This window comes from Scophthalmus maximus, chromosome 15 (assembly GCF_022379125.1).
Source record: "Scophthalmus maximus strain ysfricsl-2021 chromosome 15, ASM2237912v1, whole genome shotgun sequence".
Lineage (NCBI taxonomy): Eukaryota > Metazoa > Chordata > Actinopteri > Pleuronectiformes > Scophthalmidae > Scophthalmus > Scophthalmus maximus.
Genome location: NC_061529.1, coordinates 14,672,212 through 14,797,459, shown reverse-complemented (window position 1 = coordinate 14,797,459; position 125,248 = coordinate 14,672,212). Strand labels below are relative to the sequence as shown.

General features: G+C 46.3%; 3 protein-coding genes and 1 long non-coding RNA gene across 17 annotated transcripts; 3 read left to right on the top strand and 1 right to left on the bottom strand.

Moving 5' to 3' along the window:
- The first annotated feature begins 4,910 nt into the window (after positions 1-4,910).
- On the top strand, positions 4,911-13,619 carry ipcef1 (interaction protein for cytohesin exchange factors 1). Of its 5 annotated transcripts, none has more exons than XM_035610220.2 (11): positions 4,911-5,151; positions 6,758-6,811; positions 7,218-7,257; positions 7,699-7,868; positions 9,787-9,860; positions 10,466-10,537; positions 10,647-10,711; positions 10,836-10,960; positions 11,145-11,502; positions 11,905-12,095; positions 12,230-13,619. In XM_035610220.2, exons 1-11 carry the CDS (start codon positions 5,077-5,079, stop codon positions 12,428-12,430), a joined length of 1,425 nt encoding a protein of 474 aa, XP_035466113.2. In that variant the 5' UTR covers positions 4,911-5,076; the 3' UTR covers positions 12,431-13,619. The 5 variants fall into 5 exon arrangements, with proteins under 5 accessions (XP_035466113.2, XP_035466116.1, XP_035466115.1 ...); XM_035610223.2 differs by lacking the exon at positions 4,911-5,151 and adding an exon at positions 5,456-5,746; XM_035610222.2 differs by lacking the exon at positions 4,911-5,151 and adding an exon at positions 6,172-6,452.
- Positions 13,620-14,632: 1,013 nt separating this feature from the next.
- scaf8 (SR-related CTD-associated factor 8) lies at positions 14,633-39,491 on the top strand. 3 transcript variants are annotated; one of them, XM_035609509.2, is made up of 20 exons: positions 14,633-14,786; positions 15,743-15,826; positions 29,957-30,001; positions 30,214-30,375; positions 30,699-30,855; positions 30,969-31,096; positions 31,269-31,445; positions 31,537-31,616; positions 31,732-31,852; positions 32,414-32,545; positions 32,740-32,849; positions 33,419-33,612; positions 33,723-33,823; positions 34,093-34,206; positions 34,388-34,544; positions 34,882-35,012; positions 35,229-35,370; positions 35,448-35,495; positions 35,650-35,874; positions 36,055-39,491. In XM_035609509.2, the coding sequence occupies exons 1-20, from the start codon at positions 14,757-14,759 to the stop codon at positions 38,061-38,063; spliced, it is 4,347 nt and encodes a 1,448-aa protein (XP_035465402.1). In that variant the 5' UTR covers positions 14,633-14,756; the 3' UTR covers positions 38,064-39,491. The 3 variants fall into 3 exon arrangements, with proteins under 3 accessions (XP_035465402.1, XP_035465405.1, XP_035465404.1); XM_035609512.2 differs by lacking the exon at positions 14,633-14,786 and adding an exon at positions 19,200-19,290; XM_035609511.2 differs by lacking the exon at positions 14,633-14,786 and adding an exon at positions 19,197-19,290.
- On the top strand, positions 37,948-123,849 carry tiam2a (TIAM Rac1 associated GEF 2a). Of its 8 annotated transcripts, none has more exons than XM_047337688.1 (27): positions 37,948-38,077; positions 77,994-78,088; positions 78,956-80,133; positions 83,309-83,762; positions 84,279-84,451; positions 85,513-85,737; positions 88,982-89,167; positions 89,435-89,578; positions 93,747-93,803; positions 97,767-97,943; positions 98,830-98,934; positions 99,034-99,112; positions 99,266-99,355; positions 99,458-99,676; positions 101,769-101,863; positions 112,332-112,565; positions 113,735-113,803; positions 114,743-114,868; positions 115,365-115,473; positions 117,980-118,159; positions 118,363-118,481; positions 119,238-119,346; positions 119,741-119,799; positions 119,912-120,014; positions 120,259-120,352; positions 121,256-121,410; positions 121,759-123,849. In XM_047337688.1, the coding sequence occupies exons 2-27, from the start codon at positions 78,022-78,024 to the stop codon at positions 122,460-122,462; spliced, it is 5,310 nt and encodes a 1,769-aa protein (XP_047193644.1). In that variant the 5' UTR covers positions 37,948-38,077; positions 77,994-78,021; the 3' UTR covers positions 122,463-123,849. The 8 variants fall into 8 exon arrangements, with proteins under 8 accessions (XP_047193644.1, XP_047193648.1, XP_047193643.1 ...); XM_047337692.1 differs by having other exon boundaries at positions 38,048-38,077; positions 78,952-80,133; XM_047337687.1 differs by lacking the exon at positions 37,948-38,077 and adding an exon at positions 52,018-52,168.
- Positions 114,191-121,901, bottom strand: LOC118285733. The gene is made up of 3 exons (XR_004785231.2): positions 121,737-121,901; positions 115,325-115,488; positions 114,191-114,844 (listed from the first exon to the last, which is right to left on the bottom strand). It is a non-coding gene; the product is annotated as an uncharacterized LOC118285733 (long non-coding RNA).
- Positions 123,850-125,248: the final 1,399 nt, after the last annotated feature.

Sequence of the window (125,248 nt, the reverse complement as noted above, 5' to 3'; positions counted from 1 at the left end):
GCTTTTTTTTTTTTAATTGGAGGCTATGCTTGAAGTACTGGAAATGAAGAAATCACAATTTTATCAAACCACTGCCAATACAATTGACGATGGTCATTTTGCTGAACACGATTTAGAGTTTATTTTTAAATGGGTGGATACATTTCTGTGGTTTTTATGCTCGTGTCCGACCATCCTTCGCCATCCGCCCCCAAGACACCTTCACATTCTCGAGGATCTTTAGAAATGTCACCGCCGTGATGACAAATCCCGCTTCTTCTGCGCCTCTGACTATAAATAACTCCACCCCGCTGTGAAAATATGACGACATCCGAGGATTGCCATCCGGTCCGTGGAGCAGATGTATCTCCCCCTGGTCGTGGATGTAGGGGGCCTGCGGAGGTGTGACTCGCCACATTAGCACCGTGATCGATGACTAAACGCCTTGCACAATACCACCACCCTCCCTGGCGCTTTCTATTCTCAGAGCGGCACACAAGCGCATCGCATCTGGTTTTTCTGCACGCTCTCTCAAAACCTATTACTCACATTGAGAATATATAGAAAGACGCTATGGTAAATCTTGCAGATAAGCAGTTGACTCATTGTTGTTGGGGGGGTGTTTGGAGCATGTGACACTCATGACGGTAATGGAATTTGATTGACGGTGGATTAAATCAAGTGTCATGCTAATTTTGTCTTGGTAATCTGTACAAAAAAAACCCAAACCAGTTTCCTCATGGCAAAGCGTAAAATGTGATGGTGCATCCAATTCACTCCTGTGTCATAGGTCAAAACTATAAAGACGTAGTGGCTAAGTCTGTTAGGCAGAATGTATCCACACAAGTATTAGAAGTATTAAAGTCCTTCAGCACCTCCTTAAGCAAACTAGTCATTTGAAGAGGAGACAAAGACGTGAACATTTATGGATGACAGGAGGAGGAGAAAAATGTTAGCAATCAAGAGGCAGGGAAAACTGGCCAGAGACAATTTCATACCCCTGAAATTGCAGGGTGAGGCCCCGCTGAGGTGAATCGAGTATTTTGAGCATTGGGAACATGCTTCTTGTCTTCCCATGCTGCCGGGGGGGGGGGGGGCTGGTTGCCAAAAGTATTATCAGAACCACTGGCACAGCGACTAGATTCCAACCCTTTAACAGTCGCCCTGGGATCCGTTTTGTTCAGGCCGGATCAGAGGGAGTCGTATTGGAACACAGATAAACATAATGAATGGTTACGAATGAGCTGGGAAGCTGTAAATCTAAAGATTTCACGAGAGACAATCTGGTCTGATCTAAAGTGGTGCGTGACAGCTGTTTCAATGGGTTGTTTCAAACCATTAATCTGTTGACTTGTGTGTTCCTACAGGTATAATCAGCCGCACATACGATCCTGGTCCTTCTCTCAAGCAGTAAGTAACTACCGGTCCCTGCTGACGTAAAAAGAAGAAGAAAAAAAAGTGGCGTGTGCAGTCATTCAGTCTGTGACAGCATCTGTATGTATATACTGCAATGTGAGGAATGCCACTGGCCTCAGCCTCGGCCTCAGCGGGAGGAGGTGGAAGCCTCAGTCATTCCATTTCACAGTGAGATATGACATAAGCATATATCTCTCTCACACAATCAATCTTACGGAAGAGTATTGGGGCCCGACATGAGAGGAGGAAGATTTTTTCTTTTTTCCTTTGGCATTTCAAGAAAAAATTGAAAATTTCAAACAGGTATATTTTTTTTTTCAACTATCTCAAGAATAAAGTTGAAATGTAGAGAATGAAGTCAACTGCTCCGGTCCTTCAAGACCGGTTAGAAAAAGCCACTGTGATCTGCCAATGTTCCATCTTTCCGAGCATTTGTGGTTTCTCCTTCCGAACGGAAAGTCCAGGAGACTTTGTTTATGTAGTAAAAAGAGAATTTCCTTATTATCAAAACCGATTCAGGGGAACAGCGTCACCAGTTCGTCTACACTAGGCATTTTTGTGGAGGCAGTCATATGCACATTTGAAATGCAAAATGGGGAGAAAAAAAAATCTTCCTCCTATCATTTTTTCCCCATATGCATGGCCCCAATATTCTTCCATAGAATCTAACTGTGCACAATCAAACTATTCCTTTTTTTAAAAGCCGCACTCGGTTTGGATTTTTTTCTCAGGATTTCTGTTCCCAGCCAATTAGCCGGATAACCACTACCACCATCAGGCCCAGCTTTACCCTTTGATGCAAATTAGTAAATGCTATCTTTACATAATAACATAAGACAAACTGAACATCAGCATGTTGGCATTGTCGATGCGAGCATGTTGTCATGCAGCTCAAAGCACCGACCTTGCGGAGCTGCTGGCGTGGCTGGAGGCTCTTTTGTTTTGTTCCTGCTCGCGGGAAATCGATCCAGCGCCTATTAGCTGTGGCAGATGTGGAAATGGAACGACCGTGGAGGTAAACTGAGGGTTGCTTTCCTGTCTTAACATAGAGGCCGTACACCACACACACACACACACACACACACACCATGAGTTAATGTCAATCTGTCAATGGCACAAACCCTGGCCCGCACCTTCCACAAGGGGTCCGATGGATTAAGCGCATAGTCAACAGTGGCAAGTGAACGAATCCCATTCGTACAGATTTATGGAGCAGTGGTGACTTGTTGTCGCGCCAAACGAGAAAAACCTTGACCTCGCTGTCAGCATTCATACAGGACAGAAAGGGGGGGATAAATGGGTGAAGGGGCGGCGTTTTACTGCCCTTATTTTATTGCACAGAAGAAAAACCAACTCATTTCCAACCAGATCCTCACTTACCGCCGCTCAAAACTCCGTGACCCGTTGAGGACGTGTAGAAAAGATGTGACCTGAGGCGATGATCAGCAGCAGGGCAAACGGGGCAGTTACCACGGACAGCGGGAGGGGAAGGGGCATGCAAGCTCCGGCACACTGAGCCAGCTAGAATCTGATATCATTTACAGGCCTGCACCCTTCCCCCTTTGCACTGGGTGAGATTCCCCCTGCTAAATAATGGCCACTCTGTTTGCCGCCTCTCTCTCGCACACGCACACGCACACACACACACACACACACACACACACACACATCAGAGAGAGAGAGTTTCTGGGTGGGAGGGGGAGGGCATTAGCTAAGTGCCATGACAATTCTCAGCATGGATCATGATGGGAGATTCAGCGCTACAATGGTGTGACCAATCTGCATTCCTGTGGATCCTTCAGGCCCTTGACACGAGTCGCAGGCGAGATTACCTCACTCCCACCAAAACTCACCTTCAGCTAAATCCCCCTTTAAATCACCCCCAAAAGTGGCACGCTGAGGCCTTGTCACCCGTAACATAGACATGAGAAGAGTGTGGACTTAAAATAATGGAAAATAATTTGACTCAATTTGAAATGTTAATTGAAATGTTCAGGGGAAGGGCTTTTGAGGGAAGTTAATTCATATGGATGAGAAAGATAGGGTGACAAATGGGGCGGGGAGGCAAAGAGGAAGCTGTGGTGTGAGAATGTGGAAGATGTAAAGGGGGGGGGGTGTCTGCAGTACAATGGCAAGTGAGAAGAGAGAAGAGGCCCCTGTCTATTTGGGTAGAAATGAAATGGAGACTATAATAACGCAGGACTGAGGAATGCGTCTGCTGCGGGTTCACTGTCATTCCGGCACAGACGGGTGCGCAGGCCCAAACATCCAGGGTAACATCTCTGTGCATCTACAGAGCTGGAAGCGGTGATGTTATGGCTTCAAACCGAGGTCAGGCCCCCAACCGAGACGGACCAACGGTGTTGAGGGCCAGGCCGCAGCTTCCCCGGGCCACGAGGGGGTTGTGACACGAGACACTTTGTTTGTCTTCTGTTCGAAGAAAACTCCCATTTATTTTGTGAATTTTTCTAAAATAGAAAATATGCCCAGCCGAGTCCTGGGGTGAGGTCGAATTGTCCTTCCTATCTACTATTCCTTACTGCTATGGCTTGACCTCAGTGGGAAACGTCATGGGGTCAGGGAAAGGTGTAAAGGAGAACTGATAGGACTGAAAGCCGACAGGGCGGTGGATGTTATTGACGTGCGTCTGCCGTGGTGAAACTACAAATTTCCTAAGATGAACTTAGCGGCTCCATCAGCATGTTTCAGTATGTTTCACCACCGTGTGACATCAGATGTAAATGATTGATATTTAACAGTAAGCTGACACGATGACGTGCGTCACTTCTGGGTCATATTCATACTCTTCTACTTCTTCTGCTTCGGATTGAATCGTTTACGTCCGTGCACGGCGCGTCACGTTAAATATCACTGCCGCAATGCATTGTGGGGCGTCTATATCTCCTTACTCTCACAAAGGAAGCTCCAGTGTACCCTATGCTAAAGGAGAGAGGGAAGGAACCATTGAAGCTCCTTCTCTATGCATTTAGAGAATCCGAACGGCTCTTATCATGGCTGCCGCTCAAATACTTCTGGGTCACGTCAAGATTTAGGAAACTTCCTAAGACAATCTGACAATTCGACCTCACCCCTGACCTTAACACCTGATGAGCAGAGAGCAGTCGCCCACTGTGAATTGCTCTTCAAGCCTTTAGAAAAGGTGAGCGCTGTCCAGGCGACATTATACTCGTGTAACGCGATGGCACAACAGTATCCGCCTTTGTGTGAGGTATTTAAACGCAAGTACTACTTCTTCTTTTTTTTCTAATCAACTCTTTTATTTTTGCCAAGTAAAAGAAACCCTGCATTTCTTCACCTCCACGTTGGCTCTGTCCCATTTCTTTTGGTGGCGGCCCCTAATATGGCAGTAGCATAGCAGGGACTGTGGCGACACCTAGCGGCAATGTGTCGTCACTACAAGCTCTTTCGGAAAGGTGATGTCCCCTGACTGATATGATGACCGAGATGCAAAAAAAAAAAAAAGAAGAAGAAGAAAAAAAAAAGGAACAAAAGACACTGATTAGAAAAGAAAAATAAGATTTAAAAAGAAACCTCGTGCTCTGTGAGTTTGTAAGAGTGAACTTCTTTGAAAGTCACGAAGGAGGGGAAACACTCGAAGCGGCCCACGTGGGCTCCCCTGAAACCCGCCGAGCTGAAGTTTCTTCTTCGTGTTCCACCGACATGTTCTCCAAGGTCTGGTCAGACTTTGAGCAGAGCTTTCGGGCCCAACTTCTGTCGTTGAGATTGTGGTGGGAGGTACAGTGACGTTATACAACTTGTTTAAAATATATATATATATATATATTTCTTTGTATTTTCACGTTTACAGCATCCTCTCTGAGGGGCTGCTGCAATTCCATTGTGTCTTTTACTAAAAAAGAAGACAGATACTATGCACATAGTGTGTAGTCCAAACAAATTTTTGAACTTTAACTTTTTGCATTTCAGACACTGTAATTGGAACACATGTAAATCTCAGAGACATGCACTTAGACTTGACAGTTCAAGTCTGGGGGGGGGGGGAGATCAAACAGGAAGTAGGTTGCTGAACACAGGCAAGACTCACTGTCACGCTTGTGCTGAGGTTTGATGTGACGATCAACATGTTGCTCCCACAGCCAGCCGTTTGACTTGTGCAAGACAGAGACACACATCACACATCACACACACATCACACATCACACATCACACACACACACATCCCATCACACACACACACTGAGACACAGAGGTGTAGTGTAGATGAGAGCCGCCTGCTGCTGCTGTCAGGGTGTGAGCTTCTCGGACGATCTCTCAGCCAAAAGTTGTTTGGGCCAGAAGTGAAAACTGGGGAAGTTTAAGAAAGAACCAGGTAATGTCTTCTTTTCCTGATGTCACTGTTGAGGTTTGTGTACATCTGAGCTTTGTTGCGGCGAGTGATTGAATTCGAACAACCGCAGCGGCGCTTGAGCTCAGGCCTCCGGGTACCACACTTCCTGTGTGTGTGTGTGTGTGTGTGTGTGTGTGTGTGTGTGTGTGTGTGTGTGTGACCCCGTTGTCACCTGGCAGTAACATCGGCCCTGAGTGATCCGATCACATCTATTTTCCATTTCTGTTCCACATTTAAGTGAACTGTAAGGTTGAGACGGTTCCCCAGTGCAATCTGGAAACCCCCGATTCTTTATTGTTTCTGTTAAAAAGTCTGTTGTGACTTTTTAAAAATTTTTTTTAGCAGTGGCACATTGTTGAAAGCTTTGTATAGTATAGTGTGTGATCTTCTCTGTGTGTGTCTCTCTCTCTCTCCGCTTTGTGACGTTACGAATAAGGAACTAAAGTTCGCAGAGGAAGTTAGTCAACGGGTGCAACTTGGATTTCTCAATATGTGTTGTGCCTCTGCTCATTCAGGATGTTGAATTGCAAAATATAAAATCTGATCATCTGTGCTGCTAAATAAAAGTTTTTGGGGAGGTGTGATAACTGCAGGGGGACCATGTCAACCTAATTCAGACATGTCCTGGTTCTCAGTATCTGTCACCGGCGAAACCGAACTGCTGAGGGCGATTGTTCAGCCCCCCCGAGTCAGTGCTGCTCATCGACACGAACTATTGAAGTTTTCAGCCTTTATTTCTGAATCGGCTTCCAGTTCTTTTTTTTTCTCTGCTTACTTTGAATTCACATTTTTATTTCTCTTTTTTTTTAATTTTGTTTTCCAAGAATGAAAAGGGGAAAAATCGAAATGAGAAACCGCGTCTCTGCCCATGACATCACTTCCTCTTGTCGCGCTGGAGAAACAAACTGCTCATATTTTCTGAACATTGATCTGTGGGCAGTAATATTGTCAACCCACAGAATTTATTTTTTATCTTCTGCTTTCTTTCAACAGGCCGCCTTCCCCATATCTGTGTCGCCGTCTATGGCTGCCGATGATTACAACCCCGTAAGTGTTTCTTCTGCTCTTTGTGTGTGGCTCACTTGTTTGAGCTATGAATGAAATGGAGACTCAAATCTCCTTTTTTCTCTTCTGCTTTTGTTTTATTTATCATAAAAAAAAAAGTTATTAATTTCTATATCGCCTGACGGATAGCTTGCCATTAGTCTAGTTTGGTTTCTAGACTCGATTTTTGTTGTTGTTGCACAAGACAGAAAGTCACAGAAGAGGATGGTGGAGAGAGAGAGAGAGAGTGTGTGTGTGTGTTGAATCTGTAGAGAAGAGTAAAGAGAGCGTGTGTGTGTCACTTGATGTGAGAAAACCGGAAGTTCCAGGCGGCCTCTTCTTTCTCAGCCGTGGGGTCCCTGTGTGAGTGTCCGACCTTCACGTTGCCCCCCCGCTTCTCTGCCCGCAGGTCTCCCTCCGACACAAATCCAAGAAGAAGAGCCGAGGAGGTAAGCTCTCGCCCCGTCAGCGCGCATCCCCTTGTTGTCTCACTGTGTGCCTGCAACTATCATTTTGGCCCCCGTCTGTGGGCGTGTGTGAAGTGGTGGCAGGGCAATTAGTGTGTGCAGGGGGCTTGTAGGCAACGCTCGGTTAGTTTCACTTCAGCTCTCATCTATTTTGGCTCGTTGCTGCAGTGTCTCTTGTTCCTCTGGGGAGCAAACTTGAATTTGTGCCTTGATATTGTTTTTCCCCCCGGCGGATTCGTAATAAGAACAGGTAGGTCAAACGTAGACTTTTGCATGAATATTGTGTGTGATTTCATCCTTCTTGTTCCCTCTAATGCTTTCAGCTTCAGCTCGCTGCGCGCTTCTTCTGTTGACAAAGGGGGAGGAGGTCTCCGTGTGAATTTAAATGAGCCTATGCGCCTTTTTTTCTTCTTTTCTGCATAGGTTATGGTACAATGAGCAGAAGACGGATCTCGGTCAAAGAGCTGGGCCAGCCAGACCACCAGGGCTGGCTGTACAGGAAGAAGGAGAGCAAAGGCTTCCTGGTTATGAAATGGAAGAAGTACTGGTTTGTGCTGAAGAAGACGGCTCTCTACTGGTACAGCAACCAGCTGGTGAGTGTCCCACGGCCGTCAATAATAATAATAATACATTTAATTCATAAAGCGCTCATACAAAACAAGACAAAACAAGAAAAAAACAAACAGAAAAGAAGAAAGTGTAATGGTGGGGGGGCTAGGGAAATGCAGAGGAGAAGAGGTGGGTTTTAAGGCGTGACTGGAAGGTGTCGAGGGAGTTGGAGTCACGGATCACTTGGGGGAGGGAGTTCCACAGCCTGGGAGCAGCCCTGGAGAAAGCTCTATCCCCAAAGCTGCGGAGGTTGGTTTCGGGGTTGGAGAGGAGACCGGCAGAGGTGGATCTGAGGGGCCGTGCGGGTCGGTAGGAGGAGGGGAGATCAGTGAAGTATCGGGGAGCAAGATGGTGGAGGGCGTTGATGGTGAGGACCAGGACCTCGAAGGTGATTCGGTGGGAGACAGGGAGCCAGTGGAGCTGTTTCAGGACTGGGGTGATGTGGTGCCAGGGTTGGGTGTGAGTGATGAGACGGGCGGCCGTGTTCTGGAGCAGTTGGAGTCTGTTGATGGAGCTGGGGCTGGTGCCATAGAGGAGCCACTCATGTGAGATGGCCGTCGCAGGTCAACACTAGTTAACAGAAACTCCAGTCTACGACCACAGCTCATTAAATCCAGAGTTACATGGGATCGCTCAAAATAAGTGTCAAATAAAGTTTCTGTTTCTCTCTTGTCCCTTTTACCCTCTTGTCCGCACTAACCTTCTCTCTATCTCTGAAATTCTAATTGGTCCTTCATTATGTGAAGCCTCTGTCCAGTTCCTGGTCATTATTATCTTGCTGTACGATGAACCGCTGTACAACCAGTCCGACTTCCTTTGTTGCAAGTCTTTCTCTCGCCTTTCAGATAGTCCCTGCAGTACTGTATGGACCTAATAATGCATCAGAGGATGCAGTAAGACAGTTTGTTCCAACGCTGCCTCTGTACAGACGGAGGGTTTGTAAAAGTCCCCGTTGGAATTGTTTTTGTTTTGAAATGTCAAGGTTTCATTTACTTCCATTGTTGCTGTTAGTGAACCAACCACCCACAGGTTTTCTTCTCTTCAGCCTCGGACTGCTCACTGCTTACCTGTGTATTTAGGTTTATTCATTGGACTTAAACTCCTGAATTTTTTAATAAAGACTGGAAAAACGGGAGGCTTCTTTAAAAACATTTGACCGATGGTATAAAGTAAATACCTCAGGCGATATCTTTATAAGTTTACTCTGGATAGACAGATTATAGTGACCAGCATTAAATTAAGTCTGGGTCTGATTAAATTTGTAATCATTGACAGTCATTTTTAAAAACATTAAAAAAAAACATGTAAAGGAGCCCTCTATTGGAGGAAATATTTTTTCCGTTCCATTTTTTTGAAAGAATGAAAATATCTAATTCTGAAAAGGTTGATTTAAAAACCTCCTTTCATCCTCTTCAAAATCAGAATTGGCTCACAGTTTGGAATGGTGGATTTTATTTACGTGTCCTTTTTTGACGTGCTGCATTGATTCATTTGCATTAAAACTAGCGCTTTGAGTTTCGTTAAAAGGCGCTCTATTAATCCAATGTATTGTTATTATTATTATTATTAAAATGCAGCAAAAATGTACCACAGTCATACCCGTTTTTTTGCCACAGCTGTCTCCCTGCACGCCTGTCACCATAGGAACCACCAACCCGTCACTGCTGTGTTTCCTGAATGTGACGGTGACACTAAGTGCCCTGAGACAGGCATACGTAAAAATGACATGTGTGATTTACTGGCATAATGACGTCATTCATATCTACTGCATACCATCAGTTGTTGCGAGAAAGGGGAAGAAGTGGCAGACTGAAACATAGCAGCACGGGGTCATTGTCAGGAAGTGGTTGGAGTTAATCATCACTGTTTTGTAACACCCGCTGTTTAATTTGTGTGTTGCAGGCAGAAAAGGCCGAGGGCTACATCGACCTCGCCAACTTCCTGATTGACAGAGCCATCGAGTGCAAGAAGAAACAGTAAGCTCAGAGTAATACTCTGTTCTCTTCCTGGTTTGTGTCAATGAGATTTTATGTCACCTAATACAAATAAAAAGGAACTACATCTATAGTTGGATCTGACATATAAAAGTCTTCCCACACACAGTTATAGGGAGTGTAAAGTAGGTATCCTACAATTAGTACCTGATTTAAACAATCTCAAAAATACAGCCAGCAATTTGCAGGTTGCGCTACTTCAATTGCTGGAATTGAATTTGTTATAATTTCAATATTACCGTCAGCAGTCTGCACCGGTCTCCATATTGTTCAATGTGACAAAATTAACCTCTTTTCCAGGGCAGCCTGGAGCACAGAAGTGTGGCACATTTAAATAACTTGTAAAAAGTACAATTATAAATAATAATAAAAAATAGTTGAGCCATTCTCCGTCCAAAGACTTGTTAACTATGGGTGCCCTCCTTTGGGGTTTCCTAATGATCAGTGAAGGGGCATAAACATAGAGTTGACCTGCTTTCTTAAATTCCTTTTCCACTCTGTTGAAACCATCGACTCTGCGCTTGAATCTCTGCTCATTTTGTGCAGATGTTCTCTTAACTCTTGTCCACTCACCTTTGCTCCCGCAGTGCGTTCAAAGCCTGCCACCCACAAGTCATGATGTTTTATTTCGCTGCCGAGAACCACGAGGATATGAACTTGTAAGTCTTTTTATTTCAAAGTACAACATTGTATCTATTTCCCTTGTTTTAACCATACGCTTATTGAGTTGCATGTTTTGTTTATTCATTTATTTTCTTCTTCTTCCAGGTGGTTGAACAAGCTTGGGTTAGCCTCCATTCAGTATGAGCCACATGAACAAAACCCTGCAGCCGGTGAGCAACCAGATCTAACTTAGATGTCAACTTAACAAAAATACTTGTACGTGTCGTTGTCACGTTTTTTTTATTGTCTACCTTTCTAACATTCACAAAAACAAATGCATATGTGCATGTTTAGAGTGTTACAGCGAAGCCAGCGACCATGAGGAGGCTGAGAGCACAGAGATCCCCCCTCCACCGTACTCTGAACAGAGCCTGCGGAACAATGTGGATGCATCTGCAGCGCCTGGTAGCACACATCAGGTCAGTCAAGTCTCTGGCTACAAACTGTCAACAGTGCACCACCAGTCTCAATTATACAGGAGCCTGCCATTCACTGAAACTTGGAACCACTGGTTCCATTTGTCATAGTATGTTAATCGTGGTCGAATTTGTGCATGTACATGATTTATATATGTAGATTGACCGTGACGTATTTGTCTTTCAGGGAACCCTTCCGCCCCCTTACTCCTCTGCGGTCCCCAGCGAAGCCAACGGTTCGCTCTCGTCACCCGTCAGTACGATGACATCGCAGAGCTCCGCCTCCTCGCTCGCCAAGCACCGGCAGTCCTGGCTGGACCTGGTCTCGCAGGCGTCCCCTCCGGCCGGGGAAACGGCAGTGGTGTGCTCGGCTCAAGTACACACACGTCAGCTTCCACAAGTGGAGACGCAGGAAGAGGAGGAGGAGGACTCCCAGGCGTTGGAGAGCTCGGCCCCCCGGGACGCTTCAGAAGCAGGGTCTAATGAGGAAAGCCCTTCTGCGGAGGGGGAGGCACAGGGGGAGGTTTCAGGTGCTCAAAATGAAGGTGAGACTTTGAGACTCTTATACTTCTTATACTTAACTGACCCAATGGTCCTGGAATTAAGTTGTTGTTTTTTTATAAATGTTTAGATAGATATTTAATATAAATGCACATCTTTTCTGCATTGTAACGTAAAACTTTTCATATCGACAAACATACACAGTGATACAGATATGTATCTGCTAGTTTTTATCCACCACGCAATAATTTGGCTGGGCTCCAATTCTAAGCAAAGATTGTGTTTAAGATTTCTACTGTATCATTTTTAGTTGTAAGGAAACATGCTAGCAGAAAACATTTCCTGTTTACTGTACTGGCATCACTAGTACCAGTGCATTTTGCTGTGTCTGTGACTTGTGTCATATTTGTGATGTGTATGGTGCTGACACTGTCGCCTCGTTTCAGGGGCTCGTGGGAACAGCTCAGATGAGATGGAGAGGCTGTATATTCATCTAAAAGAGGCGAGTCTGTCGCCCATAGGAGATCGCAAACCATCCACGAAAAGGGAATTCAGGGCCTCCTTCGTGAAACGCTGTAAAAACCATACCATCAATGATAAACTGCACCTTATCAGGACACTCAACAGCACATTAAAGGTACATTTTTCTGTTTCATTGTCTGTTTTTGTTTACAGTACAAAATTCTTTACCTAAAAACCTAAATGATTTACCTAACGAGTGAATTGCAAATATATTCTGAGCGCTTCCCCCCTTGTCTTTGTCCTCTTCAGTCGAAAGAAGCGGACCTACAGGTAATAGAGCAGGTGCTGTTGGACCAGGAGCTCACCTCACACAAGTTCAGAGAGTGGAAGGAGGCCCATGCACCGTTGGTACAGGAGATCTGTGTGAAACAGTCCCAGCAGGTGGCACCAGAGGCCACAAGAGCCGCAGCATCAGTCAGTGCTGCCCCAGTGGTGGAGACCAGCTTATAAAGACTCCTCATGACTGTTTCTACTGTGTCTGCACACACACACACACACACACACACACACACACACACACACACACACACACACACACACACACACACACACACACACACACACACACACACAGTGATGTTTTCAATTGAGACTACTGATCCATATCAGCGGACTGTAAGTGCTATTCTGCAAGTAACTGGATCAATGAAGAATTGTGCTTTTAGTTTTTAAACAGGAGCCGGTGCAGACATTCTATGAACAGCATGTCACTTTGAAATGTGAAATGTGTTTTAGTATTACATTTACCGTCTGACTTGCAAATTTCACGGTCGTTGTTTTTATGATGTAATTCTGTGAACCTTTGCATAAGTGGTTTTTAATATTTGTCATGATTGAGCGCTTTGAAATAATGGATCCATTGTTCTCTGCATGGAAAACACTTGTTTTTACAGTATGTTGGAATCGTTGCCAATTCTCACCAGTAGTGAGAAAAGTTTTATCTGTTTTTAGTCTCTTATTGGTGCCGTGCACCTTCACTGCTGTTACACTTACATGATTATTGCATGATCGTACTTACCATCAAGACCTTCCAGACTGAAATTCTCATCATCATTAGAAAAAGTTATATTTTATTCTACTTAACCAAATAATTTTAAAATGAAGAATTCCAACCTTAATGACAAACGACATTGACAGTAACAGACAACCTCACTGATATTTTATCGCAAATGTGATAAAGACTTCATAACTAACCAGTATCAATGGTATATATAGTGTATTAGACTTGGTGCACTCATTTGCATGTAAACATAGAAGGAAAAGTGGCTAATTCTCAGGAAAAAAACTAAACAACCAGACCCCTTGGGCCAGCGAACCCAAGCTCTGTAAGACTTACAGGTGAGCAGAGGATTAGGGGGTGGCACAGTTTCATTCATCAGGCATTATGGGACTGTTCCCAGCCACAGCTCCAGAGAGCAACAGGTTAAGGTCACTAAGGGCCAAGCGGGGCCCTCGGACAAAACCAAGCTCCCGACACAAAGATGCATTTTTGTTTCTGAATCAAGTTGTACCTGTTGAGCACGTTAAACATGAACCATGTGTAAATAGTTGTAAACAGATGCGTGTCCATTCTTCTTGATCCGAATTCTGTTATGGAAGATTGTTTGTATATAGGGAAATAAACTGTTATAAGAGTGAACATTTCCCCCTGTGACTTTATTTAGACGTGTCCGTGTACAACATTCGAGTATTTAGACTCCTTCACTTTTCACATGTTCTTTTGCACCTTTAGGCAAAAACTTTCGCTCAATACCCCATAACGACGGAAAGAGAATTTTAGAATATTTTGCAAACTTTTGTTCAGACACTTTCAGCTCAGGTGCTTCCTGTTTGACTTGATCACCTGTGAGATGCTTCTGTCCAGTTGGAGGCCACCTGTGGTGAATTCAACTGATCGGACGTGGTTTGTAAAGTTGCACGCTTGGTGCAAAAAACAAGCCACGGGTCAAAGGAAGTGGCTGCGGACAGAATTGTGTCATCCTAGTCATCCTAAAATAGTCATCCTAAAAGGAAGACGTTCGTAAGAGCTGGCCATGCGGTGGAGTGTAGGCCGTTGGTAGAGGACAGGTGACCAACCCAGCGGTCCCTTTTGCTGAGCTCCAGGGATCCTGTCCTGTCTGGATTACACCCCAGGCACTGCCCATCACCTGCCCTATACCGTCCCGACTGTAAAGCATGGCGGCAGCAGCTGTGGGGGTGTTATTGAGCCAGGCCTGACTTCAACCCAATTGATCATCATCTCTGGAGCGACCCACCTGACGATGACTGTCCACCCCCATCCAACCTGACGGAGCTCGAGAAAAACCATCGCTCCAGAAGACCTGAGGCTGTCATTCGCTTCAACTAAGACTTTAATGGTCTACTTGATTTTGAAGGGATAATCCAGTTTTTCCTTTTTTAATAAAATTTACAAATTTTTTAATTTTTTTTTTGTAGTGTCATTAATGGGTTCATTTACATTGATTGTGAGGTTCATGTTTAAATGATTTGGGCATAATGCTGCAACAAGAAAAGTGTAGTAACTGAGCTGAATTCTCTCTGATGGCGCTTCAGACACAACAAGAGCAGATGTGTTTTTGTTTGGTACACACCTGCAGTGCCGCCGAATCGACGCTAGGAGTCGCCGGTCCCACTGCAGAGGTCCCCATTGAGGGTTATGCGCCATATTGGCAGTCTCCTCCATCTCAGCGAACGTCGAGCATGCATGACTGCAACCGGTGACTGAGGAGATATCTGTAAATATTTCCAGCCGCCCTGCGAGCCGAAGTACAACGCCATGGAGGCGGTCAAAGCCTTCAACAACGAGGTTTGTGCGCGAAACGCTTGCAAATATCGGAACGGTGGCGGTCGAATAAAACGGTCACTTTCGCGCTAGCTCGTTAGCTAACGTTAGCATCCAGTAGAAGGAGAGGGAGGCCGCCTCGGACAAGGCCGCCGTCTGTGCACAACAATACAACGTTGGCCAGCGCCGTGTTTACTGTTCGTTATGTCGTGGTTAGTTGACGTCTGACCGCCCAGACGGGCCGTGGACACGATACGTCTCATGTGACCAGTAGAGTTGTGTAAACATAACGTGTGTAAACATTTGTCACCAACCTACTGATAAGCTAACTTGTAGCGAGCTAACTTGTAGCGAGCTAGCTACAAGTTAGCGAAACCGCCTTAGTTGCGCGTCAACTCGGGGAGCGAGCTAACCAGCACACAAGTGGGGGAGACACCCTCCTCACGGGCACTCTGCCGGACAATCACCGTAGCTGTGTGCGCGGCCGAATTAGCGCCACCTTTTCTGATGTGCAGACGCAAATTATGCAAATGTTTTGAGATAGCCTAGCATGTGCACACTGCCGTGTTCACGGCTAGCGCTCTCACTCAGCGCAGCCATCATTTGTCTGCAGTGACGTCAAAGTGTCCATCCTTTGGTAGGGCCAGTGTTGGCCTCAACATCCACACAGTTTACTGCTAATGCAAAAATATACTCTACATTCAACAGCAAGTAATTAATCAATAGCTTTTTTTTTTAATTAACTGTATGGATTCAATTCATCTGAGTCTCATCACCAATTTGGTGGCACCCTCATCACTAACACTCTATAAAGGGTTTTTGAATGGTGAACAAAACTTGTTGACAAGAAGGGAGGATGCCCTGGATCACTGCGTAGTCACGTGGTGTTTTAATGTATTATTATAATATGATAGTATTGAATGACTTGGTGGTTACGTTGTGTGATTAAAGATGTCCTCTCGTCTCATCTCATCTTTCAGCTGTACTCGCTCAACGAGTACAAGCCGCCCATCTCCAAGGCCAAGATGACCCAGATCACCAAGTCCGGAATCAAAGCTATTAAAGTGAGTATGTAGTGTTAAAGGATGGGGCAGGTAACTGGGAATAAAGAAATGGTACTGAAAAAGAACCCCCCCCCCCCCCCTTTTATTATTGTCAAAGATTAAAAGTGTGCCTCCCTACATTTTTAAATAAATTGTGCTAAATGAGACAAACGTAAGATAGTTTGTTGAAGCCATAAGTTGCATTACAGTATCCTTAATTTTAAACGACGCAAAAATCATTTAAAAACATTTAAATAACGTCTTTTTAACTGACCGTTAATTTGTAGTTGATACAATTTTAAAATCAAGCTGAAATGGAAACGAGCGTAAATTCTCAAATGGGCTGTAGATTGTGGGCTGATGAGTTATACGACAACACTAACATGATGCCAGTGGCTGTATGCCCACATTTCATTTTATACGAGCTGCTGATGCCAATGAGTGGATCCATGATTGAGCAACAGCATCAGCTTTGATAAACTCCTCCACACGTCCTGTCTGAGCTCATACTTCGTTTCTGACATCCATTCGCGCACCCTGTGGATATTTGTGGACAATTTTCATGTTAAAATAATAATAATTAAAAGTTGAATTATACTGTCTTATATAAGACTGAATGGTCTGGGTAAACTTTAATTACTGATAACGTAATCTTTTTAGAAAAGAAAAAGTCACGTAATAACAGCGCAACAGTATCTGTTTCTCTTTAGGTACCACTGCGTGCTGTCTGTAAAGCCATGAGACTGAAACTCGTGTAACACCATTTTGTCAGTGGGCTCCTTATGTAAGGCAGGCAGTGAGAAAGCATTGTTGGGTTAGTGGAAGGAATTCAGAGGACAGCAAGCCAAAACATGTTAGCCTGATGCAGAAGATTGGGTATATCATATGTACATTTTCCATATGATATACATAATCCAAACTACACGCAGGACTTTATTTTTTTGTCAAAGTTGCATTGTCCGTACATTGTGAGGCACATCGGTTGGAAAAATCTGCCGGTCTGGCATTATCATGTTTAAACAAAAAAATCCTGGAAAATTGGCAATAAGCTAAATTTGAAAAGGAAATTTTATTTAACACCGGTTGCAGTAATTGTTGTGAAAAACATAGGAATGGTGATCCACACGAAGGCAAATAGATGTAACAATTTTCACCATTAATGTAAATCATTTAGCTGTAGTTAAGGTTTTGACTGTTCAATGTTGGGAAAGTGCAAGGGTTCCTCATAACATCATGATTGATGGATTTGTTCTATTCAGCCAACCGGACTTTCAACCATTTCATTTCATTATTTACACCTGTGCTTGTCCAACCGTGACATGTCATTGCCGTTTCTAACATTTGAGTTAATAAATCGTTTTAAATCGGCACATGTTTGATGGCTCTGATGATCTACTGATCTGTTTGGAAGCCATGCCAGAGATTCAGTGTTAAGTTAGAGCTGATATGTTCCTTTCATACTGGTCCAGGTGTAGAACAACAGGGGGATTGCTTGTGCATGACTACATGTTATTAATTTGCAAGTATTTACAACTTTGACAGCCATTTAGGAGGCTAGATCTATGAAGGGCATTATGCTCTTGTAAACAATTGTGTGCTGTAGTAAAGAATTTAATCATTAACACATAGGTTGTATGCATATGAATGCTAATTACAAAAAAGGTGGAAAAGTAGCTCCTTTTGAAAATATCATTCTTTGCAGAAAAACAATAACAACAATGAACTGAACAATGAACATAAATACAGAAGTTAATTCCTATTCCTTCAGCAATTTTCAGTAAAAGTATCAATTTGTATAAAACTATGGACAGCTGTTTGTGCAGCAGCTCAGCGTCAGTAGCTGCAACACCGCGGGCCAAACATACATGTTGAGAACGGCCACTACACCGGTAATGTTAATAAGAACACAGCGGGACAGTCCGCCTCCCCCTCAGTCTGTTATTAGCGCGTGTACTTGATTGACGTAGAGGGCCGCCACGGTCTAGTCAACTTATGTGTGTCTGTGTCTCGGTAGCAGCAGCTTCAGTCCACTGTCATTGTCCACACTGATGCTCTCTGCCACAGATCTGCTGTGTGGTCAACCACATATTGGTAGAACTTGGTGCCTAGCACACAATCACAGAAGTAAGGGGATACAGTTAATGTAAATCCAGATCAAGAGTCTATTAGCGGTCTGTGTAGACAGACTATATTGATTAGTATAGCAGCGTGTAGGTTCTGTTAGACAGACGTGAGATTGTAGACTGAAAAACACGGCTGAAATCCTGCATAGACGGTCTTGCCTTGTAGTAGTGACTGCCCCGTATACAATAAAATAAATCGCCAGTTTTAGTAAATTAATGAACATTGTTTGGGTGTTGGATAAGGTTTCAAAGTATTGCAAATCCTTCATGTGGTTTCACTGACTAGATTTTGTTTTTTAAACCCTCTGTGACATTACACAACGAACATCTTTCGAAGGTTTTAAGGTTCCCGTGGACACGTAGTATAGACTACCCTTTCAAATCTGGTTAATTTTCACATTGAAAGTAACACTCTACGGAGCAAAGAATTTGCTACTGTCTGGTTGAACATAAAATAAACAGAAGTGCTACTCAGGTTTCTAACAGTATTTTGTTAATGAATCACACAAATTATATAACAATGATTTGGTTGCTTCTGTTATTTCTTATTTATTGTCTTAATTACCTGTAGAGGTAGTAATGTTTGACACAATTTCATGCAGTCTGTAGCTAAACTCCAGGATTTATCATCCACAATCTAATCATTTTAGGCACGTAGAAACTTTTTACACAGTACACAGTTTGGCACAAGTGTTTCTGGAAAGTCATTGTCTGTTCAATACAGGCCCACCTCGGAATACCTGTTTTGTTCTGGGCTTTTTATATTGTCCTGAGCTGCAATCCCCCTTTTAATTAGGATTTGTCTATTTTGCCAGAAAGACCCGTTCTGTTAATTTGTCTCGAATATTATAGACTTTACACCAATGACTGGTTTCCTTTACCGTGGGCCTTCTATAATCCTCTTGTGCTGCTCAGCAATTTAGCGTCTTTATTAACATGTATGGGTTTGAAGCACAACATGACTTAGTATTTTTCTCCGAAAAGCTAGAGGCCAGGGGTGAAGATATTTTCAACAAATAATTATTTGTATTTATTTATAATGTTTGTTATATGAGAATAATTCAATATTAAAAGGCTTGACCGCCGTTGAAGGATGACAGCCCTTAATAATAGATCTTCTGATGATCCATACCCTGACAGCCCTTAATAATAGATCTTCTGATGATCCATACCCTGTGTGTACTCTTGTTTTTATAGGAACGACTGTGCTTTTGGTGTTGCTGTGCCTTATGCCACCTGTGAATAACACCTGTTTCCCCTTCCCTCAGCAGCTCTCCCAGCTCCCCCAAAGCACTGAAAGTGAAGCAGGAGGATGGGGTGGAGAGAGTTACAAAGAGATAAGAGAATCCCTAACCAGCTTAGGTAGGAGTATGGGTTGTTTCACAAGGAAGATGGAAGAAGAATTTAATTATTTAAAGTTTATTTGCTTCCACACACCCAGAGCGGCACGCCTTTTTCTTTTGCCACTGTGGGCTCCCTTTCTGCGTTGGTTACTGTTGCTCTTGAGGTTTTGGTGGTGTTTGAGATTGAAGGTGAAGCTTTGTTCATCTTCTTCTTGAATGAATTGTCTAAAGACCAGTAGTTTTGTTTTGGTCCAGCTAATGCAGTTGCCTTTGACATTTAGCGTGTTGTTTCATACTGATGGAGTTTGAGCAGTTATTAGTGTAGAGTATTGTATTTAGATGTGCGATAAGGCAAATTGATAAGGTTAAATTGATTTCTAAAATGTTGATTATGGTCATGTTTAGGCATATGCTCGTGCTGCTTTAATTCTAAAACACATTTCAGCAATTCAGCATTCATTCTCAGGCCAACAGGCCTCATTTTGACACACACACACACACACACACACACTCGGACACACTTGCATTTCTCTTTAATTTCAGGTGACATTGACAGGGCAGAGTATACATGTCTAAGGTGGATATTATTTATCGGGTATGCTTCTTAAAACACATTCTTAGTGTAAGTAGTCATTTTGAAGTAGGCCACTATCAGTGTCACATTGGCATGATAGTCCTCATTAACATGGTAATTTCATACATCCCTCAGGGTTGTCTGTTTCACAGCTCATGAACCCTGAATGTTTGCTTTGACAGAGGAGCACTGATTCGTGTCTTCTGCACATGCAGTGTGGCTCCATTTTTCATGTTGGCATATACAGTATAGTGTAAAATGACAACAAATGGCCTCACCTTTATCCAATTTTTTTATCAGTGGTGCCAAATCCAAAATGCCTCCACACATTACATATCAAGTGGCCGCTCAGCTAATGCTAAGTTCTTCCATTTTGCATAAGCCAAGAGTACAACAGTAGACTATTTTGCTCAGAGATAGAGATCAGAGGGATGAAGCATTTGGAGAACGCTTGTCTCAACTGGAGGTCAAGGCACGGTCTGTCTGACTGTTAATTGGACATTAATGTTTGGCGATCTTCTGAAGTCTGATTGTACTATCATCACCCTGTGGAATTTCCAATAGCCAATGTGGTTGGGGAGGGTGGGGCTTCTCTTTGTACTAGGAGGATAAGAAACCCACATCCTCTGTCTCGTTCATTTCAGTGGGACACCTACACACAACAACCAGTGCAGTCGGAGTTGTGCGTGTGTGTGCGTGCCAAGCGTTGGCTGTATGTGGAATATGCAGAAGCAAAACTATAGCGGGCAAAATTCAATAGTGATAATTTAGTACACTTCATTTAAGTAAATTGAAGCAGGTATCATCTTGACATTGGGCTACTGGAGATCGACAATGGTCAGAGCTATCACCAATAGAGATACATTGATGGCCCCTATTGGCTATTAGCTTAACCATATCAAATAGAGTTTAGACAAACGTTTTTCCCATGTTTGATAGATAGTTTCAAATACAGTGTGACAGCCCTATGACAAATCTAGACAGACTTGACATATAGTAAAGCTATGGCAGGGAACTGCACAGACTCACGTGTAGGTGAAGTTTTGCTTGACCTCACCACAAAGTTCTTCCCATTTTAACCAATCTGACAGACTCAGACATGTTAAATGTAATTAATTTTCGTTAAGAAGGTTGATCAGTGATGCTGTTTATTATGCAACACTGTTAACATCCATTAGATGCACTGTCTGTGTCACAAGCTTCAGCTATTAAGAAAGCTGCTATGAACTAGGAATTGCTGCTATCAAACCATTTTCTGTGTCTGATGGATAATGTGACCACAGATGTGGTTTAAGAGGAACAAATGGTTTCGAAGCAGTCAGGATCCATCTGCAGTCTCATTTTGAAAATCACTGTTTGTGTTCGGTAGTAGATAGTCTTCTAGTGGCTGATTATTTTATTTGTGTTGTATGTCTTCCTTTACTTCCCTTCTACAGAGAGAGGGCAGCTTTCATAACAATCTCAAAAAATATCCTTCTGCAGAAATCCCTGTCTGCCCAGTACTTCATCATTTGTGCAGTGTGCTGCTTAAGGGCCAAAAATACCAGTGACAGATTGTTGTACAATGTGTCAAACTGAATTTATGTATGTAGACCTAAGGCAACAACATAAAATAACTAGTTTAATACTATAAAGTGCTATTACTTACAAGCAACATACAACCTACATAAGCAACTGTCCCCTGTGTTAATTATACAGAAGTTACTTTTTAAGGATTTTGCTGCCTCTGACTTTTAATATTTTGAACTCCTAACTACTTCAACTGCATCACTACTTGCATCGCTTATTACAATTTTATCAGCAAATATTTGAGTACTCTTACTTCATGTTTCCTCTTTATAGCTGATAGTTGGAGTTCACAAGGTAAATCAGTATTCATGTGCTAAGCTGTCTATACCTCTTCACTGATTAGATTGCGCATCTGATATTTTGTGCTAATGTGAAGATCCACTTTGTTGGATGTATGAAAATTTCCTTTAGGTTGATATTTTTTGGCAGCTGGAGAACCTGTTGCACACTGAATAGAAGCAATGTCGCCGATCAAGGCATTTTCTAACTGATGAGGATCGACTTTATTGAGCAACGAACCTCAGCCCGATCCTTTGTTTCACGTCAGCCGCAGGCCGGTCTGGCTGCAGACGCTGCAGCTGGGGAGCTTCACTATAGACCCGAAACACGTTGGCGTTTATTAAGTCCTCCCCCATCCCGTCCCCCCCGAAAGCGGTCGCTTCATTGTGCTCAACACTGTCAGACACGCTTACTCGACAAGTTGAGTTAGACTCAATCCATAAACTAGATATTTTCTTTAATGTTTTTCCTCCTGCATTGCAGAGCTATATAATTGTCAAGCATATACATTGGATTGGTTTTAAAAACTTTAATGTACTTGAAGTGTGCACTTTGCAACTTATCTAGGATCGGGACACAATATTAAATGACTGATAGGAATCGGAATCATTCGTTAGTCTCCATGTGAAGTCGGTGGCTGACCTGTAGAATGAGTGTTTTTTCTGTTAACAGTAGAAACAGTAAATGGTAGTAGAAAGCATTTCCAGATCTACTTGATTGAATCCCTGGTTAATGAAGGGCAGTTTTAGCAGCAGTGTTATCACATGATCTGACAGCTTTGAAGAGCTGCATCTCTTTTATTCGTCTTATGCAATTTGCTGGCATCACTTTAAAATTCATGTGACTCTAGTTGACGATATATGTTTGAGCCATTCCTGATGATTGACAGGGTATTAGTAGATCCCTGTTTGATAATGTGGAGCGCTTACACGCTGATTTTCCTTGTTTAATGCCTCAAGTAGACAAGCAACAGTCAAGTCCTCTCACTGAGAGGACTTGACTACATTAACGTATATTTAAAGAAAGTAAAAGGAGGGAAGGTACAATTGTGCAATTGGTGGTGTACTAAAGACACACAAAGTTCTGAATTAAAAAAAACAAAACACCAATAAGCTCTATGTAATTACTGACTCATTAGTCCATAATAGGAAGTCAAGGACCTGCTCCCACACGGCGTTTTCGCTTATTGGATCTGATTAGACCATGTCTATGGGTCTCTATGATTTCAGCTTCTTAAATATGAATATTTCTATAGTGTATCTTCTCTTTGCTCCTTTATGATCTTGGGGGTTGGGAAACACGATAAACATTTTTCACCATTTTATGGCTCTATATGGACCAAACAACTTCTCGATTAATCAATAAAATAATTAACAGATTAATTGATAATGGAAGTAATCGTTAGTAGCAGCCCTAATTCAGAATTTAATAGTGGTTGTTTAAACAGCATATTCCGTTTTAAAATTGTGAATGGGGTCTTTTTCCGTATAAAGCATTCTCCGATCAAGACATGTTTGATATGGCAATATTTTAATTTTAGGAGCTTTTTGCATGTCTGGGGTAGAGATGCATGACTAAAAAAATCCCACATTTGTGGGCAGATGGAAAAGAACACTTATTTTTAATCATATGACTTGAGCATAAAGACTTGGATATGCACAACAACATTCAGGCGAGGGGTGGCGCCTGGCCCACTTGCTCAATATTGATCTTGCTGAGAGCTTTCTGCTTGGCTCACTTGGACGTAATCTTGGGACATAGTTTTTCTAGTGGACTGGCAGGAAAATATCCAGACTTCACTGCATGTCCGAAAGCAACTTTAGATAAATTATATGATGTATAATATAATTATTATTTAGAAGATTTGTATTTCTTAGCCATGACAACAGTAGTTTTTTTTTACTTTGGTAGAATGGCAAAAACTAGATAAGTAAATGTGGTGAATGAAGCAGCATTTCAATCATTTTTTATGTTATAGATTATGAAAGGCTAATATGTTTTTATATCCTATAAATTAACCGGGGAATATAACAGTAGAGGAACGGAAATGCTGATTGGCAGTGAGTGGACAGTGATAGTTAAAGTGTTCAGTAACTTGATCGACTGCTGTTGTGAGCCTAAGCTACTGTATCTATCACATTATGCTTACAATCCTACACATTCTGTGTCCTGTCTGCTTTTACCAGAAAAACACCAGGTGAAATTGAGACTGAATGTACCTTCATATGTCAGAAATATGTTTATGATTCTCATTGGTGTCATTATGTCTGGTGACATTAAATAGTTCTCAGTGTAGTTTGACCTACCTTCAGTCAGTGGTCTAATCAGCAATATGTGAGTGTGCTGTAACAAAATGAGACATAAGTTAAATGAAATTTGTAGAGTTTGAAAGTAGAAATTGTGGTTTTAATGTTATTTTTCTTGTGCTCAAAAAGAAATTGTCTTTCTTGGTAGAACAGTGTTTTTTGGCTTAACCTTTCAAGCCTATGCATTAACTCTCTTTGCCTGATGATATAGACAGATATCAAACAAGTCTGAATCAGTTAAATCAATTTTGTGGTGTTTTCGATTTCCTAGTTCACACAAACAGCAGAAATTAAAATGTCTCAGAAATGAGATCTCCCTGGCTTATCACATTACAGTGTATAGTAATGCTAAATTGCCAAGATATATTACTGTTAAATTGTATGTACCTTTGGGTTTCCAGTATAAAATATGAAAAAGGCAAAAAGAAATGCACAGTCAATCACATGAAACTAGGACTGCTGCTGAGTGAACTGATGGTTGAAGTACCACTCTGCACTCAGTGGTGAGTGAATCAAAACTCAGTGTATATTCGTTATGACAGGGATATAAGGAATCACTGGACTGTTGCTGTCTTCAAGTACCTAACTACATGTTTGTTTATGTTAAAATAAGAGTTGATCCTGAAAAGTTGTTTGTATCCATTATATTTGATCAGTTGCCTAGAGACAGGTCCACACCGCAGCAAATAGTGTATTAGCGTGTGTTTTTATGTTTGAGAAAATCTTGCGTGCTCTGAAGAGTTGAGCTGCTTGAATGTGTTGGGGTGGAGAACAGCAGAATCTCGCTGCTGTTCAGAATAATTTTCAATGCATCCATTTTCTAAAGGTATAACCATAGTTATAATAATATTATTATGATGTTATTATGGTATATACATATTTCCTCAAAATTAACTGCTTTTCTTATCAATACCGTGAATCAGTGTGTACTTAACCACTAAAATTAGATGAAAAATGCATTTTCACAGTTTTAAAATAGTGTCCCTGTGTTAATTGTTAATAAAGTTCTTATTATATGCCAAATATATGTCAACAAAACAACTTCATAGTATTTTACATCCAAATCCCCTTCTTTTCTTCCCTTCTCTACTAAACAGTTTAAAATATGACTCACCCTGTAGTCAGGGGCGTTTTTCTAATTTTTGGTACCAATGACAATGTACCACTGGCTTTTGCTCAAAACACATATGGCCTCACTCCAAAAGTGATTTGTTTTTCTACCCCCTCCATTTCATCCCTGTCTGATTCATCGGTTAAATACGCAGGCGTAGGTGGTGGCAATAAGTCCTCCACAACAGAGAGGAGGCTGCACTCATGGCTCTCTATGATGAGCTGCTTGCTACTGTCAACTCTGGCCCAGGGTTTTATGCAGATTCAGCACTGTTGGCTACCGTAAATGTAAATCAATTGGAAATTGCGGAGTCTTATTATAACTCTGACATCCATTTCACAGGGACCAGGTTTGTTGAGTACCGATAACAACTCAACTGTCATTATTTTGGTCATTGGATTTCATTTTTATTTTACTGTGGAATCTTTCAACAGTCTGTAATAATTTCCTTATGGTATAATGCCCACTGTTAAATGTTACAGTATATTTCATTATGTGATTTCCCAGTGGTGTTGTCACCAAGTAACAGAATCCTCACCTTCCAGCCAATTACATGTACCAAATACAATACACGGATGCAGCAGCTTAGCTTAACTTTTATTTTGTTGCAAATGTCTGCACCCTCAGTTTGTAGGTGTTTATTTACCTAAGCTGGGTTGTGATCTTTATAATGTTTTTATTAGGGTGTTATGATTCTTCAGTTCTTCTACTACTACTTATGCTGCTTATTGATCCAATACTGTTACTTCACTCATTTGTTTTTTGTTATATTTTTTACAACAAAATACAGACCGACATGCCTAAAAATTGAATACAGGATTTTCAGTATTTTAAGTATGGTAGTGATGTGCTAGCTTCCACTTGAGTGAACTGAAACTAGAATTATGAGTTTAAGATTATGCGCTGCCTTGTATTTAGGAGATTACCCATAACAAGCCCATGTTAATGTGTATATATATAATTTGGTTAACATGTGTAAGATCCAGGCTGCTAGTTTAAAACATTTGGGGGTAACGCCAGATGAACGATGAGCTGGGTTTCTCCACCTGTATGTGATGGATTTGGTTATTTTTCCACCCTTACATGTAAAAGATTTATTGCTTAATCGACTGAAGTGTGATGATACTTTTTAACGTTACATTGTGTCTTCCGTTGTCACTCTGTGCTGCTGTGCACACCGTCTCTGAGGGAGGGAAGAGAGTCCCTCTTCTGGATTGGGAACAGTGAAAATGCATTATATACTAGAGCCCGACCCATATGGATTTTTGGGGGCTAATATTAATACTAGGGAGTTAGATTTCCAAAACATCGGCCGACATATTTCAATGCCGTTATGACAAAGAAATGTTATTGAGGCTTTATACTCTAGTTTTACCATAAACTTAATAAAAAGAAAACACAAATAGAACCGAATATAAACATAAATTATTTTATGTAAAATATATACATGAATGCACATTTTCTGGAAAAAATTGACCAAATGTCAAATTGGTAAACATAAGCATTGATATGTCTGTGAAAGCCTCATATTGGCCAATCAATATATCGGTATCGGACTAGCCCTATTATATGCGCAAAAATAATACAGTCTTTGTAGTATATCCCCAGATTGGATTGGATTGGCTTCTCAAATCACATTATGTCTGTGATTTACTCTTTAATTAATGCATGTCACAACATTATAAAATCCTTGATTTCATTGTCAGTTTGGAACATAACATTGTAATTGGTTTGCTGGGACTACCGATACACTTCAGTTAATTTACTTGCATCTTTAAAGAAGAAGGCATCTTTCATCTCTCAAGTTACTGGTCTGAGCCTCAGGTCTTTTAACTCACTGACAACATTTCATGCTGTGTGAGGGCTTCTGCTTTCTAGCGAGTGGACTGGTGCTGCTGACACTTATATTCTCAGCAATATCTAGCTAATTTCTTGACTATTGCTGCTACTAACGGTTATTTTCATTGTCGATTATTTTCTTGAATAATCAATTAGTTGTTTTGTCCATAAAATGGTGAAAAATGTTGATTGTGTGTCCTAAAACCCCAAGATGATGTTTTCTTTTGTCCGCACACCAAGGATATTTAGTTTACTGTCATAGGGTAGCAAAGAATCCAGAAAATATTCACATTTAAGAAGCCAAAATCATAGAATTTGTACTTTCTTTTCATAAAAACTACTTGAATCGATTAATCAATTATCAAAAATGGTTGGCGATTAATTTAGTTGTTGATTACTAATCGATTAACTGTTGCAATTCTAATCTTGACACATACATTTCACATGGATTTTCAGTCACTGTACACCTTATTGGACACCGTCAGTGGTAGATGGAATAAAAAGTATAATATTGTCTTTTTATCTGGGCTGTTTTACAGTTTTATCCCCGTGGGATACAGTGATCAGTCTGTCCGTCTGTAATCATTTTGTTTCTGTAGTAGGACTCAAAACCTTTGTTTTTCCTCCATGAGTCTTCATAATTATGTTAATCAGGTATTAAAGTGGTGTTTTGGGTTTGCCGGGAGCATCTCATCTCCTTGATGAGATTCTTGTTTGTAAATTGAAAGCAAATGAACTAAAACTAGTATAGTGTTGGTGGTCATAACTGTAAATTATCCTTATGAATATCAGGGTTTATGTTTTAATTTATTAATTACCACAGTATGATGTTAGGAGGTCTTGACACGCCTCATCGCGCATATTGAGGTTCTGTGCCACCAGTGTTTAGTTTCCCTGAACATTCACCATGCTCTTTATTGAGCACCGTTGAAAGCTAATTATTGTAACTGCAATAATGCACGGTTAGTTAAATATTGCTAACAATTTGCATTACCAGTATTATCATACAGCGCTATCTCTTTAATGTGAATTAACTGCCTTATATATGATCCTTAATGTGTTGTTGTGACTTCACTTTCTAATGCCTGATGGAGTTTTCATCTGTCACGTTTCAACTTAATTGAACTGATATAACTATATTCTTCTAGTTGGTCCCTGAGATAATTAATCATGAATTGTAGCCTCTCAGTCGCTTGTACTATGACTCCATCTACTGGATGATGGTAGAAATTGAGCTCTGAATTAGAAAATGTTGACCTACTACACTGGCCAGTAAATCCAGTTGTTTATTGCCGCAGCCCTGGTGGTCAATTTCCTTCCATACATGGATTTGCAAAAAAAAATTGCATAATCATCTTTGATATTCCTGTAACATTAAAGGGGAAATGTGTAATCCTTTCTCAGCACCAGTGTGCCCATGGTTAAAGCTTGAGCAAAGACATTTGTCATCCACCATTGAGGCATGGATTTCAGTATTTATGTACATCACCATACATGTGGTTTATGAACCCGCACTGCACTTTATTTAATTTTTTTGCCTCAGCAAGCCACATCCTGTGTCTAACCTCAGCAGTCTTAGCTTTTCTTACTGATGGTCTGGTCAAAGAGTCAGTGTTTGTGTTTAAGCTTGTCAGTTAGTTTCAGGCCATATTTGTGACCACTGTACATGGTAGGAATATACATTCCTTGACTTAAACTTTGGCTCCGCAGGCTAGAGGGTGTGTTAACAAGGTGTAGGTGCAAGACACAGAGGCACTAATCACAGGAGCCAGCTCAGTTTTATAGATGCAAATCAGTGGTCCCCATTTCCCGGGCAGCAAAAATCAGTTCAATAATAATTGTCTATTTTTGCAGAAAACAACTCAAACTTGTTGTGGCCTACTCTGCCTTTCCTTTTCACAACACTATACCACTGTTTTGGTTGGTGCATTATGGATGGGAGACTCAAACTGTCATAAATATTTGATGCTTAGTGCCAGTAGCATCAGTTGAACTGGAGCTTCCCAAAATGACAGCTGTCATGTAACAACTATCTGCTCACCCATGGCTAACAGTTTACTTTTTTATTTTGTTATAGTCCTTTTTAGTGAATGACCAATTTGGTCATTCACTAAATCTGGTCTTTAATGTTGTTTTCATTAAAATGAGATACTTTTACCGCTCCATTTATTTGAATACCATTTCAATACCATACCATTTAGGTGAATGCTAAATGTATTTTTTATTAATAGGTAACAATTACCTGTGAAAAAGTCTTTGCAGCAACATCCAAACAACAGGCTACTTTTTAATGTGACTGGAAAATGTAATCCGCTATATACTCGAAGAGGAAGATCTACTGTACCTCTAATGACACATTTAAGAAACCACTCTGTTTTTGTTGATAGGAAAGATGATTTTCTTACACGGACTGGTGACTCTCTGCATTCTCCCCCCGTCACCTCACAAAATGACAATTTCCCAGTGTTAATCAGTGACAGTCAGTCGTTGCTGATAAATTAATCATTGACTAGTCCCTGTGGAAAGTTGCTGTGTTACAACAGCAAAGGGGTTTTCAAAAATAAGTAAACCTGCACTACAAAAAAAATTGAAGTAATATATACATTGTATACAGAATATATACAGTGTAGCTTTAGTCCTCGAAGAGGTGCTCTAAACAAGGATCAAAGAGTTAATGTAAATATTTTTACATTTCCTTGAATAAAATGAAGTGTCGGGACACAACTTAAGTTGTCATCACTGCTCCCTGTTTTCATTGTAAGCAATGCATGATGGTGGTGTAGGAACCGGTTGGGCAAATGGAGAAATGTTCCAACAATTATGGTTCAAGAGAAAATTCAGTATACGACAGACAGTCGTGTACTTTTTGTCTCTTGTCTTTCACATTTTAACAAACCTGAGCTGCTGCTGTTTAAACATTATCTACAGCGTTGCCTCTAATTCAGCTCTGCTCCCATATATTGTCATTCAAATCATTTAAAAGTGTCTCCCTTTGCTTCTCTTGCAGTTCTACAAGCATGTTGTCCAGAGTGTAGAAAAGTTCATACAAAAGGTGAGTTATATTTTAAATGAACAACCTAACAATCTAAGTGCAATTAAATCCAAAAACCTAAAAATATTATCATGAGGTTGCTTTGATCTGCTTGAAATGTTAGTATAGCGTAGCATAAACTGGTATAAAAGGTCCCATTTACTGTCCCAGACACAGACAGTTATTAAGTTTTTATAATACCCTAACACCAGCTGTCTGTCTGTGTATCACAGTGCAAACCAGAATACAAGGTTCCGGGCCTGTATGTCGTCGACTCGATTGTCAGGCAGTCACGACACCAGTTTGGCATGGAGAAGGATGTTTTTGCGCCGCGCTTCAGCAAGAACATCATTGCTACGTTCCAGCACCTCTACCGCTGCCCTTCAGATGATAAGGTCAGACCATTTTTAATAGGTTTTGTGTTCCTCTCTGTGGCTTTTCATTGTTGCGGGTTGTCATGGTTTAATGAGAGTTCATATTACAGATGTGATATATAGTATCCCTCACTTTTCCAGGAATATGTGATTTGATGACTAGATCTGAGACGGCAATGGATTCATGTCATTGCATTTTTACGTCAGAGCTTGCACTTTTACCACATTAACGTCATATATTTATTTAATGCCTGTACGTTTGTCTTTGTCCTTCGTTCAGGTCGTCTTGGTTCACAATTTACTGTTATTTTACCGTTTGCTTTGTCGTCTGTTGTTGTTTCCAGAGCAAAATTGTGCGAGTCCTCAACCTGTGGCAAAAGAATGCTGTCTTCAAGAGTGACATCATCCAACCTCTGTTGGACATGGCAGCAGGGATAGCCCCCCCAAGTGTCACCCCTGTCATGCCGAGCAGCGCCACCGCGGTCAATAACACTACACCTGGTCAGTCAGAGCACACGAGTGCAGTGAAACACACATTTCCCCCTGATAGTGTGGTCAGAAGAGTATTTGACATCATGCTTTGTACTACAACATCTGTATCTCTGTGCATCCAGGTACCCCAGCGACCCCGGCGACCCCGGCCAATTTAGTCCAGGGTCTGCCCGACTGGGCTTCCCAGATTAATAACACAGACACTGTGGCTGCCGTGGCTCAGATCCTACAGAGTCCCCAGGGACAACAGGTTAGTGTGCATGTCCACTCTCTGTCTCTGTTCTTACATCCTTAAAGTTAAGTTTTTGGATTATTGGTTCATATGGCACTGTTAGATGAGTCATCCTTGTACCTCATGCTTCATGGTTGACTTTGTTGGTGTCAAAACCTTTCAAATAACACTGTCCTATCGCTTGTTGTAGCTGCAGCAGCTGGTACAGAGTCTGCAGATGCAGCAGCAGAAGCCCCAGCCCTCCCTGCTGCAGGCCTTGGACGCTGGCCTAGTGGTGCAATTGCAGGCTCTTACGGCACAACTCACTGCGGCTGCTACTGCCAACAGCCTCAACCCCCTGGAGCAGAGAGTCTCTTCCTTTAACAAAGTAAGGCTGACGTCAGCAGCCGTTAGTTTCTTTTTCCCCACATCATCTTATCACATCATCCTAATGTGATTATGTTTTGTCTTTGTTGCAGAAACTTTTGGGTCCGTTTGACTTTGGGAATGATTCTGAACGTGGCGAAGAATCTAAAAAGGACACGTCATCATCACAACTGTGAGTTCTGTGTGTTTCATTATCATGGTAGTTTTTTGAGTGATTCAGAATTCACATCTCTGCACTGTGACGACCATGTCCGCTTGTATCTAATGGAGCTGCTGATCATTTCCAGGCCCATGGTGTCAGAGCCCATCAACAGCTCCCTCTTCCACCAGTTAGCCGAGCAGCTTCAACAGCAGAACCTGGAGCAGTTTCAAAAGCAGCTGTTAGAGCATCAGCAGCACCACCAGAAGGTAGATCTCACAGACATATACACACCCTGCACACTACACTGTGTTGGGGTTTCACTATGTTCACCATTCTGGGGTTGTTGGGCTGGGCAATATGGGGAAAATGCTCGTACAGATTAATTAATGTATATATATTAATAATAATGAGGATTAAAAAAACACGATCTTGTCAGATCTCAGGGATACACACAATGTGTTATGGTGAGTACAACTGGACTAACCTACATGAGTCGCACGGTTTATTACGACCTAAACAGTTTTTCAGATAATGGGAACAGGAACAGTGGAAGACATTTCAGTGTGGCGTGTATTTGTGTCCACAAGTGGTACTTGGTGATAATGTTCATCAGTTTTGATTCTATCCCTAGACTCCACAGTCTGTTTCTCTCAGACCTTAAGACCCATATGCTCCACAACGAAAACCTTAAAAACAGGAAATGAAAACAGTTGGGTTCTCATCAGTGTCAAACTAAGTTACCAGTTGATCTATCTTGATTTTTCCTTTAAGATACTTTAGATAAGAGACATTTAAAAAAATATATACTGCTCTTGTTCTCCTTCCAGGCCATGAGCTTAGAAGGGCAGGATTCAATGTTTGGGCAGGAGAACTCTGTAGCGACGGCTCAGAGCATCAGCCAGCCTCAGCTTGCTGAGCCAGAGAACAAGATTGACGACTCCATAGACAACCAACAGCAGGTATGCCCGGTCGGTGGGCTATTGCCCAAACTCACCAAATCATATTCATTTATATCTTGGTAGTATTCATTTGCGTTGGTGAATGGAAGGAATGTCCCAGCACAAAGCAGTGTTGATTTAGCTATAGACCAAGGTCTGGTGATAATTACTTTTTTTCCTTTTTTGCATTTACATTAAATTATATTTATTTTAAGGACATGGATCTGGATGAAGGCCCAGATGGAATGGAGGAGGAGAGCTTTGAGGCAGAGGAAAAGAAGGCTGTTAGCACACGCTCCAGAACACGCTCAAGGTCACGCTCTAGGTCAGTCCCAGTTATTTCTGTAATCTCATTTTGTGGTGGAATTGACTAAATGTGCCTGGAATAATAATAGTGAAAGAAGCTGAGATCCTTTAGTCTTGTAAGAACCATACTGATTGTGTTGCCCTGAGGGTCAGATGAGTCAGTATTGTCACGTGTTAACTGTATGGAGCAGGTTTGACTGTAAGAAGTTTATTTCAAAATGATAAACCAAAACATACTGATGATGGAGCTTCTTTTACTTCTTACTTCAGAAAAGTCACATAATAAGCTGTGTTTTCTATGTGGACCCAATAAATAAATAATCTGGATTGTGTTAAAGTCTGTCAAAGTGTTTTGGGAACTCAAAAGAATGTGCTTGACTGTATTTATCTGCTGCTTGTTGTCATCCCTACATTCCAAATGCAAGCTTACAGTTGTGTATTTAAGCGGACAAAGGTTCATTACATTTATGAGCTGTGAAAATCTTATTAATGCTCAAAACTAGTTCACCTGTGGTTTTACAGTGAACATATGGCAAAACGGCCACAGTTTGGGAAGGATTTTCCAAACGTTTTGGTTTCCCTCTGTAGGTCCCCGAAGAGGAGGCGGTCTAGGTCCCGCTCTGGCTCACGGAAACGCAAGCACCGCAAACGCTCGCGTTCACGCTCCAGAGATCGCAAAAGGAAGACTTCACGGTCTTACTCAAGCGAAAGGCGGGCCCGAGAGCGAGAGAAGGAGCGGCAGAAGAAAGGGCTGCCTCCCATAAGATCCAAGACTCTGAGTGGTAAGTGGAAGTAGTCGTGGATTGTTATTGAATATTTTTTATTGTTTTTGTTTCTTGCCAGTTTGTTTTTTTTTTTAAGATGACCAATATTTATTCTCCTCTTTACTTAGTGTGCAGCACAACTCTGTGGGTGGGCCAGGTGGACAAAAAGGCCACTCAGCAAGACCTCACCAATCTGTTTGAAGAATTTGGCCAGATTGAGTCTATAAATGTAAGTAGACTTCTCCCGCTGCTAAGCCTCTAATTCATTTGCAGAATGTTAGCCAGCTCTTTTATCTCCAAAATCTTAAGATGAAAACTTTTAAGCGAGCCTCCGTCTGTCATTACCATATTGGGACCTAAAGCTGCTTTGTACATAACTTTATGACTCCTATTTGTCATGTACACATCATTCTTATTTCTCATTCCATATTTCATGACCATTTCCTGTTGTTTAATGTTCCCTTTCTCCTATGTAATGTAATTTGTGTGTGCTTGCAGATGATCCCTCCCAGAGGCTGTGCCTACATCTGTATGGTCCACAGACAAGATGCGTACCGTGCCCGCCAGAAGCTCAGCACCGGCTCCTTTAAGATCGGTTCCAAGATCATCAAGGTGCACATTACCTTCAGAATTAGATTAATCGTATTCTCATTCTCCTTGTGGTTTCTTCAAATGTAATTTTCCATTGACCTTATAATGGTGTGTAAACCTCAGAGACTGTTAAGCTTTCCAGGCACATGAGTCCCCGTATGCTCTTAGATATTCAAACCTTCATTGTGTGTCTCTTATCCAGATTGCGTGGGCTCTGAACAAAGGGGTAAAGCAGGAGTACAAGCAGTTTTGGGACGTGGACCTGGGTGTCACCTACATTCCCTGGGAGAAGGTGAAGCTGGACGACCTGGATGACTTCGCTGAAGGAGGAATCATTGACCAAGAGACTGTCAATGACGGTGAAAAGAAACATTTCTACTAATGCACTTCTTTCTTTAGCACAAACACTAAGTGTATTGACTCAGTAGCAGTGTTTTTTTAAATGTAAATAGGACAGGCAGGGTTTGTACACAGTTCTTGGCATTTGATCACATAACTGGATTTGTTTACTATCAATTTCCCTCAATTCAGTTTTGTTATGGTAAAGCACAAAATCCTTTAAGAAATTCCTTTGGGAACCCCCCTCCCTGCCTTGATCGGGGAAGATGAAGACAAAGATCGAGTGGGGAACAACAGCTAAACTCCCTAATCTACAAAAAAAAGTGTTTTGATTGAATGATTTGTCTTTTTCTGCAGAGTGGGAAGCAGCCAAGAATGCTGAGCCAGCAAAGGAAGTTGCTAGTCCGCCGTTAAGCGCAGAGACTACAGCGGTATCGAACACCCAGACTGAGGCCTACAGCCAGCAGGTTACCATGATGTCTGTACAGGTACTGAAGAGGGTCTATTGCAATCTACAGACAAAATGTAAAAAGTACATCTGCACACTGTTTAAGATTTATGCGTGATCATGCATCTACCTTTGTAGAAATGAAGCAGGACTATCTTGATCTATTGAACATAGACAGAGCAGCAGGCTCATTCAGTTAAACATTGCACTGTTAACTTGCCTGTGTATGGCATTTACTCTCTTGTGTCTCTTCTAGCTACCAGTTGCCCAGGCTGTTCCCAGTGCAGTCAGTATGGTGCCCCCCAACTTCCCCGTCACCATGGGTATACCCCCTCCGGGCTACGGGCCACCACCACCCTTCCTGAGAGCCAGTTTCAACGCCTCTCAGCCTCCGCCAGGTAAATAACGCAGACAGTTAAATGAAGATCAACCCCCAAAAAATTCACAAGCTTACACAAAAAATTCTGTTGTGCAGGTTTTCTGCAGGCAGCACAGGCAGCAGGCATGGCCTCAGCAACTTCTTGTAAGTATTCATGACAGACTCCACCTAAAACTAATACATGCTTATACTTTTGAAAATTGGCAAAGTATCCTTTCACATAGTTAACTTTGAATTTACTTTTATTTATTTATTCATTTTTAATTCAATTTGTTGTTTCTCCTCTACTCACCTACAGCCCTAGTGCAGCCGCCTGTGGCTACCGGCCAAGAAGCTGTCAAGGACTCACCATTCAGTGCTATGATCCCTCCAACCAGCACCATGCCTGGCAGCTTCCTGCCCTCAGCCATCCCTGGAGCTGGTATATTCAACCCAATGGGAGTCCAAACTCAACAAGCTGCCAATGACAAAACGGCTCAGTCTGCAGAGGGATTGGATGCTGCTGCAGAGCTAACGCTCCAAGGTGAACTAATGCTATTAGTTGTTTAGCGAAAGAGATAAATAAAAAAAAAATCTTTTTCTTGTGGATCATGTCTTATGGGGTATTTTCTTTCCAAGTCTTATTTTGGGGTTTAACAGGTTATTTGTGTTTGGCCAAGAATAATTTTTGAATAATTTTTTGTCATTGTGTTTTTTTCCCCAGGCATGCAAAATGCAGTCCGCAGTGGGATGGGTCTCCTTGGCATGCACCCTTCGGCTGCTCTCACCCACCCACTGCATCAGTCTGGTCTGGCTGGGCAGAGAATGCCAGGCCTATTGCCTCTAGATGTGCGACCAAACCTCCTCCAGCCTGGGGCTGCAGCCCGCTTCCCACTACTCATGCAGCATGGCCCTGCCCAGCAGGCCGCTGGCCTCCTCGACAGTGCTCTCCAGGCCCACGCTCGTGCCAGGGCCCCCTTTGCTCAGCTGGACCCCTTTATCAGGGCCCCAAATCTTACCAATGAAAATGTATCAAAGGCGGAAGACGAGTCTTCCTCTGGTGCTGATGAGGGCAAAGACCAGGACTATCGCTTCCCCCCAATGGAAAAGCCAAGCACAGGCCTGCTGAGGACCCCTCCACTAGAGCATAGGGAGCCTCCTGGCAGTGGAGCTGCAGGAGGAGGGGGAGGAGCAGGCAGGCCTCCCTTGCTCCAGACCCCAGGGACTCAGCCAGCCAGAACCAGCCTAGTGGGACGTCTGCAGGCTCTCGCAGGCTTCACTCCTGATAGCCGCTGGAATCAGGCCAGAGGGGACTTTGATGAACGAGATGGCATGAGAGGAGGTCCACAGGCTCCTGGTGTTCCAAAAGGATACCAGGAGGAGCGCCCCACACCTGGGCAGAACTTCCCCAACCGCTTTGACAGCCGTCCTGGGACGGCAGGAGGAGCTGGGGTTCCTGCAAATGCTGGAGCTGCTGGAGGTGCTGGAGCTGCTGGAGTTGCTGGAGCCGCTGGAGGGCCACAGACCTGGAACCGAAGTAGTGGAGCCCCAGCGCCTTTTGACAGTGAACAACATCAAGACCTAGATGAGCGAAGGCGTCCATGGGACAGGCAGAGAGACAGAGATGAAAGAGATTTTGACTTCAGGAGGGAGCTGAACGGTAACCGTCACAGCCGCGAGAGAGAGCGTGAGAGGGAGCGCGAGAGGGAGAGGGAGCGCGACAGGGAGCGTGGCCGTGAGCGCAGCAGGGAGTTCGAACGTGACAGAGACCGTGACAAAGAGAGAGACCGCGAGAGGGATCGAGAACGTGAGCGTGAACGTGGGGGCTGGACACCCCTTCTTCCTACACCTCTGCTTCCAACTCCCTCTCTTAATCCTAACTTGACCTTAAACCAAGGAAAGCTGCTGTCACCACTCAAATTGAACCCCCAGATTCAGCAACGATTCCAGTCCCCACTCCTGCCTCAAGCTCAGGCCAAACCCCCTCTGATGGGTCTGAACCAGCCACTCCCTCAGGTTCAGATCAAGACTCCAGCCCGGTCTCAGAGCCAGGCAACTACGCCAGAGCCCCAGTCAGAAACCCCAGCTTTGTCTGAGACACCTCCGGCGCAGTCGCCACCCTCTGCCCAATCACCTGACCCATCACCTGACGACAAGGGTCAGAGCCCGTTGACTGAGGCTCCCACCCAGGCCGAGTCATCGCCATGTTCCGAGTCCCCTCCTCAATCAGAATCCCAACACCAGCCCACAGCCCAGTCCCCCTCTAAGACCACTGCTTCTCCGGACACCGAGAGCCCAAACCAAGCCTCGCCTTTGGTCGAGTTGTCACCCCAGGACTCGCCTGTGGCCTTCACACCAGCTGCCAGTCCCACTGAAGAGACGGCACACTCTCTGGAGGAGCAGGATAGCCCACAGAAGAATGAGGAGGAGGAGGAGGAGGAGGAGGAAGAAGAGGAGGAGGAGGAGGAGGAGGAGGAGTCACAAGAGAGATCCTTCTCAAGCACGCCCCAGTGGGTCAATGGATCTGTGATGGACAATATCAGTGGGGCTGAGCCCACACCCGAGGGCTCTCCTGAGCCAAGTCCTGACCCGCCCTCCGACTCTGTGCTCCCCGACAGTGAACCTGAGCAGCTTGCCTCTCCTAAGGACGTAGACAATGAACAGAGTGAGCCCATGGAGGAAGCTGCGAGTCAGCCAGTGGTAGACACTGTCACAGACACTGAGGGGACATAATCATCACTCAGTAGGTAAAAGATCATTTTGTAAAGTTGTCTCTTCTTCTCTGTACTCATGTCAGCAAACCACCACCACCACACGGGACATGACGAACACTGACTCCAATCAGTTATTGTCTGATGACCAATAACAAACTATTTTATCTCTCACAAATACCAGTGTACTTAAATAGAAGGCTCGCTAGCTGATTTACTGATAGATCTTTTCTTTGTATTTTATTTCCTTTTTTAAGTTGTAAAGCCCCCCCACCCATTTTAATTAACTATAATGGATTTTATCAAACTGCCTGCCAAAATGTTTTAATTGTACATGGGGGAAAATAAGCTTTGAACTTCCTATGGAAGAGCGTACGAAATCCTGGCCTCATCATCAATGGGTTGAATACAGTTAAACACGATGCTCGAAAATGGCAGCCGCTGGCCCCGTTTCCGTTTCCTCTTATTTCAACATGCTGCTGCAAAGTTTTCAGTGAACGCTTTTGTGGTGTCCTCCAATGCTTTCTGTCTCTACGCAGAACAAATAGCCTGCGTACAGTGCGACCAGTACAGCTGCTCATAAATCGGAACACATTAACAACATGAAGAATGAAAACATGAAAATGTTGTATCCCCAAAATAAATGTCTGCAATTTGTTTCTAAATATACAGTGAACACAAACAGAAAATGACATGCCAGTCGGGGAGGGGAGGAGAAAAAAATCAAGTGAACAGAGGGGGATGTTCTCATGTCGGGTGCATATTGTTTTAGTTTGAAATAAACATGCTTTGTCTGTTTTAAAACACATGCTTTAGGACTGTTTTCTGACCCCGGACCAGTGGAACATACAGTAAGACTGCTTTACAGACTCGTACACGTCGTGTACCGTCACTGCAGTTGATTTGCCGTTTCTCGCAACTGAAGTTGCTGCTGTACCATCCACCCACAGAGCACTTTGTTGAATGCAACCGTGGGGACTTGTAGTTTTTTAGTTTCTGATGACTTCAGCCTGTATGTCTCCCGAAGCTTTTGCTGGGTGACTGTTGAGGAAGGGATTGTGCCTTTTTTTTTTTTTTTTTATGGACTTGTCGTTTCATGATTCTACCCAACACCACTGCGTGATGTACACCAGACCGCTTGCGACTCTGTTTCAGACAGCGCTATGAACAGAATGCTACCTGCACAGAATTGACTGGCCTGCAGTTTGAATGGTAACCGGGCAGCTTGTACAGCACACTCACCTAGAGGAGGACAATATATTACTCCCATCGTTCTGTGCATGCAGGCCTGTAGCCATGTTTTAACCTCCTTGTCTCTCTCTTGTGCATTTCATACTTGTAGTTCTTTTTTCTGTTGAGACACACTACTAGAAACCCATAGTCTGCTGTTCTCTCAGAACAAATGTCTACAGGAGTTGTGATGTTGAATAAAAGTTGAAGGTGCACCAGAGTTTTACCACTCTTATTGTCATGACTCCCCCGATTCAGGCCCAGACGCATGACGTCGTGCAAACACATCAACGCTGCAGCTTCAAACTCGAGAGCAGATATAGAATACAAAAATTCCATATCTTTTTTAGCTGGTTGTGTATAATATAAGCATCACATATGCTTATCTCCAAGGTTCCTTCACATAATAAACAGTTGGACTGTAGACTTGACTATTTAGGTACCTATAAAAAACTTACATTACATTTTCAGCAATAAAAAAACCCCCGCCCGTATCCTGGAAAAAAGCCTCCTGAGACCTGAGAGGCAGAGTAAAGGTCAATTCTACACCGTCAAACCACTAAAGTATTTATTTCACACCTAGCAATAAAGGTGTGGAGAAGATTACAACCAAATGCCCTCGTGAAAGTAGTTGAGTTATTTGCCGAATCCGAAGAAAGTTCACTTTTCTCCCAGGAGATGGTTATTAATAATTTTTAAAAAGGACATAAAAAGCAGACATCTGGCGCTTACATCAACAAGACAAAAGGGGAAGGAGGGAGCAAACAGATAAGGGAGATATGGAGGAGGCAGGAGAGGATGCTGGCTACCTTTTAACCCCCCAAACACACACACACACACACCCTGCAGTGCCAGGGACCTGGCAGCTACAGCTGCAGGAAGTGCAGACTCAGCACTCACGAGCACCTCTCTGCACTAATTTATGGCCCAGCTACTGTTGGAAAACACAAGCTCTGGGATATATTTGAACAATCCCCTACATCATGGTGTCTGTTGATGCCAATTCAGGCCTTTCTTCTTTTTTTTTCATAGTGAAAACACTGGAAGGGGAGCAGCGAGTGAGCGCTGCAAAAGCAAAAAGGCCTTTTGCTTCTAATTACACCTGAGCTTAGCCGGCAAATCCAAGCATTAACACGGATCATTAAAAAAAAACCTCACCGGTTGGATCTGGATTAAGCATCTAGAGACCCCTTTTTTTCCCAGGGATAAAGCCAAGCGGAAAATATCCAGTTGTGTGTCTTCTCCAGTGACTGGGTCCATAAATTTCTCGCTCCCACCTGGCTCCCAGAGGCCCGGGCAGTGGGCCGTGTCCTTCCGCCAGCTGACCTCTCCTAAGAGAGATTTGACAGGCTGAGACTCTGAATCAACCGCTATCTGCCCCGAAACAGACAAACATGTACACGGCGGTTGGCCGGGGGCCTCCCGTGGGCAGCAATAAAAATAAATCCTCTCTACAGAGGTCCGGCATCCCTTCGGGTTATTTATCTGTGGCCGAATAAAGGGCATACTCGTCGCAAGTGAGAAATTCAAATGCGAGAGAATGAAGTATCTACGTGTTGAACAGGTTTCAGGGAGAGATTAGGTTCTGATTGTGTGCGTTTCTTACTCTGCGAGCCTGACATGGAAGCCACAGACTGTCTGTCTGAGTCCGATGGCACCATTTGCATCGTTGTCAGGTTATACTCAATATCAACCCTTAGCCGGGCCCATGGGAACGGACCAAAGCAGGCCTGACCTTTACGTAAAGGTCACCTCAGCATGGGCGAATAATAAAGAGTGTCTAAACCGCAAAAGGCAATGGAATAATCACACACTGCGAGCTCATGCCCCGGTGTGGGTTTTAACACAGAAGCTCCCCGCTGGCAGAGGAAGTCAATTAGTGCTCGGGTTAGCTCGTAAATGGTTTTCACTGTGACGTGAGGGAAATCGTAAGAAATCTCCGTGTCTGATATGAACTGGAGAAGTTTTGACTTTGACGCCAAATGAGGTCTGTGAGGAGCATTTTGTATCTTTTTCAAAGAGGTCCGTTTCCTCAGCAGACACAGTGGCTCCTGTTGCCAGTGAACGGACGACGACGAGTCAGTGGACCTGTGGTGTCAGTGCCGCGTCTGACCATCAGGGGTCAGTGTGGTACTGCAGGGCCCATCGTTGTGGCTGGGTGAGAGGAGAGTGTGTGTGTGCAGGCTGGTTTCTGGGAGAGCAGCGGCTCAAAATCGGCAGCGCTCCGCTCTCTTATCTCCTTTGTTTGCTTCGACGTCAGTGAGACGAACAAAAGCACAGAAGATCGCTGCCACGCAGGATCTTCACTCTGCCACCTTTTTCTGAAATGAATCCCTCAGGTGCCCCTCTCCACACCTTTTTCCCGGAATCGATCCGGGAGCGGGGTGATGAATGGAATGAGGCTCCTACCGGTGTGAGATTTGGCTGGTTTCTGCAGCTTCTCGGCTGCTGCATCTTCTTAATTGATTCAGAGCGATCGATTTAGGCCCTCCCAAAGCCTCTGGCCCAAAATCGGGCCTCTCGTCTGCCACGGCCGGATGCGCAGGTATCATATTCGCGCACAACGCTGGAGTCTGGGCCAAGTGGAGAGAGAGAGACGGAGTGTCTGTGTTCGCATGTTCACAAAGTCATGAGCGCCAGGACTATCTGTCTTTCGTACACCTAGTTATGCGGGAGAGGGATCCCCTATCTCGGCTCACACTCGGCAGCCACACTAATTGCTCACCACTCTGGGAGTGTGTGTAAGTTTTTCGCCACCGGCTGCCTGTTATCAGGGCCTGCAGACTGTACAAGGCCTCGGCTGAGTTGCCCCAAAGTCTCCCTCCCTCGCCCTGGGGCTCCGCCTGGTCCGGAGTTCAGCCCCTGCCCTGCTACGGGCCGCACCCTGCTGCACAATGGCCTGTGGAGGCAGCGAGGGTCACAGAGTTTTAACTACACCGAAAACACATTTTGGACCACAACTTTTATCCTTGTCTGACAGAGACTGTGTCTAGTAGAAAAAGTTCAGCAAATCCAGGCCTGGTTAGTATTTTCTCGACGGTGCAGTCGATTGTTCTCCTCTACAGAGTAGAGTGTCGCTCCACTTTTGTTTTTCAAGGCACCAACAAACTCTCTTCTTGACTTTCATTATGGATGTTTTATTTCATCCTCTCCAAATGTGTTGGTGGCAAGAGATCTGTTTTTTTCACTGTGCCAGGAGCAGCAGGAGAGAAAACGTGTATTTGAAAGCCAGTGTGTATCCATACCGAGGAGGTGTGTGTGTGTGTGTGTGTGTGTGTGTGTGTGTGTGTGTGTTATCAGTGGTGTACATGCCTGCCACTAAATACCTCTTCCCTACATAGTAACTAACTGTGTGTGTGTGTGTGTGTGTGTGTGTGTATTGGCGGCGTGTCAGCGGTGTGACAATGCGACCAGTATTAAACCCATTAGTGTGAACGCGGTTTACAGAGACAGAGAAATGTCTTCGGCCGTCATCCCTGTTCACATTGCCGGCCCCTAATCTTTTCCTGTTCGTGGCCCCGTTTCAAAAACACAAACATCTGTAAACACACAATCATCTGTTTACATGTGATGTGACTGTCTGCCCCATTAAAAATGCCTGTTTTCCCCTGAAGTGGCTGTTTCGTGGAACAGTGGATTGCTTCTATCAGCGCTTCTGCTTCTCGTCTTGAACTGCCGGCGCTCATCAGCATGTTGAGGGCGGGGTCGCCGTGGGTGTAGGAGGTGAAAGGTCGCCGCTTTCGGAGACACGGGCGCAGGCGTCTGGGGAAATGAAGGAGTAGTCAAGGTGATGAGCCACAAATGCCTTTCTTCTTGATTTTAAGAGAGGATCCAGTCGTGATTCACGGCAAGTGGGGGGGTCGTGTGTAATCCGGGTGATGGGGGAGGGGTTGTGTGTATGGGTGGGGGGGGTGGTAGGCAGGGGAGAGAAAGGGGGGAGAAAGGTGAGAAATTAGGAAACAGGAATAAAGACAGGCAGTCGGTCCTCCATCAGTACTGCCTCATGCATGTACAGCAAACACACACACACACACACACACACACACACACTTGTTTAACCAGCACCACTTTCAGCTGAGTTGATTATTTATCCTCTTCTCATTCTCAGACTGTGTGTGTGTGTGTGTGTGTGTGTGTGTGATAAAGCCTCAATACACACATTCACACCAGCCGTAATACACTGCAAAGGTTTTATATCCACTGTGTGCTCATCCAGTCTGCGTCGCCTCCCCTCACGTCTGTCATCGTTTGTGAAAGGAGACCTTATAAAAAGCTGCTTATTAAAGGCTGACTCAGCCTCTTCCCTGCAGATGTGACACCTGGTTCATCAACCGTCAAAACAAGCCTCATTGTTTCCTTTAAGGGTTATGGTGACTTTGTGTGTGTGTGTTTGTGTGTGTGTGTGTGTCTGCCTGCCCACACATGTGACTCTATTTGCCCCCACCCCCTCCCCCTTGTCAGCAGCGGCAACTAGCTGGTAATTAGCCCTGAAGGCCTCCTCTCTCTGTCTGCGCGTTTGTTTGCGATTGGCATAAGGAGCCCGATTCCCTCCCGAGAGTCGGAGGCGTCGCGCAGAAGTGTGCACTAGGGACGGGGAGCAGACGGTGTCAAATTCAAAAGGATAGGAAATTCCTGAGTCACCAGGAATCGCGCGGTCGGGCGGGGGTTGGTGGGGTTAAAAGACAGACAGATTTGAGAGGATCAAGGTGCTGCGATCGAACCTGGCGCCTTTCTCAAACGGATGTTTTTGAGCCGTGTTTATCACTAAACAACAGAATAGACTTGGCTTGACGTGTTTGAAGTTGACTTGGAGCGCATGCCTATGGGGCGTTTACAGTTATTTTATATCACACAAAGTCTTGTGTTTATTTCCCCCACGTTCCAAGATAAATATGATACATTCTTGGCTATCAACGACGTGATAAATTGCCGTTTTCTTGTTTATTAATACAGCATAAATTTCCAAGAAACATTGTCCCAATTACTTTGGATAGTTTAAAGAAAGTAGTTCACGGGAAAATTGTTCAAGTTGGGCATAAACTGAACATGAAATTATCAAGACAAAGGAGCCCATACTACTCTGAGACAATCAGTGTTGCAGCGCTTATTATTGTTGGAGTTGGAACAATGACTCGTTGTGGAACCTTTGTCTAAAAAACCAACCTGGTTTTGATCCCGACTGAAAATTCCCACCGCAACAGGAAGCACATGTCCAGTTGCCATTATCAGCAACTTTAAATATGAGACTAATGTTTGAAAAAATCTGCATTTCCAGCCTGTATGTTAAAGGTTTCCCCTTTATGATAAATGGACTGTATTTATATAAAGCTTTCCTACACTTATGGAAACACATTCACACACTGCTGCTATTTACCGTACATTTATTTCTGTCACACTCTTACACAGCCCTCAGATGCAATTTCAGGGTTTAGTGTCTTTATTCTTTTTTGTTTCGAGATGTTTTCATATAAAATTCCTACATAAGGGGAACTTTGCTGGAATTCTCCCACCCCAAGGCCCATTTTCACAATATACCCTTGTTTCCTTTGCCCCAGCGGCTAAACCTGACTGTTTCTCATGCGAACTTTATAATGAAAAGCTTCTTCAGAGTTGGACGGCACAAGATGCAGAAACAGTCCTTCTTATTGAGACTCAGTTGAAGGTTTGCATGTGAACGAAATGATCGTCTCCACACAGTTGAAGTTCGTAGTTGACCTCATGTCGAGTGCCTCAGACCTCCCTCCTGCCGCCGCTGCAATCTGTTGTGTGTGTGTGACTTTGTCAATATCACCCACAGGGGTTCCCCTGCCACCCCACTGATGGGGATTAAACTTTCATGATCATGTTTATTAATGACCAGCAGGCATCAGGGATATCAGGCTCACTCACTCACACACACACACACACACACACACACAAATATACCAGTACACACACATTTGCATTTCCTCTCCTTCACACACAAAACCTATGCTTATTCTCCTATTCACACACACACACACACACACACTTGCTCGCTCACTCTCTCACTCACTCACTCACACACACACACACACAAATATACCATTACACACACATTTGCATTTCCTCTCCTTCACACACAAAACCTTTTCCTATTTCTGCTATTCACACACACACAAGGACAAACACATTCCTTACTTACAGTACCTTCATGAAACACTGAATAAATCTACCTCATCTGCCTTTGTGCTAATGACTGAAGAAAGAGAGAGAGAGAGAGAGAGAGAACGTGCGTGTGTGTGTGTGTGTGTGTGTGTGCGCGCGCGTGCGTGCGAAACTATGGATCCGTGAGCCTGTTAAATAGAAGAAGAACAGATTTCCTGTCTCCTTGTCTCTCTGGACCGTCGGTCTGAACTCTCCCAAGGGTTGGAGGGATGGAGCAAGGACCTAGCTGTGAACATCTGTGACTGCAGCACAGGCTGCAGTGTGACAGGGCCCATCCACAGCAGATGTCACACCAGTGTGTGTGTGTGTGTGTGTGTGTGTGTGTGTGTGTGTCTGTAATCAGGGTTGAGAAGTCCATGACCTAGAGAAGATATAGAGGAGAAGCTCACTATGATCTCACACATTCTTCCTTCCTGTTCCTATTTTTCTCCTTTCCTGTTAATTCTTGGAGATGCAGTAGTAGTTTACACGTGGACTAACATGGAAAGCAGCCGGGCCACACCCTATACGTATTATTCTACAATAATTGAAACACAAAATCAGTTTGACTTTAACCTCCACGTTTATATTTCTAACCGTTCCTTTTTCCTTCTTCGTCCCTCCGAGACCACCCCCCCCCCCATGCGATATTACACTCTACGTGCTTTGTCCGACGGCCTCCGCAAGTGAAATGACAACAGAGTGATGAGCAGAAGAGCGCTGATGCTGCATCTCTTCCAGTCCACCCAACTGATTCCACGTCTACTCTCCCTCATTGGATTTTCCCTGTTTCCCAATCTTTCCTTCCCGCGTGTTTTATCCTCATTAGTCTTTCACTCCACTGACTATTTCCATATCAGCCTTTTCCTTCTGGCTTGTTCTCTGCTCACCATCCACTCCGTGTTGCTTCTTCTTTTCTTTTTTTTTAACTCCCCAGTGAAGTGTGTCACAGTCTGGCCAGATTCCCTGGTAACTGAGCCTCTCTCTGGGATCTACTGGCTGGATCATAGAACTGGCTAAAAATACAGTTTGGAAACCAAAGGTTATTTTGGGGTTTCCATCATGTCTAAGAAGGCTGGAGAGCAGTACATAACCCTTCAAACTAAGGGATTTCAAAAATGATTTCCCGCTTTTAGAGGGAGATTACCGGTTAGTTGAGCCTTTAATCTGTTCAAATGAGAAAATAGACTTTAAATCAATTTTCACCATCTGTCCTGGGCAGAATAACTGTCACACCTTTGCATTTATGACCAAAAAGACCAAAAAGTTACCGAGATGTTTTTAGTTGCCGTAAAGAAAATGTACTTAACATATTATTTTGAATAAGTGTGAATCATCCGAGAGAGCCAGGTTACACAGAGTACGCTCACAATTATTGTGCTTTAATGATATCTCATCCCATCTGTATTCAAAATAAAACTGCTGCTGAAAATGTCCGTCTTCTTACTTTTGGTTAACGCTGCTCTTGCTTTGATCTCTCAGCAAGGCGTGTGCTGAAAAAGAGAGAGAGCGAGAGGGAATGGCAGAAGTAATAATGAATGCAAAACAGTACGAGCGGTGGATTCACCAATATAATTCAGTACAACATCCCTGCAACAACTGCTGCCTCCATGGAGCTGCTGATGTTCAGTTTGGGCCACGAGGATTGAAACATTATGAGGATTAGAACATTACGATCCAGAGACTAAACAGAGTTGGAACGCGTCAGTGGATGAAGCTAAAGTCGGAACAGGAAGCGGTAATGACCTTGGTGGGGAGTGAGAAGAGGAGGGTCAGGGACGAAGGGCAGGAGGTCCGTCAAGGTGAAGGAGGCACTTGTGAGTAGCGAGTGAGCAGACAGTCTGCTCCTCCGCCAACCTCTCTCCTCTGTCTTTCTTCCCTACCCTGCTTTCTACCCCTTCCCCACCCCTCTCTCTCACACACTCTGGAGTGTCACATGGGACACCAGGGAGAAAATGAGAAACATGAAACTGGCGCTCATTTGGAGTGTAAGAGGAGATAAGCGTGGGCTGGGTCGGCCCACGCCACTCCGGGATGGCGGAGGAGGAGGAGAGGGTGTGACATGCAGGGGAGGAGGGGGCAACTGTGGCAGGGTCTATTAGGCGAGCTGCCAGAGAGAGGAGATGTGGTTAATCTGGTGAACCGGCTTTTACATACACCGGTTAGAGGATAATTCCACTCAATTTGGATCTTATTTCCGTAGTTATGGTGCCATGCCATCAAACATCGGGTGCGAGCGACTAAACACTGAACATCGGAGATGGACGGAATAACATTAACATTTACATTCATTTTCATATCATCACATCGTCATAATTACAAGGTCACCTACCCAGGCAGAGTAACCAGTGTACCAATTAGTGGTGTGTGCCAGCTGTAAGGTTGATCTTCTTTTAATAAGTGCTCTGTGGGCTTTAATACGCGGGTTGAGGATTCATTCATTTGTAATTTTCTATAAGGCCTAATATAGCGGATGTCGCCACAGTTTATATTTGGAACCGGTTCAGTTCAGTAACTACGCGCTCGCTCGTCTGCTGTTCAAGTTCAACCTCTATGGTAGGAGGACAAAGATAGTTAGGTACAATATCTCATGGAAATTAAATATATTCAAATGTAGAATCGGAGCGGTGCACATTCAAATGGCATTGTGTTATCTGCAAAAGTCCCAACAAAGATCCACAGTCAGACTTCATCAACATGGATAAATGACTGAATGAAATCTAAATCTAAATCTTTACCAGATAATTATTAAAAGGTTATTGGTTCAGAATAAACGCAGGTCGGGTAATGTAGTGTATTTGCATTGATTAACTTGTGAAGGGGGAGTTTGGGACGAAAAACTGAGATGTTGGACCCCTAATTTTCTGAGCCCAGGTTTGTAGTGGGGTGAATTAATTTAACATATTCGGGAATAATATGAAAATCCTACAAAGTAAAACGATGAAAGTCTTGAAACTTCAAGTTCTGTGGCATGTACCAACTGCAGAGTAAATCCGGAGCTTTCAAGGTCCCGGTGGCCCTGAGGGCCCTGCGGCATGTTGGCCACTCTGCCCTGTTGGTAATCCAACCTCAGTAATAGATGAGCCAATTTAATAAAAAATGATAATACGCACGGCTAACCAAATTTAAGAATGAAATGAAACACTTAGATGAACTTAAATGCTTCCCATGACCTCCCAGATCACCAGACCTAAACATCATTAAACCTGTCTGGGATGCTCGGTGTTCAGGATTTTGTTGAGCCGCAGCTCAAGAAGAAATGCAACCGTCATACTCTCTTTGGGGTTCCACTTATTTTGTCCATTACTGTAAATGCAAACCACACTCTGTGTTGTCTTCATAGTAACATACTGCGTACTCACACTTTTTTGTGAAATCAGACACACACACACACACACACACACACACACACTAATCCAATTTCACAGGCCAAAAGAAGAGTCTCACATGCGCGGATCCATTTGCTATTATCAGCCATAGATAATAGGTAAAACACACACACACACACACACACAAAGGGCTGCCGTGGAGAACACCACGGGAGGCCTGCAGCTGCAAAATGAAAAGCGTGTTTAGTGCTTTGCTTTTGTTCACATCCTCGACCCCACAAATACACACAATGGTCCAGCGTGGACACTTTCTAAAATGGACCTAAAGAACAAAATGTTAACCCGACCTTCACTCATGTCATCAAACCTTTTTTTTTTTTTGGTACATTGTTTTTAAAGCCTCAAGTCACAAACTTTTGTCATTGGTCTACAGTCGTTGTCATTGTGAAATTGACTATTCGCTATTTATTCGTCCTTGTCTATCTGTCCTCGAAGCATTAACCCCACGCTGCAATTGCTACGACGCTTTCCACTATTGCTAAATAATTCTAAAACAATGGGTCCTTCATTCCAGATAGAGCTAGATGAGAAACAGATTCTCATTTCCAGCCAGCAACTGTTTGTTTTGTGACCTGAATTTTTGAGTATCAGATGTCCATTGACAGCTTCCAGTCAATTATTTCCCGCTTTGTTTAAAACCCGCGCTGCCCAACGGGCAGCCGCCTCGCTTGGGTCTGGTGCTTTTCGCATCGTATCCTGGGAAAGGGGATGATTTTGTGGGAAAGACCCGGCGCAAGTGTGAGTGTTTCTAATTAGGGAAAAGTGAAATGAGCAGATTTTAACAAGGTCATTTTAGCGGCCCTGCGCTCCGCTCCCCCTCACACGGGTGTGAACGTGTTTTCTCAGCGGGGGAGCGAGGAGGTGATGGAATCTGTGGCAACGTCGCCTCGGCGGGACGGTCACGGCACCGATGCAACCAATGGGAGCGCATTTGTTTCCCACACCTCCGGCATTGTCCGCGGCGGCGAGGATCACAGCCACGGCAACAGCGATTGGCGGGAAAGCATAGCCGTGTGTGGGTCGGACGCCGCGGCGATCGAAGAATTGCGATGAACACACATTTGTCAGTTGTTGGCGTCTGAATCGTCTGGCTTGTTGTCGGGTTTGTCTCGTTGATTGAGTTGGAGTGAGCAGAATTCCTCCCCCAGCACCGCTCAGTGCAAACCAGATTACACTTCAGAGTGAATTAGGGCTCATTGGAATCAGTTCTTACCATTTTTTCTCTACCGAATGGAACCCTCCGTGCAGGCCCCTCCGTTTGTTGGCTTGTGTCACGGTATTCTCATTTGGCTTAATTTAAGCTTATGATAACTCGTTCAACTGCCCCCTCTGTTTGCCCTGGATTCCCCTCCGCTGGCCTCGGGGCTTGAAGTCATTTGACCAGGAGTGAAGCGATTTGAGGGAGCTTAAACTGTCACGCCAACCCCGCAGACTGGAGACTGCTTCCTTATTCTCTCTCAGTGAGTCCATAAAAGACCAGGCTTGTCCAGTCCTGATCTTTCTTTCATAAAGTAATCTCCCCGCAGCCTCTCAATCATTTATATCCTTTTCCTCTCTCATGCGGGTTATATTTAGCAGCTTACATGCTCTCAACTTTGTCATTGTCGAATGTGTCCTACATTCAGTTCAAGAAAAGGTAAAAAAAAAAAGAAGCCGGCCACGTGTTTTCCTAGATGCATTTTTAGATGGAGCTCTCATGCCACGCTGACCACATGTTGAGCTGCCCGCTCGCAGCCCGTCAGTCATATTTTCTCTGTCCATGTTTGGACCTGGCACAGTGCCTCCGAGTGCCCGACTGGACACGGCCTGATGGGAAGACAAACATGGCTTTTTTAACAGGATAAAGCAGCTCTCTTGTCAGTCGCTGCAGAGGGACTCGCTATCGTCGGAGCCCCGCTGGGTGAATGTAGCCTGAAGGAATTGGTAAAAAGGTAGACAATTCTCTTCAGATAAAACATAAATGCTATAAGGGATAAGAGAGAGAAACTGCTGCTCACAGACTCGAGTTTGCGAGGCAACGTAGCCTCCAGGGATTTTGGTAAAACTATAGAGAGGATTTCACTTTTTCATACAGACGCTTCCATGTGTCCACAAAGCTTATCTGAGTGAGCGAGCGTAAGGTTATACTGTAAACTGAACACACTGAATATGCTGTGTGGTGAGTAAACATTTTTGGATGTGGTAGAATAGATTCTTTGGCATTGGACATAGTGTATATTTGCACTGTGTTTATGTCTTATCTAGTGTGAGGTGCCTCCTGATTCTTACTACTGTTTGGTGAAAACGCCAATGTAACCCCGGACATGTTGCAGAACCTCTCCTGCCAGCCACCTAGTAGAAATGTCCAGCAAACGTCAGAGCAGAAAAATATTCGGAAGAGTCACGTAGAGCGAGTGGCCGCTGGGGCCCAGGCGCCGCCCTTCGCCTGAACCGTCGTGGACAGTCTCCTGCCGCGTTCGTCATTAGTGAACGTCAGTGTCCAGAAAATGTCCCGGCCGAGTTCACGTCTGGAAACAGCTATGGAAATACAGACAATACAGACGGCACATGCACTGTACTGCATTCAATGTAAAGGTAGCTGGTAAAGGTAGGAGCAAACGCATATTCATCCAGGAGCGTGGCTGAGTGAGTGCGCTTGAGGGAATTAGTCATGAAAAGACCAACTGTCCTACAGATTTACTGCTGTGTATCTAATCCTCAGCTTAGTATGGTTTTATTTTTGTCGAATACGTTGCGTGAACTGATGTTGCACAATTCAGAGTTTTATCTTAACGGCCCAAAAGCAATCTGGAATCATCTTAAACCTGTTTGGGGTTTTTCCATTCGAAATGACTGGGATGACCAACTGATACCATAATGCCGTCTGTTTGACTGGTCAACCTCTTACATTGACCGCAAGTGGATTTTGTTGAATTTTTGGTGGGGAAAAAAACTCAAGCAACCGCGCCTAAAATAATTTGCCATCGTTTGCCTACAAACAGTATATACAGTCAATATTCAATCAGTTCGGCAACAAGATTTTCAGCACCTTTTTTGCAGACACATTGGCCCTTATATGCTAATGTGGGCTTTCATTTGCACATGTCCGCAGGCGCAGCCTGACCTGACACGCTCTCAGATCTTTCCCTCCGAATGCAGGGTCACAAAAACCTAATTCAGCTCCCCATTCCCTCTCACACCCCTGTGGTAGGTTCTTCACCTAGGACTCGAGTAATCAACAGCTGAGGAGGGCATCCATCCCCCGTCCCCGGCTCGGTGTGTGTCGCTCCCTCACTCTCGTCTCAGTAATGACATTTCCGCGTGGCGGACGGACAGACAGCCAGACGCCCACATCATGCAACAGGTGAGGGGCAGATCCATCACAGTACAGTACGTGGTTTCCCACACCAATTTTTATCCATCGAGGTTTATATGTCCCTTTGATGGCGGCGCAGGCTGCTGCTCTATCAGCTGTCACTGTCAGCTCAACCACCGCTGGATTTATCTCATCGCGCAGCTGACATTTCTTTTCAAGGAATTCATTTATTTTTACAGAATCAGTTTTATTTTGATCTAATGCTAATGACATCACATGTACAGGAAGACAAATCTGTGCATCCGGAGACCTGAATAGCGCTGGCGTGGGAGGTAGGCTGCTGTGCCACACGAGTTTCGCTCGTTGTCATCATTGATTTTGTCATTGGTTCGGCCCTCGGGGGTCTGCGAGCTATCACTTGGATCAGACCTGTCATGTTTAGTTTAAAGTCTTTATCGCAAGTACCGGGCTTTTTTCATACAGCACCTTATGTTCACCCGTGCCCTTCTATTGCCTCTCCTGCTTGAAGATTTCCTTTGTCTATTGTGCGAGCTGCCCGGCAGCCGCCTCCTTCGTGCTCGTGGAAGCTTTAATGTTGGCTGCTGTATTTAGAAACAAGGAAGGAGTTGTTTCAGGGTGTGTTGGCGTGAGAGCGTCTGATTATAGCCGTCCCTCCCTCTGTCTGTGTCACACACACACACACACACACACACACACACACACACACACCTTATGACAACTGTGTCCCCGTGTTTTCTGGACGCCGTCACCTACAAACTCATCTTGTCATCCAGACAAGCGCAGAGAACCCTTCTACACCAGCCCGCAGGCCTTCGAAAACAACCGTACGAGACACTTTCTTTTCCTCCCACCAACGACACATGACAAATGAGCGGACATGTGGACACTGAACAGGCCCGGCGCTCACGGCTCAGCGCCTCAGACGGTGGGAATAATGGCTGGACCGCATTGTACAATGGGCAGCAGTGGGAAGAGTGAGAAAAAAAAGGCTTCTCCTCTTCTCAGTAACGCACACACACACACATACGATTACTATGACGACCCTCTTAGAGTCGCCATAATGGCAGAACAAAGTGGGGACAGTCGGTGTGGCTGGAGATGGAGGAGGTGCTGAGGTGTCGTGTGTGTGTGTGTGTGTGTGTGTACATGTGTGTGAGCCCATATCTGTGTGCTTGTATAAGGAATATTTATTCAGCGTCAGCACAAAAAAAATAATCTAGCTGAGCTCACGGTTTTCCCGCTCCCCGTTGTGTTTTAAAGCCATGAAGCGACAATACCGACATTTCAGCTTTCCTTGGTTTCTCGTCCCTCGACCGGTTCTTTGTGAGTCCATGGAAAAGGAGCAGCGGGGGGGGGGGGGGGGGGGGGGGGGGGGGGGGGGGGGGGGGGGGGGGGGGGGGGGGGGGGGGGTTGTCTGGTGCGATACCAACAGACAGACAGAACAGGAGGATGGGTGGCAGGATGTCCGTCAGAGTCAATTATATTTAATGAGATGGGGAGTGACCGGAGCTCCTGATAGCTGCCAGACCACACAGAGAACCTCTATGTGGCTTGAATATTCCCAGAGACCGCTGCGGCGCTGAACAACATTACATACACTGGGTGAGGATCTGTAGCTCGTCACTGCTGAGACTGAGGACTCTTTCTCACAGTTCAACATGCTGGTTCTTCTGGATGACCCGCACCCTCATTTGCACGCATAATCCCTTGACACTCCCTTGACACATCATTAGATATTTGTTTGGTGCGCTTTGGCGAACTGGAGTTGAAAACCCTGTGGCTAAAACTCGCCAGGGGGGGGGGGGGGGGGGGGGGGGGGGGGGGGGGTGGGAGCGGGAAGCTGCTCGTGTCGTGCGGAGAGATCTGGATCTGTCTGCGACGAAAGGAACAGAGCGTTACAGTATCGGCCGCCTCAATGGGCAGCAGACAGATAAGGCACCTCCAGTCGAACCTCACAGCTGTAGCAGCTGCAAAGAGGCCGATACGCCGGCTAGATGGGTCCGGTTCGGCCGACGTGCCTGGCTCAAGAGCCACATTACGAAACACAAGGTTTTTTTATGGCCATCGCAAAAGGGCCGGGGGGGGGGGGTGGGGGGGGGGTTGCAGGAAGGAAGGCCCGCTTGTCGCAACTGGGAGTGGACGCGTATTGGCATGAGGAAGATGATAGAGAGAAAAAAAAAGAAAAGACAGGATTGTCCACAGGCATAACAATGATCATTCTCTTGTCCTGCGTGCTGTTCGATTGTCTGAGGAGACCAAACCTGTTTCCTATCACTCCGCTTATCAGTGCAGTGATGCACGTGATGGACAGGTTTGCCACACGCTTACCCTCTTCACCTTCAAATGGGAACCCGAACGCAGGAAACTGTCAATACTGACATTCTCACTGGACCTGAGGTATCTCCAGGTCTGGTGGATTAGGAGCTAAAAACAGTCAAACCCTGATGGAGAAATCCCCGAGATATTTTGCCTGACAACAAAAATGTCCCGTTGCATTTGTCGCATGTGAAACCTTTGGATAAGTATAAATAATAACACGGAGCATTAGAGTCTTAAGCTTGATTTATTGTCCCCCACACCTGTATGTCTTCGGGGGTCCGCCGGGGTCCACGTGGAACATATAGCCCGACAAACGTGTGAAAGCGTCTGTTCAGCAGACACATAAACACACATGCTTATTGGCTGCTTCTGTTTGGTTTTTTTTTGCTCAAACTCTTTGCCTATAATGTTTTAAAAGGGTATACTAGCCAATTGTTATTTGTTGTACTTCAGCTCCATAAAGTTGAATGACTTACAAGAGAGAGGTTACATTTCCAGCAGCAGAGGACAAGAAATCCTGACTTTTAGTCCCCGGATTCCTTTATTTCTCCTTTGCTGCACGCAGATGGTGTCTTTTTTAAAATTATTATTAAAGCTAAAAACCTAAATGCCCATTATCCTCGGTTCATAGAGCTGGCTTTCTGTTCAAAGCCATGAAATAATAAAGGCATCAAGCCCATAAAATGAAATGGATGGGGTAAGATCAGAGAGAGGTTGCCCCTTTAATTAAGGTGAAACAGCCAGGCAGTTGAACTTGTATTCGATGGCGACTCTGTCGGCGTCCCCGAACGACCTCTTGAAGGTCCACGAACCATAGTTTGGGCACTTCTGCTGCCTGTACCTTTTTAAAAAAAAAAAATCTCATATTTAGACATGCATGTTATTGGCCCCCAAAATACACACCACCATCCACCTCCCCCTCCTCACTCCTCCACCTCACTCCTCCACCTCGCTCCTCCACCTCCCCCCACCTCACTCCTCCACCTCCCCCCCACCTCGCTCCTCCCCCTCCCCCCCTCCTCGCTCCTCCACCTCACTCCTCCACCTCCCCCCCTCCTCGCTCCCCCTCCTCCACCTCCTCCTCGCTCCTCCACCTCACTCCTCCACCTCCCCCCCTCCTCGCTCCCCCTCCTCCACCTCCTCCTCGCTCCTCCACCTCACTCCTCCACCTCCCCCCTCCTCGCTCCACCTCCTTCACCTCCTCCACCCCCCCCCCCCTCCTCGCTCCACCTCCTTCACCTCCTCCACCCCCCCCTCCTCACTCCTCCACCTCACTCCTCCACCTCGCTCCTCCACCTCCCCCCACCTCCCCCCCACCTCGCTCCTCCCCCTCCCCCCTCCTCGCTCCCCCTCCTCGCTCCTCCACCTCACTCCTCCACCTCCCCCCCTCCTCGCTCCCCCTCCTCCACCTCCTCCTCGCTCCTCCACCTCACTCCTCCACCTCCCCCCTCCTCGCTCCACCTCCTTCACCTCCTCCACCCCCCCCCCCTCCTCGCTCCACCTCCTTCACCCCCCCCCTCCTCACTCCTCCACCTCCTCCTCGCTCCTCCACCTCACTCCTCCACCCCCCCCCCCCCCCCCCCCCCCCCCCCCCCCCCCCCCCCTCCACCTCCCCCCCACCTCACTCCTCCACCTCCTCCTCGCTCCCCCTCCTCCACCTCGGGGTCCGGGGGGAGGGGTTTAACCCCACCGTGTCTGGGAGGAGTCCGCTCCTCCGTCCCAGCAACAGTCGATCCGCAGACACAGAGAGATCGTGGAGGTACACGCTCCCAAGAAAAAGAGAAAGAGAAGTCCGCTCCTTTGTGCGCGTTTTGCGCAGAAATGCGGCGTCGTTAGTTGCGTCGAGCGGGAAAACACGTGATTACCGACCGACGTGTATCGTGACCAGAGCAAACGTGAGCCGGTAAGTTGCGGGCGAACTTCTTTCTTCAGTCCCGGTGGTTTTAGTAAGACTCTGTTCATCAGTGTGTGTGTGTGTGTGTGTGTGTGCGCACTTTGTCCGGATTTTACGCCAAAACGCACCGGCGCGCTCACTCCGACACGTGTCCGTGAAACTCCAGTTTGTGTCACCGGCTCGTCGTGTGGCAGCTGTGAGGAACATGTGGTCAAGTCGTCGGCGGGTGCAACTCGTTCGCGGTGCGGGGACTTTTAAACGCCTCGGAAAGAAAAAAAGTCAACAGCGACACCGTGACAAGACAAGAGCACTGTCCCTTCTAGATCGACGATCATCTGGAATGAAACATGCACTTCCCTCATTACAATGCAGTGTTTGACATTTTCAAGTTTTGGGGGTGTGCTAAAATTTGGGGTCAGGTTTTTGGATTTGGTTCGATGAATGCAATAAAGTGCGTCCTGTCATTTGGTGCAGCCTGGGAAATGAATTCAGACGTCCAAACTAAAGGCTCGTGGATGTTCCTCCACACACCGTGATCTCTCCCTGTGGAGGGATGTGCTGCTCTCTCTTCTCTCTCTGATTTATGAACTGGGAGCCTGGAGGCATTGGTCCTTCCACTGACGGCCGGGGTATGTTCCTCTGTTGTGATTTACCCTCCTCCTCGTGTTTTGTTGTGTGCCCGTGTGCTGGGGTGGAAGGGCCCTCTTTCAGCCCCCCCCCTTCAGACCCCTGAAGTGAGGAGGTCCGCCCATGAGCAAACAGGCAAGCAGAGCCAGGGGGGCCACAACAGGCCGGGCATGCCTTTTTGGCACGGCGGGCCCCCTTGTCATTGGAAACCCTCGGGAGAAGGTGTCAGCGTTGCTGCCCTGCTACCTTTGCACGCCGCTGGGGAGGCTTGTCACAATGCAAAAACTCGGGCTAATGTTTGACTGCGAGAGGCTGACCTGCTCATTGATCCGCCTGACGCCTGGAGCCTGTCCCATATCCTCACAGCTCAGTGTCTTGGTGGGGGAAGTTCAGTGCTGGAGAGGGGAAATGTGGTATGGTAATCGTCATTAATGTGATCGACGGTTATTCACTGATGGACGCAACTTGTAAATTCCCACCAATCATTTGCTCGGAGCAGGAATTCGACTTATCAAAGAGGGAAGATGCCCAAGAATGTGTTTATTTTCCTGGAGGGGGGGGGGGGTGGGACATGCTGCGTGACTAGTTTATGTTTCTTCAGGCGTTTCAGGCCCCCTGCCCGTTTAATGGACTGCGCAGAAATAGTACTTTCATAATTGCCTTTGCTCTCATGAATGCACCCTTTTTTTCGCCCGGGTCAGAACCCGTCGTATGTTTTGTCCTTTGCGGCACAAATTTTTGTGGCAAAGAAATCCTCAGCCACAAGGAACATTATGTTTTTATTATTCAGTTTTTCCCCCTGGGTTGGGTACTGGGTCTTGAACCAGAGTCATATTGATTTAGTGAGGCCAGTAATTTTTCTTTATAGTGGGAAATATGTGAATTGCTTTTGCTTGTTCACTCTTTCCTCGTGTGTCACAAGTTGCACATTTTGCCTTTCAGCTGGCAGCACTGCCACTTGTCAGAGTTGTTTACCAGTGACAAAAGGGAGATGTAATGCTACCCACCACCCCCACCCCCCCTCACCGGGTGGCACCGAGTTGCTTCACAGGCATCCGAGGCCCATCACTCGTCTAATTTAAGCTGAAGGGCTCGGTAAGATCATCAGGCAGTGACATAACTGCCACAGGAACGTCCTCCATGAAACGATATTGTCTGTGTTGAAGTGAGTGGATTTGCCCTGTGCAACTTTGTGGAGTTATGTAAAGAAGAACCCAACTTGCTGCTGTGGAAAGCGCACTCTTCTTCGTCTTTGGTTCTTTTGATGCTCCGTGTGAACAGCAACCTTTGTGGAGTCGGAGAAGGATTTGTGCTCTTCTCCGCAGGCTCGTGTGTGTGTGTGTGTGTGTGTGTGTGTGTGTGTGTGTGTGTGTGTGTGTGTGTGTGTGTGTGTGTGTGTGTGTGTGTGTGTGTGTGTGTGTGTGTGTGTGTGTGTGTGTGTGTGTGTGTGTGAGTGAGTGTGAGAGAGTTTTTCGTCATCGTTGCGTCTGAAGTGCCAGCACACGGGCCGAGAAACGCCAGTGTTTCACGTCCTCCCCCCCCCGGCACAAATTTTCTCCATATACGGTGGCGCGCATTGTGACTTATCAGGCATGGGTAACATCTGTGCTTATTGTCACATGGGGATGAAGGCCTTCTTCTGTCTCTAGGTAGCGAGGCGCTGCAGGGGGAAACCACTGGGGCTCTGCATGACTACTGCATCTCCCGGACTAAAGGATTTGAAATGGAACAAATTGAGATGAACAAAAACTTTTACTTTCCCCCCCTTTTTTCACTGCCAATTCACTCAGATCACATTGAGATGCCCTCGAAAGGCCTTTATTCTAGACTAAACGGCCCAGTCAGGCAAGTATAATTATAGCTTGTATGTTTCTATTTTTTCACTGCCGTGGTTTAGATTATATTTGGCTTTCCAAGTGTTTGCTGGTATTGTGCGGCCAGCAGCGTCTGGACTCTCGGCTATAAAAAGCACGTTGCCTGAAAGCGGGTGTTGACAGCATGTTGGCCAAGACTTTTCATTTGCCACCGTGCAACCTAAGAGACGCACGGCTGGCTTTGTCCCCGTCCTGGTGCAACCGACTACAGGTCAAAGAGCTGTTACCTATACAACCCTGACATTATCCACCCTGACTCGAGAAGTGGCCCTTTTGACAGAAATAACAGAGCCCTGTAACTTCAAAAAAATCAGCTGAAAAGAGACGTTTTGTACCTTATGTGCTCCATAATTCAGTGTTTCTGGATACATCTTGTTTTGCTGTGGATACTGGGCTGTTGGACAAACACACACACCGAAAAACCCATCCACTTTGAGGGATTTGTTCCGTCGGCTGCGTTTTGTGAATCTGCTTCAACGCGAGATCCGCTGCCCTGCTGCTCTCACAGGACAGACTTCCGTCCAGCTCACCAGAGCGACGTGGTGTCACCCAGCTGAACCGACGCGCCCTTTCGCGCTCTTCCTAAAACGCCAGAAACTCCCCGACCTTTGAGAAGATTAATGTGTGGGTCTAAATTGAGTTGAACCCCATCTGGGTCCCCTGCGAAGTATACACAATATGTGATGATTAAATGGTGGCGGGAGCTTTTACAATGTGTCAAACGAGGTACTGGATTAAGAGTTACCTAGAGGATGATTGGGGTGTAGGTGAACAAAGGGGTAAGGTGGCTTTAAGTGCCGGACGACTTGACTTGTGTGATTCAGACTTTCATTAACCCCAAAAGAAATAGCTGTTAGACACGCCATTACCATTCTTTTATCGATGGTCATATAAATCGTATGGCGATTGGTGTACATGGGACAAATAGCCCCCATGGTAGCAGTTGAGTAGCGGTGCATGTAATTCCTGTAGGCGCACCAGATGACATACAATATTTCAGTCTGGCAAAAGATGCTGTCACAGCGCTTTTAGTCATTTACAAGCGGTGGACACACGAGAAGTGGCTCGATTATCAAAATGATTATGAACGATGGGATGGGGAGGACAAGGACTACGAGGAGCTATTTGCTGGCATACTGATCCACATATGGGACTGGATATCGGTTGTGTGTGATCTTATATTCTCAAAGCATATATTCTTTCAGCACTCTGACGCCGTGTCTAAAATCCCGATTGAGCCCTATGATTATGAATTCATGCTGGAAACCGTATCAAGTTCTTGCATCAGGTCTGTGTGCAATACATTACGATATATTTCATTTCTGATACCTGCTTCGAACGACGGCACGTGTTGCCGCAGTGTTGGGACGATCAGCAGCCCCTCTTTGTATGGAAATAATCCATTCTGTAACCCCCACCCCCCACTGGTCAATCCTTAAACAATAGGAATTGAGATTGATCTACCCTGCCCCGGTCCAGTAGCCATAATGTCTCACTTACAAGCTTTGCCTTATTGGAAAGGCAAACACAGCTGGTACTACGGGCCAAAGTGCTCGGCGCTGGGATATTCAGTTGGTGCCATGTGTCTTGTATTGTCCTCTGTGATGGATGGAGCAAACCCTGGGTACACTTTTACTCCAACACATTCCACCTGCTCTTCAGTGGGCGGAGATTGACTGTCTTTTTTTTCAGTTTTCGATGAAGGCTACAGGAGACCCACCCTCTTCCTGTTTTGTTCTTCTACAGCTCATCAATCGTGGTGCCTGATTGTGCGAACACATTCAGAGTCAAAAGTAAAGCAATCAAAGCGGTGTTTCTTTGGTCTGCATGATCTCATGGATTTCCTTTTTATAGTGAAATAAGATTAGCCTGATTGGTATCGGATCACAATATGACCTGCACAAGCGATAAATGATAAATCTTAGCACAGAGCAGTGTGGGCGAGAGTGTTGTGATGTGCACAACTCCATCACTGACCACACATGGATCCAACGGATCTAATAGTCCATTCATCACTGTATTATCTTCAGCGGCCATATATCAGCCATCGCAAAACGAAATTGCTATTACTCTTCACCCTCATAAGATATTGATGTGGTTTCCCTTCTTTTGCTTGCTCAGTGGCTCGCTCCGCCGAACTGCGTTGGACACGATGTGACCTCATCTGCAAAGTTTCCTGGGCTTTGTGACAGAGGAGAAGTGCTTTGGTGTGTCCCTGGCAGCCATTGCATTCGTGCTATGTTGAGGAACATTTTCAGGCTCATTAGTACTCCTCTCCCTGTCCAGCCCCCTCCCTGCTTTAGCGGTCGGTGGTTTGATCTCTGAGAAAGATAAGCTCTTTTCTCCACTTCAGTCTCCGGGGCCTTTGTCATGTTTGTTCAGTCGTTTGGCATCCGGCAAGCGTAAACAGAGAAAAAGGCTCGTGATTGCTTTAGGTCAACGGCAATCCTGGCATCCACTCAGTGAACATGCTCAATTAAAGCTTTCTCGGCAATCCTTTCCTCCCAAAGAGGTAAATGTATCCAAATAACCCGTGTCCTGGGGGGCGATATCATCTTTAAGGCTTGTTTGGCTGACGGACCTTTCGCCGTCACAAGGGAAAGGATATGCGAGTGAAGGAACCTTTTGTGAAGCATGTTAAGATAAGAGCAATGAAACCGTAATTGTTGGAGCATTTTATCAGTTGTTGCAGTCTATGCCACTGAAATAGCAAGAACATGGTGTAAAAATATGTCATCAATTCAAGGGAAGTCGAACGGCGTACAGGCCAGGCTGCAGTATAAGACAGTGTTTTCCCAAGGTTTACTGGTTGGGGGGGGGGTTAGGGTAAGGTTTCACAAATCACGTTAAGTTTCATCCACAATCTTTCATACAGGAATGAGGAATAAGGTGTTTAAGGAAAATGACCTGAAATGACTTCTGCTTGACATTATATGTAAAACACAAAAAAATAAAAAAATTATATATATATTAAAATCAATTTGACATTTAGGGGCGGGGCGGGGCGCCCTCCCAATTCAATGGTAGGGGGAAACACTGTAAGATTACTTTTTCGGTACCCTCTCTGGGTGGCCACGGTTTGCCCTACCGGCATCCATTTCTCACTACAGTCGACTTGGGTTTGCCTCATGGTCCAGACACTTCAAAGTCCACCTCTGTCTGCTCTGCCGGTGCCAAGACACGATCTCTGCTTGGCTGTTGCATAAGAGCTGCTAACCCAGGTTTCCCCTCTCTCCGGCCCAGAGGGACCAAATCTGCTCCCGCTGCCTGGCCCAGCTCTCCATGCCACCGTGGCAGCGCAGTCCACAGCTTGGGTGGTTTTTCCCACAGTTGATGGACGCAGGTGCAAAGAACCGAACCGTCCGGACTTTTCTACCGAGCTGCTGAGACGAGGAAACACCCGTGCACCTCCAGGTGCAGTCGCGTGGCGCAGGATTTGCTTCCCTGCTTCAGGCGTATTCCTGCTACCGAACAAACGGGAAAAAAAAACGCTCTAGTACAAGCTCACCGTCGACAAACGCACGCATGAGCAATGCATTCATACAAAGTCAAGAAGGTCGGCGTTTCGGCGAGCAGGTTTCTCCATGGGCTGATGCCAAGTCAAGCATGGTGCTACGCAGAGTGCAGGTCTGTGCTCAGCTTGTGGCAACCTGAGCGAGTCCTGCATTATTTATGCATCGCCTTCCCCCAACAGTGTCACAGCAGAGGCCACCAGGCTCTCGTGAATGTCACCATTTCCTTTTTTAATTTCAAGCAGTCTAGCCGTCGTGGGGTTCAAAGCCATGTTAGAGGTTTATTAAAAACTCTATTCAATCAGACTGAATCTCTGAAACCTATTCGAGGTGGAGATAGAGGGCTGTCTGTTCACCAGGCTGCTGTAAACACAGCAGGCACGTGTGTGTGTGTGTGTGTGTGTGTGTGCGCAGGGGCTACTAGTGGTATTTGACATTCAACTGTCATTAATTTGTCTGCAGCCCGATCCTAATGTTATTAAAGGTGCCGGAGCCAAGAAAGTGAACTGCCTGCTTGGATTTATAGACTCCCACTGATCCCGGTCCTGGTTCCCCCGTCCAAGCACTACAGCCCTGATCCTAGCTCCCAGGCTTCATATTTACCCAAACAGACATGAGAGTCATATCAGTCTTCTCTCCTTCCCCTCGGCCCAAAATGTAGAACTCTTCTTTTACAAGTATTCAATATATCAATATTACTATAACCAATATTTTCCTGGTGTGAAAGCTAATCAAACTCTTTTTGCACATCAAGTAGAACAGTATTAAAAGACATAAATTTAAAGCAGCGCGACTTGGCCTCAGCCATCGTGAGGCCTTGCTGCACGGTGACCCCACCTCTCTCGCTCGTCAGTTTGATTTGTGTATTGCCAAATCACCACAAACGTTATCCCAAGGCATGTTACAGATTAAAGTCGAGACCTCGCGCGTTCTCTCGATCCTTCAGGAGTCACATGATCTGTGAATATCAGTCTTTTTGGTAATATACTGTACCTTCCTCAAACTCCCGGTCTTGAGACTTTATGAAATGGCAAGGACAGTAGCTAGTGTGGGTCATCTCCCTCGACCCCTCAGAGTTCCCTCCCTGGTCTGACTCACTCGGCTGGACCAGTTGGCGCTTGGTGGATTTCTCTGGATGTGGCTGATGTGTGAGCTCACAGTGTCTCTACAGTTCAGACTGTCTCTCTGTGGTAACACGGGAATCACTGACTCACAACTACAGCAAATGTGCAAGTTCTGTGTATGTGCGAGTAAATGAAAAAATCCCTGTTGGAAGAATGCAGGGCCACAGTGGCGCACACGTTGTACAGCAGCTCCTCTGCTTGCGTTCTCTCTGGCTGAATAATAAAGAAGAGTGTGTGTTACACGGCATAACTCCCTCGAACGGTTTCGCCGTCCAGGTTGGAGGAGTGGATGTGTGCGAGCTCAGCTGATCCGGAGCTCATCTGCTTTCGTGGTAGGAATCCTCTGGCCAGGTTATCAAAGAAGAAGAAGGTAGAAAAAAAGCCTCGCTCACAGATGCTGCATTTTATCTTCACCCAGCCAGCACCCCTTTAAAACACTCATTGGTATTCGCCTGGCATGCGACACAATCCGATTGTAAAGTGAATGCATACACCGTCTGAAGTCATTCATTATAAATCATTTCCCCTGTGTAGGTTGAAATCATTTATTCACAGTTTTACGAGATTGGTGATCCGAGGAGCATGTCCTGACTGGTGACTAATAGCTGCCCGACGTCGTGTCACCCGACCCGCTGACATGCGGTTGATACACTCCGCTGTGTTTGTTTACTGCACTTCATATTCTCCGTCTACACAAACAACAGCTAGAAAAGCTTTATTTTTCACTTTCCAGTGGCCTCCGGTGTCTGTGCCCAGGCGTCGGATGCAGCGCGGCGGTTTTCATCTGGCGACTGCCAATTCTCCCAGTCCACACGTCTCTCTCCGCCTGGCGCAGGCTCCGACTGTAAAAGAATGACTTTAATAACCGTGCTGCTTCCTTGAAGCTATTTTTGAAAAACCAGCCCTGTCTCTTTAGGCGCTCGTCGTGCTCCTCTGCAGTTTGAATCCAGCGGCAGGCCCTGCGGTCACGGCTCGCGTGGAGAAATGGGCCTCACTGGAAACTTGCGGCCCCCCCCCCCCCCATGCTAATAACAATATTATACAGCGCGTTGGTTCGCACCGACGTGCCCCGGCTTGAACTAATAATAACAATGTTGAGGGACGCCAGGAACTGGTGTTTCCTGACAGTGCAGATGATTGGTACGGTTCGAGGAGCTGGGGGAGCTGTGCTTACAGTCATGTTGTATTATTGGCCTCATGCATCATCTCGTTCTTTGTATTTTCCTTTCACTTTTGAATTAAGAAGTGGAAACACACATTTTTTTTATTGGCATGCACAGCATCTGATTGGACTTAGGGCGCTTTTCTGAAATGATGATGAAAGTGTGTGTGTTTGGGGGGTGTTCATGTTTTGGTCCCAGACATGCCTGCTGCTTTTCCCAAATCTTGCTATCATACAATCATGCAGCGCGCCCCCCCCCAAGCCAACAAGTATTTTAACAAGCTGGAGGGCTGCACTCTTTTTTTTCCAATCTTTCACCAGCATCCATATCATCACGTTTTAATGCTCTGGCTTTTTGGCAAGCCGTCTCATACGCTCCGGCTAGCCACAGGAGACCGGGGCCAACATACATCCATGCGCAGCGTGAAATAAAAACAAAACGTTGCCGTCATCCTCGATGTGCGGTTTTCAGAGGAACCTCATAGCCACTTTGATTTTCCTCTGAGACAAAACAGTCTCGCAGACTCTGCAGACAAGTCGGATCAGGTTCGATTGTTTAAACCACGATATGCCCCTGTGGTCATTACTGCTGTTTAAAGTGGGATGCAGTGCATGAGTCTTGGCAGTGAATATTATTCTTTTTCTCTTATTATGCCGCCTGGGTGGCAGCGCTTTCTCTTGATCATTCAGGGGCCACATAATCTGCGAATATCTGGGTGTGTTTTGTTGTTTTTTATATCTTCCTCTTGGAGGAAGTGGGTGGACAAGCAGACGGATCTCCACCAGGAATGGGAGAAAACAGTGGATGGATTGTAGAAAGCCGTTTTTCTTCAAGGGTTAAGTATGTTATCTCCATTCCCTCCCAGCTCGCCCCTTCTTAAGAGGAGAAGGCTGTGAATAAATACCACCCTTGTCCTCTCATAATGGAACGGCTCGACCTCCCGTGACCTCTGCTGGTGGGAGCATCTGCCCGTCGATTCCTCCGGCCCGTCCTGTGGGACATCAGCGGGCTGTCACATCTGCCTGTTTGCACTAATTCAATTGGTCGAGGAACATTCTGTGTCGCAGGATAAAAATTAAGGAACTGGCCCGTCCGAGTGCGAGGCGCAGAAGAAAAGCCCTGTTAACTGGAATACATTGTTGATTTACTGTCTGTAACTGTGTGAAAGCGCTCGTGTCTCTCTCCGGTGACTGTGCATGACGCCAGTGTGATGAGCGTGGATCCTCATTGACATTCTTGAGCCTCCCTCACATGGATTGCATAATAATGAGTTTGGCAAGGGGCCTTGATTAAATCATGTCGGTAAGAGCGGTGCACATGCGGCACAGCTGCTTGGCGCTTAGCCGAAACCTCTGCCTCAGAACCTCAGAAGAGGTGCCACCCGGGTGCCCGCTGCCCACGCTGGGCTCATTTCTGTGTCGTCAGTCTTTATGCACCACATTCCTTCGTGAAAGGGCTTTGCGGCGCGGGACAAAGGAGTTTGTTTTGCAGAGATTTGCAATCAAATTTGGCTCACGTGTCCTCCTGCTTTCGCGTGACTCGAGAAACTGGTTTAGGCCCCCCTCCTTTGCACAGGTCAGTCTTTGTCGAGGCGTTTGTTTAACTTTCCCAGTCAAAGCCCCGGTGCTGCCCGAGCGCCTTTGTCGAACACCTGTTCAGGATTACGGGTCCAATACGGCTCCGGGCTAATTTCTTGTGATAATTCAACGGTGAAATCTAATCCCGCCTCTGCCATTTTGGGCACCGTTGGTGTTGGAGCCTCACAGACTTTCTGCCACAGTGTGAAGAGCCCAAGTCTGTCTCACACATGAGCACACATGAGCACACACTCTCACGCGTATTACAGGGCAAATTTGTCTTCAGGTTTCGCACAACAAATTCACATATACTCCAGCGAATGGCATGTTAACCTATGACACCGTTTTGGGGACAGAAACCGGGTCATGGCTTGTGCACTGTAAGCATGTGCTTGACGAGTAGGCATGCAAATTGTGACGTGACCACACGCAAAATCACTGCAGGTGTCAAACCTGTTTGTGAGTGTTTATCTTCTGCTGGAAGATCCGGCGTGGCCTTTATTATTTCTCACGCTTGACAAAAGAAAATGGAAAATAGGCCACACACACACACACACACACACACACACACACACACACACACACACACACACACACACACACACACACACACACACACACACACACACACACACACACACACACACACACACACACACACACACCACTTCTCGTCACAGATTGGTGTGTTTAATTCTCCCAGGTGTGGCTGTTTGTCGACTATTGTCACAGAATGACGTGTGTCAAGACTGTTCCAAATCTGTGGTCTGATGCACAAAGAGGATTAGCTCTGTTCAAATGACACTTATATGCCACACAATTGAAAATGTGGCTTTGACTGTGTGCGTAACTCTTTGCGTGCGTGAAGCTCTCGTATTTACACATAATGGTTTGGCCATTCGTTTGCAGAAGCTTTAGAGGGTTCTGCATGTGCACAGTAACCTCAGACTTTCACGACCGGCGTGCGTGCCTGCCTGCCTGCCTGGCTGCCTGGCTCCTCACCAGCTGTCTCGCCCATCATCAGTGCTTTCGGGACGCTGAGCAGACAGTCTAGCTCTGGTTATCTCTCCTACGCTGTGTGGACAGTACCCGGTTACAGATACTGTATATCGTGGCCGGCCGGGCTTGACGCTGCAATAAAACTAAATGTTTGGTTAATGATAACAGGGGCAAACGTGAGATTGTACAACGCTGGCTTTTATTCCACTGTCCGTTTATTGCTCGGGGCATTTAGCCACCTCTGATCGACGACCGGCTCGGCCGGAGGTTGGTGGTTGTTTTTGCGATCTTCTGTAGAGAATGAGTAGCTGGGTCCCCCGCACTGTTTACTAAAGTTAAAGCTGGATTCTTCCTTATTGGAGGCTACAGGAGTGTTTAAAGTACATTTATAAACTGGAAACCGTGCATTAAGCCGCATGCGTTTAGACCCAGAGCGACGTTCCCAAACAGCAGCGACTCCACCTGACGGATGGTTTATTTAGCCGTCCAGACTGTCATCCCGTGTTTACAGGCCCGTGATGTAGGTCCACAAGCCCGACGCTGACGACTCCACTCTCCGTCTTTATCCCCCAATCGACACGGCACCGCTCTGCTCGGGCCAGGCGCGGGGATGTGCGCTTGTCGCACAGACGCTCAGCCCCGTGTGATGGGAATACTAAAACTCCTCTGCTGAATCGTCACACCCATTTGTTTGTTTGGTTTTTAAACAGAAACATATGTAATTCCTATGTCGTCGGATGCGTTTGGGAGTCACAGCTGAAAGAAAGAAAAGCAAACAGTCCTTAAATTAGCTTTAAACAAGTTAATCCTCTCCTCTGGCAGAGAGGGATTATTCTGTAGTTCATTTTCTCTCGTTTCGAGATCAATTCTGGCGTCTGAAGAGAAGTTTGCCAAACGAAGAGCAAGTTGAGTGGCTCTGACTCTCCTAATGCTAAGCAGGTGAGCTCTCACCGGGTAACGTCCGTCCCGAGCACTTAACAAAAGCAATCATTCAGTCCGGCTAATGTGAAGAAGAAGACGGGCGTGGACGCGGACAGTAATTGCCTCGGGTAATGGCCTCTAATGGCGAGCGGAGCGTCGGCTCCCTTTTGTTATCTATCTTAACCTTGATCACGACGAGCGAACCAACCCGGCGGGCCCGGACAAGTCCAACGACCTCTAATAGGCACAAAGCGTCGTGTCGGGCTTTGGCCTGTCAGTTTGCGGCTTTAATAGACGTGACCGTGATGTATGTGTTTGGTTTCACAGTGCTGAGCCGGCACCAACGATTGCCGTGGCCCGCTCACTGCCTAATTTTACATTTCCTGGCCTACTTATCATTTTCATTCGTTTTGTTTTCCAGTTCGCTCGCTTGTGTTATCAGTCAGATGGTCGTGTACCCGGGACCGGGTGACAAGAATAATGCTAATGAATTAGATCAGAACGAGATGAGATGATTAATGTTCCGTTTGGGCCCAGTGGCGATCTACCCTTTGACCCGTAATAGGCAGTAAAAGGATGGACGTTGCCAGTTGGGGCGCTAGTTTACCACACGCATATGCTCGCCTTGGCACGGGGGGTGGGGTAACGTTTGAATTATAATATCCATTAGTGGCAAACTGTCCTCCAGGGTTTCCGAGCTCAAATCACACGTTGAAGCGATCCGCTGGCTCACACGGATTTCTGAATGAAGTTTCACTCTCGCAGACGGGAGGAGTAAGTGGCTCCGGGGGGGCCATGAGCTGTGCTCTCCACCCGGGGTGGGGGAGGCCACAAGGGCAAACTCCCTCCCTGGCGTCAGGGCTCCTCAAGAATGCGGGGAGGGGATTAATGCAACGCCCCGTGGCAGTGATGGATGGGACCGCGAGGCGCACACTCATACACGCCGAGCATCTGGATGCCGAGTGTCTGGCCCCTCCGCTGCAGCAGTGTGTGCCAGCTTAGCAGGTGTGTGTGTGTGTGTGTGTGTGTGTGTGTGTGTGTGTGTGTGTGTGTGTGTGTGTGTGTGTGTGTGTGTGTGTGTGTGTGTGTGTGTGTGTGTGTGTGTGTGTGTGTGTGTGTGTGTGTGTGTGTGTGTGTGTGTGTGTGTGTGTGTGTGTGTGTGTGAGAGAGAGAGTGTGAGAGAGAGTGTGAGAGTCTGAGTGTGAGAGTCTGAGTGTGTGTGTGCTTGGGACGAAGCCAGACTCGGTTGTTTGCCCTACTACCCCAGATAGAGTCGTACACACCAGCCGTTTGTCATTTTGATTCAAAGGGTTCAGCCTTTTATGACGCTACATCACGACTGGGGCAGACTGAGCCGAGAGATTCACTTTTTCCAAATCGCCCGATGAATCGATCTCCGCCCCCCCTGAATTGGATCTTTGTTTCACCCGTAGGGCCCAGTGATTGATGCCGAACGTGGTGCGACTGTGGCTTTCCGACGCGTATGTGCGACTTCGATTTACTGTGCGCGCCGTACTCGTCTCACCTGCCCCCCAAATCCCCAGCACCTCATTGTTTCCCCCGGAACCCTCTGGCGACTCTGTGTGACCTCTGGCAGCTGGCAGCTCGCTATGACTGATATTGTGCCGCAGTTGTCAATGATCTCTGATGGATCACCTCGGGGAGCCCGGAGTGTGTCCCGCACGCCTGCCGCAGCACACTACAGTGGCTATTGCCATGGTAATTAGCCCAGTGAGTCGCGGGGCTGATTGTATTAATCACTGGAGCTCACTCCGCGAAGCGTGTGCCAGATTATCCCGCAGCGCACGAATGACAGCCGCAGCCAAATCCAGCGGAGATAACACCGCTCGCAAATGAGTTTGATGCAGCCGCATTACGCAGCCCGTTTTCACTCGTACGTGCAAAATATGCAGGGTAACCGTTGACCTTTGCTGATGATGCCCCGCAATTCTAACTGACCTTCCTGGACGTTAACTAATGATGATGTTGTTCTTTTCCCTTTTCACCATTAAAGGCACTTTTTCTTTCTCCATCTCTTCTCAGCGGAGAGATAATTAGGTATCTGTCCTTCCCCTTTGTACGAGGAAGCTGCCGCGCGTTGGCCCGTCTTCCTGGGCGCGGCCCGGTGTGCGCTCCTTTTTTTCCCCGCGGCGCACCCGGGTCTCTAGTCTGACCCCCGCGGCTTCTAAAAAAGTCTGGTTCCACATGTTTTCGTATGCGCCGCCTGTCACTCTTTCTATTACTTTTACCATCGCCTCCGGGTGTTTTGTCTCGAACTTGTGTGGCTTGAAGATGGGGGCTCTTAAAGATTGCGTTGATTTGCTTTAGCGCTCATGTGATAACAGAGTGAAGCTGAGTATGGCCGCAACTAACGATTATTTTCATAATCGATGAATCAGTCGATTATTTTCTCAATTTAATCGATTAGTTGTTTGTTAAAAATGTCGACCGTGTTTCCCCAAACTCCAAGATGATGTTTAGTTTTATCCTCACACCAAAGATATTCAGTTTACTGTCGTAGAGGGACAAAGAAACCAGAAAATATTCACATTTAAGAAGCTGAAATCAGAGAATTTTGACTTTTTCTTCATAAAAAGTATTTGAACCGATTAATCGATTATCAAAATAGCTGGCGATTGATTTAGTAGTCGATTACTAACAGATAAGTTGCAGCTCTGAAACTGACCAAACAACTAGGAGGTGGAACAGATGTTCAGATGCGCTGTAGAGCATGATGATCGCACTGTAAAATCAATACAGCTAAATTGCAGGGAATATCAGTCGGCCTCAAAGCCAGATGCTGCGGCTCTGGACCAAGTTTGTTTGTGTCTTTTTCCCCTTCACTGATTCGACCCTGACGATGACCTTCCTCTGCCCATTAAGCTGCTTGATTAGCAGTGAAGCCCACTTGCACCTGCAGTCTTCCAGCTGTTGCCTCCGTCTCGCACACTTTCCATCCTTTTTTTTTACGAGAGCCGTTAACCTGCTCCTCCGCTCTGCCACTCCTCGAAACATGTAAAAGTGCAAACGCATGAGCTCGAGGAAGCGACAGGCGGAGACCGACACCCCCTTGAGGACGTTCTGAGTCAGTGTCTCGTCTAAACGAAGATTGTTCACACACACACACACACACACACACCACATTTCTCCTTTCAGCTCCCGCCAACGGAGAGCAAACCCCTGCGGCGTCGTCCCCCCTCGTACACAAACACTCAACAGGCGCACATCACCCCTGTTTTGTCCGAGGCCTGCATGCGCCGACGCATCCTGGTTAATTTAAAGTCGGCGTCGGACTCTCTGTTGCGGGCTGTCCCGTCTGACAGGAGCCTCAACCTGTAGAAAATGAACTGAGCCGACAGCAGGGGAGGCTGGCGGCGGATAGAGATTTCACCGTGTGAGACAGAAGGACGATGTGACGGCGGATGAGGGATGGAGGAGAGATGGGAGGAGGGATAACCTTTTGAAGGATGTGAATGTCACAGAACATTAGAGACACATTTTTCATATTTGTATTTCCTGTTTCCAGTTTATTAGTTTCAAACAGTTTCCCATTTCTGTCCAAATATCCGTCCAATTCAATATATTTGAATTCACCCACAATAGCTGATTTGTTAAAGAGGCGGAGTGGGATCGAGGGGGGGAAGCCAAATACCGAACAAAAGCCTTGACCTTTCACCTTGACCTAATGCATCCTGGCTTAAGTAAATTCCATCAGTCTAAACCCCGAATTCTTTAGACCCCCTTTTTCCTGATGTGTTTTCAAGGCCCTAGATATTCTGGGTGAGGCGCGGTACTAATCTCTGCCAACATGAGCAATTAAGATCAATTTATTTCTCCCCCACGGATGTTTTGTTCACAAATTGCCGCCGACCACAGTCCCCAGTGAGCAGGATAATCAATGTCATCAAAGCGTAAACGGCCTCCAGCCACGAGAGTGGCTCCATCGCGTTGTTTACGGAGGAGACGAGAAATATAAGCGCGCTGATTGAAAACTCATATTTTTTTCTCCCTGTGACTTCCTCCTCCCCCCCGACCCCCCCCCCCCCCCCCCCCCCCACGCCCCATTCGTCAGCCCGGTCCCATGAGCATCACTCGACCAGCGAGAGCAAATGGCCGAGACATTGGACATCAGGGTTCATCTAGACGCTCTCGTATCAAAGAGGGAATTCCTGGTGTTCATCATGGTAGTACTCCTGATGTAATTGATGTGATCGTTTCCAAACATCTACATTTTTGCCCGTCCATTCTACAATGCAACCACAGAGTTCCAAACTTCTCTGCTTTAGGCGCTCAGCAGTGATGCGTTTTAAACTAAAATGTAGTTGTGTGTGTGGTTTTAGCCTCAGATGCCTGACTTTTGACTCCAGAGGAGTTTTAATTTGCCTCTGGAGAGCTGGTTGGGGCCCTAATTGACCTTAATTAGGGGTCAGACCATTTGGCTGGGTGAAATTCGACCCAGCACCTGCTCTGTATGACGATGCATCCCGGCCGTCCGCCACGCCTTTCTCTTTCTTTCTCCGCGCCTCACTTCTCGCATGCCGCCCAGGTCTCACTGAGCGTGTGTGTCGACCAGGCCTTTAGCTGCCTCCGCCTCCGGGCGGACAAAGGGCTTTGAGAGGAGCTCAGACTCGGCTGCAAAGCGCCATTGTGCCGTTGACAGTGTTGTGCAGCGCCGCTGAAACGCCGCTGACATTGTGTCCTGGCTGCTGATGTCTCTATGTCAAGCGGCAGGCCGACGAGAGACCGCTCCCCAGCTGCTCATGCAGCGTGGCGCGGACATGACTTTGAATGGCTCCGAATTTCTAAAGAACAACCCAACTGAGCATTATGGTTACACACTGTTTATGTTTTTTCCATTTTGTACGAGTGCCGTGTCTCCGAACACTAGTGTTCACCCAGTCGCTCTGGTTTCGCGGCAGGGTTCGCGAGCTGCTTTTTTCCCCCGGAGCAGTCTGGCACACTGCCTCCATTCCCGATGCTGTGTTGTGTTCTGGTGTGGCTGTGCGGCTTTCTGGATGGGCCCAGTTCGACTGTGCGACCACAGCTATGTGAACCATAGACAAATGGAGGCATGCTTGTGTGTTTTTAGAGCGACGGCGGTCTCGAGTTCGTCTCTGCCGGGATAAGAATGGGTCGCAACACTTTGAGTGCGCCTCGGAGATTGTAATTGCACTTTCTGGTTGTGTTTTAATTGGCTTCTCCTCAAGTTCGGCCCCTCTGGCCCCCGGGAAACTGTCAAACAGCTCAGCCGTGTCACCAAAGTAGTTTTGGGCTCTTTTTCACACCAACCCTCTGTCCTCACTCGCTGGACTTTTTTTCTTATTCCCTGGCTCACACTCACTCATAAACACACACGCACACACTCTCTGTCTGTCTCCCCAGTAGCTGGCTGCCTCCCTGGCCCCCAACTGGGGTCACTGTGGTATTTCGGGTCAGACAAGAGCTCCAGTCATTGCACCCCTCCCCGGTGCCTCCCAGGCAGCGCTGCAGCCATTACACGCCAGCTCGTCTTGCCCAATCGCTTCAAACTGCTGTGGAAAACCGCCTCGGCTTGTAACGCGCCCGGCGTCCTCCTCCCGGCCAACGGAAAAGCAGGATATAGGAAAAACATCGCCGTGGAGCAGTGGAGACTCTAAATGGATGAGCGCTATAATAAAGCCTCCTCGCTCCTCTGTCTCTGAGAGGACTCTTCTGTTGAGAACTTTTCAGGTTGGCTCCCTGCGCTCTGGCTTCGCCTCTTGGCACTCTGTTACCCAGGGTTACCCCCGGGAGGACTGTGATTTGCTGCTGCTGCCGCGATAAAAGCCGGGGGGGGGGGAGTTTCCACATGTCCTCCAGTGCGTCTGGGGTTGTGAGTCAGATGCGGAGTGTGTATGCGCGCATGTTGCTTTAAGACTGGACGAGCCTTCACAGGGAGAATCCACTTTGCGATCAGAGAAACACCAGAAAGACTTCTCCTTTGCCAGCTCTTCAAAGAGCTGTTAGATTAAAGCCCGGGACCGCGGAGGTAAGGGATATTGTGTGTGTGTGTGTGTTTGTTCTATGTTTTATCCTTCCCTGCCTTTGTTTCTCCACTTTACCGCGTGAAGAGGAGGTCGGGGTTGAAGAGGTCGCATTGCGTTTCCTATTGTTTAGATGCACAGGTGTGTGTCTGTGTGTGTGTGTGTGTGTGTGTGTGTGTGTGTGTGTGTGTGTGTGTGTGTGTGTGTGTGTGTGTGTGTGTGTGTGTGTGTGTGTGTGTGTGTGTGTGTGTGTGTGTGTGTGTGTGTGTGTGTGTGTGTGTGTGTGTGAGTGAGAGAGACACTGTGTGTTTCCACCTGTGGCTGCTGGATCTGCCTCGCTGTGTACGATTCAGCATGTAGCCTTGTAGACCACTCGCAATCTCAGACTTTATCACGTCCTCTGCTCCCGGTTCAGGATTTCACATGCACTCCCGAGATCGACTTGAGTCTCAACTTCGAAATCTCCGGGCTGAAGTAGCTGGGCGCTTGCTCTGTGGGATCACAGTGTACACATTTTATTTTCTTGGCATCGCCCCGGAATGGGAGTGGCATGCGTGCATAAATCTTTCAGAAGGCTGCCATGTCATTTTTGGTCAGGGGCCAGGGCGCAGAGCTTTTTAAATGTATTATGAAAAAGACTGAAAGACACTTAACAAGCACTTTGATGGATGTTTGGTGGTTTTGGCGGAATCCAGCACACGGTAATATGGGCTTTCAGCAAGTGATTCATGGACGGACATTTTTCCTCGTGACCAAACAATTGCTGGACGAAAATCTGGTTTGTGTGACAAAAAACTCGTCAGGAGACGTCCTGGTCGTCGGCTCCAATTACTCTTGTTTTCCCTTCTTCTTCTTCTTCTTCGTCTTCACTTCCTGTTGTTTCCCTTATGTTTGACATGAGTTATGGATTGAACCGAGAGAGGGAAGCGTTGAGCGCACTGCTCCTTTAAGAGCTCAGTTGCCACAGCGCCGGAGGAAAGTGATAAGAGACAAGTCCCATGGGCTGTGATTTGACAGGAGGAAGGCAGTGCTATCGTGTTAACAGTCACTACCAATAACAAATGACCTCATCATTTCTAGTTCACAGCCTAATGTGGGCACTTGTATTTTTCTCAGAGATTATTTTGGCCAGTGTATTTGCCATTTGCGTTTCTTGATTTACAATTTCTTCTCCCAGAACCCGACACTAACTAAACACTGTGCCACATGGTTGGCCCGTGTTTTGAGAATTATTGCTCTCTGAATGTTTTCTTTCGGCAAAAAAGGTCCAGCAAGATTTCTGTACCTCCCACGTTTTACAGCCGAGCAGACAAAAAAAGAAAAAAAAGACGTGCACTAACAGCATCATGCTATTGCCGTGAGGCTAGGTTCTCTGGGGGAATCAGTGTGCTTCACACTGCTGTGTCAATAGTTCTTTTTCCTCCGGCTTTGTTCCCTCAAGTTTGGATTCAAGGACAGGCAGGGTTCTCCAGCCTCCTGCTCCACAGGTGGTCTTCATGTAGGAAACAAGAAGACCGTTATTTCCTCAACGCTCCGTGTACCTACTGTGTTTATACCACGTCGAGGTGCGGCTCATTCCTCACCGTTATCCAGAGCTCCAGACCCAGGACGCGACCAGCGCCAGACTAAACACGGGGCTTACGTGGGAGTCACCCAGGGGCAGCCCGAGAAGAATGCCAGGTCACCGGGTGTGTCGAGGAGCGATGGGGTGGCGGTGGTCCCTTTGCCCCAGAGCAGATGGCCCGCAGGAAACCCATTGAGGAGGACAGAGGGGTGAAGGGGAAGAGGGAGGGGAGAGTTCAGACTGGGTGTCGTGGTTTGCCGCTTAAAGGAAGACTTGTTCTTGTTGTTCTCCCGAAACAGTCGCACAATACTCCAGTTCAGCCCGCAGCAGAAGGCCAACGTGTGTGTCTGTAGGTTTGTGCGCCGGCACGCCTTTGAGCCTTTCAGACTCGCAGCAGCACTGCTCGGCGTGAATAAACTCGGCGAGGAAGGCATCAGTGGCGCTGTTAAAAGAAAGCAGTCACTGTGACAAGTTCGACAAGCAGCTTTATGCTGACTCCGGGTGCTGTCGGCAGCTGCCTCCCCGGTCTGTACTCCGGAAGGGGCTTTGTCGAAGTGAACGTCCATTCATGTGGAGTTACTTGGCGGATCATTTTACCTCCACAGTCCTCTGCTTTCGAGGTTTCTTTCTCTTCCTGAGCTGTATTCATGGTGAGGGTATTAGACGGTGTAAATGGGGGAATTCAGGAAGAAAATGTGTAATTGTCCGCACATGTTTTTAATGAAGCGGATACGAATGCTCCGAGGTGCACCAGCCCAGCCGTTGACCGTGCATCCACCACGAGTGCTATGGACTCGGCTTTGCCCAAGGTCCATGTGAGCCGTGGGAGACGGAAAATATTACATGTGTCATTGGCCAAAAGCTTGAACGTTTGAATAGGTGCATTCAGGGTCAGGAGCCGCGCCGCTTGTATCCAACGTCCCCTCGCACCGGTTCACCCCGCAACTCGTGACGAGCGAAGCAAGTGTTCACTTAATCCCCTGATCGGCTCAGAGTGAAGGTTCAAGTTCATCGCAGGCCTTCGCGTCTCCGTCCAAGTTTCCACGGCGCTTTCAACTACTGCTTCTTCACACTTACTCTGCACAGTTCAAATAACCAGAGAGAGAATAATTCCCTTGTGTGGCTTTTTGTCATGTTTGATATTCTTTGTAACATTAAACTGGATTTTTGCCCTGCCCTTGAACTTCACGATCCAGTGCCACATGTGCTTTACACTTAAACCGTCCAAGTCCCGTGGAGTTTCCCTACTCTGCTTCATCTAATAAACACAGGCTTTTTTACAGTAGTGCATTTACTCAGTCATCCAACGCTATAATCTCACCTCACAGTCAAGGTTCATCCATGCAGGAGCCGATAAACTCTTTAATTCTGCAGATCACTTAATCCTGAAGGTTAGGGCTTTTGGCAGCGGGCTGTTTACACTGTAACCTTACACGTGCTGTACGTGTGCCGCGAGGCTTAGTAGAGTTCGCACTATTTGAAAGCCTTCCTGGAGCGTGAGCTCAATGCATGTAAGTTGGTTATATTACACACACCAGGCGGAGTCGGGCTGCTCGTCAGAAGAGGCCCGGTGCCTCGGCAAGAGCACTCCTCGGCCGTTTCTGGTTTTGGACCCCGCCACCGGACAAATTTGGCGGTGACAAAGTGAAAAAAGAAAGCCGAGCAGGCTTGGATTCCAAGGTTTAAAAATAAACAGACGGGCAAACTGCAGACGGATTTCAAAAACTTTCCCAAGTCGGATCAAAGACGACGTCATTTACTTGCGGCGAGGTGGAAAAATGTGACTAATGTTTGGTTTGGATGCCTGATTGAGGAGAGTTAAATTTGAGGGGGGCGGAGTGAATTTTATAAACTAGTCATACGGAAGCGCCAGGGTGGCACTACTCCACTGGGCTGTCCTGTACAGTACTGAGCTGCTCGTCGGACCGGCTGCTTTGATACTTTTGAGAGGAAATATTCTCATCTCTGGGATATTTGCTGTGTCATTATTTATTTTTTTTGTTGCCAATGAGAACAATTTTATTTTCCAGACACAGAATCTCAGACTACTAAAAGTACGATAATCCCAGAATTGCACCGTCTTTGTTTATCCCGGCGAGAAAACAACTAGTGCGGCGTATCGCACACTGTCCTCTTCCAAAAGCCGGAGGATCAGCATCTTCTCTTTAGCCGGCGGGCACACCTGTTATCAAACGCAGAGCTCAGTGCATGCAGTAAATTACAGTGCTGTGAAGAGAGACTAAGCACTAAAGTCCGCCCCTCTCTGTGTGTTTCAGATGAGCCAGACGACGGAGGGATGAGTTCATGTTGAGCAATGAGGCGGAGAGAACCGCGCACAGGAGCTCCAATCTGAGACGGGACTTTCAGACAGGTGAGTGCCAGGGCTGCCTCCATATCTGGGTTATCACTGTTATTACGCTTGGTTATATCGAACCACACCTTTAAAATCTGTCCCTGATACACACATTTAAGTCTGTCAGCTCTCCTTCCATCATATAGGTGTTACGTTGTCTTCTAACATATTGGTCCTGTTTAAAATGGTCATTGTTTGGTAACGACTTTATTCCCGGTGTGTAGCCGAGCTGTAACTATTTCCCTTCCACCTGCCGAGGACAGCTTTGTTTCAGTTCCTAATCTACTTGGTGTGCTAATTTAAAGACTTGGACACTGTAGAAGCCATTTACCTGCACCTATTATGTAATCCCTTCACACAAGTTAATGTGCTATAGCATCAACCATGCACCGAAATGTCTGTCCGGTCACGGCTCTCCGTCTCCTAATGTAAGAGTGTTGTGGACTGTCTGGAAGTGATTTTTCAGTGTCCCGAGCTTTGTCACACATAATAACCGTGGCAGCCTGTTCATCTGACTCGACTGTTCAAGAGAAAGACATGGAGTATGTAGTAAAATGAGAGGGTGACGGACCAAACAGGTTGATGACCAGATGTGACAGGAGTACTTACATCCTTTCTCTTTGAAAGGCATAAGGAATATGTTAGACCTACTGCGGTTTCACTCTAGAAACAGCCACTGCAAATGAAACGCTGTGTGTGTGTGTGGTTTTATGGGAGTATAACCATTATTGTCTATGAGTAATGCGTTAATTTTATGTCTCTGATGACCTGGCATTATGTCATACAATGCCTTCATATTATACTGCCTTATGTGTGAGTAACCATGAATTTTCCAGCATAATTTCAGTGACACGGTTTTTGTTTCCTATATTCTTTTCCAGACAGAGATGGGAAATTCAGAGAGCCAGTACAGCATCCAGGGGCCGAAAGGCACCAGCTCCGTCTTCCCTGGGAAACCCAAGCCATATTCACTGAAGCTCCGCTCAGCCAAAGATGATGCTCTGTCTCCGCACACATGGTGGAAAAGTGCCCCAGTGGGCTCAGGGTACAAGGCCAGGTGTGTTGGCCGTGGCTGTTTGTCCCCTCCCAAAAGCCGACTGCCTTACTCCGCTCGGCACTATGACTATGTCTCCAAGGGATTGAGGGGCAGCCCAAGTGAGCATCGCTGGCATCGTGCCCCTGGATGCGGTATGCGAAAGCGTCACTTGTCAGATGAGTACGAAGATAATCCGTATGGGGCTGAGCTTAGCGGGAACACCCAGGATGGACACGGTGACGAACAGAAGGTTTTGGAAGAACAGAGCAGCCCTCGGGTGGTGATCAAGAAGGATGGTAGTCTCAGGGTCGAGTTCACCAACTCCTCAGGAAGTCCCCTCCTTCTGCAAGAGGCCTCTGGCCCTGTACAACTCCTCAAGTTCTCTCCCAACCTGGAGTCTGCCTCCACTCCCAGTCTGCCTGGTTCCAGTGGAAGTGGCCTGGACGGCCACAGCAGTGGTCCCCCGCCGGCCTCTACCTCCTCCACGGCCAGGACCAGCAAAGGCAGCTCTCTGAGCTCTGATGGCTCATGGTACGACTCCCCCTGGGGGCCCGGCACAGAGCTGTGTGAGCAGGACCAACCCTGCTCTGCAAGCAGGACTCTAGTTCACTCCCCCATCCTCCAGCTTGACTCATTCACTGAGCAATCTCCCCCTGTGTCCATCACGGACCTCTACCGGGACTCCTCAATGGCCGCCACCTTTCCCACAGCCAGGGACCTGTCCTCCCAGTTACAGGAGCCTCCACGAGGCCAGAGGCCACACCGAGCCTCCTTTGCGTCTGTCCTTGACGTGCCCTTGGAGGAAGAATGCCTCGAGGGCCGGCAGTACTCATCATACACCCTGCCCTGTCGCAGGCCCAAAGCCCACACCATGGGTGAGGACCTGGACCAGTACCCTGACCAGGAACAGCACCAGGAGCAGGGTGTGCCAGATTTTGGCGCCCACAAGAAAGACTCCATCAAAAACCGCATCAGACGCTTAAGTGACTGGACCGGCAGCCTCAGCCGCAAGAAGAGGAAGTCTCAGGTAAGACTAGCGAAGAGGGTATTTTTTCGGAATTCACATTGATTTGAATGTTGTGCTTTGGTGCTTGAGACTTTACACTCCTTTATCACTCACAGGGTTCATCCAGGAATCATATCTACACGGTGTGTAAAACATTAGGTCACATAGATATGCTGTTCGTAGTCACCCTCTAATTTATAGTCCTCATAGTTTAGGCTCACAGTAGTTACATTTATTGTCTTTTTTATTTGTGGAGTTCGTCTGAAGTTCTTTCATCCCCAGCCTTAGAGTAACAGCTTATTAGAAACGCAGTCTTCTGTCTGGCAAGGTTTTTTTTTTCTCGAGCCACAGCGGTTGTCCTGGCATGGCCAGTAACCAACCACCGTCCCGTGGTCCTCAGCACCACAACACCAGCTGTCTGAGGACAGGGCACAGTGGGGTGGCACAAAATGAAATTTGTTAAGGCAAAGCAAGCCGGGTCTCGTTGTTTTTCACGAAGACGGAACAAGGAGGAGAGTAAGACATTATTGAGCCTCCAAGGACGAGAAGTCAGATGTCACGCGGACTGTATCTGGGTGGGTACATCTAAAGTATTACTGCGCACTGATGGCGTTTGAATAGTTGTACGTGCAGTACTCGACACATGTCAGTGTTTTGTTTGTAGTTGGATTAGTGTTGGCCTAACGGAATGCTAGAATCAGATTTTTAGCCTTTGTAGTCAGCCCAAGATTTGCAGGGTTATGATGGTTTCAGTTTAACAGTTTATGGCTGATTGAAGTGCATTCAAATTTTGAAATAGAACAGACCGCTACAGTAAAAAACTAACATACGAGACATATCAGGCAGCTGATATACACCATACGTTTGTTTTCCCAGTAGTGAAATGATACTTGTGATACTCACAGACAGGGGTCAGAGGAGAGGTTGGAAATAACCACAGCTTGTCTGCCGGCGTTTTTACCATGTGATTTTTGTCGTCTGACCAAGTTAGTCTCAACAGCTTTAATTTGACATGAAAAATTTGTTTAAACTGAGCCTGAACTTGTGTCCTCCTCTTATCTCTCAGGCTTGAAAGCAGTTGAAAGCATTAATTCGTTTAGCTTTGCCTTGTAAAAGTTTCAAGAACACTGTTTAGGCACCGGCAAGAGAATAGCTCTAAGCCCCTGAGAGGCTCTGTTAGAGAGAAACTAAATCCGAGCTGGAGATTTAACCCCATCCCTCCTCTAATGTTAACGAATGACTTACGGCTGTTGTGTGGCGCAGATTTTCTGGACTCCCCTCGCCGTCTTTACAGAGTAAATCTGCTAATAAGGATTGGTGTTAAGTCAGTTGGGTCCGTCAACAAACCAAAGGACGGAATAGAACAATGATTGTACTCATACTGTACTTGTTCATTCTTGTAATGATTTGTGAGCTTCTCCTTGTACTCTAATAGCAGATGTCGCAGAGAGAAATGTACCAGATACTTTGCCTTGACACTTGTCACCTGAGCGGTGCAGGGACGGACACCGCAGAAGACGGACGGCAGTCATTTTGGGTGTTGGACAGCTTTCACTTTACATTAGTAATGTCTGCCACTAAATCTCCTGCTGGCCATAATGCCAGGCTTATCTATGGCCATGTGCGGACATTTAAACCAGTTTGGGGGCAGTCAAGTACCCACACATTTACTTGAGTCTGTTTCCTAATCCAGTCCTAAAGTTGATCGGGTGCTGTTGCCTGCACAACTCCTCAAGACGGTTTAAAGCTTTTAATTTACTCAAGTAAATATATAAAATAATCATTTTGGGATTCTCTTTCAAAGTCAATGACAAGGCCTGAAACAAGTTCACATTTAAGTGGGGGTTCCTAAAGGTGCTATATGTAGCAAATACGTGATGGAAATGGAAGTGAAACCAGAGTTAAAATTGGCACTGCTTTCTAATGAAGTTGGCAGTTTGATGCCGAAATCCCAATGTTGCTGCTAAATTGCAGAAACAGCTGTTAATGCGAATGTTGGGTCTATAATTACAACAAAAAAAGCCTAACATATGGCCTCTTTTGAGGCTTGTCTCCAGACTAAATTTCCTCTTTCCTTTCGGGGTCCATTTTGCCAAAACCTCCATGCCACAGTTCTCCAAGGGCTGGACACGTCGCCTCCTCTCAGCGGGTCAACCAAAAATCAGGAGCACCTCCAGCTCTGGTTCCCCACCACTTGGGCTCCAGGGCTCTGCTGTGGGCTTAAAGGTCACGCTGTGACCCTGATGCCAAAGACCGAGAACCTGCTTGTAATGGAAGGCAGCTGGAGGAGGGTGAGGGAGAGGGTGGACACATTTGGACTGTGTCTGCTGAAGGAGAGCAGACAAAAACCCGCTCTGTGCACAGTGCACACTTTCCTACAGCTGTAGTTTACCAGTACTGTGGCGGCAGTTGTACATGAACGTCAAACAAAGGCGGCCGTTAAGTGAGGGTTCAGTGCTGCCTTCTAGCCGAACAGGATCTCTGCTGTGCTTGGTTACACGATTTAAGGAAAGAAAATAATCAAATAGGAGTAGACATTGCAAAAAACGAGGATAGGGATGGAGAAGACATGGACAGAGCTGAGTGAGACGAGGGAACTAACAAAACTGGCCAGCACATGCTGTGTGTGTACATGGTGAGAGCACTCCACCGTTGTTGCCAGGGGGCAAAGTCGATTGCTGCAATCTACTGAAGTGTGGGTAGGCTGTCGTCAGGCACGAACGAGTGGAGTTCCATCAAGTGTTCATTTGGGGAATTGGGAAGCCGAGGCGGACAGCAAATGACGTGAAATTGTCTGAGCCGGGAGGGTTCCATCCTCCCAGGTGCCATCACAGGAAATTGTCCCACTTTCACAGTCTTTCGAAAGATTTGGAGACTTGTAATGCAAACTTTGAAGTATAGGTTTGAGTGCCCCCCCCCCCCCCCCCCCCCCCCTCCCCCCCAAAAAAGTTTTCGCCTGCAATTTTGCAGTGCCCCAGGGCTAATTGAAAGGTTTCCCAGTCTAAGCTCATAGTGCTTGCTGTATATATACAGGCAGGCTTGGTTTGTTTTGGATAAATGTAGACAGGAACAATGAATCTCTGAAATAAGTTAGAAATTTCCAAACTCGTCCAATGCAACTGTTAACTGTAATGACAGTCTCATCCATACCCCTCACACTCATCAAAACTTTCTTCCACCTTTTGCGCCTCAACAGGAATCCAGGTACAAGGACTTGAGCGACGCCTTTGACAGTGGAGTCGACGGCCTGACTGCGGACACCAGCTCCCCCTCCCAGGTCTCTAGCGTCCTCTGGTTCCCGGGAGCGTCCAGGGCCCAGTCTTCGGGAGCCATTCCCCAAACAACCAGCGACGCCCTCCGCCAGAACATTTATGAGAACTTCATGAGGGAGTTGGACATGGGCACGGGACAGGGAGGAGGGGGTGGAGGCGAGAGGAGAGACCCGTCCACCGGCACCGAAGAGGGGGAGAGCAGCAGCGAGTCGGCAGAGGGCTCTCTGGAGGAGCTGGACCTGCTGTTTGAGAAGGAGCAGGGGGTGGTCCGACGGGCCGGCTGGCTCTCTTTTAAACCCCTGGTGACGCTGCACAAGGACAGGAAGCTGGAGCTGGTGAACCGCCGCAAGTGGAAGCAGTACTGGGTGACCCTGAAAGGTGAGCTTGGATCTGGGGATGGATGAGGTGTGCAAGAGAGCAGAAACAGTTTTTCATCACTCTTGAAATTGAGGTAGATTGTGCTTTTTATGCGAAAAATATATTTATCAATAGTTTGCTCTCAGGGCTTTTCCTTGTAACAGCAGTTGTGTCCTTGGCCATGCCATCACACTTTGCGTCTTTGTCCTTCCCTCTTACCTTAAAAGCTCTCAGGGAATTCTGGTGAAATTGATAAAATCCAGGCCACTAAATGTGTGTGTATCCACATACTGCTTGTGTGAAGTATTGCCAAAAAAAAAAAAAAAGGTACCACCGCCTTATCACTTTTTGGATTCCAAGTGGCCTTTTTGAATATAAACTTATATCCTTTTATGTTTCAATGCTGCTGCAAATGTCCCAGACCTGCTGAATTTAATTTCTTGGATCTTATGCGGACATTTTGTCTGCAAAACATTGACAGTTGTAAAACACCCAAACTCTTAACAAGCTAGAATAATCTTAACTTTGCTTTTGCAGGATGTACGCTGCTGTTCTACGAGACTTACGGTAAAGGCTCTCCGGAGCACGAGCTGTCGCCTCGCTACGCTCTCTTGGCCGAGGACAGCATCGTCCAGTCTGTTCCCGAGCATCCCAAAAAAGAGAACGTCTTCTGCCTTAGCAACTCATACGGAGACGTTTACCTCTTCCAGGTAAAAACACATCAACCGATGCGGTTCTCAATATACAACATCTTTCTGAATTCCCTTTGCAGATAAATGGAAAAGTTTAATCATAGAAATATTTTGGGGCATGTATCTCTGTCAGGCCGACGCAGTGGCACAAGCTAAAGCCTCGTCAGCTGGTTGATTGTGAATCATGTTAGGGTTAAGGTGGATTTGGTGAACCAGATGGGAATTTTGTTTCATGTTATTGACATTAAAACTGCATTAATAAACGTAAAATGTATGTGGCAACATGAGACATAAAAAATGAACAAATAGATATATATGTATTTGTTTATACAGCATGTTCACACAGCGCACAGTTGCAGTACATGGTTGTGGTTGAGTCATACCAGAGACAATTTTAGCTCCCTTCCTTCGGATGAAATGACTATTTTCCGGCCTGTGATGGACCTCATAGATTTAAAATAGACCAAACTTCTCACCAAAGTTGTTCAGAGAGCACGTCCCCTTCGCCCGTTGAACTTTCTGACCTACATATCGGAACCAAATTCATGCAGAGCCTTGGCTCCTTCCATGTGTCCTCCTCCCGACCGCACTGTGTCGCAGCGTCACAGTGGAACCGACGTGGCCCCAGAGGCGAGAATGGAGAAAATCACCTTTCGTGACATAGAGATCGGCCCGTGTTTAATCCTTTTGTTTCCACTCACATGGCCTGTTGAACGTGAGTCATCCTCATTCCAACGGGGGCTTCACAACAAATGTTCTGCTTCCAAATGAATCACCTTATAAAGACTGAGGGGCAATCGTGAAATGGCTTGTGAAGAAGGGAAAATGAGTGTTTGATTTCAGCAACAGTTCATAACCTGTGGTTTCTCATGGCAGCGCTGTTAATCAAGTTTCCTTGTATTGACCCAGCAAAGCCCAAGTTACCACCCAATTATGTAATGGGGATAAATGACAGAGTAACACAATAGCAGTGCATTGGCAATCCGAGGAGATTTATAGGGCGCCTGATCCTGCAACTGGGATTATTGGCCGCCTTCCTGCTTCATCAACTCTAACTCCCCGTCTCTCCGCCCTTCCAGGCCAGCAACCAGACCGACCTGGAGAACTGGGTGACGGCCATCCACTCTGCCAGCGCCTCGCTGCTGGCCAAGCGCCAGGGGAAGGAGGACACGGTGCGCCTGCTGCGGAGCCAGGTCCGAGGCCTGCTGCAGAAGATCGACATGGACGGCAAGATGAAGAAGATGGCCGAGCTGCAGCTGACGGTGGTCAACGACCCAAAGAACCGCAAAGCCATTGAGAACCAGGTGAGGCGGTCACAGTGATCTTACTACTGAGGCATCCGTTGAATTTACTGGAACTTATATCAGCATCACTGAGAATATTGCAGGCCCTTGTTGCATATGTTTCATCGCCACCCCCTTCACAGTAGATCTGCCCTATTATTTCTCAGTGTTGATACATCCGCTGTATAACTTACTCTCTTGTCACGCTCAGTTTTGGGTTAGACTCCAGTGCGTTATTATTCTGCACGATACACGCGGCGACCACATGACGTGCCCCACTTAATTTTCCCGATCTTTGCGACTGCGGCGACGCGCCGGCGCTTTCTTTTTGTCTGTGGGTGGGTGAGGTGGCCTAAATGCATCGGTCCCCAAACGCAATCGCGAGGGGCCCCGGGGGAGCAGCTCCCTTCCCCGAGCATCAGATTGGGATTCCAGATGTTTCAGGTAATGGGCTCTCGACGAGCGTTATCCTCTCTCCTCCTCCCGCTCGCAGCCTGGGGGACAATCCCGAGCACCCGGCGCCGTGCCGTAGCCTACATGCGGCAGTTTACAGATGGGCATAAAATATCCATGACCTATAGCTTCGCAAGAACACAAATACTTTTGCAAGAAACAAATGCTTGGTTGTGGAATGTGAGACAATCCTGCTGCTTATTCTATACCTGCAACTCAGGTGGTCAGAGTCTTTTAAGAGTCTCTTGAAGCAAATGTATACTTCCTAGCAGCAAGGGTCCACATTTTCGCCAGCAGCCCCCCCCCCCCCCCCCCCCCCGACGTATGTGCTCGAAAAGCAAAATGGATTGCTGTCTTTATAAGACGATGTGACAAGAACGAAGAACGAGCAAGACAGAAGTTGGACAGCTCACTGCAGCGGTGAGCAATGGAGATGCCACTGACTGCGTGTGCTGGGATCTGTTTCCATTTAGCCAGCGTGCCAGCTCGGTGTAGACGAGGAGACAGACGGGGCTGGAGTCAATGATAGGGTCAGAGGGGTATGGGACAAGACTCTGGTACGGGCGCCCGGAGGCTGATGATAGATTTAAGGTTTCGGCGGGGTTGTCTAGTGCCGAGAGGGCACTACTTTGATGTCCCCGCCCACCCCCACCCATGTCTACTGAAATCAGTGCCAGCTGACCTCTTTTGAAGTCTGCCTTCACCTCCTCGCATACACACAACATTCACACACACACACACACACACACACACACACACACACACACACACACACACACACGCGATCAAGTTGCATTGAAAGACTTATTATGCATTAGGGCTTTTACGGAGAGCAGGGAGCAGATGTTGAAGAGGGGAAATAAGAAAGAAGATGAGGATCTGTTTAAAGAAAAAAGGCTCATTTCTGCTGAGCTTAATGGTTCCGAAATGGGTGTAAATAAGTGGTGCACGCAGGCCAGATGGGCCCAAACACGCCTCGCTTTTCACTGACGTCGGACGATTGTCCTGACGGCGCCGGTTCAAACCCACTAGACTGGTGAAGCAATGGATGAAGCTCATTGGCCTCACTGTTTCGCCATCGGTACACCCCGGCGTGAACCGTCGAGTTTAATTTTCTGCTAAGGACTATTTTTTGCACGTCTTTGAATGAAAGTGCAGATGTCTCGACTGTTGACAAACACACCCAGATCTTGTGTGGTAGTTATACATAGACTTGAGCTTTTTTTCATAAGCAGCAACTCACCTAAATTTGTCTTTGCTTTTGAGGAAGGAGCTTATCTGATGTACTTTGTAATACCTCCCTCCCTCCCTCCCTCCTCAACCCAAAGTCATCTTCAAAGTACTCATTGGAATTAAATCCTTGTTCAGACTTGTTCAGACTTCACACTATGTCTGTGGATATATGATATATATATATATATATATATATAAATAATGAGCCAAATATAGCAGGACAAAAATGTGCTTTGCGTATTTGATGTGATCACATCACTCCTGGGAAAGGAAATACACATTTGCCACCGTACCCATTAAGTGATGAGAACACGGTCGCCAACGTCAACCATGTCTCCGTGAAATATCATCATCTCCGTGTTTCATATTACAAATAAGATGAACCCTCGTTTTGGTTGTTAACAAAAAAGACACAAGTAGAAAAGAGTCATCAAGTTTGCAGACTGACTCAGTAAAATCTCTTATAACTTACCAGACTAATAAGTGTGTGTGTGTGTATATGTTTGTGTGTGTGTGTATGTTTGTGTCAGCATTGAGGAGCTGGGCAAAAGTTTTACCAAAAGACAGAACTCTCAAAAACGTCCATGTCCTTGGAGGAACCAATGTCACTCAGATTTGAACCGTACTCATTTCCTCGAGGTAAAGTTCGAGATGAAGTGGCTGCCATTAATAGCTCATTCCGCAATGATGTGAATAAACGGCATGCCAGAATGCAAGGTCATTTTTTTAACTGAGGCATGTGGACTCCAAGCCGCTGGTCTCATGGTCTCTGGCATGGGAATGATGGCTCAATGTCACCGACTCGAGACTTGTTAAGCGAGGCCACCTGCGCGGCTACATCCACTTCCATGGGTTCAGCACATAACATAGGGTGATCCCTGTTCAAATTCTTTTGTTTAACACGTTTGAATTTGTCTATGTCCGAGGTTCCTTAAAAAAACCACCACCCTCCCGACCCCTCCTCGGTTTGTTCCTGAGCCTAAAGAATGCCATTAATGCGAATGGGACCTAATGGGACGACGCAATAGGGTGCGTGTGTGTTATTGTAAATGAACTCGGAGTGCAGACGAGACCCATTAAAGTCAGTTGTTATGGAGGGTTGTTTAACTTGAGTGTTCTCATTAAAACGAGTCTCCAGCCAACAAAATGAGCACTTTCTCATAGCGTACATAGTGCAAACAGGAATGGTGGGAAAGCAACTGTAAAGTGTGTGTGTGTGTCCGCTCCATGTTTGTGTGTGGGGTGGCGGTTTAACGGGTGGTCTGCGAAACATCACAATCCCCTTTAGACCTACATAAAAGCGGGCATTTGGATTTACTGCGCGCACACACTCGCTCCTCTGCTCGATACGCAGTCACCCCTTACTATCAAACCTCCACCAATTTATGCGCTCGCCCTCCGCCGACATCTGCAAGCAATTGCCGCTCGATGGAAAGCACTCAACTGACCCTAGATCTCCCTCTTTGACTCCCCCCCCCCCCCACTCTCCAAGCCATTACCTCCCCTCAATTCTCTTTGCTCGGGCCACCACCCAAACAAACCCTCTGCCAAAACGAATATTCTTCCTTCCCTCCTCCAGATCCAGCAGTGGGAGCAGAATCTGGAGAGGTTCAACATGGATCTCTTCAGGATGCGCTGTTACCTGGCCAGTCTGCAGGGCGGAGAGCTGCCCAACCCGAAGAGCCTGCTAGCGATCGCCAGCCGTCCCACCAAAACCACCCTGGGGCGCCTGGGGATCTTCTCCGTCTCATCCTTCCACGCACTGGTGAGGAAAAACCCAGGACGGGCACTGGGAACGGGAAAGGAGAACTGAATCCTTGTTTGTGATACTTCAGTTTCAATTTACCCGATGTCCAACAGTAACCTTGGAATCCCTTTAATCATTCCCAAACTAAAAAAAAAGCATCCTGATAACAGTCCCGTTATGCATTACTGGGGGGTAAAAATAAACTCAATTAAGATGGCCTGATTAGATGACATTTTTTCGCTGAGCTAAACGATTACAGGCCTGATTGTTGTGTAATCTGTTCAGATCTGTTCCAGAGACGAGGCCACTCTCCGGAGGCGCTCGCTGTCCCTGACTTACAGACAGCGCAAGAGGGGCCTTTTCTCTTCGCTCAAAGGCCTCGACAACCTCACGAAGAGGGGGCGTGACAAGAGGCCGTCTGCATCACAGGTACTACTCAGCACAGGGACTATTTGTAAAAATACAATACAATACACCTAGGTTATTAATTACCATTCTCATGTGGGCAGTGCGAGGGATGTAGAGAAGAATTCAGTACTTCTATCTTACAACTGTTTATATATATTAACCTATTCACATTTAATAACTTCAAACGCTTTAGAAAGTCTTCTATGCATTTATGTAAAACGCCGCAGTAAAAAAAAATGCATCGCTATCAGTGTTTTCCTTTGTAGTCAAACTCACCACAGATGTCTCGCCTGAGGATAAAATTGTGCACTACACGGCGCGTCAGTCGGGTTCAAGATGCTGCTGCACTGTGCTGCTGTTGTCTTGTCACAGAGATTACTGTGATCTAGCTCTGTGTCATTTTGTGTTCGGGGAAAAAAAAAAAGACAGGTAGAAGAATATGTGACTTGCAGCGGGCCCCTGAGCAATCGCTTCAATCACAGGACAAAAAAGAGATACGGCAATGAGATGAAAGATTACATAACGAACTACGCACATTTTTCTCATGTTTTTGTTCGGCGTCGAAAGCCTTGACTGCAGCACTTAGACCTTGAGATGACACTAACTAATCTCATGCGAATCCCAGAGTGATGAAACTCTTCAGGTGGTCTGGATTAGTGGATTCCTAATGCAGGATCACCCGTCCTCATTCAGCAGTAGGGGACACGCACACAACAGGAGCATGCAGGATTCATAAGACGGCATGCAAACCCCATTAAGGTCTAGTGTGAGTGCGTGAAAGCGAGCGTGCACAGTCTCGTGGTACATAATGCTGAGAAAAACTGTCTCGATACTTAATGTGAAACAACCTAAAACTAGGATGGCGCTCAGGAGAGCACATATCTCCACCCCAGGCCCAACAGTCATCTTAAGTTCAATCAAGCTGCACCATTTATTTCCTCTTCACGATTCATTCATTCATTCATTCATTCATTCCCTGAGGATTTGGATAAAATGTCAAAAAAACTCCTCTCCCACTGTTTGAAAAAAAGAAAGTGATGAATAATTCCTTGATTCGCGCCTTTGTCCGCATCTGCACCAAGATTTAATGGGATCTCTCTTGGCCCACGTCCCGTCCTTGTAACATGTTTCCTGGAAATCCGTTTTTCTTTTATAGTTCTTTGGCGTACTCCTGCTGACAAAACAAACACAACAGAAAACGCACGACTTCTGCGGCGGAGGTAATCACGTTACCTTATCGCTCACTCACATTTACGGTGCCTGCGCTGACACCGATGAACGCAGGAGAGTCAGCGCTTCCAGCACACGTCGGCCCCCAAAGGAGAGTTTACCAATTAGGAACCCACAAGCTCCCCCACCCACCCCCCTGCTTCCCGGCAAGTTGGAGTGCAAACCTCCCGTCAACCGTAAGCACAGGGGAGCATTCTTTACCCAGATGTAGAGGAGGGGGGGGGGGGTGCTCAAAATCCTCCCAGGTTAGTAATTAGACTCGTGTGGGCTATTTATTCATTGATACGTAAATCCACCACTCGGTACCCCAAAGGTACGGCCCCGGAGAGCACTTTACTCCCGGTGGTCTATTTTAAGGATTGCCACAGGAAACGCAAATCTTTTATGGAGCTCCGAGAACCACGGGAAGGGGGAGGCGTGTGGTTTTCATTAATGGTCCAGCCTTAAGTTTTTTTTTTTTTATATATGCCGTGATGTCAGCACGGGGTCTCGTTGTTAAGAGCCAGTCATGCTCCCCCCCCCCGACTCTTGACTGCTCACAAAATGTTCCCTGTCCTGTTTCGCTCGCTCTTATCTGGCTCATCCCTGCCACCACCTGCTCTCTGTGATATTTATGTTTGTGCATTTGTGCACGTCTGTCGGCTACCAGCTACGCCTTGGTGTGTGTGTGTGTGTGTGTGTGTGTGTGTGTGTGTGTGTGTGTGTGTGTGTGTGTGTGTGTGTGTGTGTGTGTGTGTGTGTGTGTGTGTGTGTGTGTGTGTGTGTGTGTGTGTGTGTGTGTGTGTGTGTGTGTGTGTGTGTGTGTGTGTGTTGTGTTGTGTTGTGTTGTTATTCCGGGGAACTCCAGCCGGCCGGCCTAATGAGGCCCAGTTACATTTCACAGTGCAGAAGGCCATGGTGGCGCTGCAGTGCACACATGAATTATTAAAAGCCATATGTGGTAGATGGCATCCTCCACTCTTTCCTGCAGCCCTGCAGTCATCAGCAGATGGTTGGTGTAAAGACGCTAAATATTAAAGAGCATCCCTTTATTTTCTTTCTCCCCCAGGTCTCTTACTCTTCCTTTTCTTACAAGAGCTCTTCACTGGCTCTCTGGTGTGATCCTCTTCACACAGAGGCTGATAAGTAACAGCTGATGGCTGTGAAGTGAGTTTGGACATCTGTTGTTTTTGTGTATTTCGCCTTTTGTCTTTCTCCACGAGCGAGACTAGATAACTGCGGTTGTTAGTTTCTCTCTTCTGCTGTTCTCTGTTGGGGTAATTCAACAAAAGCCGTTTTGGATGACATCATCAGCTCCTTGGCTGTTCTCGCATTGTGGTGCCGACTGGACACGTGTTCGCCGGAGAGGCATTTGGACGGCGAGGCCGTCTCGGGAGCCAAACTCTCGTCCGTGCACTTAATCTGTTGCTGCCTCCTCAGATTCTCAGACCGTGCTCTTCTCCAAGATTTCCAAGGTATCCTCGCGCTCTCCCTCCCTTGTGCTCGCGATTCATCCCCCTTTCATGGAAAAAAACCCTCAAATCCACTACGTTTTGGCTTCTTTTTCCCCCCGCTGCTTATTTAATCTCTTAAACCTTCAGTTCCATCTCACTCTCTCCACCAGTTTCTCTCAGACTATATGTCTTTTTCTTTTTACCCCCTCAGCCTCTTTCTCAAACCCCCCGGTTCTCAAAGCATAAACATCAGAGCGTTACCCGGCGGTCTCTCTCTCCCACAGTTTCCATACTGACTCATCTGTGTTGACTAAGCCCAAATCCCACTTACCACTGCGACGCTGCGCTTGACATCCTTGCTCCGAAGTCGCGGCCCCCCCAAGTATCCTCCCCCCCCCCCCCCCCCCCCCCAACTCCGTTTTCTCATCTCCCATCCGTCTTAGCAGCGCTCTGTATACAGTAAGGGGCTGGCCGGCAAGCCTGTGGGAAGTAGGCCAGAAAGGTCTTGAGGATTTGTGGGAGAGTTTGCGAAGCTTTCTAAAATTAGTCCCGTTTACGGTGCAGCGGCACTGTTTACAGCCACTTTGCCATGTGTTCGTGTAGGGGAGGGGGGAGCTTCTATATAGTCTTGCTGATCGCAGGTCAGATGAGAGTTCCCACTACCATAACAGGAGCCGGAGTTTTTTCTGATTGTGAAGAAAATGCATTTGCTTGGGCTTGTTTTTGGACCAGAGTAATCCCGATCTTTAGAAGAAGGGATAGATCCAGCAAGAGTCCCTTTTCCGTACAACACATTTCAGAAGTCTGCAGATCATAAGAATAGGAAATTCAGCTCCAACTTAGTTTCCCAGCAAAACATCAACACCTCTGAGCTGGTGTCAGAGCCGTTTTTAGAAAACAAAATGCCCTATTTCTGTCTGCAGCCACGCCGCCCCTCGCGTCTCTCCTGCCCAGTGACAAACCGCCTCAGCAGAACCTGATAACTGCAGCCGGTTTGTGAGTGAGGACTGCAGCTACACCCTCACATAATGGATGGTTCCCTGTGCTATAGGGCCGTTAAAGCCCTCTGAGGCCGCGGAGTCGCCTCCGCACTCTGGAGGCTTAGCCAGACCCAGCGCGCCTTCCGATCAACAAGCCGGGGCGAGGAGGATGGGCCGGGACGGGCGGAGGAGTGAACGATCTCCACAAGTGTCCTCTTCTCATCCGTAACTGGATTTCTTCTACTCTTTCATCTCCCTGCCGCACAGTTTCCACTCAGTGTCCACATACTCCCCCATCTACACACACACCCACACACTTCCACTGCTGCGCCTACAAAGGCAACAGACCCTTCGCGTGGAGCGGGCATCAAAGCGCTGCAGTCGCCGCACGCAGCTTTTAACGAACTCCATAATCACACTGTGTGTGTGTGTGTGTGTGTGTGAGACACCGTGTTGCCGGAGTTGCCGGCCGCTTAATTTGCCCGTGAGTCGCTCAGCGCGGTGCCCCACTGTCTGCCCCTCTGACTGTTTGTTCCTTGATTTCAGCTCTTCGAGGGTGACGCCGGAGGTCAAACGTACGCCCTGCCTCCCCGCAGCACCGAGGTGAGTCACAGTGCTCAGTAACTTTGTCCAGCCGTTGTGGTGTGAGGATTTCTTTCAGAAATTCCACTGCCATCTGCCTCCTCCATCCTCGGCCGCCGTTTCATGTGCTGAAAAGATCAGTTTCAGCGTGACGCAGCCGTGGCTGAAGCGGGTCAGCTGCTGCTCGGACCCCAGCTGTCTCCCACGACTCTGATAGCGGGCTGTGTGAAATGTCTCTGTCCGGGGGGTCAAAGCAGAGATTCCTCTCATGTAGACGTGCAGGTGTCGGCGAGATGACCAAGACGGCGTATCTGAGCAAGTGGGACAGTGTTAAACTGGGCTGTGGACGCACGGGTCCAGTTCGCACCACAGTCAAGTTAATGGAGGGTGACTCGAGGGAGAAGTCTGGCCATCTGAGCGGCCAGACATTGAGACACTGCAGCGTTTGCAGTTTATTCGGTGTTTACATGCCTGCGTCAAGGAAGCGCGAAGCATTTCTGTGAGCTCCGAGCATAGAGACTAGAATCAGGTCAAAAACAGCCCTGGTGTTTCCAAAGGTGACATCATTTGCCCACGAGCAACTCTGAGGCTCGCTGGTTAACATGCTCACTCCTGTTTGTTTAGTCCGTACAAAAAGTGAAAGAGTGAAAACAACAATTTCCCCATTTTTTTTATCGGGATGTGTCTGGAAGATTTCTGTCCCCGGCACAGCGAGGACAAGGTGGAGGAGGTCACTGCCGCCACAGTCCACAAGCCCAGCACATAACCTTTGCTAAAACAATGTTTCCTTTTACACTAAGCTTTTTGTATTAACGCCAGGCCAGCCCTTTTTCCTGCCTCCAATCTTTATGAAAAGCTAAGGAGGGTGGTGGTATTAATCTTCTCACTTAACTCTTGGCAAGAAAGTGGATGAGAATATGTCCTGAAAATATCAAACCTCTCCTTTAATGCAGAAGGATTTTGTTGATTTTGTCTTGCTTATGTGTCTTTTGAGCGAGTCACGTAATAAGCAATGGAGCCGAGCCTGAGTTCTGTCGTCCGCGCAAAGGAAGCTGGAAAGCATCTATCACACATGTTTAATAAGTACAATTTGCCGATTGTCACTAAAAATAAAAACCCATCAACGCGTTGGCTGGAGGAACAGATGAGGCCTGGTGCTGACACACGAGCATAATGGACACATTTAGACCGAGCAGGACGGGTGCTATGAAGATCACTGTTCCACAGGATGCAATGATTCATCGTGTGAGGCTGTGGTGAATGTGGCGAGTGTTGAAGCTGCCCTCAGTGAGGCTTTGGAAATGGACTCAGGCACAGGAAGTGGTCTGGGAAACAATAATGGCCTTCATTGGGTCAAAGCTTTAATTCTGCTTTCAGATGTAGCCGCGTCTCTTCAGTTGAATGTTTTTCGGATCTCTCTTAGATTTTGATGTGAACGTGGAAAACAGCCATTTTGATTAAGTGGGGATTAAGATTCTTCGAGGTGGGAAGTGGTGGTGGTTGGGGGGGGGGGGGGCTTAGCGCGGCTCTATTGATTTTTTTCGCCGACACACACATTTCTTCATTTCTATCTTGATGCACTTCATGGGTCTCAAATCCCGTGAATTACTCTTAATAAGCAGTCATCTCCCGCTAATCCTTTTGGAGCGAAGTCAAGTGAAGGGCGTGTGCGCGCCCGCGCTTTGTAGTCGTTGCATGGCGCACGGCTGTCCTTGATGTTCTTTGCGCATCGTACAAGATCTTTCGCCTGCCAGCGAGTCCAGCCGGCCGGGGATGTGCCAACGCTGTCGCTGTAGGGCGTGAGTGTTGCACAAAGCAAAGAGAAATAAACGTGTGTGTGTGAGATGCAACTGAAGCCGCTGCCCGGGCCTGTGTGGGGGCGAAAAATAGAGGTCACACTGTAGGGCTTGGTTTTTCAAATCCTCCATCCACTGGCTCCTTCATTTATTGTGATTCATTTTTTTTCACCTACTGGTAATGCAGCAGCAATCCACATATTTAAAGTGAAATAATGCTTTGCACTTGTTGAGTGTGTTTCAGAGGAGGGTTGTAGAAATTGGCCCGTGATCTCCACCCCTGTGTAAAGAGACGTGTGTCACAGCAGTGGAAAGAGGAAGATCGGGTCAACAGTAATAGTCTTATAATAGATGTAACAGAGGGAAAATGGCTAAAAAAACTTCTGCTTCCTCTTCATCGTCCATGTATCTGTTTGCGGCAGTGCCGTAATATTTGTGTTACTCAGTTGCTAAGCGGAACAGAAAGGGTGTATGTTTGTGCAGCGGTCACAAAACCGTCCGTAACTCCATATTCCATCTTTAGATGCTGCAGGGTGGAGGTCGGCACGCTCGGAAAAAAATCATTTTCCTCACTTGAGAGGGAAAAACCGAGGCACCGGTTTGAATCATTCGTCCGAAAGGGAACGTAAATAGGAGGGACACGCGCTCGCCACACAGAGCACTTGTTGAAGTCCAGCGCGTGCCTGGACTTCACTCTTGGCAGTGCTTCACGGAAGGTTGACCAGGCAGCCGTCCGGCCCGCTACAGCCCCGTCGGACCATGAATGAGTGTACAGTGTTAGTCAGCCGCACTGGTCAGGTCAGCGCAGGCGACCAAATCTTAGTTTTCCGGTCACGCCATATCGCTGGGACACAAACAGGGGCGGTTATGCAACCAGTTGCCATGACGCCCTCTTTTTTTTCATCCTCTGTTTGTTAAGCATGACCTCCCGTCCCTTAAGACGTGGGCAGAGGTCGGTGTTGTTGAAGTGGCACCTTGTTTCCCCCTTCTCCATCACCAACAGGTTAGGGAAAACATTTTGGTAAGAACATTGGTGGCCTTTATTTCAGCGCTGGCTCCTGACGTAGACTAGTCGAGGGGGGCGGTTAAGATGGAAAGTGACGCACATGTTTGTGCGTTTTCAAAATGTTATTTTTTGGCCGAGCGAACGCAGCTACTTGTGTGCAGGTTTCTGTGCGTGGAGCGAAGGGATGCTGTGAATCAGAGGCACATGAGCTCGTCTCTTCTGGCTTTTTGTCAGGAAGGGGGATTCACCAAGAGCAAACATTCAGCTTCTAAAACTCTAAAGCTATGCATACAAATGCACGTCAGACCAAAAAGCCTCAGACAAACAGACCACACTCCACTTTTATGATCCCATCATGCATTGCCTTGTCCCCGGACCGATTCACTAAGGCAATTATTCCTATAAGTTTGTCTCTCTCAGAAGTGATGAATGGCTGGCTTTTTCTTTTCTTTTCTTTTTTGAGTTTCAGTACATTTGCTGTGATTGAGCCTGTCCTCAAGATCTAGGCTCTCGATAATTGTGGTCTCCTGCAGCACTGTGGCTTCTCCCCACAGTCCCACAAGCGCAGCGGTGGCGCTTTTTCCCTCCAGAGACACAGAGTCGCAACCAAAAACCCACCAAATGGCCGCCTGTGAGGCCCAGCTCGAACCTCGCCGTTAATGCCCACCAACAAATAGTTACCTTCTGTCTGACTGATTCTGAAATAAATTGCCCCCATGCAGCACCGAAAGTCCAAATTGTGCTTGTGGCTTTTCCAAATCGAATAAGTCCCGGAGACGCGCGCCCACGGGGGGGGGGGGGGGGGGGGGGGGGTCCTCATCTGGACGTCTAGACCTTTGCCAGTCCTCTTGTGTACACGGTCATTACAATGATTATTATGTGCGGCAACTGCCGTCTATGTTGTCAAATGAATTTCCGAGAGGCTAATTGTATGACATCTTTGCTTTGATGCTTGATCCACAGCCAAGCATTTAGACTAATGGAACTGTATTGATTTGTGTGCTGTTACAGAAACTCTTCCGCCTCTGTCTCTCTCTCTCTCTCTCATTCACTTCCTCCCTCTCTGTTTATCTCCTCCTCCACCTTTTTTTCTATTTACTCTCCCCCAATCTATCGCTGCTCCACATACCTCCTTTTTTAATACCTCCCTTCTTACCTCCCTGTTCTCCTCCGCCCATACAGAGGCTGGACGTGCTGACCAGTATCTACTCCATGTCGCCCCCCGAGGGCGGTGCGTGGGACAGCATCAGCTCCGCCGCAGACGTGCTCACGTGTGTCTACATGCCAGACGGCCTCGCAGTCCAAGTTCCCGTCAGGAGAGACCAGACGACCGCCGACCTCCTGTCTGCAGCCTGCAAGGTTCGGTCTGCTGCCGCTTTCAGAGGAATGACAACATGTCACCAGACTGAGAAAACAATATTCCTGACAGATAAAGCAAAAAAAAAAAAAAAAAGCCAAACAAAAGCAGTGATGTCATAAAGTTTAAGTTGTCTAATTTATTTTTTCCCCGATAGTCCTACAATTTCATTTCATTTTTATTAGTATGAGACAACGGAGCAAAGCAGTTTGAAACTTTTTTACATTAATTTTCCCCCAGCGGGGATACGAGTGATAAAAAAATATTCAGTTTAATTTCAGTAACTGCAAATACATATACGCTAAATCACATTACAATAGAGAGTAAAAAGTGGAGACAGTGAGTCAGTAAAACAAAACAAAATACGCTAGAGAGAAGAGGACAGAGGACGGAAGAGCAGCACGTTACAGCCAATTGCAAGTTTGACCTTCCGAATAAATGATGTTTATACCAATGTTCATAGTGTGTAACAGAAGTTGTTGCTCTAGTGCGAGCGGGCACGTCATTCCGGATGATTGTGTACAAATGAAAAAAAAGGATCTCTGACCATAGTTATTTTTGTAAGATGAGACCCGACTATAAAAATTAATGTTCTAGGAATGTACAGCGACACCAGGTGTGTGTAGTGCAGTGTCTGTTTTCACACAGTCCCGACTGCAGATGGACACACACACACACACACACACACACACACACACACACACACACACACAGTCCCTTTAGCCAAGCTTTTTTTGTGTGTGAAGTCTGTGAATAATTCACGCTTTGGCCATGCGGCAGCTGTCGGCCGAGGCGTCGGTGCATGAAATGTATGTGGGGGGGGGGGGGGGGGGGGGGGGGATTCTGTGCGCACAGGCCGCTGAACATTAAGGGCTCTTGTGTAAACAGGTGAAACAGCTGGACCCTGCTTGGCACTGCGTCCGACTGCACAGGCGAGCGGGGCAGGACGCAGAGGTTCGATGCGTGGCGCCCGGAGAGCTCGTCGGCGATGTGGTGAGGACGATGTGCCCGGTCACACGAGGAGGCGGAGTTCTCCTCATTATCTAAACTTTATCTAATGTCGGTATTGATTTGTTTGCTATCACCCTGTAGGCCAATGGTCAGTTGGAGGTTTTCCCCGTTAATGTGTTTACACTGCACATGAGCAGGCCGAGCGGCTCCGGAGACTTTGGTGAGTCTCAGTCGGCCTCAGACATGGATTGATTTTGTGTCAGCAATTTATTTAATATTTTTACACCATATGATCCTTCATGTAATCCCTCCGTCAATCTAACTTCCCCTCGCCATTTGTATGTCTCCCGTCTGTTTCTCTCCCTCCTCGCAGGTTTCGCGGTGACAGGACACATCGACAGCCAAAGGAACAGCCGCATCTTTGTCAGTGAGGTGCTTCCTGATGGACTGGCCTTCAATGAAGGTGCCCACCTACTCAAAAATGACAAATATGGTCCTGAAATCAAAAACAACATCGTCACGTGCGATCCACGTTTTTTCCTGAAATGCATGCTTGTGTCGCCAGGTCTGCGGCCAGGTGATGAGATCCTGACTCTGAACGGCCGGTGTGTGTCGGGTCTGGACCTGGCGCTGATCCAGACGCTGTTTGCCGAACAAACCCTGCACCTGAGCCTGAGGCGGGACGGGCCCCTGCCGCCGAACGCGGCGTCCAACCACCCGGCCCCTCCCGCGAAACTAGACCTGGAAGTTCGCAGCAAGCACCACCGAGCCAAGTCCTCCTCAGGTGCTCACATCCAAACGACATGAAACCACACACAAGACCTCAGAGCAGCCACGAGCTTGTAGTTCGGCTCATTGGTGGGACTGCTGTTGTATCAAGGGCTACAGTCAAGAATAGATTTTTACTGAATGGAAACGACACTGAAAGGGAAGTCGACATTGAAACCTGTTGGTTTCAGTTGGTTTGCTTCCCTTTTGTGTGACAGGGAAGAGTATGAATGAGACTTAAAAACAGAGAGAGATTTTTCAGCTACTGTGACGCCCCTAAGGAGCAGCGGTCTCACTTCTGAGTACGTGACTTGGCACTGGTTTTCGTCTTTCTCTGTGAATCATGTCGTTCAGCCTGGAAACAGCCCGCTCAGAGGTTCACCGCTCCAGTTTTTTCCGACCTGTTGTGCTCGCTGTAGTATTTTGTTTTCTAAGAGGCGGTGTTCATGTTAACCGAAAAGAAGTTGGCAGTAATTTGCTGAGAGAGACTGGTTCATTTGTCACATCAACCACGCGACAACCCGCCACGCATCCGTTCCCGTCAAGATCTCTACTTCCTCAAATGAGACGCCATGTCGCGTCATGGTCAAAAGTTAAGGGCGGGAGAAAAAGCTTCAGATGAAAGCACAGCTGTGAAGAGGGAGAGAGAAGGCCGGGAGGGGCTTCGACCGCAGAGGGCTCATTATCGTTGATGAATGTATTAGCGTGTTCTGTCGGCTTGGCTCAGTTTTTCGGGTGGATGCGAGGTGTTGGATCTGAACAGCACGGTCGCCCGTGTCGCCGGAGACAGGCACAGCTGATAGCCGGCTGGTGGAGGAGCATTTGTTTCTGTCCAAGCTCTATAGGTAAGGGACATTCCACAGAGCGAAAGAAAAATGACACTCTCAAATTGAAGTGGTCGGCTGATTGCAGAAGGAGCCGACGGTGGCAATTTTCATTTTTTTTTATGACCATTTGATTCGATGTATGTTTATTTTTCCGTTGAACAGGACGGTGTTAACATTATGGCTTGCCGATTTGCACTTTTCCCCAAATGCATCACCTGTTAATGAATTTGCTTTTTGGATGACATATGCCAAACGTGACGAAAGCTGTGGTGCAGGCAAACATTTCATGACTCCTCATTGTTTACATAGAAAACAGCCAAAATAAAAGTCTGTTATGGAGAAAGTGTCGTCTCAATGATACTAATTCATTAGTGCGTTCCCCCCACCGCAACCATAATTGTACACAAAAGGGATTAATGACTTGCAGGCCTCATTATTGTAAGTGGTGTAATCAAAGTCCCTGCAGTTTTCTTCTCCGTCTCTAGAGGGCGTATTATCCCAGGCAGGCTTGATAAGGAGGCCCGGGTAGCGAGTGCCGACAGTGGGGAATTAACACTTGTCTGACACAAACGACAGAAAAAACAATTTCATGGTGATATTCCTCGAAGGAAGCTGTCTGGCATATGTATTTTTTCAGCCTGATGCAACTGTGCAAGACAAAGGGGATCAAATTCAAATGACTGAATATCTTCAGTTACTCTGCTCCAGCAGTCAGACAGTTGGTCGACTGGGATATTGCCAGCTCCATTAGGAGAAGCTCGGCTCCACGGGGGGTCCAGAAGTTTCCCCGCTGTCACATTGGCCTGCCTCCCGGGCTACAGTCATGAATAAAGTCTCATCACGAGCCAACTGCTGGAGAGTTTGTCCTCGGGACCTTGGAGTCGACCAGAATCGGCCGAAATCAGGAAAATGTTTTTATAAACACCCAGTTAATGTCTCAATGTCATCGTGTCAGGATGGTTCATGGAGAAAAAATCATTTTGTTAAGGAGAAAAAAAATCTATAAAACCTTTTTAGGGTTTTTAAAATAGTTATAGTAAGTATAATAATATGATATAAATTCTTACAGTTCTGTGTGACTGGCAGGGGCTCATGATGGTTTTCGACCTGCCAGCATTGTGTGTGTTTTGTGGTCAGGAGGAGGATGTTCTGCTATGATACAGATGCAATGATGAGTGATGTGACCATAAAACTGTCACTGACACACGCACACATGCAAACACAGAGTGATGGAGCGACACTAAACCTATTTCTGAAACTGTTCCCTCTGTCTCGGTACAGATGTTTGTTCTGCAGCCGATGGAGTCGAGCCCCTGTGCGTAGGACTAGAAAACGGTCCCTCCCACTGCGCACACAGGCCTGTTCAGCACAGCAAGGTAGGAGGGGTGTGGGGGGGGGGGGGGGGGGGTGGCAAAGTATTTCCCAATGTCTCGTAGACGTACTCCAACAGGGACACCTTTTTTTTTTTTGCACGAATAGTGTGCACGTTGTGGAGCAAGTGTTTCTGTGCCCACTCACTGTTGCAGCTGTGGGGCTGTCGGAAACCAGACTGGCACCAACCATAGCATTACCATAATTAGGATATTCCATCATAGCCACCGGTATAAACACAGCTTATTACTGTCACGCAGACAGGATCCAGATTGAGAGAAGATGCTGTGTAACACACACACACACACGCGCGCCCATGCACACATACATGCACATGAAGACACGCATCCCCACGGGTAAAGCGAAATCTTTCAGAGGAGAAGTTATCAGATGTGCTAATGTCGTTGTGCACCTTCACCCCAAAATGCTGCAACATGCTGGTGATTATTGAGAGCTATGACGAATGCGCGTGGTCACCTCGACCCGTTAACGATGCAGATATGGACAGAGGCCCGAGAGTGCAATGTGCCAGCGTTCACGCCCGTCCACCTTCTTCTGCGTCGTTCAGCTAATGTGTCCTTTAAAGCCACGTGGTTGTTATCAACTGTCTGTGTGTGTGTGTGTGTGTGTGTGTGTGAGTGTGAGTGCATGTTTGGCACACTTTCACCCTGCTGCTCATTATGTAATATGAGCCGAAATGAAAAAGGGAATAGGCCGTGGTGTTTGTGTGCACTTCAGCAGTGATTCATTGATAGTAAATCTGGGCCAAATATCCAGAAATCGCTGCTAAATGCCGCGGCTCTATTCTAATTGCCTGAGTCAGAAGAAGATGCCGTGCAGTGTTTAACCTGAGGTCGGCCAGGAGGTGGATTAGTGAGGACGACTTGCCCTCTCCTCATCCCTCTCTCTCTCTATTCCGACTCCATTTGACTCTCTTTTTGTTTGCCCGGCGACATGAGTCAGTCCCACTGCGCCGGGATCTGCACTGCACCACTGCTGCTGCTGCTGCTCAGCTCCCTGCCGTTTGTATTTCACTGAGGAATGAATGGAAGAATGGGAGATAGGTGTGAGGGGGAGGGAGGGAGGGAGGTTTATGAATGTGTGTGCCAAAGTCGCTGCATACGTGCATGTTTGAGGCATAGAAGGAGACAAAGCCCCTTCTCCTTCCATCAGGGAGAGTCAGCCACTGTGAAGGTGGGTTAAAAAAAACCCACACACACCACGAGATGAGATTGGTGCCGGGAAATCAGATTTATTTATTTATTTATTTTGCTGTCATGAAATGAGGAGCGCAATTTAATAATCGCACAGCCATCAGTTTATTCTCTGGGGCGGGGAGAGAAAGAAACCATAGAGGCGCACGCAAGCCGGCGTCGCAGAAGTCAATAGAGATGGATGGACGGGAAGGAGTAATTTCAAGCCTCTTGTCACACGTTGTAATCGGCCGCCTCCCCAGACTGACTACCTTTTGATTAATTGGTCCATTGCATTCCAATTTGTGCTTACACAAGAGAGATTTGTGTGTTTTTTCGTGCGTGTGTGTTTGAGGCGAACTGCTTACGAGGCACAGTTGACAGTGTTGTTTACCATCAGCCTGGTGCTGCCTATGTGCGGCGAGTTGATAATGATACCTTTGGCCACGGATCGCCGCGGCAATTGGTCTAACACAATGTCGTGGTATCATTATGAGCCGAACCAATCGATTGCGGGAGTCAAGTGAATTGGTCCCGGATAAACTCCCATGAGGCACCTGAAATCGAATTGATTTGACATGCATGCGTTTTTTTGGTTTTCTTTTTGTGAGGCAATCCAGTAAAGTGGATGTGTATCTTCAAATTCAAAACGGCAGCCTCCATTTTGTCCAGGCCACACCCAATGAAACTGAAAGGCTTGAATAGAGGCTGGCTGTGGATATTGTTTTTGTTTTTTTGGGGGGCTGGCTTGTTATTAACACATTCGATGTGTCATACATGTGAACACACACACATTGACTGCATACCAGGGGATCGCAGCAGACAGATGGAAGGACATGGGAAGTAATCTGGCATGGTCTGGTTTCACCACATGGCACCAGCCCACTGTAGTGAACTCACACACGTCTCCATGCACACGCAGATGAACATACCCTTCCACTCCTGCCTCAGCGAACATTAACTATTTTCCTAATCTCCCATGAATGTTGACTGAATCATTTTTGGAATTTCTATTAACCAAACTCCCCATCGAATATCCGAAAATCACTGTTAGTTTGAGCTCTACTTTAGTGTATCCAGTTCAAAATCCTTCATGTAGAGCTGAAACCGTTTGTCAATTTATTAATAAGCAAGTTGGAGTTATTTTTTAAAGCTTTAGCTTCTCTAATACAAATATAAGATTATTTTAGTTTAATTTTTTTGTGTAAAATGAATATCTTTGGGTTTGGGAGCATTTGTTGGACAAATCAGGACGTTTAGAGGGCGTGGGCTGATCAAACAATTATTTGAGAAAACCGTCTCCATACTGATCAATGACAATAATAATTCAGCGGTGGTTTCATGTATTTTGGTAATGTTGCGGAACCTAATGAAACGCCATCTATCTTATTTATTGTGTATAATCAGGTCTTGCCCTTGCTGGTGGATTACAAACATGTTTCTTTCAATGTCAAATCAATCCTATTATAATATTAATACTGGGACATTGAATTCATCCCATAAATAGATGTCGTATGTTTGGCACATTGTGAAGTAGCTGGTCGTGTCTTGTATTAAAACCAAAGGTTAAACAGCAGACAGACATATTAAGCCTCTTTGCTTTTGTCCAGACCAGACACGTGAGTAAGAGCATTTCAATGGTCTTATGAAGAAAAGCTACGACTGGAGGCAAACGTGTGGCTCGATTTAAGTGGAAGAAGTTTTAGAAGAACGATGCGCCTTAATAGACTGGCACATTTATGCCCGTACTTCTTCCTCTTTTTTGTGGTCTCGGCCGACATTTATTTCTTTATTCATTTCTTTATTTATTTTTTTAACTTGCTTCAGTGGACAAGAGGATTTTGAGAGGTGTGTTAACACATCTATGTGAAACTGTGTGACTAAGAGAAGAGAAGTTGAATTATTCCGTTTCGATTCTCGTCTCTTATTTTGGGCCCCAGACTTCAAAAAGACGCGGTGACGCTTCGGGATGTTAGGCTGTATCATCTCCTTCAAACACGATCCCGTCTTCCTCACAGCTACAACCATCCCCTCCCTAAACTTTTGAGAATCTCCTTTACTCCTTTACTCATTTTGAGGGGGTAATTTGGGGAGTTTGTGTGTGTGTGTGTGTGCGCCCGTGCGTGCGTGTGTGTTATGACTAAGCCCATCAGCCGCCATCTGGCCGTGAGCAGGCTAATAATCTGAGCTTACTGCCGTCAGTGCAGTCAACTGTAAACAAGTTGGAAAGGCAGATAGAAACATAAAAGGAAGGAGGAACCAAGCGGGACGAGGACCCAACATGATCCAGATCTGCCTAGAATGACAACCGAGGGGGGGCCTGGAGCATCCGTGGCAGTGGCCATACCCGTTGTTGCCCCGTTGGTAAACGACGAAGCCCCCCGGCCGTGTCTCTACCTCACCACCTTCATGGAGCTCTTCATGCGGGACCAGTCGCCTGTCCAGGCCCTGTGCTCCCTCCTGGCCATGTGCTGGTTCTGGCCGTCGGGCTGCGAGGCCGAGGAGAAGGACTTGTTCCTGGGCTCAGCGCTGCTCGGTCTGGGGCGGCTCCTCAAGGACAAGCTGGCGCGCCTGGCCCAGGACATGGCCGCCCGCCTGTCCTGCCAGAGAGAGACCAAAGGGGACAAGCGACCGGTAACTATGGGCGTTGGGAGGTGGGAGGATTTCATGGAGTTAGCCGAGACTATGCTCACACTTCAGCTGCGACGTTTCACACGACTCCCACGAGCTTCTGTGTGCATTTGGTAAAAATATCTCCAGGAATGCATTATTCTTATGTTCTATTTGCATTTTATTTGCAGTGTAGCATTGATTTTTTTTCTGCCGAGCACAAAAATTTCACTATTATAAAGTTTGCAGGACATGTATATGAATTATTTTCAAAATGTTTAGCCAAGTTGGTGGTGTGTGGTGGTCTCGTTCAGATGAACTGATCAGTAACCATGGGATGGATATGCCATGAAATTTGGAACAGATACCTGTGGCACGTAGAGGATGAAGATTAACTACTTGAATCATCCCCTTGAATTTGAATGTAACACTGTTTTAAAGTTTAAATGTTTCCATTACATACACCTGCTAAAACAATGACATTCCCTTCAGCCCCATTTGGACTTTGTATTTCCTGTCAATTAGCAAATGTTTGCATGCTACCACACTAAACAAAGATTGTGAGCACAGCCAACATCACTTGCGGAACATCTGCACGTGATCACGTTGTCGGTCCCAGTAAAGCACGTCGTCCCTACACAGCTCTGTGCCGGTGATCTTATACTCGACTGTTCCCTTGTAAGGTTTATGGTCTGGGCAGATGGGGGCAGGTCAAACGGTCATAGTGTTGCCGAGTCCCTTTACTGCCACAATGTTATCTCGGCAGTATGGGCTCTATGAGAATGAATTGCATTTGCTTTGGCGAGCGGTCGCTGTCTTTATGGGCATGTATTCGCTCTCAAACGGTCACCTTGTGTGCTCGGCTGCCGTGTTATCTGCGACCTTGGCGGCCGTGTGGTGTGGATAGTCCAGGCCGCATCCTTTAGCTTCTGAACCACCCAGATCGAGTGTTATCCCGGTCAGCGTGGTCACACAGGGATTGCCATCGGCTGTTCCAATGACTTGTTTATCGTCAAGCTAATGCTGAGCATTGGCAACAAGTATTTCCACTTAACCTTTGGTTTACTTTTAGGCATCTTGACGGAGTAAGAACAGCGCATAGCGCCGGCAGCCCTTTGCCTCTGTACACCGGCAGTCACGCAGTGGAGTGGATCTGAATTGCCTCGGGGACCCGGTAGAAAGGGTGCTTTAATCTGAAGCTGGCTTCATTATGAAAACACACTCCTCTCCCAAAGTCCTTTGAGACTTTGTGGAATAATATTTGTTTAGGATGAATAATAAAAGGTGTAAATGGGCTTGCGTGGAGCGCAACGGGATCGGCCCTCCCACTCGTCTTCCTCTCTCCTCCCATCTACTCTGTTTAGATTTATGAGCGCGTCTTCTTTTATTGGGCTCTGAAAAGAAGATGGCATCGTGGCACTATGGCCCACTAACAGGGCAAATGAATCACTTGTTTGCCACTGGGCCTCCTCCCTCGCCATCTCTCTCTCATAGTGTCATGACATGCCTGTTTCCTCAGGGACACAGGGTCTGTATTTCATCCCCTCTTCTTTATCCTCTCCCCAACCAAGATATGTTTGCTTATTTCGGCTAAGTCGGGGCCTCCACGCCGGCGAAGCTCAGAGCTTCTCCTTTGATTCGAGCAGCATTTCATCTGCTACGCACCCCAAGCTCTGAGCACGATGAAACCTCAAAAGGAGATGGAGACTGTCACGGTGGGTGGCAGTCATCCCGATGTTCAGATCAGTCCATTGCAGTTTTATTTTTTTGCCCGGCAATTCAACCAGTGCACTAATTGCCAGTTGGAGTTGGGCCATATGATGGGCGGTCTTTTTTCTGTCTTTAGTGGTTGCGATCCAATCGATTGGTGCTGAAAAGCAACACCACTTCTTAAATCATATTTTAAGACCAATATTTAAACCCAAAATAATCCTAAAAAAAAAGATTATTTGTATTCTTTATTCAACAAGCTCTTCCAAGATTGCATTTGATGAAAATGGTGTGTGGGGAAAGGGGACTCCCTCGCCCAAGGATCGCTGGTTGTTAGACTGACTGTGGCCAGTTGGAAAATTAATTTTAACTCATCACCCAACCCTAATACACGACTTGACACTGCTCCCTGTCTTTTTACGGGATACCAGATCACAGAGAAAGCACCTGAGACAAAGTTTTGCCTCCCAAATCCTGGTCGTCAATTAACTGTATCCTATTAAAAGTGCTTGAATTGTTGTTTGTTTGAAAAAAAACCAATTTCAGGACAATTCCACATGATGTTATTTATTCCACGGGAAACCACTGCCTGATACAGGTCACGCTTTATCCGTGTGCGAGGCCATAGTTAACATTCCTGCCCAGCTACCCCCACCGACTCAGAGCCTCCCATTTTTGAGTCAGCCATTCCTCTGTGTGTGGAGGTAACATGCCAGAACAGTCTGCATTGTACTGCTGCTATTGAGAGCGTGGACACTGATACAGCCCCCGGCCTCTCCATTCAACTCTCTGGAGATCACACCAGAGAGGTCACGCGGAGCCGGAAAGGAGGGAAAGAACCAGAGGAAGGAGGAATGGAGGCGTCTGGAGTCAAATGGGCAGAGGGAAGTGAGATGGATGGCAGAATGTCGAGGTAGAGACATCGGCCGATCAGCGCTGATGCAAAGAGACGGACACGAGGGGAAGAATTCCCCCCTCTATTTGCGCAAACCAAGTGGCCAGACCGTCCACTGCTGATTGATATGCGAAACAAGCCGGCGGCAAGCACTTTTTCTCTGCCTCCGCTCACAGAACGGCAGGGCGCAGGATCAATGGCTCGATCCCCATCAAAGCCCACACTGCCCCAGAGGCAGAGGCGTACTCCAGACTGGGGCTTCTGACCCCCGGGCCTTACAGAGAAGTCGAAGGTAAGGTTTACTGAGCATCGGACGGATAAGAGAGGTGGACGGAGCGAGATCTCCAACACGGTCAAGCCAACTTCTCAGTTCTGCCACGGATATTCTCTCCAGTCTGGTCAAGTTGTCAAATCGGACACGTGCCTCTGGAGCCGCCATGCCAGCGTCCAGGGGAGGCCGGCTGCGCAGGAAGGGCTTCTCGCTGGCCCGGAGGACCCGGCGGCAGGCCACAGCAGCATGGAGGCTGCTCTACAGACTGCTCTTCATGGTGAGCAGAGGACAGGGGGAGCAAGTAAACACTTGACGAAAGATTTGACACGGTGATATTTGATGCAGTTTAGGAAGAGGCCTCATTAAGAGAGACAAAGGAAAGTCATCTGTACCAAATTGGGTTTCAGCAGCACTGCACCGGATGGTGAGTAGGTTCATTTTAAAGGGTTGAGCGGGCTGGTGTAGAGGTTAACCTTAATTCAGGTGATGGAAATGTCTTTGGTCAGATTCAAATGAAAATGTGAGTGGAATAAAAAAAAAAGATTAAAGATAAAAGATGTTTAGTCGGCACTGAAGGTAATAGCATTTTGGAACGAAACCTTTCATTTTGACCGAGGGGAACCAGCAAGTAAACATGTACATCTGATTGAAACCTGACTGTCGGATGCCGTCAGAAGGAAACTGTGCAGACGGAGCCAAATTGACTCAACAGACTCTCAGTTCATTTATTTCTTTAACCGACTAAAGGGCGTGAGCAGCGAGAAACGAGGTAGAGGCATGACGCGGAGCTGACAGCTGTCAGTGAGAGAACCTGAATATGAACCCGCAGCAACGCTGTTGAATCCCCTTGTCTCTCCCGGCACTCCCAAGCTTTCCTCCAGCCTCTGCTGGCTCCCGTCCTCCGCTCTTAATTGGTTATTTGGGCTCACTGCCAGGCTGTGTTGGTAGGACTGTTGTGAGGCAATTGCGAATTCCTGAGTCATCTCGTTCTGCCCGCCTCTTGTCACGCTCCAATGCAGGTATCTGCCGCTCAGCGTTGATGAAAATCACATTTACTTTCAGGCATATTTGTTCAGTCCCCCCCCCCCAACTCTGTGACTTCATCAACTTGTTTGTATGTGTGCATTGTGAACGTGAGCCCATATCCATCCAGTGTGTGGGTGTGATGAGAACAGGGGCGTCTATAGCTGAATCAAACTGGCTGTTATCTGTCTCCAGTGGGCTGCTCGCCCCTGTCTGGAGCTACCAGTGGACTATTTGATGAATATGTCTCTCTGATATCCTCCAACCTCTGCGTTTCCCTCGGGCAGTCTCCCCCGGTCTTGCCTGCCTGCCTGCCGCAATTTGGAGTTTTCCCAGAACAGCGTATCAGTGAATTGAAGGCTGACTGATGATGTGTGTGGCACCATCATTATTTTGTGATCTTGAGTGGGAAAGTGAGTGTCTGCAGGTGTAATGACATGCATGTTAGTTGTTTTATTTTTAATGAATAACATGTATGCCGCATTAATTTTTTCATGCAACAAATTGGATGTTGATAGATTGAAAAAAGTACAATCTATTGTAATAAGTAGAGCCGACCAATATGGATTTTGGGGGGGTTGAGGCATCTAACAATGTTAGGGAGTAAAAAATTTCCGATACAAATATATCAGCCGATATATATTCTGAAATAAAAATTGCCAATGATTCCTAAGATGTCGATATCAAACCCTCATTATGTACTATACTATAAACCCTATATACGTTACTATAAATTACTATAAATAAGAAAACACAAATGCAGCCCAAGATGGAATTAAAGAAATAAACAAACTTTCTGTATGGTTAAATAAAAGTTTCCATATCAGTGCATATCAGCAAACATATAGGCGAACCAATAAATCGTTTGGACTTTAATTATAAGGCCTTCAGTGCTAAATAGCTAACTTTAGCATGTCAACACATTAATCTAAGAGCCGTCATCTAAGAACATGGTGAACATGCTAAACATCGGCATGCCAACATTGCCATCGTCAGCAATGTTAGCAAGCCGGTGGCAGCGTAGAGAAAGGGCTGCTCCACAGAGCTGCCAGCATGGCTGTCCACTCTTAATCTTGTTTGCGCCACTAATGGAGCATAAGGTTTATTATGAACCCAGCCGGCGTGTGCTTACTAATGCAGGTGGGCCTGTTTGCCTGAGTACGACTGTGTCTCTCTCTCTCTCTCCATCCAGAACAGTGGTCCCTCCACCACTGCAGAGCGAGACATTACGTCCTCATCATAATTATCGGGCCACATTCAAAGAGATCCAGACTGTAGCGCTGCCGTGGGTGGTGGAGCACTTGAAAGAGGCTTATTAGCCCAGACATGCACAGAAGACACTGGGAGAAATTTCCCCCCCTTCTGTCTCTTCCTCTCTTTTCTGTCCATCACTCTCACACAGTCTATATTGCAGCATTGTACGGCCGTCTCTGGAGTGACCATGCTATAATTATTAATGGAAGCCCTGATTGTCTGTGGGCTCTCTGGGAGTGGATTGGATGAAGGGGGGGGGGGGGGGTCGTGGGTGGTAGCTCACACCAGTATCAGAGCTGAGTGACTCAGACAAGCTCACACACACACACACACACACACACACACACACACACACACACACACACACATCTCGGGATGTGTACCCGTCGATGCTTGCAGTGTCAGAATGAAGGGTTTATCGATCCGTGTTTGTTACTGTGCAGTCTTTCTGTAGTGAGTAGCGCTCGGATGCTTGCTCATGCAATATTTTCAATACCGGTTTGTGCACCCAAACACGCACACAGGAAAGAGTGCTGAGCAGCTGTTTTGCCCGGCATACTGGCCATCCCACGTGCTCTGTTGCTGTGCAGCGGATTGGAACCCGCTATTACTGCCACTTACCAGCCTCTGCTGATTGTAAGGACTGGCCACAAGATTATATTGCTAAATCTTGTTATTTACTCGGAATAAGGAGGGCCGGTCACCATCAGGCTATTTTTAGCACAGGCATCCTAATTGATGGCGTGGTGCACTACAGTTTGGCAAAGCTTGGTGCAGTGAGTAACTTGTCAGGTAAGAAATTAGGTTGGATTTTGATTAAGTGTACATTCAGTACATAGCACATACAGCAGAGTGGCCACCAGGTTTTTTTTTGTTAATTCTCCACCCAAGGCAATGCAGCCCAGAACAAAATAATGTGCGTTATCTGTTTCCAATTGAACACCTCGCAGAGGTTGCTAAATTTAGAACAAGAGATGTTCTTAACCTCCCACCTCCAATCCCTGGTAATACAAACTATTCCAAACATGACTGCCTGGGATCTCCATAGAATGTCACATTTTCTGGAACTGATGTGACACAAAGCTGCATAACTGGATGTAAACGAAGAATCAAATGTGTTATAATAATAATAAATCTGCTGGGATATCCAGTCAGTCATGCAGATGCAGTCTTTGATGAAAATCCAATTAGTATAGATTGCACAAGTAAATTTCCATAAAGTCATTAGTATGCCCAGGGGAATGTCTGGCCATGTACAGTGTAGAGTTGTATAGGTCATTATTTCATATAGCTGCAGAGCTGGAATCATTCGTGGTGAATGGTTAAATGAGGGAGGTAAAATAGTTTTTCAATTTTAATGCATCTCAGAGAATATATTTGTGGGCACATCGATGGCTGAGAATGCACGCAAAGCAATTTTTCTAACAAGTATGATCCTCATTTTATCCAGCTGGCAACTATAATGCCTGAGCTCCCCAACCTAAACACAGCCCCCTTCTCTCTGTCGCCCCCTACAGAGCGTGGACACTGTTTGCACTCTGTACCAGTCCTTTCAGGATGGGGCGGGCTCAGGCGCCGGGGGTCTGATGGAGGACGCCAAGGAGCCTCGGGTTCGGCAGGGAGGGGAGCCGGGGTCAGGTCCCGCGGGAGAGGCCACCCTGCTCAGACCTTGCCCCAAGCACATGAGCGCCACCGAGAGGTTACGGAAGGTCATCCAGGAGCTGGTGGACACGGAGAAGTCCTATGTGAAGGTGATATCACACGGCTTTGACTGCTGTCTTATTAGCATATCTGTTCCATGTTTTACAACTTGATTATAAAATTATTTTGAACACTAGCTAGTTATCTTATCTGAGCATAAAGACTAGAAATAGGGTTAGAATATCTTCCTACCGGCAGCCCACTTACGAGCTTCTTTCTTTAATCTGATCGAAAACTAAAGTGTATGAACACCAACTTGAACATTTTTTATGGGGGAGGGGTGGAGGGGGTTATGTGCCTGACAATTTCTTGGCCAAGAGCAGTTGAGACTTTAGAAAGTTATTGCTCCCGGCACATAAAATAGACAGTCGGGCATATAACCCTCCATAAAACTGTTTTTTTTCTGTATTATTCAGTGAACCTGAGTGGTGCCTGCTGGGTTTCGTTACCTTTGGACGTTTCCCCATTTTCCTTAATGCTAAATGAGGCTAAACGGCTGCTGCTGCATATTCTCCATACAGATATGAGAGTGCTATAAATATTCTCATCCAGCTCTCGGAGTGAATACATGCATTTCACAAACTTCACATTACTTCCTTTGACACAAGATATTGTGCTTAGTAATGATATGGGACATGAAGAACTAGAGATGAACTGAAAGAGATGCTCCTCACTGTGACGTAGTTGGAGCTCATCCCACAGTCGAGCCTTATTTATCTGCCTCCCGCCCAATCATTTCGCTGCCCTCCTGTTTTCCAAAATGACCTTTCCCTCGCTGATGCACATTAAACAGCCAAACTCCTGATATCTCTGTGCCTGAAAAACTTCAGATGGCTTACGTTTTTCCCCTTTCATCACCATCAGCCCTTTTCGTCAAGCTGCCATAGATTTGTAATTGGGAGAGGTGATTGTCTTCCCGTAGAGCCAGTTCCCCCATATCTGTGCGACACTGGTGCCTAAAGGTAGCTAGAAGAGGGGATGAGAGAGACGAGGGGGAGAAGGCTCATAAATCAACCTAATGAGAATATCCCCACTGATACCAACACAAGCTACAGCCCCATTAAAGGTTTGTGGGGGGCAGATAGAGGTTATAAGGCGAGAAATAAAAGGTGATCAGATGAGGAAAAGGATGTTTGAGGACCAGCGGGGGTGAAGGAATGGTGTTTACTCTTCATGTTGGATTCTTTCTCACTAACCTTGTTTTGGATCTTTGGCGCAGGACCTGGCCTGTTTGTTCGAGATCTACTTGAAACCTCTGCACAACGAGAGCTTCCTCACACTGGACGAGGTAAGTGGCGAGTGTGTGTATATTAACAATGGAACATGTAAGGAGAGGTGTAGCGCCCCGAGGCGTGTCCTGGGAGGAGCCGAGGCTATATAGGACATCGAATTCATTGAGCGTTGATTAGCCAGAGGTGGTGGTGATGAACTCTCGCAGGCCACAGCTCCCTCATTACCTCTGTGCTGGGGCTGGAGGACAAATTAGTATTCCCCTCCACTGACATTCTAACGTCCTAAGAGGGACGAACCAATTCGGGCCAGCTGAAAAGGGAAACCTACCCTTTAAGTATTCACATGCCACTGTATTTCTGTCCCCTGATTTCAGTGCAACTTTTTCATTAAGAAAGTGGGATCCCACCATTAAACCCCCCCCACACACACATCAACCCATCTTTGTGTTTTCTTGAGACAACATATAGAGGAACTGCAGCAGCATGCTAATGGCCCCAGAGTTGCATTTTCCATCCCTGTGCCACGCGTGACCTCAAGCGCGGGACGTATCTCCCAAGACACACTCGTCGATAGGACACTGAACATCGGGGCAAATTAAAAGACCATTATGTGACAGTGGGAAGTGTCCAGACACAAAATGGACAAGGGTGTGTTAGCCCTGAACGCCTTTTAATGAAGGGAAACGCTGACCCTGGGTATGTGTGATGGAGAGGGTGTGTTAGACTGTGCGCAGTATTATAGAGCAGGGCTATAGCTTGTCCCAAAGTGCCTTTATCAAAGATGGATCCATCAGACTGGAGCTATTATAACACTCCAGGGTGCCTGTCAGACTGATTGTTATGAATTACAAGCTAGTTTGGCTCTTTTTCGTTGTAGCTTCATATTCTTGCTCCCTTCTGCCCCCTTTTTTCTGATATTTTCCTTTCATACATCCTTAGCCATCACCTTCCCACAATTCCAAACCAACCCCTCCTGTCTTTGTCCTCTTCCTCAGATGGAGAGTCTGTTTGGCAGCCTTCCAGAGATGTTGGACTTCCAGAGGGTCTTCCTACAGACGCTGGAGGAGAGGATTGCCTCCTCGCCTGACTTCAGCACCCTGGAGACCCCCTCACAGTTCAAGGTGAGACACACACACACACACACACACACACACACACACACACACACACACACACAATGACATATCATGTCTTGATTAAATGTTCACAGAATCAGTGTAGCTGCCATGAGTATACAGAAAAACATCAGTGTCAAACCAGGTGATTTTAGCCTCTACTCCAAAGAAACGCATAATGTTTGAGATCTGGTGCTTTATACATAATTGTGGTGATGTGATAGGAGCATTGCTGGCTGATTTATAGGTTCGACATGAAAAGGCGTATGCGGTCTATTGATCTAGATAGTGGTGCACTGGTTGGATTGTGAGCTGCTAAAAGCTCATGTGTTTATGGTTAGGCAGGAAGGAGAGGACAGAGGGGGCGTTTGAATAGTCTCCCAAGAGAGGGAGGAGAGACGTGTGGCCACATGTTCGCACTCTTTTTTTTTTCTTCCTCTGGTCCTTGTGTGCAACGCTCACCGCTCTCTTTGTGTTTCTCTCACACCCTCTCCGTCCGCAGAAGCTGCTGTTTTCTCTCGGGGGTTCGTTTCTCTACTACGCCGACCACTTCAAGCTTTACAGCGGCTTCTGCGCCAACCACATCAAGGTCCAGAAGGTCCTGGAGAGAGGTACAATCAGAGATGCTATAAGAGAAAGAGACAAATCACTTTTAGGAATCCTGAATAGAAAAGTCTGTGGTGCCAAAGATGGCAGTTGTTGACACATATTCTGCCCCCTCCCCCCAATGAGCCATTCGTCTGCTTTACAACAGCTGAACGAGATGCATATCAAACCAAGGGTGTTGTTGCACTGACAGAAGATTTTTTGGGGCAACGTCACCGGAGGTCAGAGTTTCTTAAATCAGATTTTCCCTGTATTCTATACCTAGTGTTTATTTCTCAGTGACCACTGAAAGTGCCATCATGGCTCTCTCCTCATTCATTTAGATAGGGGCCTGGTGTTGTTAGCCCCAAATATCTGCCCAGAGGCTTTGCCAAGATGGCTGCTGAATGGCGAGATTTGTCTGTAAGGACTTTGTTAGTACACATACACACTTAAACACATGATGGCCTAAATACACTCCTTATGCACAGATGAGTGAGCATTGGCTTGTATTAAAAATATCTGCAGACATATACTGATCCAAAGTGTGCCAGACCTCTGCTCAGTTCAGCTTCCTTGCACCTACTTTGTATCAAAGTCACTTCTTGACACTCATTGAAGGTTTGGCCCTCTCTTTTGGGAAATAAATCAATAATGTGCAAAAGTCCAAGAGTGAGACAGTGGATGAGAGTGAGGTGAGCGAGGCCTCTCCAATCTACTGCAAGCACCGTTTCATCATCATGCTCACACACACAAAATATTAATAAGACAAAAGCGCCGATTCCAAACCTTTCCTTCAGTGATCTACAGTTTCTTAACATTCAGAGCTCTTACCTGATTTACAAGCAGATGAAGTTTAAACAAACACGCGCATTTATTCATACGCAGACTTTGAATAACCTTGCCCACCGACGGCAGATATGCGACTGTGACAACCTGAGAGCCCTAATAAAACTCCACGCGTCTCCCACAGCATGTGACACAGTAGAAATTTTAAAGCGGATTTACGCCCCCTCAGATGTCTGCCTTTCTGACACTTTTTGGGAACGTGGCCCGGTACGATTGGCTACTTTGCTAACGTAGGTGGATGGGGAGGGGAAACTGCCCCCCTCCTGTGCTGCCCCAGTACCAAAATTGCGAGGGATATTCCTCGAGATAAGCTGCAGAATGGATGTTTAATAGGATTAGACAGGAGAAAAACACCTGATGGGTCAGAATCATCTAAAAGGAGAATAAAATGTGGTAAATATGCTTATCAAAGCAATGCTGGAGTATGAAAGGCTTTTCTGCCCAGTTAAATTTTTTAAATTATGAATTACAAATTATAATTAAATAGTAATACATGTTCTGCTACATAGGAAAACAGTCCTGTTCCTTTTAGATGAACTGTCTGCGATCCAGATGTAATAAGGTTACCCACACAAGCAATTATTCTTTGTTTAAAAAACAACTTAATTCATGGTGAAAACGACTGACTGTTAAGTGCTAAAGTCTGTAGTCGGTGCCAGCTCGATGCAAACTGGCTCTAAATGTCTGAGTGAAGGGAAAAGATGACGGATGAAAGCACCGGTTTTCACAGGGTTTATACGCCATGTTCTTTAACCACATATATTAAATCGACATGGAGCACGTTATTGGAGAGCACAGTAACAATAGTTACTGTAGTGATAACAATAGTGATAGTTGCACAGTGCGCACACACACACACACACACACACAGTCTATAGGTGGCTCAGCATGACCCAGCGCAGCCTGGTCACAACAACCAGCTGATCCAAGGACACAGAGAGAGAAAAAAGAAATCTGTGGGCGTTTGTCAACCCTTCAAGTAATTATAACCTATGTCTGTCTCTGCCATCTTCATCACTCCCCTCCCTTTCCCCATCATCATGCCAAGGACTCCGGGTTGCCTCAGTTTCCCTGTTTATTTGTCGACTCGTTAATTGCCTGCCAATTACTCAGGGAGGTGTCGATGCGGCTGCCTGTCTGTGGCTGTGAGCGCTACAATTAATACTTTAATGGCCCCCTCCCTCGGTAAGCCTCGTGGAAGCACACTGTGAGGGGAGAATGTCATCACCTTTACAGGCGGCGTGCTCGGTTTTATACCTGCTATTTTACACTTTGCTGTTGGCATTAGCAGACCAGACGTGATCATTTTCACCAGGTTGCGAATTAAACAGTAATTAAGTAACTCATCACAGATCAGCTGGAGATATATTTACTTATGTTGTTTGAAAACACCTTGTCTTCAATGTATTAACAAACTCAGAGTTTAATTGATTCATTAGCAAATGTTTACACTTGTAAATAGTGCAGTTGCCATGGTAGGTAGAGAAGAAGCCTACACTACCCCCTGCTGGAGACATGTTATTGCACCATGATTCTTCAGTGGCGTGCACTAACAAACGTGCAGTGGAAAGTCTGCATTTTTCTGTAACTATGGTTTCTTGCGACCATCAGGAAACGCAAAAGATACAAAAAAGATCACAGACGGCTTAAAGATCCATACTAATACAGCACGTGCTATTTCAGCTAAGACGGATCAGGCCTTCAAGGAATTCCTGGATGCGAGGAACCCCACCAAGCAGCACTCATCCACGCTGGAGTCCTACCTGATTAAACCCGTGCAGAGGGTGCTCAAGTACCCCCTGCTGCTCAGGGAGCTGGTCTCGCTTACTGATGCTGACAGTGAGGAGCACTACCATCTCACAGGTAGGCAGAGAAATGCATATACATTGTATATCACTTGTCATTTCAGTGCATTAACCTCATGCACTAGAACTTGTAAGTGACAGATTTTGGCACTTTTCCAAAACACAAAAGCACGTACAACGAGCAAATAAAATCGGCTACTGTAATACAAAGCCCTCACATGTATGGTCAACAACACTTGTGTTCTGTTCTTGTCGCTGCAGAGGCTCTGAAAGCCATGGAGAAGGTGGCCAGCCACATCAATGAGATGCAGAAGATCTACGAGGATTATGGCTCGGTGTTTGACCAGCTTGTCGCCGAGCAGACTGGCCACGATAAGGAGGTAGATACACATTTTGGAATCAGGTTTTACAATCCCCATGATGATATTTAAAGGGGCAGGGGGGATTCTAAAGCAAAACACATTTTGAAAATATTTCCTCACGGGCCGCTAGCTGTCAGTTCTGCGGAGTGCTGAAAAAATTCCAGGCTTCTCGGCTCAGCCCGGGCCCTGTTAAACCGAAAACAAAACAAATGGCGCAAGCCGCACCAACATCACTGCGAGTGAAGTTTGTAGACATCACTCGTCCACACCTTAAGAGCCGCGCTGGCGAGTGGTGCTGCCACTCAGCGGTTTTGGCCTAGTGGTTTACGCGTCAGTCTTCCATACCCGAGGTCACGGGTTCGCGGCCCCAGTCAAAGCAGCAAAATCACAGGAACAACAACAAAGAGAGATAAAATGTCTCCAAAATCACTGCCCCTTTAAAGTTTCATCGGCTGTACATTGATGTATTAGAATTAAACACTGAACTCTTGCCACATTAAGTTTAAACTGCTTCTGCCCAGCAGAATATCAAGACATCAGAGTGAAGTCGTTTGGCTTCTTATGTTGTTTACGCTGTCTTCTGTGCATTGCCTCTGGAGACTGAATAATTTAAAAATTGATGGAATACTTAGTTTGTCAGCACTGCAGCATAAATATTCAAAGTGAATGCAAAATAATGTTGTGGGTACTTTGTTTTCAATGTACTAAATTATCTTTGATAAACCAGAAAAAGGTTGATATGTTATTCTTCTGTCTCCACAATCTCGCTCTCAGGTCACAGAAATCTCCATGGGCGAGTTTCTCATGCATTCCTCGGTTGTCTGGCTCAACCCGCATCCGTCGTTGGGTCGCATGAGAAAAGACCCTGAGATGACCGTGTTTGGTGAGTCTGCACGCTGCCCCTGTCCTGCCGCTATTGCTGTTGCACTCCCATCTTGCCAAAGTCCGATGGTTTTTGGCTCTCAGTACCAGCTTACTTCACATTCTGTTTCGTCTCAGCACAAATGACCAAATAGAAGATGACATGTTAATGCATTTTTGCACTTAAAATGTATTATCTGTACAAACCAAGTGTGTCGGGTTTGTTATAGAGCCACCCAGAATTGCCGGTAGCGCTTAGACAGATCTCAAGGAATTTCAATATCCATAGCTGTAGCACCGATATATCCTTTAAAGCTTCAAGCTAGCATCGAAAATACTTCTGTGGGTAGCAGTCGGCTCTCCCCAGGGAAGACATTCGCAGTCTGAACTAAGACGCCGATGTGTTCTCTCACCAGTGTTCAAGAAAGCAGTGATATTGGTCTACAGGGAAAACAACAAGCTGAAGAAGAAGATGGTAACTGTTGTCTGCTGCACTCATTTCCTCTTAAATACTACGAATTCTGTCTGTGGTGTGAGACTTAGCATTTTTCTCTTTTCCCCGTGTGGCATTTTTATGCGATGACCAGGCCAACCCTCGTTCAGCACTTTCTCACGGAGATTCAGACCCTTTTAAATTCCGTTGGCTCATCCCGCTCTCTGCGCTGCAAGTCAGATTGGGAAATACTGCAGGTAAGAGGCTGGCACTCGGCCACATTGGCCCCACTAAATCACTCACAAAGTACATCCACTAAATATTTTTGCTTCTTCCTCCCCCTTCATATTTCCCCACACACCCTTAAGCTCTCTCTCTCACACACGCACACCTCTTCTGGCCTTTTCATTCAGCGCCCTCCCTCCTTATCTCCTTCTGAAACCATAAACCATATATGGACTGTGTGATTAAACGTCTCCCCTTTTTTCCTCGCTCATCCAGGAGCAGGCACAGAGAGCAGCTGCATCTGGGAGCTGATTCACTCAAGGTCTGAAGTGAAAGGGAGACCAGAGACCGTCTTCCAGCTGTGCAGCAGGTCAGAGATTAATCTTATGGTGGAATCTGCCATGACTGATTCTGGTGTGCATTCATCACACCTACCAGAATAAGGGTGTTTTTTTTATTAAGGATAATCAAGGTTAATTCCAACTTTTGTTTTATCTTTGTACTGTTGGCCACTATTTCTGTTGCTTGTTATAACACTGCACTCAAAGTTATTGCTAATAAGGTTTATAATATTTGACATTCCCCTACATTAGTTAGACCATCATCTGCTTTTTCCAAACAACTGTCAGATGATAAATTCTGTCCTTTTTCAATCTTAAATCAATGATTCTCTTACTGATGGGAGAGAGTAAAAGACGAGTTGTGATAAATTGGAATTATCTTTTTCGAACACTGATTAATATTCATTCTCCAAGTTTCCCCCTCATAAAAGTAAACCAGTATTTAAATGAGTTGATAGAGATTCAAGTCTTTTATCAATCATTACTGATTTTGTCATATGAAAGTGTATTTCCCAAAAATATTAAACATTTCCTTTAACGATAACTTGTAATGTTTGTTAAAACAGAAAATCTAGTATTTAAAAGAGAAAAATAAAAATGTAAAGCCATTTTTGTTTTCATATCATGGTACCCCAAGAAGACTTCAGGTGATAGTGATCTCATTTCTTCCCAGAGCTACAATGTGTACTGCATTTAATGGTACAAAGTGTCTCCTTGTGGATAGTGGTGAGCAAGAAGCATGTGACCAAATTGGTTATTCTCATTACACAGACTGTGAAATCGGGATCACTCCTAATGAATTAAACCACTTATGACACTGGGGACACGATGGAATTCACCAATCCACTCAATGTATATATTTAGCTTCTGATATCAAGTTTAAAATACCCTGTGCTCATGTTACTATGGTGCCTCGTCTGTGTCCTCCTCAGCGGGCCAGAGAGCAAGGTCAACATCATCAAGGTGATCCGCTCCATCCTGAGGGAGAACGTGAGGAGGAACATGAAGAGCGAGGGCACGCTGGAGAGGGGCTGTAAGGAGCGCCTGGCCCCTCTGCGCAGCATCCTGCCTTCCTCCGCTCGGCTAGGTGAGTGTTCAGAGGGCTTCTCGTGAAAATTATTTCGGCATGTTTTATGAAGGGGACATTTTCTTCCAATTAAAAAAGATCTATGAAGGACTAGTTTCAAATACCAGATGGTGCTTTCTGGAAAAGCAGTAAAAATATATCCACATAGGGCGTAAGTGTGATTCTTGTTGACTGGCATTTAGCCTTGAAGGTCAATTAGCTGTGCAATGCCAAGTATGCACACACTGTATACTTTACAGACGATCATATCTTACTTCTTAGGGCACAATATGCTAGAGGGGCTTATGGTGCGTGTGTTTTGCTCAGATAAGAGTGGCATTTCTGACCTGTCTCCACCTCTGGTACCAGGTTCCTCCAGAGCTTCCTGGTTATGCAAGCAGCCCCTTGGAGATCTCTCCACCCAGGCAGGAAACCTCAAGCTGGGGCCAGACTCGGACGAGGGAAGCTTGAGCAGTGGAACCTGCAGTTTGTCGGGGGCTCCTCCACCTAGCACCTCCTCCGACTCGCATATCCTCCCCAGCGGGCAGAGCTGGTCTCAGACACCTGGGTCCAATCCACAGCCACGCTCGGCCTCCGTCAAAGAATCAGATATTTTGAGTGACGAGGATGATGACGGTTTTAGTGAGGGGGGGACGAGGATGGACAGTGGAGACAGCAGCTCCCCAGCGAGCACCATTGAGGCTCAGTTCCTTCAGCTTACACTTTCAGAGGACGCTGTGTCACAATGTGCACTGGCACCCTGTGTTCAACCCGAAGGTTACGGGGACACTCCGGAGACCCAACCCAAACTGACGAGGGGACACTTCGGTGCGGTTAAGAGGAAACCCAACAGTTTCAGGAGGAGTCAGGCCGCACTGTTGAACATGAAGGAGCACAGCAGGTCACTGGACAGCCAGACGGATGCAGCGTCATCATCCGGCGTGGTGGACCTCAACGCGTTGCTGGAGAGAGAGTTCAGTGTTCAAAGCCTGACGTCTGTCGTCAATGAAGACTGTTTCTATGACCCAGCTGAGAGCTGTGCCACTGACTCTGGAAATGCCACCTCCTCTTAGAGAGTAGGGATGTACAAGACTATACTGTGCTCACGCCCCAGTGGCCATAAGGTCAGAGTGGCTGACCCAAGCCCGTTCATCGCAATCGGGGAAACCCCCGTTAATCACTGCCCGCTCTACCAGGGTGGCCGTGAAGCTGTGCCTCAATTCAGAAGTCGTTCAGTAAGCCACACGCCTGCCTGCCTGCTAAAGGGTGTAGATGTTTTCTAATGGGAGCTTATTTGGCTAACAGACAGTTTTTCTCCTTGAGGTGAAATTAAGTGATTTCTGTCCCGGTGATGATGACTGCAATGATTTTTCAAGCACTGATGCATACTCACGATCTCCTCAGCTCTCTGGGCTTTGCCTCTTCCCCGTACTCCATCCAAGTTTCCCCTCAGCTCATGCAGATTAGCAATTTCCATTCCGCTTGATGAAGAAGAGGCGAGAATGTCCTTGTTCTGTCAGTCCCAAAGTTGAAAGAGGAGTCCAGAGTGCATATATCTCCTCAGGATGGTTGGTCAGTCACGTTGGCGCTTTGCGACCGTTCTGAAACATGGGTTCAGGATTAATGAAGTTTTCATTTGTATTCAGTTTCACAGAACCAAAGACTGTAGGTCACCACTTACTCCAAATAATATTTGTAAAGAAAAAGAAACGAAAGAGGCACTGAGGCTGGTCGTCAGACTCACAGATAAGAACGAACATTGGCTTAAAAGAACAGGAAGCAACTAAGCCTTTTTGCGGTATTTTGTGCACTAAAGTACACTGTTTGCCTATATATTTGAAATATTTTTCATTTGTACAGCTTTTAATGTTATTTCTGCTGTTTTTTAATTTATTAATTAGGTTTGATTATGTATATCTTAGCAAAGTAACTTTTTGGGTGAAGGCTTGAACAGTTGGGTAAAGATTTGTTCTACTCTTAAAATAAAAATACATAATACAGTTTGACGTTTATTCACTTCATTTTAAATGCAGCCAACTGGATTTTCCCCATCTTTCCCTTAAGACTGTAATTTCTGGTTCATGCATTTGAATGTACAAAAGTTTTTTTGAGATATGGCTGCTTAATTGATTTAAACTGCAATAATGTTTAAAACCCAATGTTTCTTTATATGTTTATGTCCTGTATATATCATCTTTGCTATCTTTGACACATTTATGTATTCTCTCGTGCATACTTGACACTGTACAGATGAGCAGTAAGGCAGGAATTTGCAGTAAATTCACCCAATATTTTTGTGAATCAGTGTTTGCCGTACAGAGGCAGACCACTACAACATTCTTTACCTTCTCAGCTCAAATTGACCACGCCTTTAACGCTAGGATACCAATGAATGTGAATGCCCTGTTATTCCATTTTTTTTTATGGAAATGTTTTATAAATAAAAGTTTTATCTGTGAATGACGTGTGGAGAACATTGCTTTCAGCTTTGCCCTTCAAAGTCTGCTGGCTCAGTTTCGCATTTTTCCTTTATGTTCTATTGACAGGTAAAGCAGTGCTGGGAAGTAAGTGTCTCTTATCAGACTCGGTCCCAGGGCTCGACTTGCCACACTTGTCCCTGATTAGCTGTCACAAGAAACACAGCTCTGTATCTTGGTGTTTGAAGGAAAGGTATATCCTCAATGGAATGCAATGGAATATATAATTATCTGACAGAAGTGGGCCAGTTACAGGAAGGCTTTGAAAAATAAAAGCTTTACTGTAGTGCTTGGATCCTATACGCATGTTGGGAATTTTTCTTTTGGCTGGGCACATTTAGCAAATCCACAAGGACAGTTTGTTTATCTAATCTTGGATTTTTATATCTAAAATCATCAGGAAAAAAAAATGAAAGGGAGTTTTTTAGTCTCATTTCCCTTGTTAGCAATATTACTATCTGCAAGTCTCAGCTTTATTTTGCTCCCATGCAAGTAGGTCGATGGAATTCAATGTAAGTATGCAACAGTTAATCGATTAGTAATCGTCTAATAAATGAATCGGCAACTATTTTGATAATCGATTAATTAAGTCGTTTTTATGAAAAAATAAATCAAAATTCTCAGATTTCAGCTTCTTAAATGTGAATATTTTCTGGTTTCTTTGCTCCTCTATGACAGTGAACTAAATATCTTTGGTGTGTGGACGAAACAAAACATCATCTTGGGGTTTGGGAAACACGATCAACATTTTTCACCATTTTAAGGACCAAACAACTAATCGATTAATCGAGAAAATAATCAAGATTATTTGATGATGAAAATAATCGTTAGTTGCAGCCATACACCTATGTGATGTTTAATGTCCAATGACCCACTGGCCGTGTTTGTTATCTTATTTGTAAATTCTACTTTAATTTAAGAATGCGATGGTTTTCAAATCTGAAAACGAAGCAATGCTTCTTAACAGAAACAGGACTCAGTTAAATAGGGACATTTCTGTCTTTTGGATGTAATGACTCGTTAGACACTCAGTTTTGCAGTGACTACCAGACAGCCAAGCATGACGATGATTCATTTAAATATGCTCTGACGGATAACGCTGTTAGAGTGGCAGGGGAAGCATCTAGTGCTCTCTTGCTGCATTTCACAAACTGTGACAAATCACCGGTCATTGCGTTATGATGGTGGCTGGGTAGCAGCCACACTTTGAGCTGTCAAATGCATAGAAATATATAGTTATTTTTGGTTCAGGTCGGGTGTGATTTATAATGTTGCCACGCTCTGAAAGTCAGCGGTGGCAGTTTAATGGTGTGAAAACTTTAGTAAAGGGTATCCAGGTTAATTATGATGGGTGTTCGGCCGAGGGTCCATCTTTTTGATTG

Bases quoted from the DNA above. Each gene is read 5' to 3' on its own strand.
- ipcef1 (XM_047337694.1), top strand. From the start codon at position 6,590: ATGAAAAGGGGAAAAATCGAAATGAGAAACCGCGTCTCTGCCCATGAC. The intron at 7,258-7,698 runs GTAAGCTCTCGC...TTTTCTGCATAG, and splicing joins CAAGAAGAAGAGCCGAGGAG to GTTATGGTACAATGAGCAGA. The intron at 12,096-12,229 runs GTACATTTTTCT...TGTCCTCTTCAG, and splicing joins CACTCAACAGCACATTAAAG to TCGAAAGAAGCGGACCTACA.
- scaf8 (XM_035609509.2), top strand. From the start codon at position 14,757: ATGGAGGCGGTCAAAGCCTTCAACAACGAG. The intron at 31,617-31,731 runs GTGAGTTCTGTG...GATCATTTCCAG, and splicing joins GACACGTCATCATCACAACT to GCCCATGGTGTCAGAGCCCA. The intron at 34,545-34,881 runs GTGAAAAGAAAC...CTTTTTCTGCAG, and splicing joins CCAAGAGACTGTCAATGACG to AGTGGGAAGCAGCCAAGAAT.
- tiam2a (XM_047337688.1), top strand. From the start codon at position 78,022: ATGTTGAGCAATGAGGCGGAGAGAACCGCGCACAGGAGCTCCAATCTG. The intron at 85,738-88,981 runs GTGAGGCGGTCA...TCCCTCCTCCAG, and splicing joins GCAAAGCCATTGAGAACCAG to ATCCAGCAGTGGGAGCAGAA. The intron at 99,113-99,265 runs GTGAGTCTCAGT...CCCTCCTCGCAG, and splicing joins GAGCGGCTCCGGAGACTTTG to GTTTCGCGGTGACAGGACAC.